This window comes from Lepus europaeus, chromosome 20 (assembly GCF_033115175.1).
Source record: "Lepus europaeus isolate LE1 chromosome 20, mLepTim1.pri, whole genome shotgun sequence".
NCBI classification, from domain to species: domain Eukaryota; kingdom Metazoa; phylum Chordata; class Mammalia; order Lagomorpha; family Leporidae; genus Lepus; species Lepus europaeus.
In genome coordinates, this window is record NC_084846.1 from 25537406 (window position 1) to 25674924 (window position 137519).

The following is a 137519-nucleotide window of genomic DNA, read 5'->3' on the forward strand; positions in this document are numbered from 1 at the left end:
AGAAAACTGTCCATCACAGTGCTGAGCCTCTCACCCCTCCTCCAGCCTGCATATCAATGTCCTTGCAAATGAAGCTCAAGTTGAGGCAGTGGGAGGAAGGAAGAAACACTCAAAAGGCCAAGTGTTAAGTGCTGTTGTGTTTAACTTTCCTTTCTGGGGATCTGCATATTTAAGTTTTAACGTTGCACATTTTCCTTGGCTTACAACCAGAAGAAGGGGCATCCTATATAAATGTTGCTTGAAGTCCTGGCTGCTCCACTTCTGATCCAGCTCCCTGCTAATGTGCCTGGGAAATCAGAGTAAGATGGCCCAAGTACTTGGGCTATCACCCACCTGACTTCAGCTAAGACCAGCCCAGCCATTCGGGTCATTTGGTGATTGAACCAGTGGGTGGAAGATACCCCCTGTCCCAGCCCCATCACTCTTCCTTTCAAATAAATAAAATAAATCTTAAAAATAAATAACTAAACCGGCGCCGCGGCTCAATAGGCTAATCCTCTGCCTGTGGCGCCGGCACACCGGGTTCTAGTCCTGGTCGGGGCACCGGATTCTGTCCCGGTTGCCCCTCTTCCAGGCCAGCTCTCTGCTATGGCCCGGGAGTGCAGTGGAGGATGGCCCAAGTCCTTGGGCCCTGCACCCACATGGGAGACCAGGAGAAGCACCTGGCTCCTGGCTTCAGATCAGCTCAATGCGCCGGCCGCGGTGGCCATTGGAGGGTGAACCAACGGCACAGGAAGACCTTTCTCTCTGTCTCTCTCTCTCTCTCTCTCTCACTGTCCACTCTGCCTGTCAAAAAAAATAAAATAAATAAATAAATAAATAAAACCAGAGGTAGATACCTGTTGATGCATAGATCATGGGCCAGTGGTGGTGGTGGCTGGAATCACCCCATGAGTGGAAAGGAGGACCTGAGATGGGTTGTGACATTTAGAATTAAATATCTTACAATTCAAAGAAGACAACTCTGTAGACATATTTGCTTACTATTTTGCCTGTTGTGCAAATGTTGACAGCTGACATTATTTTCTTCCTCCTTAACTGTTCATTTATTTTGTGTCCCTGAGAAACACAAACTCTTAATTTTTTTTTTTTTTTTAATTTGGGACAGAGATCTTCTATCCATTGATTCACTCCCCAGATGTCCACAATAGCCAGGATTGGGCCTGCCTGAAGCCAAGCACTGGGAACTCAATTCAGATCTCTTATGTAGATGGCAAGAGCCAAATACTTGAACCATCTGCTGCTGCTTACCAGGGTCTGCATTAACAAGAAACTAGAATCAGGAGCCAGAAGTGGGTATCAAACCCGGGTACTCTGATACGGGACAAGAGTATCTTCATCGGTAGGCCAAATACCCATTCCAAAACTCATCATTTTAAAGAAAGGCCTGATAACATGGCATGTAACTTGAGTTACATAAGTTCAAAGAATCTTTCCCTAATTGGGTTAATCAGTTCCTCCCCCTCCCAAAGCCAGAGCCAAGCCTATCTTGATGAGCTAGAACAGTGTGGACCATGAAACACCCTGTACTCACCCCCACCCACGCTTGCCCCAGATCAAGGTGACTGATTGGAGCAGGTGAGGAGACTAGGACATGGTAGCATTGGGGCAGCATCCAGCAGAGAGAGTGAGAGGCACTCGGCTGTGTGTGCAGTTGGTGGTAAGGCTGGGTAAGATCAGAGCCAGGAGTCATACAAGGGCCAGCAAGCCAGAAAGGAGGAGTTTACTGATTCAAGGAAGCCAATTAAAGCTTAAAACTTCTATAAAAACAATGGACTGGTGTGTTTCCTATGTGGAAATAAAAGATAAAACTCTGGCAATTTTTGAAAAAGCCAAGATGCAAAGGTAGACAGCATCATCGCTCAGATCATGATCCATCTGTTAGCACTCAGTGGGTTGTGGCAGGTGCTCCAACTACTTTAATTCTGATTTTTTTTTATAGTTTATTTACTTGTTTTTAAAAATTATTTGAGTCCAACATGGTGGTGTAGTGGGTCAAGCCGTCACTTGCAATGTCAGCACCCCTTATTAAAAAACTGGTTTGACTCCCGACTGCTCCTGATCCTGCTAATGTGCCTGGGAAATCAGTGGAAGATGGTCCAAGTACTTGTACCATTGCCACCCACATGGCAGACCTGGAAGGAGCTCCAGGCTTCTGGCTTTGGCCTGGACCAGCGCTGGCAATTGTGGTCATTTGAGGAATGAACCATAAGATGGAATTCAGTCTCTCTCTCTCTTTCCCTGCCTAACATTTACTTACTTGAAAGGCAGGGAGAGAGAGAGAGAGAGAGAGAGAGAGAGAGAGAGAGAGAGAGAGATCTTCCATTCCATGGTTCACTCCCCAGTTCCCCACAACATCCACAATTGGACCAGGCTGAAGCCAGGAGCCCAGAACTCCATCTGGTCTCCATGAGGGTGGCAGGGACCCAAGTACTTGAGCTTTCATCCGCTGCCCTCCTCAGATGCATGTTAGCAAGAAGCTGGATCAGAGATGGAATAGCCACAAACCAGGGATGCTGATATGGGATGTAGGCATCCTGAGCCATGGCCTAACCCCCTGTGCCACGATGCCTACCCCCCCCCCAACCAACTACTGAAGAAAGGGAAAGGCATTGGCATTTGCTAGTGAGTCAGAAATGTTAGCTTTGAGAAGAACCAGAAAGCAAATTAAAATCATCATAAAACTCACTGAAACAGCTATAAATTTGGAAGTATGAAATAGACCTGTTATTACAAAGGAATCATTGGGCAGGAGAAAGGTGCAAGAAGCTAGTTGCATGGTCTACACTCCGGGGAGAATAAGTCAGAGCAAAACTAACTGGACCAGGCACACAGTTAGGCTGCAGGGCCAACTCCATTGACTCAGAAGTTGAAGTCTCCCAGAGCCTCCAGCTTTCCCAGAAATTTGAGAAGGATTACACCTCAGGTTTTCTCAGATATTTCTGTCTTTTTGTAGAAGTCCAAAGGATTTGTGAGACTTTGGAGTTTCACGAAACCTTGAGGGAACTCTAGTGTATTAGATAGAGAGCAGAAGCTGGGTGGTGCTCAGCTTAGCAATGCAGACTAGATAGACCCAATGTCTGTAGGCTGTGCGCTACACCAGTGCTTCTTAGCTACCAGAATCAACCACAGCTGGGCACTTTTGGGGAATGTAAATTCTCAGGCTCCCACCCCAGCACGACTAATGCAAAAACTGGAGAGGGGGCCCAGCATCTGTGTTTAAACAAACACTCCTTGCAATGCACCTGGAATTGAGAACCTGGGACCTAGACGCGGACTGGAAATGAAGCTGCCAGCCACATGCTTGAGGCACCCTTGGTGATGATCCACATTACTGACCCATCAGAAGAAAGCAGAGTAGATATTCAGAGTAATCCCCGAAGGAGCTCTAAATAACTCCCCACCAAGTCTGTGAAGAACTGTCTTATCTTCCACGTGGGTCCTACTGTTAGCTGGTCATTTATGCCATAAACAAATGGACTGTATAATTACATAGAAGCAAAGTATTTTCTTGGCCTTGTTCCTTTTTCATCTATTTTATATAAATAGGCAGTTGCTATTATAGAAATTAATAGCTGTAATACATTCTGATTTATATAATGCAATGTAAAATGGGCATAATTACATTTCACGGAAAACACAGTTTTTATGGTAATGCTAAAATCATCAATATAGTGTAACATCCTGCATTTTATATTCTTGTCTGTGTGTGAATATGTCCAAGAGTTAGAGCTTAAGAAGTATTCATCAGTTTTAGATAATAGAATGTGCATCAAACAATGCAATTGTGAGTACATTTATTTGTAATAAATAATAAAAGTCAATTACCCTTTTGCTATAGAAGGAAAGGTAAAAGCAGAGGCGCTGAAGATGGAGATGAGGAAATGCTGGGATGTCACACTTGGTGAGAACATCGAAGAGCCAACATTTTTTAGTAGCTTCATGTGTTAAGTGTTTTGACAATCATTAGCTCATTGGAGCATTAAAACATCACTAGGAGGTGGTGCTTTTATTAACTTGTTCCACTTCAGAAAAGAGGAAACAGGCTTAGAAAAGTTAACTCCAATTTCTAGAAGATCAGACACCTGGTAAATGAGGAAGCTGGGCTCAAAACCTGTTTGTTGTTAATTCAGAGCAGGTGCTCCTACCTTCGAATGAGTGAGAGCAAAGTAACTATCCAAAGAAAATATAGGTGGACTCTTCAGAACCTTAAAGAGTGATTTGCTAAGAATGCAAAAAGCATAGGCCACAAAGCAACAAAAGAAATGGCAGCTTAGTTGGTCAAAATTTAAAACTTTTGCTTGGGCATTTGGCCTAGCCGTTAAGATGCCCGTGTCCCATATTGGAGTATCTGGATTCCATACCTGGCACCAGCTCCAGACTCCAGCTTCCTGCAATGCAAACCCTGGGGAGCAATGATACAAAGAATTGGGTTCCTGCCACCCACATGAAGCCCTGGAGCGAATTCCTAGTTCCTGGTTCCTGGCTTTGGCCCCGACCCAGCCCCACATGTGGCCAGTATTTGGAGAGTGACCCAGTGGATCAGAGCTCCCTCTGTCTCTCAAATAATTTTTAATTAAACAAAAAAAGTGCTTCAAAGGGAATACTTATGAAAGGGGAAAGACAAAAGTGTTTACAAATCGTTTATCTGTTAAGGAATGGGTATCTATAAATTTTGAAGAATTTTTATAACTGATAAAAAGACAAACAGCCCAATTTAATACTGGGCAAAGGATCAGAATAAATATTTATCGAAAGAAGAAACACAAATAGCCAAGAAGCACATGAAAATATGCTCAGTATCATGAGACATCAGGAAATGCAAATGAAAATTACAATGAGAAGTCACTTCACACCTGCTAGCGACTAAAACCAGAGAGAGAGCACAGGTAGACAAGGATGTGAAGCGATTGGAACCCTCATACACAGCTTGTGGGGAATCGAAGACGGGGCAACGTCTTTGGAAAACAGTCTGGCATGAATAGCTCAAGCAATGAAACCTAGTCACCATTTGATCCAGCAATCTCTTTCCTATGAATACGCCCAAGAGAAATTAAACGTACGTCCATGCAAATTAAACATAAATTTAAACATAAAATTAAAAATACATCCATGTTTAATTTGTACACAAATATACATAGCAGTATTATTCATAAAAGCTAAAAAGCAGAAACAACTCAAATGTCTATCACCTGATAAATGGGCAAACAAAATGTACCCTAGCCATACAATGGGGTGTGCTTCAGGTATGTTTCTTCATTAAAAGGAATGAGATTATGAAAAAAAAAAAAAAACCACCTTTTTTCTCTCACAGACACAACACAAAGTACTTCTGTGATCAGATGTATTGGTATCCCAGAATTCAGTTCAGAGGTGATGTCATCTACCTGGAGATAGCCTCGGATCCCACAGGTGGGGGTTCAGAGTCACAACACTGCTCCGATTCAGATGCCCTTCAAGTACACATCCGACTGACCGCTACCAAGTGGGGCTCCTGCAGCCCCTCCCTTGAGCTTGGTGCATTTGCTAGGTAAGCTCGCGTAACTCGAGGGAACACTTAATTCTACTGGCTTACTATAAAAGAGATTGTGGTGGATACAGTAACAGCCTGATGGAGAGATGGATAGGGCAAGATATGAAACAGGTGGTGCAGGGTGTGAAGTTGCCATACTCTCGTTGGACACAACACCCTCCCCGGACCTCCACGTATTCAGCAACCCAGAAGCTCATCACATCTTTTTCAAGAGTTTTTATCTGGCTTCACTCCCTGTCCCAGTAAACACACACATGCTTCCCAGGGGTCTGTAGATGAGGTTGAAAGTCCTGATACTCTAATCCCTTGGAGTTTCTAGTGCCCAGCCCCATCCTGAGGCTGTCTAGTGGCCCCCTACCAAGTCATCTCATTACCATAATTCACAGGTGATCTAAAAGGGCTCTTTAGAGATAACAAAGGTCACTCCAGGTCCCCCAGGAAATTCCAATGGTGATATGGACCCAGGACAAAGACCAAATATGTTTTACATTGGGGACTAGTGTTGTGGCATAGTGGGTCAAGCCAGTGTTTGGGACACCCATATCATATTAGTGTGCTAGTTCTGGTCCTAGCTACTCCACTTCCAATCCAGCTTCCTGCCAATGCACCTGGGAAGCAGTGGATGAACATGTGGGAGACCCTGATGGACTTCCAGGCTCTTGGCTTTGCTCTCATCCATCCCTGACTGTTGCACACATTTGGGGAGTGAAACAGCAGTTGGAAGATCTCTCTCTCTCTCTCTCTCTCTTTCTCTCTCTCTCATGTGTGTGTCACTCTGCCCTTCAAATTAATATATAAATAAATCTTTTAATATATATGTAAATATATTTCATATTACACCACAGTGTCGCAACATGCATGAAACATGAAAATGTTATGCCAAATCAGAGAAGTCAGTCACAAAAAGATCACGTATTATATGATCCTATTTATAAGAAACAACTAGAATAGGCAAATCTATAGAGACAGAAAGTAGATGGTTGGTTGCCTACGGCACTTCAGCCCTAGTAAGAGCTAAAAAGCACAGTATTGCTCATTTGAAGTGATGAAAATGTTCTGAAATTGATTGAGGTGATGGTTGTACAATAAATCTGTTACCAGAAAGAAAGAAAAAAAAGGTGGGGGGAGGGGAAGAAGGAGAATCATGGGAACGTTTGGGAGAGTGAGATTTAGCCTAACTATTGGAGTTGATGTGGTAGAGGAATTGACCCAAGAGTAACCATTTGTATCCAATGTTAAGATTTGAGGCATGTGCAGAATGCCAAGCCCACAGCAGCAGGGTTCTGTAGCTTTCAGGCCAGCATCTGGAGGGCGGAGAGAGTCTGACAGGCTGGAGGCCTCCACAAGGGGGCTAACATTTAGGATGCAGTCCTTGGTCACCATATGCCTGACCTGGCTCTTTCCCTCTCCTCTCACCATTCTTTTGAGTTCCCCTTTCTCCTGCCAGTCTTCTTCCTCTGCCCATCCCCCACAGGTCTGTGTCCTGAAGGGTTCTGCATGCCAGCGCCCTACCCTTCCCCTCCAGGCTCTTGTTTGGTTATGTGGGGGAAAAGGAATTTCCCCTTCCTCCTCTGAAGGTTCAAGTTTTTAAGTCTGCTGAAATAATATGCCAATTTAAAAAAGTAGGCATTTAACCCGGGGATAAGATGTTTGCATCCTACATCAGAGTGCTTGGGTCTGATTCCTGCTGATGTAGAGCTTGGGGAGCAGGGCTGTTAGCTCATGTCATTGGGTTCCTGCCACCCACATGGGAGACCTGGATTGAATTCCTGGCTCCAGGCTCCATCCTTAGCCCAGCTCCAGCTGTTGTGGACATTTGGATAAAGAAAAAAGCAGATGGGAGCTCTCTCTCTCTCACTCTCACCCCCCACCCCCGCCTCTTAAAAAAAAAAAAACAAAAAACCTGACAATAAACAGATTAATAGAAGAAACATAAAAACTTATTTAACGTACACATTGCACAAGTGTCATAGGAAATAAGAAACTTAAAGAGGGGCCAGATGGTTTAAGCTTACACACCCTCTTCACAGAGGAAAGGGAGGGGCCGGGCATAAATGATTTGCAGGGGAATTTGATGGTCCCACAGAACAGACAGCGGCCTGGGACAGAGTTCCCCCGGACTCTCGGCGAGGTGCTTGCTGTTCCATTCTGTGGGGTCTCATCCTCCCTGGCGAAGGAAATTTTGTAATAATTGTATTTCTTCTGGGAAGGGACCTTTTCTTATAGGCCAGACAAGGGGATGTCAGAGAAAGCCCCTCCCTGTGCCTTGGGAGAGAAACATCATCAGTGCTGACCCCTGATGGAGAGGCCGGGAGCAGGGGAGGCCAGGGAGACAGACCTCCATTCTGGGGCTGTCTCTCCAGCTCAGGATGTCCAGGTGCCACATTTTGGGGTGTGGTTTCCTGAGTCCCAGCAGGAGCACACACACACACACACACATATATATATATACATATATATTTTTTTTTTTTGACAGGCAGAGTGGACAGTGAGAGAGAGAGAGACAGAGAGAAAGGTCTTCCTTTGCCGTTGGTTCACCCTCCAATGGCTGCTGCGGCTGGTGCACCGTGCTGATCCGAAGGCAGGAGCCAGGTGCTTCTCCTGGTCTCCCATGGGGTGCAGGGCCCAAGCACTTGGGCCATCCTCCACTGCACTCACGGGCCACAGCAGAGAGCTGGCCTGGAAGAGGGGCAACCCGGACAGAATCCGGCACCCCAACCGGGACTAGAACCCGGTGTGCCGGTGCCGCAAGGCGGAGGATTAGCCTGTTGAGCCATGGTGCCAGCCAACACACATATATTTTCATCTTTATTTTGATGAGTCCAAAATGCCCCTGGATATTTCCACCTGATTTGTCCCCAACGTGTTCCCAACACAAATGTCCAGTGTTGCTCCTGTCCTCCTCTACTCCCTGACTTGGAAAACAGAGGGGCTTTGAGGTTAAGCACAGTGGGAGTGCAGTAGAACAGGGGTTCATACAACCCAGTGAAACGAGGTGGCTTATGGAGACAAACAGAACCAAGAAATGAAAGAGTATTTCAAAATTGTCCTTTGGATCAAGTCATTCTTTTGGTTGAAAAAATTTCAATTATTCCTTCGGAGTAGGGGTATTTTATTGCTGTGCTTAATATACATGGAGGAGTAGATGAGAAAGCATTCATTGGTTCTGCATCTTTATTTTCATATTTGTTCTTAGATTGCCTAAAACATTTAAATACCAATAAAATAAGTAGTCAGAAAAATAAAACCTTTCAATTGTTCTTTAATATCCAGGGATTAAAACCTCAAAATCCATATGCTGTTACTCATAATTCAGCTTTAGCTGTCCGTTTAACTTAAAGCAACATAAACCAAACATAAATACTCCAAGCTTGTACAAGGAACTACAATATAGACCTTGACCTCAGATAGCCATGAGCCAGCCTATGAGGTCCCCAAGGAAAGAAGAAGTGTCTACACAATGTCAGAAGTGTACCTACGGGGTAAGCATGCTAGGATATGCCAGCACATAGAGCATTTTACTTGGTAATTTGGAGGATAGGGTATGTTAAAAATGGCAACCCTGGGGCAGGTGTTATGGTACAGTGGGTTAAACCACCACTTGGGATGACCACATCCCATACTGGAATGCTTGGGTTTGAGCGTTGCTTCTACTTCAAGTCCAGCTTCCGTGCTAATTAATGCACCTGGGAGGCAGTAGTGATGGCTCAACTGCTTGGGTCCCTGCCACCCACCGAGGATGGCATCCTGGCTCCTGGCATAAATAAATGTGTTTTGAATGAAGGCCATGTGTTGTGAGGACTCTGACCCTAACTACATGCGGTGTGTGAGCTAATTGCAGAGCAATGCTTCTGTGGAGGGCAGATGTAGCAAAGAAATACAGTGAAGGACGTAACCCCTAACCCTAACCCTAAAGAGTGTGAGCATGTTGGGGACCTGTGAGCCACCAGTGCTGTTCAGTGAATGCTTTAGGAGGTGCTGGTCAGCCAGTGCACATACGTCCTTGACAGGAAGTCTACCGCGGTCTAGGCCACAATGGCAGAGAAGTGGATCACCAGAGGAAACTACTTTTCACATAGTCTCCAAGGACAGAGGCAGGGATGGAAACAGCTGGCTAGAGCTGCCAGCTCTCCAAAAGACTGATTCCCTGCGGTGCATCTGGATTGACTGTACTTCCAAAGGAACCCACAGGAGAAACCACGGCAGACGCTGGGGTCTGGAAGGACTATCAGCTGTGTTGGGAAGACGTGTCCGTCCTATGCATGGGTGTGCTCCCTGGCTGAAAAGTGGGAAAGGCAGGCTGGGGATGCCAGGATTAGAAAAGCGGTGGCTGGTTGGTGGAGATGGAGAGATGGTAATCGGCTATGCTAGCTTGGCACCTTGCCAAATGTTCCTCCCATTGGCAGCACTGAGGGGTAAGAGGTGGGCACTAGAAAAACCCCAGGTGCAGCCAGACTTCCTGTGTCCTGGCCTCCCAGCAAGTGTGCGTTGGCAGCCTTCGCTTGCCTCTGTGCCACGGCTGCCTCTGTCTTTCCCCTCCCCTCCTGCCCTCCAGCTGTACACATTCCTGGCATCCTGCAAGATTTCATTCCAACTGCATCTCCCTGACAAGCGTTCCCTTCCGCACCCCAGCCGGTGTGGATGGCTCCTTGCCTTGAACGCCCGGGGTAGTTACTGTCTGCACAATTCATTGACCTATTAATCACCCACTGTCTTGTGACATCCCTTTAGTTATTGATTGGGCTCTTATTTACGCCTTCTGGGTCGGGAAGCTTTTCTTGTGAGATGTCATGTGCCCTTTCCGGCTTCCCTGCCAGCTCCCTGAAGGCCCAGGCAGGTCTTGTTCATGTTCAGAGCCCCCACATCCCCTGATGTGACTCCTTATAGCAATGGTATCCAGATTGTACAACTTTATTAATCATGGATATTCCCAGCCAACACCCAGCAGCCAGTCCTGTTCACGTGCGAGTGATTATTTGACATGAAAACACTGAAATAATCTTTCTGCTTACCATAAACGTATCTTGTGCTCACCCTCTTCCATCATAAAGGTGCCCAGGACCATGCTATGAGATTCTTTGTCAAACTATTTGATCTGAATGGTCCCCCAGAGGTGGGAGAGCTTGGCAGACAAGACAACAGCTCCAGAGCTAGATGTCCTGGTTGGAATCTGAGCTCTGTCCCTACCTCTGCAGAATGGGGATTATAACACTTTTCCCATTGATCTGTTGTGGGGATTTAAATGGATGACACGATGTGCAATGCTTGGGTTGGCATCCAGTGCCTGGGAAAACCATCCGTATTTGCTAACTGTTATTTCTGCATGACTAGAAGTCTCCAAATGAAAGGAGTGAGATCTACCACCATCCTTTTATCTTAATTAATTAATTTATTTTAAAGGCAGAGATACAGAGCAAGAAGGAGAATAAGAGAGAGAGAGAGAAAGAGAGATCTTCCATCCATCTGCTGGTTCACTCCCCAAATGCTCACAATGGCCAGGTCTGGGACAAGCCAAAGCCTGGAGCCAGGAGCTTCTTCTGGACCTCTCACCAGGGTCTGGGGGCCCAAGCACTTGGGCCATCTTCTGCTGTTTTCCCAGGCCAATAGCAGGGAGCTGGACTGGGGAAGTGGAGTGGCCTGGTCTTGAACCGATGCTCATATGGGTTGCCAGCACTGCAGGCAGAGGCTTAACCCACTGCACTGGCCCCTCTCCACCCTCCTTTTATCCCCAAGGAACAGAGAACAGGAGCAAAGCTAGAGTGTTCTGGTCTCCAGCTCGGGAGACAGGCCGCAGTCTAAACACCAACATGGAGTTTGGGTGTTATTTTAGGTAAGATGTTCAGCCTCTTTGGGGTGTTGTAAAGACTGGAGAGTCAACGTCTGTGACAGTACTTTGTAAACAGTGTGCTTCTTTACCCTAAACAAGGAACTGCGGTTGAGAACAGGAAACTAATTTGTTCTGTTTTGGGAACTCTTACCTTTAGAAAAGTCACTCCGGGAAAAGCTTACTTCTGTCTCACTTTGGTTGGATTACCCTAATTATGAAGGCCACGTAGGTATATATTTTTGTTTGCTTGCTTGTTTTTTTTTTTTTTTTTTTTTTTTTAATGAATTAGGCTGCGAGAAGTCTTTTGGAGGCCTGGTACGCTTCCCTTTCTCGCTGGTAAATCTCCTCTCTCTGCTAAACAAACAGCCACATTCACAGAGTCATACCCATCTTTCATAACTTAAAATCTGTTGCTGTTCTTAGACAAAGAAGCTCTGTAGGAAAGGATAATGCGATTAGGATGGGGGCTGGCTGGAGGAGCAGGAACAGCCAGGCAAGACTGCCCTCCTTGCCAGATTCCCGACAGAAATAGCAGGGGCAGGTGAGAAGCCGGTGCCTGGGTTCAAATCCCGGCTGCAACACTTACTTTCTGGGGGACTTTGCAAATGACTAAACCTCTGAGTGCCTCTAATTCTACATCTGTAAAGTGGGAACAATTATAATATCTACCCTGTAGGATTACTGGCAGATAAAATAAATTAGCATATGTAAAGTGCTGCTACCTAGCAGAATAAGTGCTAAGTCAGTATTTGTTATTAATGTGCGTGTGATCAGCATCCGCACAGGGAAGTTCTGCGTGAAATGAGCCTACCCAAATGCTGCTCCATTCCTGGGGAGGTGCATTGGTGCAGCCAGAGGACTTGTGTTCTTTAGACTGGAGGTTTCAGGATGAGTAGGTTTCTTCTCTACCAGCTTCCCCTCAAGGCTCCAGCCGAGGGTAGGAAAAGTGGGTCTAGAACATAGCTGGGAAAAGATGAGAAGCCCAGAGAGAGCCTAGGTCTTCCTAGGCTCTCTCTGGGCTTCTCATCAGGAAGAGTTCCTGATGACTTTGCCCCTGGGTTGCTTTACCCAGATGATAGTCACACAAAGAGAGAGACACAGAAGGGAGGGATCAGGGTATGGAGAGGGGGAGTAAGAGAGACAGGTGGTTGACAGAGATTGGGGCTCTCTCTGGTATAGGAGCCAACCCCCGGCCTGGTGGCTTCCCTTCCGCCACCAGAAGGAAATAGGGTAACCAGAGCCAGACAGCTGGATCATCTGCCTAGCATCACTCGCCACAACAAGTCTGAACCGTCCTGTCTCATGAGGGACATGAAAGGAACAGAACTCAAGCAAAGAAAAGTCCATGAGAATCAGGCAGCCCCAGGCCATCTCCGTAGGAACTGCCAGCAGGTCCCTTCCTCCTTCTTCCCTCTGCAACCTCAGAAAACAAAATGCCTGCCAGGAGCTCACAGGACAGATCCTTGGCCAGCACAGCCCTAGACGGAGAGTCTGTTACGCTGTAGTCTAGAGCAGCGGTTCTCACAGTTGGCTGTCCACTGACTCACCAGAGATCTGATTGAAATATGAGGGTGGCCCTGAGAGTCTGCAGTTCTAACAAGCTCCCAGGAGATGTCCCTGCTGTTGGACCAACAACCTCACTCTGAACAGCAAGAGTCTTCTAGACGAACGGAGTCCTAGAATAGCATACAGGAACTCTTCCTTGGATAGGTGGCACGGCTGTGTGCACTTGAACTTGGGCACCTGCTTCTTGGAACAAAGTGACAAGAAATGCTCCATTCGTTGATTCTGACCCCAACTATGAAGGACTAAGGAGGGGGACAAGGAGGACAACGGTGCTGATCTAGGCCAACCAGCTCTGTGAGTGATTTTTCCAGTCTATTCACAAGCTGGAGTTGGCTTGGATAAGCGTGATGTGAATATTGCAGCCTGGTGACATTCCACAGACTCTCGGCTTATGCCCTAAATTGGAGGATGTGGAACAATGTCATTCATTATCTTCATGGTGATAGATGATGATTCCAAATGGCATTTTCAAAAACCTTATTCCTGACAACTACCCAAATCTTATTAGTCCCTCAGTGAAGCTATCATTAATTACACAATTCTTACATAACAGGGCTTTACCTCCATGATTTTATTTAACTCCCCTCCCCAAAATACTTGAAGATAGAGACCATCACCTCAGTTTTACCATGGAAGGAATTGAGGCTCAGAGAGCTTAGTTGTTGCAAGGTGACCCATGGCTGGCGCCATGGCTTAACAGGCTAATCCTCCGCCTTGAGGCGCTGGCACCCCGGGTTCTAGTCCTGGTCGGGGTGCCGGATTTTATCTCAGTTGCCCCTCTTCCAGGCCAGCTCTCTGCTATGGCCCGGGAAGGCAGTGGAGGATGGTCTAAGTGCTTGGGCCCTGCACCCACATGGGAGACCAGGAGAAGCACCTGGCTCCTGGCTTCGGATCAGCACGATGCGCCGGCCACAGTGGCCATTGGAGGGTGAACCAACAGCAAAAAGGAAGACCTTTCTCTCTGTCTCTCCTCTCTCTCTCACTATCCACTCTGCCTGTCAGAAAGAAAGAAAGAAAGAAAGAAAGAAAGAAAGAAAGAAAGAAAGAAAGAAAGAAAGAAAGAAAGGTGACCCAGCTGTGTAAAGATTGAGGCAGGATAGAAACCCAGGTGGGTCTAACTTCATTTCTTCTCTCTTACCTCCAATTCTATGCCATCTCATAGATAATAGAATAATTATTTTACTATATTTTATTTACTTATGTTTATTTGAAAGGGAGAGAGAGAGAGAGAGAGAGGGAATGAGAGAGAGATAGCAAGAGTGAGAGCGAGAGCGAGAGAGATCTTGTCCCCTGATTCACTCCCCAAATGTCTGCAACAGCCAGGGCTGGACCAAGCTGGCACTGGGAGCTGGGAACTTAATCTGGGTTTCTGTGGGGGTGGCAGGGTCCCAACTACTTAAGACATCCTCTGCAGTGTCCTAGGGTACATGTTAGCAGAAGCTGAAATTGGGTGTGAAGCCAGGACTTGAACCCAGGCACTTCCTTATGGGATGCAGGAGTCCAAACTGACATCGTAACCGCAATGGGAAATGCCCGCTGCCAGAATAATTACGTTAAACTCAGAGACCTTTCATTCCTTAAAAAGAAGTTCATGTCTCATAGTTATTCAATATCAACTGACTCCATTGTTGTGAATTGTCACAGATTCAATCAAGCTGAAATTTTGAGAACTTGTACAAGTGCCTTCTAAGTTTCCACCTTTCTTCTTATAATCTTGCATTCTTTGTTCTTAGAAAATGCTCCCCAATTAAAAACTTTGGTCTTCGCAGACTCTGGATCCAATCCTGCCACGTAAATCTTTAAAGCATTTCCAATAAGCTTGGGCTCACTCACTTCCTGTTCAGAGGTGCTCACCACCCCAAAGGGAGTTCATTTCATTTCATATAGCTCCAATTCTTCACAAGTTTCTTTTTTTATTTATTTATCCTTTGACCCACATCTCCCCAGTCCAGAAGTTCTTTTAATACTGTGCCAAATCTACCTCCGGACAGCATTCATTGATTGATCTTAGTTCAGTGCTCTGAAACAACACAGAGAGAGCTGAACTTCTCCCCACCTAATGGCCCTGAAAACACTGCAGAACATTCCAGAGCCCTCCCCCCTGTCATCCCCAGTGCTCACCACCATCCCTGCTTTGGCCATCCTGGCCCATCTCTTTGTTCAGTTGTTCATATCCCTTTTTTTTTAAAGGATAATTTTTATTTAATAAATCTAAATTTCATAGGTACAGCTTTTAGAAATATAGTGGTTCTTCCCCCCATTCCAGCCCTCCCACCCTGACTCCCATCCTGCCTCCTACTCCCTCTCCCATTCCATTCTTCATTAAGATTTGTTTTTAATTCACTCTATATACAAAAGACCAACACTATACTAAGTAGAGATTTCCACTATTTGCACCCACACAGACACACAAAATATAAAGTACTGTTTGAAGACTAGTTTTACCGTTAATTCTCATAGTACACCTCATTAAGGACAGAAGTCAAACATGGGGAGTAAGTGCACAGTGACTCCTGTTGTTGACTTACCAATTAACACTCTTATTTTTTATGTCAGTGACCACCCGAGGCTCTTGACTTAAGCTGCCAAGGTTATAGAAGCCTTTAGAGTCCATAAACTCCATCAGTATTTAGACAGGGCCATAATCAAAGTAGTTTTCTCTCCCTTCAGAGAAAAGCACATCCTTCTTTAGTTGCCCCTTCTTTCCACAGGGACCTCACTCACAGAGATATTTCATGCAGAACATGTCTTTGCCACTATGTCTTGGTTTTCCATGCATGATATGCTCTCATGGGATATTCAGCCAGATCCGAGTGCCTTAGGGGCTGATTCTGAGGTCAGAGTGCTGTTTAGGGTTTTTGTCATTCTATGAGTCTGCTGTATGGACTGCTTCCCATGTTGGAACTTTATCTCCTTAGTAATTCTATCTATTGTTACTACCAGGCACTTGGCCTTATTTATTTGATCCCTTTGACTTTTAATCCTATCTATATGATTGATTCCACACTTAATATGATCACTTTATCACATAAGATGGGATTAATACCACCCAGCTTAATGGGATTTGGAGTCCCATGGGAAGTTTTTAGTTTCACCCTTAGGTGTAAGTCTGTGGGAATATGTGCCGATCTATACACCTCCTCCCTCTCTCATTCCCACTCTTATTTTTAACGGGGATCTATTTTCAATTGAATTAATACATCTATGATTAATTCTATGCTAAGTAAGGAGTTCAACCAACAGTATTAACTAGAAAAAAAAAAAGAAATAATAAACTGTTCCTTGACAGTCAAGACAAGGGCTGTTCAAGTTATTGCTTTTCATAGTGTCAGTTTCACTTCTACAGGTTACTTTTTTGGTGCTCTGTTAGTTATCACAGATCAGGGAGAACATATGGTATTTGTCCCTTTGGGACTGGCTTATTTCACTAAGTATGATGTTTTCCAGATTCATCCGTTTAGTTGCAAATGACTGGCTTTCATTTTTTTTAAGCCATTATGTAGTATTCCATAGAGTATATATCCCATAGTTTCTGTATCCAGTTTTCCATTGATGGACATTTAGGTTGACTCCATATATTTATTGTGAACTGAGCTGCAATAAACATGGAGGTCCAGATAGTTCTTATATTGCTGATTTCATTTCCTTTGGGTAAATTCTGAAGAGTGGAATGGCTGGGTCATATGGTAGGACTAGATTCAGATTTCCATAGTGGTTTTACCAGTTTGCATTTCCACCGACAGTGGACTAGGGTACCTTTTTCCCCCACATCCTCGCCAGCATTTGTTGTTTGTTGTTTTTTGTATGAAAGCCATTCTAACTAGAGTGAGGTGAAACCTCACTGTGGTTTTGATTTGCATCTCCCTGATGGCTAGTGATCCTGAGCATTTTTTCATGTGTATGTAGGGCATTTGGATTTCCTTTTTGAGAAATGCATTTAAGTCCTTTGCCCACTTCTTGACTGGGTTGTTTGCTTTGCTATTCTTGAGGTTTTTTTTTTTTTATCCCTTTATATATCCTGTTATTAATCCTTTATCAGTTGCATGGTTTGCAAATAATTTCTCTCATTCTGTTGATTGCCTCTTTACTTTCCTGACCATTTCTTTTGCTGTACAGAAGCTTCTCAATTTGATGTAATCCCACTCATTAATCTTGGTTTTTATTGCCTGTGCCTCTGGGGTCTTTTCCAGGAACGCTTTGCCTATGCTGATGTGTTGCAGGGTTTCCCCAATGCTCTCTCGTAATTTGATGGTATCAGGTCCTAGATTTAGGTCTTTAGTCCATTTTGAATGGGTTTTTGTGTAAGGTAAGGTGTAAGGGTCCTACTTCATACTTCTGCATGTGGAAACCCAGTTTTCACAGCACCATTTGTTGAAGAGATTGTCCTTGCTCTAGGGAATGGTTTTAATTCCTTGGTTGAATATAAGTTGATTGTAGACGCTTGGATTGATTTTTGGTGTTCCTATTCTGTTCCATTGGTCTATCTGTTTTTGTACCAGTACCAGGCTGTTTTGATTATAACTTCCTTGTAGTATGTCTTGAAATCTTGTATTTTTATTTCTCCAGCTTTATTTTTGTTGTATAAGATTGCTTTAGCTACCCAAGGTCTCTTATGTTTCCAAATGAATTTCAACATCATTTTTCTAGATCTGAGAAGAATGTCTTTGGTATTTTGATTGGTATTGCATTGAATCTGTAAGTTATTTTTGGAAGAATGGACATTTTGATGATATTGATTCTTCTAATCCAGGATCATGGAAGTTTTTTTCCATTTTTTGGTGTCTTCTTCTATTTCTTTTTTTTTTTTTTAAGTTTTGTAATTCTCATCACAGAGGTCTTTGACCTCCTTGCTTAAATTTATTCCAAGGTATTTAATTTTTTTGTAGCTATTGTGAATGGGTTTGATCTTAGAAGTTCTTTCTCAGCGGTGGCACTGTATGTGTATACAAAGGCTGTTGTTTTTTGTGTGTTGATTTTATATCCTGCTATTTTACCAAACTCTTCTATGAGTTCCACTAGTCTCCTAGTGGAGTCTTTAAGGATAGTTTGACTTCATCCTTACTAATCTAAATCCCTTTGATTTCTTTTTCTTGCCTGATGGCTCTGGCTAAAACTTCCAGAACTATATTGGATAGCATGGAGAGAGTGGGAATCCTTGTCTGGTTCCAGATCTCAGTGGGAATGATTCCAGCTTTTCCCTATTCATAAGGATGCTGGCTGTGGGTTTGTCATAAATAGCCTTAATTATGTTGAGTAATGTTCCTTCTAGATCCAATTTGCTTAGAGTTTTCATCATGAAAGGGTGTTGTATTTTATCAAATGCTTTCTCTGCATCTATTGAGAGAATCATGGTTTTGTTCTTCAATTTGTTAATGTGATGTATCATTTGGGAGGATTCTCTCCCTTTCAATTTTTTTTGAATAGCTTGAGAAGAACAGGAGTTGGTTCTTCTTTAAATATTTGATAGAATTCAGCAGTGAAGCCTTCCAGTCATGGGCTTTTCTTTACTGGGAAAGGCTTTTATTACTGATTCAATTTCTGTCTTGGTTATGGGTCAGTTTAGGTTTTTTATGTCTTCATGGCTCAATATAGGTAGGTTGTATGTCGCCCCAGAAATCTGTCCATTTCTTCTAGGTTTCCCAGTTTGTTAGCATACAGCTTTTTGTAGTAATTTCTGAAGATTCTTTTTATTTCTGTGGTGTCTGTTGTTACATTTCCTTTTTCATCTCTAATTTTATTGATTTGTGTCTTCTCTCTCCTTTTTTTGGTTAGTTGGGCCAATGGTTTGTCCATTTTATTTTTTCAAAAAACCAGCTCTTCGTTTTGCTGATCTTTTGGACTTTTTTTGTTTCAATTTTGTTGATTTCTTCTCTAATTTTAATTATTCTTTCCTTCTACTGCTTTTGGACTTGGTTTGCTGTTTTTTTATTTTTCTAGATCCTTGACGTGCATAGATATCTCATTTATTTGATGCCTTCCCAGTTTCTTTATGTAGACACCAATTGCTATAAACTTTTTTTTTAAGCTTTAGTTATTTATTTGAAAGGCAGAGTTACCAGATAAAGAAGGAGAGGCAGAGAGAAAGAGGTCTTCCATCTGCTGGTTCACTCCCCAGTTGGCTGAAACAGCCGGAGCTGCGCCCATCCAAGGCCAGGAGCCAGGAGCTTCTTCCGAGTCTCTCACATGGGTGCAAGGGCCCAAGGACTTGGGCATCTTCTACTGCTTTCCCAGACCATAGCAGAGAGCTGCATAGGAAGTGGAGCAGCCAGGACTCAAACTGGCACCCATATGGGATGCCAGCACTACAAGTGGCAGATTTATATGCTATACCATAGCACCAGCCCCTAAACTTTCCTTTTAACACTGCTTTTGCTGTATGCCACAAATTTTGGTATATTGTATTGTCATCTTCATTTGTTTCCAGAAATTTTTTGATTTCTCTTTTGATTTCTTCCATGAACCACTGTTCATTCAGTAACATGTTGTTCATTCTCCAAGTATTGTTCATATCCTTTAAAAACATCCCCTATCAGAGTTCCTGGATTTAAGTCTCAGCTGTGCTTCCGGTGCAGCTTCCTGCTAATGCACACCCTGGGAGGCAGCAGTGATGACTCCAGTCCCTCGGGTCCCTGCCTCACGCTTGGCAGATCCAGATGGAATTCTGAACTCTCAGTTTCAGCCTGGTCCAATCTTGGCTAGTGCATGCATGTGAGGAGTGAGCCAGTAGATGGATGATCTCTGTCTATCTCTCCCTTGCTGCCTCCCACATAAAATAAATAAACTAATAAAGTTTTAAAAGTATGGAATAGAGGCACTATTCTGTTACTCTTTTACCTCTGTCTCCTTTCTTTACATTTTTTTTTCTTAAAAAAATAATTTTATGGTTGGAAGGCAGAGAGATAAAGACAGAGACAGGAAGATCTCCTAGGTGATGATTTGTTTCCTCAAATGCCTAAAACAGCCAAGGCTGGGCAGGGCCAAAGCTAGGTCTCCCATGTGAGTGGCAGGGACTCAAGTACTTGAACCACAATCTGCTGCCTCCAGAGATGCACATGAGCAGGAACCAGGAATCAGAAGCAGAGACAGAGACGGGATGCAAACCAGGCGCTCCTTTTTGGGATGCGGGCGTCCCAGGTGATATCTTAATTGTTGTGCCAAATGGCCACCCCAGTGCGAATTTTTTAGATCATCAAGGGAGACTTCTGGATGACTTGAGATAACAACTGTACAGATTCTCAGGTTTTTAATATAACATACAATGGGTTAAAGGCACATTTTCTTCTCAAATCTTATAGTCCCATTTTCAACTCTTTCTTGTCCATTTTTAAGTCTACTAGTATTTCAATAAAACAATAAAATTGCTTTCCTCCACTTTGATTAATGCTCTATGAATCTCGAAATAAACACAAAAGTTTCTAAAATAACTCAATATGAGAAATAAATTAATTAGAGTGCACTAAATATTTCAAGCCACATTGCTAAATTTAATATAATTAATTGTTGCAAGCATTTCAAATGCCTGAAAAGGTAAATTCATGGCCCTAATAAATAAGGGGCATGTATGAAATAGCTGTCAGTCTTTGGAGTGAGGGGAAGCTTTGCCTCCTGTGTGATACCAGCATTTTTACCCCTTATTATGACAGACTACAGCCAACCGTGTTCCTCTGCTTGCTCTTGCCACTAGGAAGCTCAAGGTCAAAACCAAAAGTGCAGTCAAAACACCTGCGTTATCACTGGAGGTAGTCAGATTTATTTTCTCTTCTTCGTTGGGTTGGTTTTCTTTCTTTTTTTTTTTTTTTTTTTAACTTTTATTTAATGAATATAAATTTCCAGTATATAGCTTATGGATTACAATGGCTTCCCCTTCCCATAATTTCCCTCCCACCCGCAACCCTCCCCTCTCCCGCTCCCTCTCCCCTTCCATTCACATTAAAATTAATTTTCAATTCTCTTTATATAAAGAAGATCAATTTAGTATATATTAAGTTAAGATTTCAACAGTTTGCACCACATAGAAACACAAAGTGAAACATACTGTTTGAGTACTAGTTATAGCATTAAATCAAAATGTACAGTACATTAAGGACAGAGATCCCACATCAGGAGCAAGCGCACAGTGGCTCCTGTTGTTGACCCAACAAATTGACACTCTAGTTTATGGCACCAGTAACCACCCTAGGCTGTCGTCATGAGTTGCCAAGGCTATGGAAGCCTTCCAAGTTCCCCGACTCTGATCATATTTAGACAAGGTCATAAAAGACAGGGTGAGGATAGTAACCAATGATCCTAAGAGTGGCATTTACCAGGTCTGAACAATTATACAGCATTAAGTGGGGAAGAGGACCATCAGTACACATAGGTTGGGAGTAGAGCCATTGGTGGTAGAGTAGAGGTTATGATTACAAAGGAATGAGGCCCAAGTGTACTAGACAGGGTCTAGAACAAAGGACAGAGTCATTATTAGAGGAGCTAAGAAAGGTGCTGTCTAAGCTACAATTAAGTTTTCTGATTGAGAGGCAAATAGAACCTGATAGAAGGGGCTTGATAATAATCTGGTGGGCTTTAGGCCTTGTAAGTTAAGAGGCCCAGACCTATCTATCTCTTCACATGGCGTATATCCTAAGGGAGGTGTGAACCTCCTAGGGGAAGGCACTCTGTTGACTTTCATTACTTGGCTGGCCTGGGAGGAGAGCTGGCCAGGTAAAGGCAGGGGGCATCTCTAACAAGAAATTTACAGTTCTGCCTGCAATGTTGCTGACCCTACTTGACCATCCCCTCAGCTGCAGTGGTCACTTTGGAAGTTGGGCTGAGTGAAGGGCTTTTCAGCTTGGAGCCAATAAGATCTGTGGCTCTGACCTGGGCATCCTTCGAGTCCAGGGCAGGTCCATTTCCAGTGACCCAACTCTTGGCAGAGCTGCCAGGGCTCTTCACAAGCTGACTTCTGCTGAAGCCCAGACTTACCACATTGAAAGCCACTGCAGTGGACTGGCCTGTTGGGTCTCCTTGAGGGCAGATCACCGTACAGATCAGCCATTAATAGGCCTGCCACCCATTGCTTCTGATGCCTAGCTTTCTTTTCCTCCTGGTTTGTGTTAAAGCAGACCAGAGGATGCAAGTCAAGGGAGTGCCCATGTCCCATCTCTAATCTTCGGTGGCCTGAACTACAAGTCTATAGTCACAGGCATGTTCTGTAGTAGTTTTTCTAAGGTAGACAATGCCCATGAGGAAAATTATATTCTCACTTTAAAACTTTCTTTCCCTTTGGTCTGAAAGGGAGGTTTTTTTTTTTTTTCTACTTACTGTATACTTCGCTGATGGCGATGTGAATCTAGCTATGAGATTATTATTTAAGCTCTTATTTTGGCTATGCTATTACAGAAAAATGTTAGCCATCTCTTATAAGGTCTAAAGATTAAATTGTGCGTCCTACAGATTCCTTCATAATAGAATTAATTCCCTACCTTGAAGAGAATAGAGAAATGAAAGAACAAGTTGGGCTTAGAATAGAGAAATGAGGGAGCAAGTCCTAGATCACTTGCTGAAAATAGCAATATTACATGAATACTTAGCAAACCGTTTCAACCCTTAGATAAGCACTTAATAAAACATTTACCAGAAGGTCCAATGCCTTCTATAAATTTTAAGAATCATGTATTTGAAAACACCTCTTAAATATCTAAGATGGTGTAGTTTGTTTAACCAGTAAATTTAAGCACAACCATTAAAATGTTTTTAGTTTCTTTCTACCAACAAGTTTAAAACATATGATACACAGATTCAGGTCCCACAAATTAAAATGTATCTTTGATTGATTTTAGCAGCTTAAATTTATGGACAATCTTATCTAAAAGCCATTTAAAATAAAACTTAATAAAATTTCCCCATGTGGACATACAATATGTACGCACATATAACATAGCATAATAGACCAATATCAAAATCCAAAATATCTGGTTGAACTAAGATTCCTTAAAATCATGACATAACATAGTCCAAATTTGATCATTGTTACAAGGTGATTATTCAAGTCTTTGAAAATAAGCACATAGTTAAATAACCCATAGCTCTTAATAAAAATTCAGCTGTTTTTGAACAATTAGAATTTAACAGACATCAAGAGAACATAATAGATTACTTTAACACATTGCTCTAACAGTGCATCAGAGTTTAATTCTATGTCAAAGAGAAATTGAGCTTCCTGTGATCTTTTGCTGTGAGGTTTCCTTCCTTTACCTTCTTTCATATTGGTGACCATGTTTCTGTGTTTCTGTGTGTAACACATCTTTAAGCATCTTTTGCAGGGCAGGATGAGTGGCAACATATTCTTTCAGTTTCTGTTTGCTATGAAAAGTCTTAATTTCACCTTCATTCACAAATGAGAGCTTTGCAGGATATAATATTCTGGGCTGGCAGTTTTTCTCTCTTAGTACCTGGGCTATGTCTCGCCATTCCCTTCTAGCTTGTAGGGTTTCTGATGAGAAGTCTGCTGTGAGTCTAATTGGAGATCCTCTGAGAGTAATCTGACGTTTCTCTCTTGCACCTTTTAGAATCTTTTCTTTATGTTTCACTGTGGTGAGTTTGATTATGACGTGTCGTGGTGAGGATCTCTTTTGGTCATGTTTATTAGGGGTTCTATAAGCTTCCTGTACTAAGATGCCTCTGTCCTTCTCCAAACCTGGGAAATTTTCTGCTAGTATCTCACTGAAAATGCCTTCTAATCCTTTCTCCCTCTCCATGCCTTCAGGAACTCCTAGAACCCGAATGTTAGATTTTTTAATAGTATCCTGTAGATTCCAGACAATATTTTTTAGATTTCTAATTTCTTCTTCTTTTCTTTGGTTTGCCTGTTTCCTTTCCTGTTCTCTGTCTTCTAAGTCTGATATTCTCTCTTCTGCTTCGCCCATTCTGTTTTTAAGGCTCTCTAATGTGTTTGTCATTTGATCTATTGAATTCTTCATTTCATTATGATTTCTCGTCACAATCACCATTTCTTGTTCCACTAGTTGTTTCATTTCATTTTGATTCCTCCTTAATATTTCACTTTCACGAGAGAGATTTTCTATCTTGTCCTTTAAGGATTTCTGTAGTTCAAGAATTTGTTTTTGAGAACTTCTTAATGTTCTTATCAATATTTTGAGATCCGCTTCTTGCATTTCTTCGATCACCTCATCTTCATAATCTTGAGTTGGGGTGTCTTTTTCATTTGGGGGCGTCATAGTGTCTTCCTTGTTTTTGTTACCTCGGTTTTTGCGTTTGTTGTATGGCATGTTGGAGATATTTGGTTTCTTCACTGTGGTGTTTTTTTTTTTTTCTTGTTATACTATGACTCTAGATTAAGTGGACTGTCTGCTTTTAGTGGAGCCTTAGAGGCTTGAGATGGGTGTGGACTGAGAGCTGTGTTTGGTTCCTCAGGGTTGAGGGTGTGTCAAGATGACACTCCCAGGTTAGGTGTGGTAAATGTCTCTTTCTTTTGTTGATTCAAAAGGGAAGTAATTCCACACAGCTGAATGTAATTGGAGGTAGTTAGCAGGCAAATGATATACCCACAGGAGCCAGAGATTGGAAGCTCTTTCCCAAGGACCACACAGGGAATCTCTGCTGCCCTCGGTGTGGGCTCCAATTCTGCAGTCTCCCACTGGGTTGCCAAGTTAGATGCTAATCTCCAGTTATTTCACCCCTCCCCCCAGAGTCAGGTTTTTCTGCTAGGCTCAGGGCCGGTGCAGACCTGAGGTCGCCCTGCTTATGACGTATGTCCAAAATGGCGCCTGCTCTTTGTCTTGCTCGCCCTTGAGGGGTGAGCGGAGAGAGAGAAACTCGTGTCCGTTTCGGTCACTTTTTTTTTTTTTTCCTCTCTCTCTCTTCTAGTTAGCCTGGTGAACTTTTCCCCACGGAGTTTCAAGCCTCGTTCCCTCTAGCCTCCTCTTTCCGCTTGCCCGCTGGTGTCTCGGGCTATGGAGGTTCGGCTCACCTCGCGTTCCAGCGCTGGTGCGTTGAGTCTGCTGCTGGTGTCCCGAACTTGGGCTCCCACGCTCTCCACGCAGGTCCGCTGTGAATCATTAGTTCCGGTAGAGTTTCCTCTGTTGTTTCTTCCCCTACTCTTCCTTGACCCTGCAGTATCTCCACTTTTATTAACCTGTGTCTTGCTGAAGAATATCAATGTGCTCCCTTCCTATTCCGCCATCTTGGATTCCCCTCAGCTCACAAATCTAATTGATCGGGTTGGTTTTCTATTTTACTTCATAGGCTACTATTTTATTACATATGACTCAAGCCCTGTGTGAAGAATTGTGTTATCAATGAAAATGAATAAAGAAACAGAACCTGAATGTGATTCTGATAGTTCTGAGAATTCATACCCATCACTCAAGTTCAGTGTCTGCCAGCTGCTTGCTAGGGAGAACAACTGATTATAATATTGGGGTGCTGCCTTTGGGATACATGCCTCCAACTCCCCTTCCAGTGAGTTTCATGGAATTCTAGTCATTTGTTCATGATGGGGTACCAGTATTTTATTTGCGTAGGTCACAACCTAAAGCTTTAAAATTCATCAATTCAATAAGCTTTGGATGCTTACCACGGGCCGCACATTCTTCCATACATTTAGGAGTGAGTTGTCTATGCCAGGGGAGGGACGGTGGTGGAGGAATAACAGGAATCCACTCCTACTGTCCTGGGGAAGACAACTCTGCCTAAATCCTACAATAAATAAATATATATGTTAATATATATCCCTACATAAATATGGGATAACATATAGCCCTACATAAAATAGAGACAATATATAGCCCTACTTAAGTATAGATATATATGTTAATATATATCCCTACATAAATATAGATATATGATAATGAACTGTGAAGAGCATTCATTCAGACTGGTATTATCCTTTCTAAGCTGGATTCTGAGAATAGAATAAAATAGGGCTCACTTGTTGGTTAAGGAATTTTTTTTTTATGCCACATCACACACCATCAGGGTTATGTTGGGTAGCACCGTGTGTGGTCTCCTGGAGGTGCTCCTAAAGCCACTTGTTCTAAATGAACTAAGTCCACGGAACTGGGGCTAATTTCCTGGTTGGCTATGCTCTTAGTGACTTTAGGGCAATGACAGAGGCTGTGGCCTCTCCTTTGCTATCTGTTTCCCAGACGAAAGTGAAGCAGCTTAATGGTTACTTCAACAATGAGCTTCCCAAAGGAAAGTAAGCACTTCAAGTGGTATGTGGGCCCAGGTTACTCTCTCAAAATATTAAATAAAGTAACTCTTGGAGGTATCACATCTGCCCAGGTACCCACAGCTCTGGGGATGGTAGGTTTGTAGTCTCAGCTGGGCAGGAGCCGAGGGCTTGCACTGGCCGAGGAGCCATGGGTTCAGCGTGAGTGTAAACGGCCTAGAAGACTCCTATGTTGAACAAATGATTGACTGACATGCTAGGCCCTAGAAAGTGGGGACCAGTGGACATTGTATTTTTTTTTTAAGTTCTAAATTTTTATTTATTTGAGAGGCAGAGAGACAGAGAGCTGAATTCTGCTGGTTCACTTCCCCAAACGCCCACAACGGTGAAGGATGGGCCAGTACCAATGTTGGGAGCCAGGAACACAATCCAGGTGGGTGGCAGGAACCCAAGTTCTCCAGCTTCCACCACTGCCTCCCAGGGTGTGCATCAGGAGGAAGCTGCAGGCAGAAGCTGGAGCCACGTATCCAACCCAGGCACTCCAATGTAGGACGTGGGTGGCGTAAACCACTAGGCAAAATCCTGCACCCTCTGGTTTAAAATTTTTTTTAAAAATTGAGTTATTTATTAATTTGAGAGGTAAGGAGACAGACTTAGGGAGGGGGAGGAAGAAGAACGATTTTATATCAGAAATATCTGAAAAATTCCAACAACACTTTTCCAAATGCCGTCTGAGCACTGATGTAGGTGTGTAGAACAAGGCATAGGAGATGCACTTGGATTTTCCATGTGTTTTGCAGCATAATTGGGAATATGCACCCGCTGCTCCTACAAAGCAGGATGGGGGCAGGGAGAGCCCATGGCACTGCTTGGTTGGCTTGTTTTCCTCAAACTCCTAGGTTGCTACTAGAATTTTTCTAAGGCAGGGTGGGGATTCGGGGAGGAAGTAGAGACCAGCATCCATATGTTGTCTACGATTTCCTGAGGTTTCGTTCCCGTGAACATAACTGGTTGACACTCAATGTTGCTATGACCCCCAAAGCTGCTATCCCTGGACAAATAACTGGTGTCCTAGTCCTTCCTTGCCCCAACATTCTTTCTGCATCTGCTGGAGTCCTCTACCCAGCAGCCAAGGGGAACCTGTGGGCAGTCTGAGCGTTGTGCCAATGTTCAATCTGAATGATCAGCGTTGTGAAATATTTAGAGAAAGAACACTGACCCCCTGTGTGTGTCTATGAATGTACACACTGGGTCCTGATATAAAATACACTTATTCCTTTGAGTCATAATAAAAGAAAGTTTGGAAGCCACTGCTATGGGGGTTATATGAGCACAGGAAAGAAACTTAGTAGAGTAATTGCATCCTTGGGAGAAAGACCACCTGATGGGCGTGAAGTTGAGAAGTTTGTAGAATTTATATTTATACTGCTAAACAAGAAAATTATTCATGGTATTTGTTAAAGATGGTAAAGAAGACTTCATACTTGCCATGAGACTGAGATAGATATAGGGACCACTGTAGTGGGGTCTTCATTTTTTTAAAAAGATTTATTTATTTATTTGAAAAGCAGAGTTACAGAGAGACAGAGGCAGAGAGAGAGAGAGAGAGAGCGCAAAAGAGAGGGCTTCCATTCGCTGGTTCACTTCCTAAATGGCTGCAACGGCCAGAGCTGAGCTGATCTGAAATCAGGAGCCAGGAGCTTCTTCCGGGTCTCCCACGTGGGTGCAGGAGCCCAAGGACTTGGGCCATCTTCTAGTGCTTTCCCAGGCCATAGCAGAGAGCTACATCAGAAGTGGAGTAGCCAGGACTCAAACCGGCGCCCATATGGGATGCCAGCACTGCAGGCGGCGGCTTTACCCACTATGCCAAAGCAACAGCCCCTGCAGTGGGGTCTTGCGGTGGGAGAGATTGGATTCAACTGTGAGTAGAACAAGGAGAAGCAGCGATCAGAGAATAGATATTGACAAAGAGGAAATAGCCAAGGCAAGGGGGCAGTGGCTAAAATGATTGGAGAAGACTGTTGCTGATCGGGTGGGCATCTGGGACAGCACTCAAGATGCTGCCTGTCATACCCGATCCCATATTTCTGCTCGGGTTCAAGTCCAGGCTCTGCTCTGGATTCCAAGTCCTTGCTAATGTTCACCCTGCAGGGCAGCAGGTGATGATTCAAGAACTGGGGTCCTTGCCACCCACTTGGGAGATGTGGCTGGAGCTCCAGCCTGCAGCTTTTGGGTGGGCACTTGAGAAATGAACCAGCAGAGAGATGCACTCTCCGTCTCTCAGCCTTTAAAATAAAACCAAATAAAATAAAGATTATCGCTGAAGATTGACCCGGTTGATCAGACTTCAAGGGTGGGGCATAAGGATTTTGATCCAATCTCAAAGGTGGTCAGACATCAAAGGTGTCGGATTTTCACCAAAATGACCCAGCAAAAATTTGTGCTGAAACAAGACTGAGACACGGAAGTGCCTGAATCAAGTTTGGCTAAGGAACAAGGTCTTCATCAGTACCCATCTCTATAGCAAAACTGGCTTTCCACTTAAAGTCGTGATATAAACTTCCTAAATTGTGTTTAAAAATCATATTGGCTTAAAGGAAAAATTAAGCAAGTCGCAGCATAGGTAGGACATACATGAGGAAGGTGGTGTGGGAATGACAGCACATTTGGAAACAGTTCGTCTGTTATACAAATGACAAAGTGGTGGCACCTAAGAAGTCATTGATTTGTCACTTGCTCCAGGTCTCACGGCTCAACTGGACCTCCATCAGCTCAGGCTGCTAAAACAATATCCTTGGCTGGGTGGGCTACAAGCAACAGACTTTTATTTCTCATGCCTATGGGGTCTGGATGGGATGCTGGCTGGGTCATGTTCTGGTGAGGGCCCTCTGGGGGTTGCAGCCACCTGACCTTGGATGGTGCCTTCCCATGATGGACAGCAAGGAGCCGGGAGCAACCATTCTCCTGCCTCTTCCAAGGGCACTAATCCCATTCATGGGAGCTGCAAATCGTGACCTCATCTAAGCCTAATTAGCTCCCAAAGACCTACCTCCTAATATCGGCATTCTGGGGATGGTGGGGGGCAGAACTCCAGCACAGGAGTTGGAGTTGGGGGGGAGGGACACACACATTCAGTCTGTAACAAGCACAGGGCTGAAAGCTTTTGATCCCTCCAATAAAAAGCAGGGCTTGCAGGAACTACTTAAGTATGGAGCCCAGAATGTTTAGGATACTTTGTAGATCCAGGCTGAATGGCCAAGTATTATTTTTATCCTGTGGTTCACAGCCAGTGACGTTGCCTGTCTGCAGCAGGTTTTCTAAAGTAAGCAAACTACAAGGAAAGCCCCAATTCACGAGACTGCAAAATGTCGTCCTCCACTCATTATGGTGAACGGGGTTGGAGGGGGGGCCGGGGACCCCAGGATGGAGAGGATCAACTAAAGGCAAGGAGCACTTTTGAGCTTTCTTATATTACGCCCGAGGAGGGGGTAGGGCGGGGGAGCAGGTTATTTAAGGATCCTAGGCTCATTTTATGGGATGGGGTAGACAATACCACGTAATTCTCGACTGGAACCGCTTTGCCTTGCTGCACAACGTTGCAAAGGCAATGCCAGTCAAGTGCAGCACTTGGGACCCCCTCACCCTTATGCACCCAAGGCTGTGTGGGTGGGTGGAGGGGGTGGTTTGCGTAGGCAGGTGCCTGGTCCCCAAGGCCACTTCCACGTTTGGTCACTTACTTCCACGTGACCAGGCGCCGATCCTAGGTCAGGGGCCTCGCCCCGACCTCACGACTTTGGAGGGAAGCTGCGGCCAGGGCAGTGCGCAGGAGAGCAGTGACAGCCAGACAGGGGGTGTACCTGCCCAGAGAGGGCAGCTTAGGATGAACTCCGAGCCAGGGCTGACCCACCCGGGGCCGGGCTTTCTTTCCCTGGTCTGGAGGATCTTGTGAGACCCAGAAGGGGAACGCGCCCGCCGGCCAGCCCCCAGGACAACAGCCGGCCAGAGGCCACCCGCACGCAGACCCGGGAGGTCCCGCTCCGCGGGAAAACAAACAGGCCTCAGCCTGGAAGCGAGAGGCCCCGGAAGGCAAGGTGAGCAAAGAAAGGCGAGGAGAAGGCGCAGCCGCCAAGGAGCCGGGTTCATTCAAACCCCGAGGCCGGCAAACCCCGCCTCCCCACGCCGCCGCCCGCTCAATCGCCGCGCGCCGCGGGTGTGCGCTCGCCCCGCGGGGAGCGGCTTGCAGCCGAGGGGGCGGCGGCAGAGGTGGCTGGGGCAGCCCCGCGCGGCGGATAGGCCCAGGCTAGCGACACCCATTCCCCCTCCCCCTCGCTCAGCTCTACTCCCACTCGGCCCCGGCCACGCCCTGCCGCCACCGCCCCCTCGGGCTGCTTTCCGCCCAGCAGCAAGGCCGCGGCCGGGGGCGGGAGGGGAGGCGGTGCCTTCCGCCCGCGGCCGCCGGAAACTACAAGGGCCGACAGGCTTTGCGGCAGCGTCGCCCCGCCCCCTTTCTCCCACCACTCAGCGCGCGTCACCGGGGCCTCAGCCAATGGAGGCCGAGCCGGGGAAAAAGGGCGCCCGGGTCCGGATGCGCCTCAGGAAAGTCATGCTCCCTGCGCGGGGGCAGCGGGCTCGGCGGCCGCCGCGCCGAGTGGGCCGAGGGTCCGCGCGGGCGCCGCTCTCGCCTTGCCGGAGCGCTAGCCCCGCTCCTCCTCTCAGGGGCCGGCGGCGGCGGCGGCGGGTGGGATGCCGGCGCGGGCTTCTTGAGTGGCGGGCGCCGGGGAGTGAGTAGGGGGCGGGATATCCTGAGACAACAAGTTCGGCTGCATGGAGGGCCTAGCGGCAGCGCGCCTCAACTAAGAAGGCCAGGCGAGGCGAGGCGAGCGCGAGAGCGGCCCGGGGAGGCGAAGAAGCGCCGCCGAGCGCACAGCCCCGAGGAAAGGGGGTGGAGAGGGGGCGGCCCCCGCGCCCCGGCCCCCGGCAGGTCGGCGGCCAATCCGCTGGGGGAAGGGGTGGAGAGTCGGCGGCTCCGGCGGAGAGAGGCCGAGGGGGGTGGGGAGTCGGCCGCGCTCGCGCCGCCCTGGCCCCGCCCCCCGCCCGCGCCGCGCGCCGCCGCTGTCAATCAAGGGCGAGTCAGCCGGGCTCGGGCGGAGAGAGGAGCTGCTACGCCACAGCCCAGCGGCGGCCATTCGCGGAAAAAGAGGCAGAGCCTGTGCCAGCTACAGCCTCCTCCGAGCCTCGGCGGGCGGGCGGGACCGGCCTCTCCTCCCGCCTCGCCCCCACCCCCACCCACCTCGAGCCCAGTGTCTCCGGCGGAGGGTTCGTCCCCGTTCATGCGGGATGAGCGGTACGTATTCTCCACCCCCCTCGGGCTGCTTCGCCGCCTCCCGCCCGCCCCAGACCCCGCGCGCTGCGCCCCCTCCCCCGGGGGCCGCGAGATGCTGGCCGGGGAGGCGGCTCGCGTTTTGTCCCTGCGGTCGGGGCAGCCTCCTCCTGGCGTGTCGCTCCGGAGCCGCGGGGTCGGGTTTCCACAGCCACGTTTCGTGGCGCCCCCTCCTCCGCCGCCACCCCCCTGCCGGCGAGCGTGGATCGCGGCTTGGATGGAGATTAATGTCCGCGGGGAGGAGGGGACGGCGAATAATAATAATCCTAATAACCTGTTGTCGTGCGTTGGGGGGGGGGGTTGCAGATCAGAAGAAGGAGGAGGAGGAGGAGGCGGCGGCGGCAGCGGCGGCGATGGCTACGGAAGGAGGGAAAACCTCTGAGCCAGAGAATAACAATAAAAAACCTAAAACCTCAGGCTCCCAGGTAAAGGCAGACGTGCGTAGATACGTGTGTGTGTGTGTGTATACATATTAAAAAAAAATAAAATATGCATCGCAGAACGACAGGGGAGGCAGCGAGTTCTGGCCCTTTAAATGCCCAGAAGTAAAGCACAGAATAAAAACATTGATCCGCTCCAAGCATCCTCTCTGAGAGTGAGCAACTTAAATGGTAGTTCACGACGATCTCGCGCGTTTCAGGGCACAGCGTTGCCTGACAATTACATCAGGAGCTCGGGCTGTACCACCTCTCCCCCTCCCCGGTGTGTGTTCCCAAGGGGTAGGGGAGAGTTCAGGAAACTGACACCTTGAGAAAGTTTCTTAGAGGTCTGCCTTGATTTAAAGGGTAGATTCTGCCTCCTTGTCCGTGGAGCTCTTTTCTACTCTTGTTCCCATTTGCTTTTGGATTGCTGCTGCTTTCCAAGTTCTGATAGGGTAGAGCTGTCAAAGTACATACATACGTACATACATACATACATACATACATACATAAAATACCCCCTCCCAACTGCTGGTGTCCACTAAACCCGCCCCCTTTTTTTCCCCCCCTTCTCCTCTGCCATCCTATTTTGGGTAGGACTCTCAGCCCTCTCCTCTGGCTTTACTGGCAGCTACTTGCAGCAAAATAGGGACTCCTGGTGAAAACCAAGCGACTGGACAGCAGCAGATTATTATAGACCCAAGCCAAGGACTGGTGCAGCTTCAGAATCAGCCCCAACAGCTAGAGCTGGTCACCACGCAACTCGCTGGGAACGCCTGGCAACTTGTTGCTTCCACTCCACCCGCTTCAAAAGAGAATAACGTTTCTCAGCCCGCCTCCAGTTCGTCTAGTTCTTCCAGCAGTAATAACGGGAGTGCATCTCCTACAAAAGCCAAGTCAGGGAACTCTTCCGCCCCCGGTCAGTTTCAAGTCCTGCAAGTGCAAAACCCAAGTGGTAGCGTCCAGTACCAAGTGATCCCACAGCTGCAGGCGGTGGAAGGGCAGCAAATTCAAATCAATCCAAGCAGTAGTTCATCTCTCCAGGATTTGCAGGGTCAAATTCAGCTCATTTCTGCAGGTAATAATCAAGCTATACTCACGGCTGCTAACAGGACAGCTTCCGGGAACATCCTTGCTCAAAACCTGGCCAATCAGACAGTTCCTGTCCAAATCAGACCTGGGGTTTCAATACCACTGCAATTACAGACCCTTCCCGGTACTCAGGCGCAAGTTGTAACAACCCTGCCAATTAACATTGGAGGAGTGACGTTGGCTTTGCCAGTGATCAATAACGTGACTGCTGGAGGAGGGACCGGGCAGGTGGGCCAGCCTGCCACCACTACCGACAGCGGGACTTCCAATGGGAATCAGTTAGCCTCCACCCCCACCACCACCACGGCTTCCGCCAGTACCATGCCAGAGTCTCCCTCCTCCTCGACCACCTGCACAACCACCGCTTCGACGTCCCTGACGAGCAGTGACACCCTGGTGAGCTCGGCGGACACGGGCCAGTACGCAAGCACATCCGCCAGTAGTTCTGAACGCACCGTGGAAGACTCTCAGCCAGCGCCCACGGAGTCGGAAGCTCAGAGCTCCAGTCAGCTCCAGCCTAATGGAATACAGAATGCCCAGGATCAGCCCAACTCTCTCCAGCAGGTGCAGATCGTAGGCCAGCCCATCTTGCAGCAGATCCAGATCCAGCAGCCGCAGCAGCAGATCATTCAGGCGATTCCGCCACAGTCCTTTCAGCTGCAGTCAGGGCAGACGATTCAGACCATCCAGCAGCAGCCTCTGCAGAATGTTCAGCTGCAAGCAGTCAACCCGACTCAGGTGCTTATCAGGGCTCCAACGTTAACACCTTCAGGGCAAATCAGTTGGCAAACTGTCCAGGTTCAGAATATTCAGAGTCTCTCCAATTTGCAAGTGCAGAATGCTGGGTTATCCCAACAATTAACCATCACCCCAGTGTCTTCAAGTGGTGGCACAACTCTTGCCCAGATCGCTCCTGTGGCTGTTGCTGGTGCCCCAATAACTTTGAATACTGCCCAGCTTGCATCAGTGCCTAACCTTCAGACAGTGAGCGTTGCCAACCTGGGTGCTGCAGGCGTTCAAGTGCAGGGAGTTCCAGTTACAATCACTAGTGTCGCAGGTAAGTCGTCTTTCCTGGCTTTTTCAGTGGTTTTGGTAATGATTGGTTAATTGCCTGTTCTCTGCCAACTCTTAGATTGGACATAGGCCTCTGAAGCAAGACAAGCTTATGGAATCAACAATGTAGATGGGAACATTGGACCCACAACCGTAACTCTGTAGTGACGTCAGCATTCGTTTTTATATTTTCAATGTGTTAGATCGTCTTTAACAGCTATCCTTTCGTGGGACAGAACTTTCTAATTAAGAGCCATAATTGTCTTTTGTAATTTCGAGATCATGTTTGAGTACATTTAAACTCCTGAGAGTTTGGGAATGATGGTTCTCTCATTGAGGGAAAGCTTACATTCAGTTGGCCTGTAGTTGTGAGTCTGTTGAAGTTTTACTCCTGCTGTGTAGCAAGGCCAACTTTACGTGGGAAGTTAATTCTCAGGTTTTAGTGTCTGGTCACCGGTGCTTCTGTGCTTTGTTACATTGGGTTGCTTTAGACCAGGTAATGATGCAGTCAAGCAAGAGAATTTTAAGTTGTAAATTGTTTAGTTTTGTCTACTTTTCTGCTAATATAAGGACTTGCTCATGATTTTTGAACAAATAATCCTGTTGTAAGATCATAGTCAAATAAACCTTGTGGTCATTATGTTATCTGTAGGAGTTTAGTGTGAGGTTGGTGGAAGGCAATCAAAGATGGAGGCAGTAAAATGCCACTGATTTGAATTAATTGTGGAGAGATCATTTTCAGACCAGATAGGAAAGCCGCTATCCGTGATGCATGTAAACAGGTATTTCTCAGGTACCTGCAGAACCAGTCCCATTGAGTCGTTGCCATCTTCTGGACCAGTCTTAACTGTACCTCCTATCTTTTGTTTTCTGGTAATTAAATGTTTTTCATCAATGCTGGTTTGGTGAAATCCTAGTTGTGGTTTTAGTGCCTTTCACACTTTCAGACCTTGTTAAATATTTCTGTTTTGATCATCTAAGATAAATAAGCTTATTGCTTTTGAAAACTTTTATTGAAACACTTGTAGAAAACATTATGCTGGTGGTCCTCTTTTACAGTTAATACCTAAAGTAGATGTGTGTGTGTAAAATTGGAAATTGCAGAGCCTGCTCGTTGAGAGAACCAAGATTTTATATATATACATGTATATATTAAATCTGGATACTACCTCCGCATCAGCCTTCTCCAGTAGAGCGTCCGGTGACACTGAAAGTGTTCCCTCCGTGTCCTGTCCACAGCATCGGCCACTAGCTACGTGTGGCTAGTGCGCAGTTGAAATGTGGCTAGTGTAACTGACAAACCGAATTTTAAGTTTTAATTGAAGTGGCCACGTGCGGCTTGTGGCTGTCAGTACTGACAGCATAGTACTCTAGTCAGTGTTGTGAGTGTGGGTCCTTTTTCCACCTGTAGCTGTCACAGCACAGTTACACGCATGTTTCTCTGGATTATAGTCCTTACCTTGCTTTGTTCCTGCTCTTTCTAAACAATAAGAGTAACTGGGGTGTTGTCAGGAAAGTGTGTTGTTGGTGGGTTGGTTGACAGTTTGCGTTGTTAAAATAGAGCTTGTTTCACACACGTCTCATGCCGCCTGTTGTTTAAGTTGGTGGACTGTGGTTAACTAAGAGAACTGAGTAATGTATAACTTAGGTTAGAGATAGTCGATTCTTCTGCCCTCTAACTGGTACCTGTTCAGATCCCCGGGAGAGGAGAAGCCAGTGTTCTGACCACCCAGCTCAGAGTGCTGCTGTGTGAATGCGGGCTCTGGCTTCTGGAACCAGAGTTTTTGGTGTGTGGGGTTGAGGAATTTGCCTTTCAAACAGACTTTCCAGGTGATTCTAAAACTCACTGAAGTTTGAAAACCAAGTCTGGTCATCAGCAGTGACCCAGCAGGTGGGTGTTGAGCTCACCTGTGCCTCAGAGAATGGATGCAGCTTTTTAGCTTTTGTGTCACAAATATTTCATGAGGGAGCTGCCCGGTGCTGGGTACTCCTGGTCGATGTGGTTATTTTTTCATTTTCAGGGATTTGCTTGCTTGCTTGCTTTTTCTTTTTTAAGAGTTTATATAAAGTTTAAGCTTTATGGGGCTTCACTCAATGCGTGAGGAAATTTGAACTATACATAATTGGATTGTTTTCCCCTGAACCTAAAGACTTTAAATTTTGTTGTTATTGAAGAGTTAATGTTCTAATAGATACATGCAATAAATTTAACTTTAAGGATATTAAAGGTTTTTTTGAAAATGTATTTATTTGAAAGGCAGAGTTATACAGAGAGAGGGAGAGAGATCTATCTGCTGGTTCACTCCCCAAATGACCGCAAGGGCCAACGCTGGGCCAGAGAAAGTCGGGAGCCAGGAACTGCATCAGGGTCTCCCTTGTGGGTGTCAAGAGCCCAAGCACTGGGGCCATCTTCACTGCTTTCCCAGGTGCATTAGCAGGGAGCTGAATGGGAAGTGGAGTGCTGGGACTTGAAACTGGTGCTCATGTGGGATGCCAGTGTTGCAGGTGGCTGCTTAACCTACTTTGTCACAGTGCAGGCCCCCATTGAATCATTTTTAAAAGACAGCTGTATTACAGAGACCGGAAGGGTAACTGTTTCTGCAAGTCAGTGCAGTTAACGTAGGCCTGGCTTGCAGATTCTGCCCCCTTGCCTAGCACAGTGGGTGCCTAAGGAGTACTTTGTGCATTAAGGTGTGGAAGGGAGGTGATGGAGAACATCCCAGATTGGAGTTGGGAAGGGGATGATGAACATCCCGGAGCTGGGAAGGAGCTCTGCTTCCATACCTTTCTTTCAGCTTTGTTCTTAGACACTGAGCATGGGACACCAGGTCCTTCGCTGTCTTGAGAAGGGGCAGAATGAACAGTACTAAAACGAGTATAAAACGAGCCCTGGAAGTCTGGGTCAACTTTACTCTGTGTCCCTGTTCACTTTTGAGTACTTATTTCCTTGATTATTTCATGTCTCCTCCTCTTCACTGTTCTGTGACACCCCCCCCCCCGAATTGTTTAATTTATGGGAAAAATTTTGCCCCATATTCACAAGTGTTACCAGGGTTTGACAGAGCCATTAGCTTTGACAGAATGTAATGGATAGCTCAAGGATTGGAGACTGAACTTCTCAACAGCCATCCCCGTGTGCCCGTCAGGAGGCAGAGGAGGAGTGGATGGTGTGGACAGAAAAAGCAAAGCAGCCCTCCACGCCCGGATCCAGCGAAACCATCTGCTCAGCTGGGGAGCCTTGTACTTGCTCTGTGAAATGCGAATGCCAGGGACCACCTAGGGAAAACCTCTCTCCTTGGCAATGCAGTTTGCGTCATGTGTTTCTGTGCTTTGCTCTCAGCTGCAAATCCCAAGTTCTAGGTGGAGCATCTAGCATTTAACTAGTCAGAACTCTAGAGGGATCCAAAGACATGTGCCCTCTGCATACTTTTTGTTTTCTTGTTGGGCTTCTGAATTTGAAGGAAAAGTGGAAGCTTGTTTTTAAGTACAATGGTAACCAGTTGTGCTCTGGCGTAACTGAGTGAGGTGACTGGAAAAAGATCTGTGTTCGGATGTGCACTCCGGTAGCCTGAAAGCTGTGCTACGGTGATTTCAGGATCTGCTTCTCCTCGGTGAAAGGGTTTAGAGCTCGCAGGGACCATTGAGATCGAAATCTGTAATTAACTTGCAGTGGTCATCACTTTCACTTACTGGCGACTGCAGTCATCGCATACAGTAACTGATCCTGCCATAGGCCTTTTGCTGGATGGATTAATATTTCCTTGTCAATTTCAGCGGAAAGGAACGTTTTTATACTAGTTCTTCCACATAGGAAGTTCAGATTTGACATGGCATGTTGCTGAGCCTTCAAGATCTCAGGTCTCTGGAAACATGGGAATGTACACAAATGGGAGGGCCAAAACTTGACTATTGGTTAAAAATAATAATAAAAAAAGGAGGGCCCAAGAAAATGCTTTAATTTATGCTTAACTAAAAACAGAAGTCCGGTGAATCAACTTCTAACACCTACCATTTTTCTAGACCTACTAAAAGAAAATTGTCTTGAGGCTTAATACAAATAAGTTTTTCTTTTGTCATATATGTTCTATTAATTTGGATTTCCCATCTAACTTTCTTAAAACAATGTGTCTATGTATACACGTATACTCTTATGTTTGGTTATTTCTTTTTCTTTTTTTTTCCAGAGAAGTCAGGTTTACTCCTGTGATTTTATTTTCCTAAAATTGAATACTATTCATTATAGATTAGAATTCACAATGAGAACTTTGTATCTTGCAGCCTATAAAATGACTTAGGCTCTGAAATGGCAAGGTGGTCTTACCCATTAGCTGGTTTTTTTCATAGGTGATGAAAAGTATTCAATGCAGAGCCACATTAATTTTCATCTTTTTCTTTTTTCTTTTTTGAGTCACATTAATTTTTCAAAAGGGCATCTTTTAGAAGGGATTTCAGGATAGAAGAGCAAGGGAAAGTAGAGTTTTAATCATCTGCTTTTCAATTTCTGAATCAGGGAACAAGTACTAAAGAATACTGAGGTAGGCATAGAAACAGGTTGAAGAGAACATAATTTGATCAAGAAGGGAGATAGGGAAAGATACTGTTGGTTAAATTTTGTAGAAATACCAGATCTACAAAATGGTAGAGGTTCTGTTGGAGGGGATCTTGGAGATTGTGGCTTACATGTGCACTTTCATACTCTTCTGATCCGAGATAGGATTGGATGTCATTTTGCAATCATTGAGCAAATTGTGATAAGGAAAATCAGGTGAGCCATACATTGCATAGATAGAGAAAGGCTTAATGAAATTGTTACTAAGATAACTTAAGAAATACTCAAGGGGCCTGTGCTGTGTCGTAGCCGATAAAAGTCTCCACCTGCAGTGCCAGCATCCCATATGGGTGCTGATTCAAGTCCGGGCTGCTGCACTTCCAATCTAGCTCTCTGCCATAGCCTGAGAAAGCAGAAGATGGCCCAAGCCCCTGGGCCTCTGCATCCATGTGGGAGACCTGGAAGAAGCTCCTGGATTCGGATCGGCCCAGCTCCAGCCATTGTGGCCATTTGAGGAGTGAACCAGCGGATGGAAGACCTCTGGCTAACTCTGACTTTCAAATAAAATAAATAAATCTTCAAAAAAAATTTTTTCAAGCCTTTCCCCCCGCCCTCATTTCTGAGCCCTATTTTAGAAATAATTAGAGGCCAGAAGAGTTGAATGACTTTCTCATATTTTGTGGAAAGCAGAGGCTGGAATCTTAGCTTCTGTTCCAGTTTCTACTTTATTGTGTCTGGATTGGCTATCCAGATCTTTTGCTAGCAAATAAGTGACCGTAGCTAAAGTTTAGGGATGGGAGAGAGAGAGAGTCCCTACTTGAGTTTGTCCTTCCCAGATCGACTGACTTCCCAGAAGTCCCTGTCTTCACTGCATATTCAGTGCTTGTCTACTAAGTGTGATGTGGCTGAAGAACAGCTTTTTGTCTGGCTCGTTGAATTCAGTGGTGCAGTTTGACGGTATGCTTTTTTTAAATTGTCTTGAAAAAGCAATTTCATAATCAATATTAGTAAATTCTATATGTAGGTAAGAACGTCCTCAGCTCAAGATATTGTATCTTTTCTCAAACTAGTTAGAAAAGTTTTTTTTCTTTTTTTTTTAATGAAACCTGTGGAAGAAGAAAGCAAATACTTCTTGTTTACTATATATCAGGTACTGAGCTAGGTATGTTTATATTGTCTTATTAAACTCCTCAGTATCCATGTAAGGTATGTATTGTGTCCATTTTACAGACTGTCTCACTGAGCTGTAATTTCTTTAGGAAAGTCTGCCCCCCAGTAAATGGGAGAAGCAAGATTTAAAGTCATGTGTGGTTCCAGTGTTATTACTCACACTACACCTGAGGCTGTAGGATAACAACACAGATAAAGGCCGTTTTCTTCTGATAGGCATACTCAAGTCCTTTAAATGGTAGGTGTTTTTGAAAGTTGAAACACTGATTGTGCAGTTAAGGTCTCTTCCAGCTCTAACATCTGTGGCACTGACAGTTATGACCCAAAGTACTGAAAGAGGTGATAAATAGGAAGTCGTGTGGTTTCTTGGGGGCCCCACACATTGCTCAGATTTTAAAATATTGTATGTGGATGGTAGAGGGGTATAGGACTATGGAACAACAAAAAAAAAATCCAGCCTGACATTTTAAGAATCATGTTAGGAAAGCAGAAACTCACAGTAAAGTATAAAGTCATTTTGAGCAATTGGTAGAGCTTTAAATCAAGGCAAGAGACACTCTCATTGCTTGAGCGGAACTGTCTGATGTTGAGAGAGGACAGAGAGAAGGTGGAGCTTCCCGCTCTGCTTCTGTCCACCACCAAGCAAAGTGCAATTTCAGCTGAGATGACCAGTGCTGGAACTCGCCCTGAAATATTTGTTCAGTGCAACTGAGGAGATAGAGGACATTGAGTTGCTTTTTGGAACTCAGCTTGATACACATGAGTGCTATCCTAGGGTCAGAAGGAACTTCAGATTTAGTTTCAGACTATTATCCATAACTTAAAAATCATACAGCTTGGGAAAGTACTAGAAAATTGAGTATGAATAAATGCAGTAATTTTTCAAAACATACTAAACTTCAGACCACTGAGCTTGATAACTTTTTTTTTTAAAGATTTATTTATTTGTTTGAAGGGCAGAGTTACAGAGAGGCAGAGGCAGAGAGAAAGAGAGGTCTTCCATCCGCTGGCTCACTCTCCAAATGGTTTCAGTGGTCAGAGCTGCCCTGATCTGAAGCCAGGAGCCAGGAGCTTCTTCCGGCCTAAGGACTTGGACCATCCTCTGCTGCTTTCCCAGGCTATAGCAGAGAACTGAATCAGAAGTGGAGCAGTTGGGACTCAAACTAACGCCCATATGCGATGCCGGCGCTGTAGGTGGTGGCTTTCCCACTATACCACAAGGCCGGCCCCAATAACTATTCTTAAAGTCCTTGAATGAATTATGGAATGATTGGCCCCTATTCATTTAAAAAATGATTCAGGGGTGATTGGAAGCCAGATGGGTTCACTTGGAAGCTAGTTCATATCTTCTTTCTTTAGGGCTTCCAAATGGGTATACAAAGGAAATAATGTTAATACAATGAGTATTTTTTAATACAGTGTACCTTGATTTTGGTTTTTGTAGGCATGATTTCTTTAAAGGTTTTGTGGCTGGTTGCACAGTTTTATAAAATGTTAATTAATCTTTCACCTCAGTGGTGAACTCTGGTAATATTATATATCTATCCTTGCTGTAGTGGTAGCATTTTTATTTTCAAATACTAGGTTGAAGGATGGCTTTATTTAAGAATTTAAAGATGAGACAAATCTAGAAGACTATGCTAATATGATAGGAGATAGGATTGAGATTCAGAGTGAATTTTTTTTAAGATTTATTTATTTAAAAGTTAGGGAAGAGGGAGAGAAGAAGGGGGAGGGGTGAGAGGGAGAGAGAAAGATCAGTCTTCTGTCTGCGAGTTCACTCCCCAAATTGGGCTGCGCCAGGCTGAAGCCAGGAGCTTGGGTGCAGGGGCCCATCCTCTGCTTTCTCAGGCACATTAGCAGGGAGCTAGATTGGAAGTGGAGTAGTTAGGACTCCAACCAGCACCCATATGGGATGCTGGCGGCTTAATCTGCTGGACTATGGCACCAGACCCCAAAGTGATTCTTAATAGGCTGGACTGGTGGGCCCAAAAGCACAACAGCTAAGCCCACAACTTAGAGTGGGAGGAATTCTATACCTGCAGTATGAGAGACCTGAGTCGGCTGCAGATCTTATGAAGGTGATTTGGGATTTGGTGGCTTCCCAGGAATTTAGAGTTGAGTAAAACTCCTTCTGTACTTGGTGTGTGTCGGGCCACTTCTGCAAAGCTGTGCAGTCTGGGTGGTATGTTGCAGCTGGGCCATTGACAAATGGCGAGCGAACATACCACGGGTGCCCAGGATGAAGGGGGGGAATGTTACCCATTAGCGATAATTGAAGAGTGGGGATTTGCATTGTTTAAAAAAAGAGAAATTGTGCTGGCGCCATGGCTCAGCAGGCTAATCCTCCACCTTGCAGCACTGGCACACTGGGCTCTAGTCCCGGTCGGGGCGCCGGATTCTGTCCCGGTTGCCCCTCTTCCAGGCCAGCTCTCTGCTATGGCCCGGGAGTGCAGTGGAGGATGGCCCAAGTCCTTGGGCCCTGCACCCGCATGGGAGACCAGGAGAAGCGCCTGGCTCCTGGCTTTAGATCAGCACGATGCGCCATCCGCAGCAGCCATTGGAGGGTGAACCAACGGCAAAGGAAGACCTTTTTTTTTTTTTTTTTAAATTTTTTATTTAGTAAAAATAAATTTCCAACGTACAGTTTATGGATTACAATGGCTTTCCCCCCCATAATTTCCCTCCCACTCACACCCCTCCCATCTCCCGCTCCCTCTCCCATTAAAGGAAGACCTTTCTCTCTGTTTCTCTCTCTCTCACTGTGCACTCTGCCTGTCCAAAAAAAAAAAAAAAAAGAGAGAGAAATTGTGGCAGATATCTTTAGATATATGAAGTTTTGTGTTTTTTTTTTTTTTTCTCTGTCTTGTTTTTTAACTTAAAGTGTTTTGTTTGGCCTTGGGAAAAGTGCACCTACACACACATGCACCCCAGCTTGAGCTGTGCAATAAGGGAGTGATTTGTTTCATTAGGAAGCGACCACCCTGTCATTAAAGATTTCACTTCCATTTGGCAGAGCCTGGGGACTGCAGAAGGGCTTCTTGTTGACTAGACACACTGTGAGTCTTCTAATTTTGAAACTTGCGATTCTCTGAATATTTGCGTATGTGGTCCTGCCAACATAAGGTCAGAATCCTCTATACATCTTAATGTGATTAAGTGTTCAGAGATGGGGGAAGGACTTGAGAGTGATGTGTCTCGTTTTCCTTATAGCGGCAGTGTAACTAGAATGGAGTCTACCTAACAGTGTAACCCTTCATAATATAGTCCTGGTTTTCGTTGTTTGTACTGACTGCTCTTGGGCGCTGTTTTTCCATCGCTTGCTCTTTGACATAGTGAATACCGCAGCATTAGTGCCTCACACAGACTTCAGTGCCCAATATTGAATTGTTGATTCACATACTTTGTCTCAGTAGCTCTTGGTGGTGATTGGGTTTCGGCTACTGTCACTGTAGTATGAAGGAGTTAGAAAACGCTGGGGAAATTGAGGCTGCTAGCACATACAGAAAGCACACACAGCTTTGAATCTGCTGATTTCCCCTGTGGAGTGGGCAGGTCCAGTGTGTCTTTGTTTTTGTTTCAAAATGTCTAGCACAAGGGAGTTTTTAAAAAATGTGTGAGACTCAACTTTTGAATAGAAAGAATGGAAATTCAGATATGTGGAGGTTCTTTTTCACTCAGAGATGGTGTTAAAAGTTTGGGAGGTGAGAGGCAGTCAGGCTCCATCAGAGCTGTGGGTCAATTAATAGGTTTATTAATAGGTTACTATAGACACACAGCTGAGGCTCCTGGAGCACAGGACCAGGAATTAAAGCTCTCACACGTGTGCCTCTTGCTGCCCTCCTTCCCTCTTCCACTCTGGGCAAACTTTATAATTGCAGCTTCATGCCTTTATTCATTTGTAAAATCGTGATATTAATTCCTTTCCTCTTCCTAGCATGGTGAAGATCAAATAAAATAATATGTGTATAAAAAGTCTTTGAATATTATAACGAAAACTATATAGCTGAAAGTCACACGACTACATAGTGACACCCACTAAAACAATGAAAAGTAATATATTAGGAGAACAAGCTGTTTTACCTATGGGCAGTAGCATGAGCTGTAGGTTAGAAGTAAGGTGGAAGTTTGTGTAAGTGAAATATCAGAAAGTGCTGGTGCAGTGCAGCTAAGGCTGTGGGGGGAGAGCCATGTCTACAGGCGGAGAAGCAGCAGTGTGTTTCGACTTAGGAAGAGTTAGATGTCAGCCATGTGCTTAGCCTCCGCCTCTGTTCGATTCTGGAAGTACTGACCTATCTTAAAAGGGTGCTTACATTGGGGAGAGAGGGCTACCTGCGTGGGACAGTTGTGTGGCCACTGCTCTGCGTGGGACAGTACTGTGTGAGTCCTGGGTTCTGATACAGAAAAGGAGGATGCGTGCTCAGAGACAGGTGAGGTCAGCATATTGCAGCAAACAAGGAAGGCTTTCCGTGACGGAGGCCGGCTCGAAGTGGGCCTCAGAGATTGGTTGGGAAAGTGGACATTTGAGAGTTTAGGGGTGCAGAAGTCCAATGCAGAGATGTCTGAGCCTGGCTGCTGGACAGGGACATTTTAACATCTTTAAAATTGAAACGCTTTATAGACAAGCACCAAGCCCACTCCTGCAGGCTTGCAGCTGACAGAAGGAGTGGGGAGCTCTCTTGTGTGTACTCCATGGAGGCTCAGGGTCTCACAGAACAGTGCAGCACGTGCTGAGTGAACCCGTGACGCGTGCTGCGACTCCTGCTGTCGCCAGAGGTGTGTGTTTATTGCACTGTTTCCTAACATTTTGTTTATAGAAGAGATTCTACAAAAATAATGATAAAAATATGTGAGAAATCGGAGTGCAGTGCACATCAGGACTTGAATGGAGATATTTATGATACCCAGGATATTAGGGTGCTTTTCTGTAGATGTAAAAATGTGGGAAAGTTAGAAATGGGGAGTCTGGTTACAAGATGTGTTGGAGTAATTAGTCATGAATTCACAGTGGCCTTTAGAGTAGGCTGTAACAGTGAAGTTAAGTGGTGCTAAATAGAAAAAAAAAAAAGGTTGTTGAGCTACTCTTTTTGTTTTTAAAGGTTTATTTGAACAGCAGAGTGAGAGAAGGAGAGAGGGGGAAAAAGAGAGAGAGAGAGGAGAGAGAGAGAGGGAGAGAGACTTCCATTTTCCAGTTCACTCCCCAAATGGGTGTAGCTGAAGCCAGGAGCTCCATCTTAGTCTCTCCTGTGAATGGCAGGGGCCCATGTCCTTAGGCAGGCTTCTTTGACTGCTTTCCCAGGCACTTCAGCAGGAAGCTGGAACCAGCACCCATATGGAATGCTGGCCTTGCAAGTGGCAGCTGTACCCGCTATGACACAATGCTGGCCCCCTGAGCTGCTTTTTAGTATCCAGAATGTTGACATGAAAGCAATGGGCAAGGCTTAGGTCAAAACTTCAGCTTGGTTAGTTCCCCCACCTGACTGTCATGCACAGGGCAGGCCTGAAGAAGTCAGGAATGAAGCAAGTGAGGTCTGTTTTGTACCCCCACAGGATACATGGCCAGTTGGCAGTGGATGTATTATATATTTTTTTGTTTTTAAGACATACTTGTTACTTTTTAACATCTTTAAAATTGAAATGTGTTTTATAGTCATAGGCATGTCATAGTTTAATGAGAGGTGTGGTTTTTTGTTTTTTTGTTTTTTGTTTTTGGTATGGTCACTTGCATCCAAGACTCAATGAGATACGATGTACATGTGGCTAAATTACCCTGTGGCGTTTGGTTTATAAAAGCTGTGAGTGAAGTGTTACAGGAACTTAGAGGAAAGAGGAACCAGTTCTGCTTGTAGGGTCCTGGGAATGTTTTGAGGAGAGAGTAACCAACTTGCTGAGGCTGAAAGGATGACTGAAAGTTTGCCAGGTTAGAAGGAGGAGAAGGCCATTGAAAATTATGTTGGGTTTCACATACGATTTCAAATTTCAGTTAGTGTTGCCTAATACAGAATTCAGACACAGATCAAGGAATATTAGTTTATATTAAAAACTGGGATGTAAACTCATGTAAGTACAGCCTGTATCATCCTCCCTTCCTGTCATCTTTCTCACATGTTGGTGCCCATGGCTCAGTTTGTATAGTCCTGATATTGAATTAAGAGAAAGTACACAGATGGAGAACTTGGTTTCAGAGAAGAAAGGGGTGGATAGATGCTTGGAATAGATTCAGGGTATATATATATTTAAAGGACTGAGAGCTTATGATCCCAAACAGTGGTTAGTAAAGAGGAGTAAAGTGCATTTCCCTCTGATTGCCTCTTATGTTTTGGTAGACAGTTGCAGCCAAGGATGAATGTTTGCAGTGAGGGGAGTTTTTTGGCAAAATTGAAGGTATGGCAAGTTCACGGTTGTTTCAGCTGCTCTGAAGTTACTGTGTAGATGCCTCCTAACGGGGCCAGGCAGAAGGAGTTTAGTACAGTTCTGTAAATATTGAGTCAAGTCACCATAGCTTTTTGTTCACAGAAGCGGAGCTGCTTTTGCACAGGAGTGTAGGAGCCAGATAGTGATCTGTGCTGTGGTAAGTGGGTGCCTGTGCCTGGCGTGGGTCTGGGGGTGGGGGTGGAGAATCCTTGTTGGGGTAGAGTTGCGAATGTCTGTCAAGGAGTTGAGCGGGAAGAGGGAAGTGGGAAAGACTACATGAACATGACAACCTGCATGAACTGGAGTTATAAAGGAAAAATAAGTACTTAAGTGGTTTATAAATCCTGTAGGTTTTTTCAGATATATCAGTCTACATACAAACCAATTGGAGATGTAAATATTTGGCAGGGAGATGTCATAAATACAGTAAACTCATCACATCTTGTTGAAGTTTGATGAAATATTAGTGATTTTATTTACATAGCTTTATCAAGTTAACACATTTTTACTTTCAGAATTTCTCTCACCTGTGTCTTCTTTGGGAGGATGTCAGTACCTATATTGATTTTAATGATAGGGCAGGCAAATGGTTTTCATAACTTTTTAAAATTTTATTTTATTTGAAAGATTTGAAAGGCAGAGTTACAGAGAGAGAGAGAGAGGCAGTCAGGCAGAGAGGGAGGAGGACAGGGAGAGAGAGACAGGCAGGCAGGCAGAGAGGGAGGACAGGGAGAGAGATCTATCCATTGGTTCACTCCTCAAATGGCCATAAAGATCAGGGTTGGCCCAGGCCAAAGCCAGGAGCCAAGAGCCAGGAGCTTCATCTCTATCTCCCATGTGGGTGGCAGGGATCCAAGGTCTTGGGCCATCTTCTGCTGCTTTCCCAGGTGCATTAGCAGGGAGCTGAATCAAGTGAAGCAGCTGGGACACGAACTGGCACCCACATGAGATGCTGGCACTGCAGATGGCAGCTTTATCTACTATACCACAGCACTGGTCCCTTTCATAACTCTTTGATAGACTTCCATCGATTCATGGACTCTCCACTGGCAGACTGCATCCATGGATTCAGTCAGCAGATAGACAGCAAGCATCTGTATTATGTCATTTGATGTGTCTCATAAAAGGTTGATGTCTTGGGACTGAACTCCCACTTCCATAATGTTCAAATGGAAAAGAAATCATGTGGTTTTTGTTTTGTTTTCATGAATGGAACAAAAAGTAGGAGGGTACTAACTTCTTAACCCCTATGATGGTTTTCTATTTTGGCTGACATTTATTGCACGTTTATAGTATGTCAGGTAATGTGTGTTTCACTCTATACATGAGTGCATTTACTCTTCAGAACTCACTCTAAGGTAAGTGTTGGCCGTGATCTCTGCTTGCTGTGTGAAAACTGAGGCCTTGAGTGGGAAACAGTGGAGCCCAGGTCTAAACCCATTCTTCCTCTGGGTCTCTAGCCTTTAGCTGTTACCACATAGAGTTTATCACTGTTTACTCCCCATATACTGTAGAGTTTGTTTCCCATGATCATTACAGAAGTAACTCATTGTCTGTATCTCATACGGCAGACACTATGCATGAGCTCTCACTGAGCTTTTTGCAATCCGACAAGGAAAGTGATGGTGGTGCCCTAAGATGTATGGAAGAGGAAGCCAAGGCTGTCGGGTTAATTTGCTTGGCCAAGGGTAGGGACCCAGTAAATAAAAGTTGTAAGGCGAGTTTTGGGGACAGAACTGTGACTGCCTTGACTGTGAGGCAACCCTGCTTTAAGTGTTTGTGCTGACGGAACTGTGATGCAGTCGGCAGGACATGAGGGTCCTGTGTCTTCAGCTGAGCTTGCTGGTTCTTGTCTTCCGTTGGGGCTACAGGATGCATATTCTACAATGGGAACACGGTAACAAAGATTTTCTCACCTTGAAACCCTGTTGATTGGAGATTTGAGGGCAATAAGGACATTGCCTTGATTAAATATGTGTGTACTGCAGACCAATTATGACTAAATTTTTCAAAACATATTCTAAAAATATAAGCCACAGAGGAGGAGCCTTATATTTCATTTTCATTAATAGTTGTAACACCCGGCCGGCGCCGCGGCTCACTAGGCTAATCCTCCGCCTTGTGGCGCCGGCACACCGGGTTCTAGTCCCGGTCGGGGCACCGATCCTGTCCCGGTTGCCCCTCTTCCAGGCCAGCTCTCTGCTGTGGCTAGGGAGTGCAGTGGAGGATGGCCCAAGTCCTTGGGTCCTGCACCCCATGGGAGACCAGGAGAAGCACCTGGCTCCTGCCATCGGAACAGCGCGGTGCGCCGGCCGCAGCGCGCTACCGCGGCGGCCATTGGAGGGTGAACCAACGGCAAAAGGAAGACCTTTCTCTCTGTCTCTCTCTCTCACTGTCCACTCTGCCTGTCAAAAAAAAAGAAAAAAAAAATAGTTGTAACACCCAAGAAAGTATATACTTTCTCATTCTATTTCATGACTTGCCTCTTGATCAAGATGTGACATGTAATTTATGCTCAAATAGTAATTTTTATTCAGTTTCTGAACAAAAGAAATGACTTTAAGAATGACTTTAAGAAATGACCCAATGAGGGCTGGTGCTGTGGTGCAATAGGTTAATCCTCTGCCTGCAGTGCTGACATACCATATGGGCACCGGTTCAAGTCCCGGCTGCTCCAGTTCCGATCCAGCTCTCTGCTATGGCCTGGGAAAGCAGTAGAAGATGGCTCAAGTACTTGGGTCCTTGCACCCACGTAGGAGACTGGGGGTAAGCTCCTGGCTCCTGGCTTCGGATTGGGCCATTGTGGCCCTTTGAGGAGTGAACCAGTGGATGGAAGACCTCTCTCTCTCTCTCTCTCTCTCTCTCTCTCTCTCTCCCCGTAACTCTACCTCTCAAATAAACAAATAAAAATCTTTTTTTTTTTTTAAGATAAAAAACCCAAAGACCCTAAGAATTATGTGATGGAACTGGTGTTCTCCAGAAAATCCTGCATGTCATATTTTCATTAGCTCATCTGACAGTCTTGGTACTGTGAGTTTATTATTATTTTTTTTTTAGTGGATAAATACTAAACAAGCACTATTCAGCATGTGGCACTGTAAGTAAGATACTGTTCTAGGTGCTGGGGAAACACAACAGATATGTTCTCTGTTCATGGGGACTATACTCATACTTTGTTCTGTGTGGGTTATGTTTTATCTTGACCTTAGGTTACTGCCTGAATATGAGAAAACCTAGAAAGCTTGAATAATTTGCCCACGGCTACAGAATTAATACACAGGGATGTTAGGGAAAGAACCCAGGTCTGGCTTCAAAAGTCTTCTTGCTATTTCATAGTAAATTGAGCGAAGGAAATCACAGTTTCCTTGATCAGTTTTAACAGGATTTTTTTTCTGGGTGAACATTTGGCACAGCAGTTAGGACACAGCTTGGGATGTCTACATCCCTAACCAGGTTCAAGTCCCAGCTCTTTTTTCCCATTCCAGCTTCCTGCTGCTACGCACCCTGGGAAGCAGCAGTGGTGACCCTAGTGCTTGGGTTCCTGCCTTCCATGTGCAAGACAAGATTGAGTTCCAGGCTTCTGGCTTTGGCTTGGCCCAAGCCTTGCTGTTTTGTACATTTGGGGAGTGAAGCAGCAGATGGAAGATTCTCTTTCTTTAAATAAAAATTAATAAAAAATTTTTTAAAAGATTTTCTCATTTTTTTCTTAGTCTACTGAAGAAAATTGAAAACCAATTAACACTGTACAGAAGATTCATTCATAGTTTACAGGAATGGGATAAATTTAATTTAGCCCTTCTTTCCAAATGTGTGATTGAGTTCATGTATCTTTCAAGTTTGTATATACAGCTGTGTGCAGGCATGTGTGTGTGTATGTATTTACATATATGCATGTATGTACTCATTAGAAACATAGAGGAAAGACAGGGATTATACTGAATGCTTTTTTTAAAAAAAATTTATTTATTTGAAAGAGTTACACAGAGAGAGAAGGAGAGGCAGAGAGAGAGAGAGAGAGAGAGATAGAGGTCTTCCATCCGCTGGTTCACTCCCCAAATGGCCCTCAACAGCTGGAGCTGCGCTGATCTGAAGCCAGGAGCCAGGATCTTCCTCTGGGTCTCCCATGCAGGTGTAGGGGCTCAAGGACTTGGACCATCTTCTACTGCTTTCCCAGGCCATAGCAGAGAGCTGGATCGGAAGTAGAGCAGTTGGGTCTGGAACTGGTGCCCTGTGGGATGCTGGCACTGCAGGTGGAGGCTTTACCTGTGTGCCACAGCACCGGCCCCTCAGTGCTTATTGATCACTGTCCTTGTTCTCCCAGGGCTACTCTGTTAATTAGGAATACTAACCTATTTGGGGGTATTTTTTAAAACCTAGCACACATCTCCACATTCCCACACTTAGCCTTTGCTGCAGGAAAAATGGATGGTTGAAACCAAGGCATTGTTACAGCTATCAGTGCTGCTTTCTTTATTTTCTATTTATTTATTTGACAGGTAGAGTTATAGACAGTGAGAGAGAGAGAGAAAGGTCTTCTTTCTGTTTGTTTACTCCCCTAATGGCCGCTCCAGCCGGCGCTGCGCCAATCCGAAGCCAGGAGCCAGGTGCTTCCTCCTGGTGTCCCATGCAGGTGCAGGTGCCCAAGCACTTGGGCCATCCTCCACTGCCCTCCCGGGCCACAGCAGAGAGCTGGACTGGAAGAGGAGCAACCGGGACTAGAACCTGGCACCCATATGGGATGCCAGCGCCACAGGCGGAGGATTAATCTAGTGCGCCACTGCATCGGACCCTACAGCTGCCACTGCTTCTAAAAGAATACTTTGGCAACTATCAGAACTAGTAGAGATAACAGTGTATCATTTTCAAACGGCTACCATGTTTCATTTGATAAGCAGTTTGTGATGAGCAGAAGTAAGCAACATATTTAAGAAAATTGCTGTGTGCTGGGTATCAGGTTGTCTCTACTACTGAACTGTTGTGTGACCTTTGGGAGTGGGGTCTTTTTTTTTTTTTTTTCCACTTTTAACAGCAAAATCCTGTTGTGTGGGTTTATGTGTCTGAGTGTTGTTCAGTGGAATAGTTGAGGCATTTTCATTTAGTGTTACAAGTCTATAATTTTAAGCACAAATGTCTAGAAACCAACTTGAGCTTAATTCTATTTCAGTGAACCCAGGGGAAAACTCAGAAAAAACATTATTTACTAATATTGCTAGTTTTAAAATCAAATTGATTACTTTTTGGAGTTAAACTGTAAATGAGACGTTTGCAAAAATACAAGATTTGGGGGATTTTTTTTTTTTTTTTTGGTGCAAATTCTTGAAGATAATTAATGCCATTAAAGCAGTTCCATTTCCAGGTTGGATCATTATTAAGGATTCACAGAATTCTTGAGTAAATGATTCATTCAATGGTATCTTTCTAACTAGGCACATGCTCAGCTTTCAGCAATAGCAAAGACGAGCGTCAGGGCGCTAAACCCCTGGGCATTTAGATTGCCATCTGTGGCCTCATCTGAGTGCTAGAATGCCCTTGCCAGTGGATACAGACCTTGCACAAGGCTGCCCAGAGACCAGCTGCCCTGAGGAGCCAGGGAGTGTGCTTGCATGGGCCTGCCCTGTAGTTTCTGGGCAGCACAGCCCTGTGGTAGGAAATACTGCCACCGTCACTTTGCAGAGAGCCCTCCTGTCCAGTGTCACCTGCTAACCTTGCCAGGAGGCAGCCCTTGAACTTCAGCTCGAAGACTTTGCCGTAGTCCTTGCTGTCTTACTGCTCTGTGATTTTTTTGGTAACCATCATATTAACCCAAGAAGCCATTTTATTGCCCTAGCACCTTATGATTTGAGCCTCTAGTCAGCCTGGCTCAGGGACAAGAGTTTGTGAGATCTGGAAATGTACATGTGGAACGTTAGGTCTGTCTTGTGTCTGAGTTTCAAAGGAGAAAACCTTTTGCCGCTTACTTTAGAAGGTGAGGAGTAGGGCCACCGATGTGTGGTTTGAGAGGTCTTGGAAAGTGGTGGTGTCTCCTGCCGGACCTGTGGGCTGCTCCGCGCGGAGAGCTTCGTGTTGGTGTCTAGCTGCTCCGATGGCCAGAAAGCACTTCCTCAAGGGCTAGGTTGCATTAAAGTCAAGGGATACATTTACAGACTGGCCCCGGTGAAGTTCTTTAATTAAAAAATGATAAAATATCAATTTTAAGAGGAATTTAACTTTAAAATGTATTTTCAGTTGACAAACAGTGTTGTGAATTTATCAGGTACAATATGACATTTTGAAGTATTTAACACTAGTCTGGTTAAATCTAGCTAATTACCAAATGTGTTACCCTACATAGTTTTCACTTTTGTGGTGGAGAACATTGACCATTTACCAGCCATTCTGTAAAAGCAGTTTAAATATAATAAATGCTTAAATTTCATTTTGTTAATTAAATTTATAATATGAAGCACCTTTTAAAACTATTTAATAATACCCACGGTAACTAAGAAATAAAAGCACTGTTTTGGAAGTCATGTCTTAGGAAGGTAATATGAGGTCTTGCATACCACTGTTACACAGAAGTTACAAAATTGTCTTCAAGTGTCACTTATAAGTGCTTTGGGTAAAAACTTGTTTCATTGCCTTTAAGAATCCAACATCCTTTCCAGTATAAGATTACCCCTCACTTGTTGCAGTAAAGGTCACTGAGCAGATAGTCCTCAGCAGTTAGGAAGAGCTAACTGGTTGTCTCTACATCATAATCCTATCAATTATGATGAGTAAGTTGTGGTGTTGGTAAAAAATAGCAGTGGACAAGAGTCAAGACCTGGGTTCCATTCCCTCTTCTGCCGGTTCCTGTCCATGATGTGGGGATGTCCTTGAGCTTTCTCGAGCTTCCAGCACAAACACCTGTTAAGTGAACACAACAAACCGCCCTCCAGCCTGTGTTTTTTTGAGGATTAAATGGAGTATTACATTTGAAAATATTTTGTAAATGCCAAAGCACTAAAGAGATGTAAACTATTATTTATTATAAGCTTACTGTTATTCTTTTCTTCTGAATTATTGTATGTATTTTTAGCATTTTTGTAATCTTATTTTCAATTACATGTTCATTTTTGTATCTGTAACATATGGTGAGGGCAGTGCTGGTATATAAGGAGTGCCATGGAAATATATGTTACTTAGTATGATTGGATGTATTACCCATATATTTTATTTTGTGCATTCCGGTGCATTGCTGCCTGGAACCTTGCTCACGTGGAGGAGCTGTCCCTCCCAGGGTGAGTTCCCAGCCAGTGATAACAGATAGCTGTCCTGTAAGCATGCTGTCCCATTCAGAGCACTCAATCCAGAGCCTGCACCCCAGCCACCTCCATTTGAAGCTCTCCTACTTGAGGCCACCTTCCCTAATCACCCTAGGGCGGGGTACCAGTCAGTCAGGGACCACCAGCATTCCCAAGAGCCCTCCCAGATTCTTAAACCAGCCGATCCTCAGCCTGCCCTCAGTACTCAGCCTGCTTTCTTGCCTTGCTGGTACTTCCTGCAGAGACCACAAAAAAGCCCCCTGCCTTTCTGCCTACTGTTCGAATTGCTTCCCCTTAGGTTCCTCGGTCCTCCACTTCCACAGTGTGCTGAGCTCCTCCTCTTGGGAACTAGGAGTTACAAAGTGTCTTCCATTTCAATCAATTTTTTATTAGTATGCTATGTTTTAAAATATTGGGCAACTGATTTTTGTTTTGTTAACAATCTTTATGCAAAAGAATACTATCATTAAGAAATAATGTTAAATATTATTAGATTTTAAAGTTTTCTCTGAAGCAACTTAGAGATTTAGAATGGTGTTGAGATAGATATGTTTGTGTGCACAGGTAAATATATATGTGTATGTATGTGTATATACAAAAGGTATTTCAACAGGTTCTTGGAAAATGGAATTAAAAGCTTAAGTTTTGTTTGGCGCAACAAAATTTCACAATAGGCATTTTCCATGAACTTTGTGTGTGTGTGTGTGTGTAAGTGTAAACATTGTTGGAAGATGGTAAAGATTATGATATCCAACCACCTTTACAGGATCATCTGTGGTTCAACTTTCTTAGTTTACTCATGGGAAAAAACCAAAGAAATAGATATGTGGTTGACTCAAATCACACCTTCAGTAGTTGGCAAAGCCAGGATAACCCAGGTCTTCCTCATTGAGGCTTAAATAGAAATTTAAGTGTTGTAAGCTTTTTCTTAGGAAGAAAATTACAGGCAAGGTTTTCTTGCTTCTCTTCTTTCTCAAGGGAATAAGGTCGTAGTTAATTTTGTTTTCTCCTGTCCCAAGTGGTGGTAATTTGGTTGCTAAGTAATTGTTTCAATTGATATAGTTTCTCCATCTCATAAAACTACAGTTTAAATTTAATGTAGTTTAAGCTTTATTTCATATACTGCTTTTTAGTAGTAAATATTTTATGTCCAAAATCCACTCCATTTTGGATATCAGGTCTTTTTTATGTTCTGTCGTCTTTGTGTTTTTATGATAAATTTGACTAGACCAGGTATTCCTGTTGTAAACAGGGGTGATATGGGCGAGAAATTGGTTAGAGAGCTGGATGAATTAAAGTGAACAGAAAAACAACTTTAGGAAATTTGGTAGCCTTTTCAAAAGTGTGTAGTTTTGTGTGTGTGTGTGTGTGTGTGTTGTGGTAGGCTTAATATTAAGAGTTACATGAGGATACTTTAAAAATTTGTGGATAATTTAAGAACAAAAAAATTTTGAAATGAATTCTTAGGAAGGATCTTCAAAAAGTTCATGGAAAATGCATATTATGGAAAAGCTATGCGTGGATTTCCAAAAATTTTTACTTCAAAGTAAACACTCTTTAATTCCATTTTGTCAAAACTTTGGATGTACTTTTCACACAAGATTTGGGGTGAAATAGCTTTCTGCAGTGTTGTACATTGTTAGACCTTTATATAGATATTAAACTACCTAATTTTAAGAATGAGAAAGGGAACCTGAGAGTTGGCTTACAGCTTGTTGTCTGTGTGGTGCCTGTGGTAGTTCCCCAGTTCCTCTGAAAACCAAACGAATCACCATGTCATTATGTCGGAAGAAGACATTTCACTTAAATTAAAGACATGTTCTTAGTAATGCACGTGGTTAAACAGGGTGTAATATCAAGGAAGAGGCCTAATTCTGTGCTTGAAAATCTTTCATGTTCTACAGAGTGGCTTGTTCTAGAACTGCAAGTCAGGAAACTGTCATTTCCTAAATAAGAAAAGTTACACACACACACACACACACATATATATATACATACACACACACACAGAGTCACTGAATAAAGCACTTAGCCACTCCATTTTATAATACCTGAAATCATGTGGAAATGATACAATCTTGCTCATTTAAGAATGCATTTTTTTTTTTTTTTTGGAATCTTCCATTCTCTGCCAGATTTCCTTAAGCCATTTTCTTGCCAACTCTTATAACTGGTCTGCATGAAGCCTGTTGCTGTTATTGCTATCACTTCCAGCTTTTGTAATGGAAAACACAGCTGTAAATGGAGGCAAATTAAGTAATAATCCATTATATTGCTTCTGATGCTTCTTTAGTCCCCTGATCAGCTTGATTTTCTCTAGTGTACATAGACTGTCTCTTGGATGTGTATCATTGGTCCTTAATAAAATATTTGAGCTGATATGGCTCTATTGAAAAACTTTTCTTGGTGTTTAATTGATCCATTTTCCATAAGAATATGGGCATTTTCCAAAACTTGTCAGTTATTTCAAGGACTAATATTTATTTTAGCTGCAGTAAGCATGCAGAACTTTGGATTTCATCTTAAGAATGCTTTGCTTTTCCAGTTAATTGAATAAAAGATGATCATTCTCCCAATAGCATGCAAATCTCAATATTCAGTATTACTATAAAATCTCTTGACTTTATTTAAGGATGTATATATTTTATATTGACCTTATGTTTTGTAATTGCTAATAAAAGTTACATTAAACTATTGAGTTCTTGCTTGTGTTTTAGTATCACAGTTCCTTCTCAGAAACTGAGACCTTATTACATAATTACCTCAACAGTCACCATCCAGATACTGTAAATCTGTCCTGAATCTATTCTTTATTGTTTAGGATTTGAAAATTATCCACAGTTCTTTGTTTACTACTTAAAGCTAAAATTTTTATACAACACAAATCTGTAAGCATCCTTTGGGGAGAACTTAGTAACTTTTCTCGTTTTTAAAGAAATACAGAAAATGGAGTTTCGATATATTTTTTATTTTATTATTTTCATTTTATTTGAAAGACAGATAAAGAGAGATCTTCAGTCTGCTGGCTCATTCCCCAAATGTCTTCAACAGCCAGGGGTGGACCAGTCTCACACATAGGTGGCAGGGGCCCAGATCCTTGGGCTACTGTCTGCTGCCTCCCAGGGTGTGCATTAGCAGGAAGCTGGATTGAAGTGGAGTAACTGTGCCTGAACCAAGCACTCTGATACAGGATACAAGCATCCCAAGTGGTGACTTAAGCCATTGTGCCAAATACTCACCCTTTGATTTTCAACCATTCCCTAAATTCACAGTACAGATTGAATATCACTAAATCAAAAATCTGAAATGTTCCAAAATATGAAAAATTTTGAAAACGATGTGATGCCACTGGTGGAAAATTCTACACCTGAACCCATGTGATGTAGTCAGAAGGCAAGTACACTAAAAATACTGTATAAAATTGCCTTCAGGCTACTTGTATATGAACCAAAAACCAGTTTTGTCTTTAGATGGGGCTTATTCCCAAGATATCTCATTATGTATATGCAAATATTGCAAAATCTGAAAAAAAAAATCCCAGATCTTAATACTCCTATTTCTGATCAGGGATGCTCAACCTGTGTTTACTACATCTAGAAATAATAACACTTGCCTGTTTCTTGCCTTTTCACAGCCATCAAAGAAGGGTAAGGAGCCAAGAGTATTCTTTGATAATGAATAGATCTTCGTGTGCCCAAGCTGATACAGTACATTGAATTTTAATAATAATTAAACCCCCCATTATGACAAAAGGGAAATTGTGTAACTCTTATCCTGTTGATTGTTTTTTTAATGCCATGTCATTTTCCTTATATCATGGTTAAGTGCACTTATGTGGAAATAATGAGCTATCTTAGATATGAGCAATTAATGAAGAGAATCACTCACTTTTTAAAAATTTGTAATACCGGTACTGCGAATTTATGGTCCTTTGGAGGTTTATGATGACAAAATTAAAGAAATAAAGTACTCAAGTTTAAGAGTTCTTGTAAATGTTTTTAAAAAAAGATTTATTTGAAAGGCAGAATGACAGGGAGGGAGGGAGAGGGAGAGGGAGAGATGGGGAAGAGGGAGATTTTCCATTCCCTTGTCCCTAAATGCCTGCAACAGCCAGGGCTGGGCCAACGCGAGGAGCCAGGGTTTCCACCAGGTCTCCCACAGGGGTGGCAGGGACCTGAGTACTTCGGCTGTCATCTGCTCTTTCCCAGCTGCATGAGCAGCTAGTTGGGAAGTTGAGGAGCTGGGACTCCAGCCATCACTTGGGTGTGGGCTGTGAGGGTCCTAAGCAGCAGCTTCACCTGCTGTGCTTTAACACCCTCTTATTTTTAGGAGGAAATGGGGATATCCTTTGTTTTAAAGGATTAGGTTTTGGTTACAGTTTTGTAATGAAGTTCATTCTTTGTTTGAATGCCTCTTTAAATTCTTTTTTTTTTGGACAGTGAGAGAGATAGAGAGAAAGGTCTTCCTTTTTGCCATTGGTTCACCCTCCAATGGCCACTGCGGCCGGCGCATCGTGCTGATCCGAAGCCAGGAGCCAGGTGCTTCTCCTGGTCTCCCATGCGGATGCAGGGCCCAAGGACTTGGGCCATCCTCCACTGCACTCCCAGGCCATAGCAGAGAGCTGGCCTGGAAGAGGGGCAACCGGGATAGAATCCGGCGCCCCAACCGGGACTAGAACCCGGTGTGCTGGCGCCGCAAGGCGGAGGATTAGCCTGTTAAGCCACGGCGCCGGCCACTCTTTAAATTCTTTAAGTCTCTTCCCATCAATTGCATAAATGGTTCTCCTGGCTATTTCTATAAATGAGGGTATTTTTTTTTTTTTAAATCACATTGTGATTTCCTCAAATAAGTGCATAAAGCATTTTCTTTGCTTGTATGCTAATCTCTTCTCTTCGCCAAATATGGCAAACATTTTTTATGTTTGAGAAGATCACTATAATAATTTTTAAAAATTCTCTCCACTCCCCATATATGCCCATACTCTTTTTTTCTTTTTAAAGATTTATTTATTTGAAAGAGTTACAGAGAGATCTTCCACCCGCTGGTTCACTCCTCAAATGGCCACAATGGCCAGGGCTGGCCGAAGCCAGGAGCCAGAAGTCTCTTCCGGGTCTCCCACATAGGTACAGGGTCCCAAACACTTGGGCCATCTTCCACTGTTTTCTCAGCCACATTAGCTGGGAGCTGGATTGGAAGTAGAGCAGCTAGGACTGGAATTGGTGCCCACATAGGATGCTGGCACTACTTCATCCACTACTCCACAGCTTGCTATCCCCCCACTTAAGAATTATTTATTTACTCGAGAGAGTTACATCTTAGCTGAAGAAGGACAGGGCCGACTAGAGCTGCCTGCCCTGCAGCTGAAGGTGGGTCTTGGTTGCATGGTAGAATATTCTTCCCTGGTTAGAATCGTCCTCCTGGAGGTCTTGGAGAAAATCTGTGGCCAGTTCATCTACACTGGGAAGTAGAAAGCTAGTATTTCCTGGTTGCTCAATTAACTGTTTAGAAATGTAGCTTAAAATAGCCATCTATGGGGTTAGACTGATCCATGACAGCTTGACAGTGTTGGACCAGCCTCCCTTGGCCCTAACCTGTGCAACTATTTTAAGCTGTGACCCTAAGAACTGACAGGGCATACTCTACCCTCTTAGCACTGAGAGCCAGTTCTGTATTTCCAGGGCTGGGCAGGTCAGTTATAAACTGTGGGATTAAGGTTATCATTCTAATATTTTTGGAATTCTTATACCCACCTGTGCAAGCTGCCCAGCTTGTCTTGATATATTGAATTTCATTAAGAATAAATACCATTGTAGGGGAAGTTGAGAAAGATAAGGGGGAAAACCCCACAGATTTCATGTTTTACTCCCTTGTATTTTGAGCATTATCTGTTTGGTTGAATGTGTAGGAGAGGAATCATTTGATGATCATCATGATAAGATTGTCATTTTCATATGGCTGGTGCGCTAATGCCAGATTCTGTGATCGCCTTTGCCCAGTTCTCCACTGTCATCTCAAGTGGCCTTTTTCTCCTTATTTTCCATTTTACCCATTTAACTGTTACTATCCCAGGCTGCTGGCTTTATCTTATTACTTACTACCTTTGTGCTTTCTGTATTTATTTCTTAAATTCTTACTGAGTGTAGGCATGTGGCTAAGTTCCAAGAGTGTAAAGATAAAAGTCTTTGCCTTCTAAAAGCTTACCTTCTAGCAGAGGAAATGTAGCATTCATTAAAATAACAGGTAACACATCCAAAAACACAGGGTGGCGTAGACTAACTGCAGAATGGGGGTAAAAGGTGGTAGCACTGAAATGAGGAGCAATATGAAGCCACTGAAGGCCAGAGCAGGAATGAAAGGCTTGTTACAAATGTGAAAAAATAAGACACGCAGGCCGGGGGACAGCAGGTACAAAAGCCAAAAAGCTGGAATATGCTCACACACTGAAGTGTGGCTAAACTGTCTCACTTGTAGTGCAGATTTTGAGAAGATGAAGTTGGCAAGGTTGGTAGACACCTGATTAGGACAGAGTTGGACCAAGGACAAATGAGCAGTCACTGAAGGGGTGTGTAATGTGTGTATTTTAGAGAGTAGTGTTTTTATTTAGTAGACACAGGAGACAGAGGAAACCAATGTGGGGACCTTAGGGTTAGTCCAGATACTAGTAATTGGAAATCTGAACTTGAGTGTAAAGTACTGACTTCAAGAAGGGGGAAAAAAAAAAAAGATGACGAGATTTGGTGTATGAGTAGAGAGAGAGCAAATAAGAGTAATTCTTCAAGTATTTGAGCTTGCGTGGCTGTGAGACTGGCTGTATCATAAAGAAATCCGGGAAAAAGAATGGGAATGAACCTCGATCTTGGTGCGTGCTGAGTCGGAGTCAGTAGAACATCCTTCCATATGTGTGCAGTTTGTATTTGGAGAGTGGGTCTGAGGAGAGGGAGCCAAGTTGTTTTCTAGACACACAAGTCTCCTGTGGAGAGATGGTGGTTGCAGACATGGGTGTGTGGGGAATGGATGGGGGACGCAGTTTTGCATTTGAAGGACAGCAGGGTTAGGGTTGAACTTACAGGGGCAAAAAAGAAGGTCAAGTCCAGAACTGTGAGACCTGTCAGAATAGGGTGATATGCTCACAGCTAAGCAGAATCCCAGTTTTGAATCCTCTGACAATGACTTGAAGAATGTTGAGAAAAGTTCAGTTGGCTTTACAATTGAGAACTGTTCTATTCAGCATGAAACATGTGGCATTTTAAGGTAAAATTTAAAATGTATGTCTTTAGTTTCATTAACTCTGTTTCAAGTGCTGATAACCACATGTTGAACAGCACTGACAGAGAACATTTTTATTACTATAGGAAGTTCTGGTGCTTTTTTTTTTTTTTACATAAATATTATTTGTTTGAGAGATAGAGACAGATAAAGGGAGTTCCCATATGCTAGTTCACTTCTTCTTTTTTTTTTTTTTTAACAGGCAGAGTTAGAGAGAGACAGAGAGGTCTTCCTTCTGTTGGTTCACCCCCGAAATGGTTGCTATGGCCGGCATGTTGCGCTGATCCGAAGCCAGGAGCCAGGTGCTTCCTCCTGGTCTCCAATGCGGGTGCAGGGCCCAAGAACTTGGGCCATCCTCCACTGTCCTCCCAGGCCACAGCAGAGAGCTAGACTGGAAGAGGAGCAACCAGGACAGAACCGGCGCCCCAACTGGGACTAGAACCCGGTGTGCTGGCGCCACAGGAGGAGGATTAGCCTAGTGAGCCGTGGCGCCAGCCTGGTTTACTTCTTAAATGCCTCAGTGGCGGAGATTTAGCTAAGGCCAAAGCTAGGAGCATAGTCCAGGCTTCCCAGAGGCAGTGATGCAGGGTAGCTCAGGTGGATGACTGGAAATTAGCTAGGTTGGCAGAGAACAGGCGTTTCAGGCAGGGGTCAGCCTTGTGTGATAGCAGGTTGACATCAGTGAATTACAGACGACCTCATGTGCTTTGACCAAGACTGCCTGGGCCAGAGTCTTGGTGACAAGGGCCAGGTCAGGAAGAGTCTTCCCTTGCTGTGTCCTGAGGGTTATAGGGAGCCTTTAGGTAACTTTGAGGGGGACATTCTGGTCAGATTGCCATTCTGGCTTGCACAGTGCGACAGTAGACGAGAGGAGGCTGATCTTTTTTCAGGGAAATTGCTTCTGCAGGAAGATGGAACAGTGTTGTGGGAAGGATGGGAAAGGAGCAGAATAGCGGCCGGTGCTGTGGTATAGGAGGCTAAGCCTCTGCCTGCAGGATCTGGCATCCCATATGGGCACTGGATCAAGTCCCGGCTGTTCCACTTCCCATCCGGCCCCCTGCTAATGGCCTAGGAAAGCAGTAGAAGATGGCCCAAGTCCTTTGGCCCCTGCACCCACATGGGAGACCCAGAAGAAGCTCCTGGCTTTGGATCAGCGCAGCTTCAGCTGTTGCAGCCAATTGGGAAGTGAACCACCGGGGAGTGAACCAGCAGATGGAAGACCTCTCCCTCTCCCTCTCCCTCTCCCTCTGCACCTCAAATCTTGCCTCAGGTGGCAGCTTTACCCACTATGCCACAGTGCCTTGCCCCAAAATAAAAATATATTTTTTAAAAGTAAAAAAAAAAAAAAAAAAAGACAGCATTACAGTATTTGGAGAAGTACACAGGTAGCAGCAATGATGGAAAGGGAAATGAAGAGACTTCCCAGTGACTTTCGTCTTTTCAGCAAAGTCTCCTACTGATTGTAAGGTGCAAAGAACCAGCACATGGCTCACTTGGTTAATCCTCCACCTGCAGTGCCAGCATCCCACATGGGCACCGGGTTCTAGTCCCGGTTGCTCCTCTTCCAGTCCAGCTCTCTGCTGTGGCCCGGGAGGGCAGTGGAGGATGGCCCAAGTGCTTGGGCACCTGCACCCGCATGGGACACCAGGAAGAAGCACCTGGCTCCTGGCTTCTGATCGGCATAGCTTTGGCCGTAGTGGCCATTAGAGGAGTGAACCAATGGAAGGAAAACCTTTCTCTCTGTCTCTCTCTCTCACTGTCTGTAACTCTACCTGTCAAATAAATAAATAAATAAGGTGCAAGGAAAGGGGAATGAAGATTTGAGGACTGAGGCAAAAACTTGGAACTGCCAGAGAAGGGATGGATATACCATGTGTACGTGGCCAACACAGGACAAACGAAAGAGTCCTGAGAAGTGGCGATGGCCTACGCAGTATTCGGGTAGAATATCATTTTAGGGCATTTTTAGCCCTCTTGTTACCTCTTTGATATTTGGCAGCCTGAGACCTCAGGAAGTGGAGGTTGAGAATTACCGCCAGGTACAGCAGAAGTGGAGGGAGGCCAAGAGCAGCAGGAAGAGGGCTGCTGGAGTGGGAGTGTGTGTCTGGTGGATGACTGGAGAGTGAGGTAAGCATGACGATGGCATTCGAACGTGCTGGAGGAAGAGGGGCAGAAAGTTAAAAGGCAGCGGACGGAGGAGGCTGCGCTGAGCCTGACTTCCTGGAGAGGGAGCGGTTCTTGTTGATTCCAGGGTTCCTGTGGGGCTCTCTTTGTTAGAGACACCTTAAGTGCAGAACTGATATGCCTTTCCTAACCTACCCCCCTTCCTGGGTTCCTTTGTTTCCATTAATGGGATCATCCTCCTCGTCACCTTGACCTCAATGCTTATAGACTGATTTGATCTTCGTAAATAACAAAATGATTTTAACCAGTTTGTAGGTTTATGCTGAACCTTGGAATCGGCCTTTGTGTCAAGTGTTCTCTAGATGAGCATTTATACAATGGCAATATCATGTGGCTTTGGTGTGATAATTTAACTGCAAGTTAAAATGGTGTCTTTACTAACTGGTGTCTCTGCCTGTGGCTTTTTCTGTCTGTGATCTGTGCTTCACATTCCATAGCTTTCCTAAAGCCTGATCTGCTCTTGTTCCCTTAAAATCTCCATAGATGTGACTGCAGATTGTTCATGTAACTAGCACTTTGGAGAGGTGACGGAGCCCACCTGTTTCCCAGTACTGCTTGCCGTGACTCATTTTACTTACAAAGGATTGAAAGGAGACTTCAAAATGTAAAGACTGTTGTTTTTTTTTTTTAATTTTTTAATTTTGACAGAGTTAGACAATGAGAGAGAGACAGAGAGAAAGGTCTTCCTTTTGTTGGTTTACCCCTCAAATGGCCACTATGGCCAGCGCTGTGCCAATCCGAAGCCAGGAGCCAGGTGCTTCCTCCTGGTCTCCCACATGGGTGCAGGTGCCCAAGCACCTGGGCCATCCTCCACTGCCCTCCTGGGCCACAGCAGAGAGCTAGACTGGAAGAGAAGCAACCGGGACTAGAATTCGGCACCCGTATGGGATGCTGGCACCGCAGGCAGAGGATTAGCCAAGTGAGCGACAGCACCGGCCCCTAAAGACTGTTTTAAACATTCCATATAGGTGCAGTCACTTGACATCACAGTTAAGATGCTACTTGGGATGTTCACATCCCACATCACAGTGCTGGGGTGCAAGCCACAGCTGTGCTTCCGGTTCCAGTTTCCTGCTCGTGTGCGCCCTGGGAGGCAGCAGGTGACAGCTCAGGCAGCTGGGCGCCTGCTCCCCATGTGTGAGATCTGATTGAATTCTGCTCTCTGGCTTTGACCAGGCCCAGCCCCAGCTTTTGTAGGCGTTTGGTGAGTGAACTGGAAGATCTCTGTTCTCTCTCTCTGTCTTTCAGGTAAATAAAAATAAAGAAATACAATTAAAATTTCCATATAGAAGTAGTCAGATTTTTCTTCTTTGGTTTTTTTTTTCCACCACTGACTTCAGTGAGTATGGTCCAGTATAGAATGAATGGAAGAGGGAAAATTACACTGGAAAAAACTGTACTTGATGTTTAAGAGAAATATTCAGATTTTTCTGAGGTGTGGTTTGTGTAGTTGGAAGCACTTCTTCAAGATAAGTTATTCCCTATACAAACAGAGAAAGAGTTGAGATAGTTGGCAGTGATCTGCATAAAGGTGAGAACAAACAGAAATGGCTGAGAGTCAAATTGTGTTTCAGCTGGGTTTTCTCCCCAAGCCTTGCCCTGTCCACCTCGCTTCCCATCATCTGTAATGCCCAGCCCGTGTGAGACAGGCAGTACGTGCTTGCTGTAGCACATTGAGCTGGATGCAGGAACTGGAGCTGCCTTATACACTGCATTATTTGGAGGTGGAAAAATATATACAAATTCAGTCCTTTTATTTGTGGGCCTGTTACTGATTTTTAACCCTGAGAACTGCTCAGTAATATTCTGCAAGCTAATAATTTTAGAGAAAAATGTCAAATTTTATCACAAACTAGCATCATTATTCCAGTAGCATGATAAGAACAGTACTGCTGAAAGTTAAATGTAAGAGAATAAGGTTTTCCGTGGGATGTGGGTTTAGAAAATGACGGGGGACACTTAAATAAACTTCAGGCCGGTGTCATGTTTTTTAAAGGCAGCATTTATGGAGGTCTTTTACCTCCCAGGGTGTTGTCAGTCTCCAGGGCATTGATTTGGGGATCTCCACCACTGTTTTCCCAAAGCACTCTGTCAGACACGTTTATTTGTTGTTTAGTGTGTATTTTGGATCTTTTCACATAATTTGCGATCTGTTCATGCTTGCCATGTAATCTCTAAAGGTTGTTAGTATGTTTTTTATATTTTTATTATTATATTATTGAAGTTTATGTGGATGTGTATGATTATTTGTATTTATAATTGTTTTTATGTGCCCAAGTAAAACTTTTTAAAGTGCTGCTTTAATAATGGAAGCAAAGCTATGATTTAGTTTCTTGCTTTTGCAACTTAAAGAATTGATTTTCAGTGATCAGATTCTAAAGCAATTGGCTTACAAATTAGGATGAACAAGAGACTGATTTATAAACTGGGATAGTTTTTCTGTCTTTTTTTTTTTTTTTTTTTAGAAAAAAGATTTCTGTATTTACTTGAAAAGAAGGGTTACACAGAGAGAGGTGGGAGAGAGGGCTCAATCTACTGGTTTGATCCCCAAATGTCTACACTAGCTGGGATTGGGCCAGACTGGAGCCAGGAGTCAGGAATCCAGTCTGAGTCTCCCAGGTAGGTAGCAGGGACTCAACCTTTTAAGCCACCAGCTGCCGCTTCACAGGGTGTGCCTTTGCAGAACACTGCATCAGAAGCAGAGCCAGCATTTGAACCCAGCCATTCTGATATGGGATGCAGGCATCCCTAGTAGCATCTTACCCATGGCCCCAAATGCCTGCCCCTATTATGTACTTGTTCATATGCATTTGTTCTATGGATATATGTTATAAATAAATATACCAAATTATGTCAAGATTAGTTTCATTTTCATTTTATTCTTTCATTTTATTGAAAGATTCTGACAGAGACAGAGACAGAAAGACATATTCCATCTTCAGGATCATGTCCCAAATGCCTACAATGGCCAGGATTGGTCCAGGCCAAAGCTAGAACTCAGAACCCAGTCCTGGTCTCCCACATGGATGTTAGAGACCTATATACTTGAACCATCATCTACTGCCTCCAAGGATGCTCATTAGGGAAATGGATCAGAAGCAGAAGAACCAAGATCCAAACTAGGCTCTCCAATATGGGATGCTGGCATCCTAAGCAGTGGCTTGACTGCTCCAGTATCCAGGTTTCTAAGGGGAGAATCGTAAAGAGGGTTCAAAGACCACTAATAGCTGTGTTTTTGTTTTTTTTTTTTAATTTTTTTTTTTATTTATTCTTTTTGCCAGGCAGAGTGGACAGTGAGAGAGAGAGAGAAAGGTCTTCCTTTGCTGTTGGTTCACCCTCCAATGGCCTCCGCGGCCGGCGCGCTGCGGCCGGCGCATTGCGCTGATCTGAAGCCAGGAGCCAGGTGCTTCTCCTGGTCTCCCATGCGGGTGCAGGGCCTAAGGACTTGGGCCATCCTCCACTGCACTCCCGGGCCACAGCAGAGAGCTGGCCTGGAAGAGGGGCAACCGGGACAGAATCCTGTGCCCCGACCGGGACTAGAACCCTGTGTGCCGGCGCCCCAGGCGGAGGATTAGCCTATTGAGCCGCGGCGCTGGCCAATAGCTGCTTTCTGATCCTCAGCGTTCTCTTTGCCTGGTGTTTAGTTCTGCTAAGGTGCACGCCACACCCCAGCCCTGTGCACTTCTGTAGGCTATGTGAGCTCGCCCTCACACTTTCTTCAGTTTGACAGGTCTCGGGTCATGCATTTAGGGCATATTTTGAAAGTGTCCGCATCTGTGCTTCGTGCTAAGGCATGAATGAGTAATGGCAACCCCCGAGACTTCAGATGGGAGCGGGAGCCTACCCACTACCTGCCACGCCTCCTCCACAGCAGATTTTAGATGACTGCAGGTTGCCTTTCCTTCTAGACCAGGTTCTGGGTGTGGTGGGAGAGGTGTTTCAGAGAGCAGCACCTTCAGGCATCTGAACTGATAGACAGGTGGACTGTGTCAAGCCCAAGTAATATCCCTAGTTGCCAAGAAGAGAGCATGGCCAGCCGGGGAGGCACAGGCCCCTGGATTCAAGCTGACCTAGGTGTGCGTTGTGGCTTTCCGCTTAACAGCTGCCTGAGCTTGGGAGACTCTTGTACCCTCTCAGCAGTAAGTGACAAAGGGCAGATATCAAGTAGTTGAGCTGTCATGGCCATTTAATAGGACTTCCCTTCTGTGCCTCAAAAAGTCACTTTAAGAAATTGACTAGGGGCCGTTGCTGTGGCATAGTGGATAAAGCTGCCAAAAAAAGTGCCAGCATCTCATATGGGCACCAGTTCAGGTCCTGGCTGCTCCACTTCCAATCTAGCTCTCTGTTATGGCTTGGGAAAGCAGTGGAAGATGGCTCAAGTCCTTGGGCCCCTGTACCCACATGGGAAAGCTCTAGGCTCCTGGCTTTGGATCAGCACAGCACTGGCCGTAGGGGCCAATTGGGAAGTGAACCAGTGGATGGAATACCTCTCTCCTCTCTCTGTGTAACTCTGACTTTCAAATAAATAAATAAATCCTAAAAAAAAAAAAAGAAGTTGACTAAGGGAGCCAGTGTCATGGCATAGCAGGTTAAGCTGCTGCGTGCGATGCCTGCATCCCATATATGCTCTGGTTTGAGTACTGGCTGCTCCATTTCTGATCCAGCTCCCTGCTAATGCACCTGGGAAAGCAGCAGAAGGCGGCCCAAGTGTTTGGGTCCCTATACCCAGATAAGAGACCCGGAAGAGCTCTTGGTTCCTGGCTTTGCAGCCATTTGGGGAGTAAACCAGCAAATGGAAGATCTCTGTCTCTCTCCCTCTCTCTGACTCTTCCTTCCCTCCCTCTCTCTGTAACTCTGCCTTTCAAATAAGTAATAGATAAATCTTTTTCTTTTTAAAAGAGAAGTTGGTTAAGGCCCTTCCTCCAACCCCATGTCCCTCCTTTGCTGAGCCTTTGTCTCCAGGATGCTATGTGTCAGGGTCATGGCTGTATATACACCCTTCCTGTTGTCCTGTGTTCTTTCCACCTCTCGGATTTCTCCCCTGCGTGAAGCCTGGGTTTTTCTCTCCTTGATAGTAAATCACTTTCCTCTGAGCTACAGAGGCAGACATGTCATGTACATTTTTGTTACTGCACATGCTGAAATCATTTATTTGCGTTTGTTACCCCACCAGTAAGAGTTTAAAACTAGATCTTACTCATCTTTATTTCCCCAGGAGCGTTCTGCTCACAGCAGGTACTTGGGAAATGTTTGTTGAATGAACAGTCTCACTTGTATACCAGGTCCTTATCCGAGATCCAGAGCTTACAGAAATCTAAGCAGCTGTTACTATTCGTACCTGGTACAGCTTGCGGTTGCAGGTTGATCGGAGTTAAAATTCCTTTTGGGTGTTTATCACATTGCTGACACTGCTGAGTGTGCTCTACGTGAGAGGACTTCAGACATTTGATGGGAAAATTAAAAGATAAAAATGTAAACTTTGTTGTTCCACATTAGCTCCATCAAATTCAAGACACTTGTAGTGATGAGAGGAGCCATTTGGGCTGTCCTGGAAGCACGGAGGGTCCTGGGAGTGTCACCGTGTTGGTGTGTCTTTGTTTTCCCCACTAACGGAAGGTAAATCAGTGCCTGTTGCAGATTTTTGTTTTTTAAGGTTAGGAGACAGAGAAATCCGAAGGAGCCAAATCAAGACTGTAAGAAGGTTGCCTAATGGTTTCCCATAGAACTCTCACCAAACTGCCCTCCTTGGATGAGGGGAATGTGCAGGCGCATTGGCACTGGGAGAAGCGCTCTGATAAAGCTGCCCCGGGTCTTTTTCTGCTAAAACTCTGGCCAACTTTTTCAAAAACTGCTACTAAGACTACGATATTCTGCAGTCCTTCAGAAAGGCTGTGAGCAGAATGCCTTGAGCTTCCCAGGAAACTGTTACCGTGACTGGGCCACTTCCACCTCTTGCTAGCCATTACGTCGATTATATTTTGTCTTCAGATCCTACTGATGAAGTCATGTTTTACCTCCTGTGAAGAGTTCCTCAAAGGGCTGACATTGTGGCATAGCAAGTTAAGTCATTGCCTGCAATGCTGGCATCCCATATGGGCTCCAGTTTGGGTCCCGGCTACTGTACTTCCAATCCAGCTCCCTGCTAATGTGTCTGGGAAGGTAGTGGAAGATGCACCCATTAGGAGACCCAGATAAAGCTCCTGGCTTCAGCTTGGCCCAGCTGCAGGCCATTGTGGCCTTTAGGGAAGTGAACCTGCAGATAGAAAATCTGTCTAGGGCCGGTGCTGTGGTGCAGCAGGTTAAAGCCCTGACCTGAAGCACTGGCATCCCATATGGGCACCAGTTCTAGTCCCGGCTGCTCCTCTTCCCATCCAGCTCTCTGCTGTGGACTGGGAAAGCAGCACAAGATGGCCCAAGTCCTTGGGCCCCTACACCTGCATGGGAGACCTGGTGGAAGCTCCTGGCGGCGCAGCTCTAGCTGTTGCGGCCAACTGAGGAGTGAACCAGTGGATGGAAGACCTCTCTCTATATATTATTGACCTCTCTCTGTAACTCTTTCAAAATAAAAAATAAAATAAATCAAAAAAATAAGAAAATCTGTCTCTCCCTCTCTGTAACTCTGCCTTTCAAATAAATAAAATAAACCTTTTTTTGTTTGTTTGTTTATAAAGTTCCTCAAAGAAATTCTTCAAGATCTTGATCTGAATTGTCTAACTCTCCATGATGAAGTGTTGGTTAGTCTAGTGTTAAGAAGCCCATGTCCTACTTTGGAGTACCTGGGTTCGATTACCAGCCCCTGCCCATGACTCCAGTTGCCTGCTACTGCAGCCCCAGTGATGCAGCGTTGGTGGCTCAAGTGGTTAGGTTCTTGCTACCCACATGGGAGGTCTGGACTGAATTCCCTACTCACAGCTTTGACCTGGCCCCTGCCTGTTTTGCAGGCATTTGGGAAATGGACCAGCAGAAGAGGGCTCTCTTTTAGTTATCTGTCTGCCTGCCTTCTCTTTCTCCCTCTTAAATAAATAAGATTTAAAAATTGCCCTTGAGAGCGCTGCTCTTGTATGCAGCTGATCTGGATGTAACAGTTTTGGTGCAGAAAGTTTGCTCTATTTTATTTTTTAAAATCAGAATTGTGTAAGCTGAACCAATGGACATGGCATTGGCTGTTGTTTCTGTAGTTAAAATTGTGGGTCCACATTAGGTGTGACAATGAGAACTTTTTTCTCACAAATTTATTTGGATGGTTTGCTGATGCAGGCTTCCTCTTAACATCTTGTCCCTTCTTAAAACAAGTTATCCATTTGTAAATTGATTTCTTTGGGGCATTGTCCATATGCACCTTTTGTGAAAAGATCAGTGACTTCACTGTTCTTCCATCAAAGCTTCACCATAACTTCTTTCAGCAGAATTATGTTGCTCTGATAGGGACTCTTCAAACGGATATCTCACCCTTCTTAATGCCTGGTCTAGCTGCTTTTCACATATGTTATAACAAATTAGTAAGAGTTTATTTTGGTGCAAAAAAAAAAAAAAAAGCCACCAACCCCAGACGGGGTTGGCATTGTGGTGTCATGGGTAAAGTCACTGCGTGAGGTGCCAGCATCTCCTATGGGCACTGGTTGGAGTCTAGCTGCTCCACTTCTGATTCAGCTCCCTGCTGATGTGCCTGGGAAGGCAGCAGAGGATGGCCCAAGTACTTGAGCCGCTGCGTACACGTGGGAGACCTGGAAGAAACTCCTGGCTTCAGACCAGCCCAGCTCTGAGATCTCTCTCTCTTTTTGCTTCTGCCTTTCAAATAAATAAATTATAATAAAACTCCTAGAAATCCATGCATAATGTTTTCATAATTTGCATTTTCTGTAATTTACATAAATTTTTTTAAAAAATATTTATTTTATTTATTTGAAAGAGAGCTACAGAGAGAGAGAGAGAGAGAGAGGGAGAGGTCTTCCATCTGCTGGTTCACTCCCCAAATGACTGCAACAGCCAGAGCTGAGCCGATATGAAGCCCGGAGCATCTTCTGCGTCTCCCACGCAGGTACAGAGGCCCAAGCACTTGGGCCATCTTCGCTGCTTTCCCAGGCCATAGCAGAGAGCTGGATCGGAAGTGCAGCAGCCGGGACTCAAACTGGCGGCCATATAGGATGCCAACACTGCAGGCTGGGGCTTTAACCCACTGCACCATAGTGCCGGCTCCCCATGTAACTTTTGAAAACTCATACATAATCTCATCCAGGTCCCATCACACTCAGGTCCTCAAAGAGAGGAGCAGCCAAGAGAATCTCAGGCAGGTTCCTTTGACTCCAAAGCTGAGTTTAACCTCTGGGCTCTGCTAGGGTGTCTGTTGTGCCTGCTCAGTTAAGTCATGCCCACAGCAAGTAGTCGTGGAAGGCACTGGCTAATGTGGTTCACTTTCATGTAGAGAATAACAAGAGAACTCTCAGCTGTTTCTTAATGTTCTCAGGTTATAGTTCTTTTGTGGGAAAACAGGTGGTCGCAGTTACTGCATGAGAAGTATTTTTAATTAACAAGCATAACTTCCAAACAGAGATCTTCTTGTTTTCATGATCCCTACATTGTGGAAACTCCAATCCTGTGTCTTTTAAAGCTGTCAGAGCTTGCTTCTGCATGTATATTGCTCTTTTTCCAAGAGTTTAATTCAGTCATATAGTTTCAGTTTTAATGGAGATTCATGTAACTTATCATACTTAAAAGTAAAAAAAAAAAAAAAAACATTTTAGCTGATAGGAAAATCGTGCATGTTTATGGGGTACCATGCAACGTTTCAGTAAATGTAGACATTGTGTGATGTCCGATCAGGATAAACATAGCTGTCTCTTCAAACATTTAACACTTCTTCATGGTGAAAGCATTCATTCAAAATTCTTTCCTTTCCTTTCCTTTTCCTTTTCCTTTTCCTTCCTATCCTATCCTATCCTATGAGGAAACACACAGCATATTATTATAGTCACTCCTTCCAATTTGGCCATAGCCGATTACTAATTAATACCCTTTCCCTATCTCTTCCTCTCCCCTGTAGTTTTTATAGACATCACATAAATATACCCTGTTTTAATTTTTCATATATTTTATTTTGGATCTAGTTGTTTATAATGATAAGAATATATGGGGCCCATAAACATCAGTTGAGTTGTTCTGAAGCTTGATTTTAGCAGATTTCTTAACCTCAGCACTGTTGACATTGGGCCAGGTCCTTGTTTGCTTTGGGGTCTGACTTGTGCATAGTAAGATGTTCAGTATCCCTTGCCTCCTCACTAGATACCGGTAGTATTTCCCAGATTGAGGCAACCAAAAATGTCTCTAGTTGTTGCCAAATATCTCCTGGAAGGCAAAATTACTTCTGGGAATCATTGGTTTAAGGACCTTAGATCCAACAAAAGTAGAATTTTTAAAAATTATTTTAGCTACCTTAAAAAATTAATTGAAGCAGTTTAGAGTAATACCTTCAGTAGCTTTTGGTATATTCAGAGTAGTGAGACCTTTACTGCAATCTAATTGTAGATATTTCATCATCTCATAAAGAAACCCCAGACCTATTAGTAGTTAATTTGCCATTTCTTCTCTCTGTCCACCAAGCCATAGGCACATTTGGCTATCTTTTATGTTTAAGAATTTAGAGCCGCCTTGTGTAAATCAGATCATAATACAAACCTAGTCCTATTTCAGAGTATGTTTGTTGAAAACTATTTGTGTTATAAGAAGAGTTCTTCAGAGGCCCTTATGTGAACACATAGACTGGCAGACCCCCAAGCTTGATATCTGAAGGAAATCGACCTAAATAGAGTGAGTTAGGAAGCACTTTGGCTTTATTCACAACAGTAAAATTGCATCCTGTTCCCATGGCAAGTTTTGTATTACAGAAATGAGCAGTTTTTGTTTTCCTAATAGAAAAATTTCCTAGGCTATTTTTATGAAATGTAATCATAAAACACATATACTTAACAGAGAATTTTGAACCTGATATATACCTGTTCTTAATAAATAGGTCATTTTCAGTGAATTGGTAGCTGGATTATTTTATTTAGATAATTGTTTTGGTTTGGTTTCATTTTTCCAATTTGTGGGTCTATTTTACTAACAACAATGTAACTTGATATTCATTATAAAAAACTTGAACATTTCTTTTTCTATAAGAAATAGGTTTGTTTGAATTTTCTTGTGTCCATTTTCTTATCTATAAAATGCAAGTGTTAATAACTGTACTAGTTACCTCAAAGGATTGGTATAAAAAGAATCAGATTAGTAGTAGTTGAGGGAAATTGATAAAAAGTTATACCATCATCTTTAATTTCTCCTTCCCCTTACCCCCAGAAGGCTGTCAAACTAAGTCATGTTTCCTCTGGTTCTTTTTTGTCTGGTTAAAATTTATGCTCCATACGAAATATTTTCAGTAGATTAGACTTAAAGGTCCTTAATGAATAGAACTGCACAAAGTGAAGACGTGAGTGAGTACTAGTAGATAAATGGCAAAGGACATCAACACAGAATTAGAATTCAGGAAGAACATTCAGATGTCTAGTAAACATTTGTAAGATATGTTCAGCCTAACTAGGAATAGTAAGTATTGATAAAAGCAAGTGTGAAATGCTAGCTATATTGGGTCTATTAATTGGCCACGTTTTTTTCCTTTCAGAAAAAACTTCACTTAGCCACTGATGAATGTAAATGTTCTCCTTGCTAGAAACACTACAACTATTGTAAATAAGGCTAAATCTCCCCTTGAGTGCACACCCATCTCAGAGCCCCTGTGAGAAGAAGCAGTCCTTGTCAGTTTGTTAGATATCTGTTCAGATATTTGCACACTTGTTTGTTGCACGTGAATGTCATTGTAGGTAATACTACAGTGCCTATGAACTACACAGTATCATAGTGTAGGCACTTGTCAGCAACTTGATTGTTTTCACACAGTGGTATGTTTGTTTTGAAGAGGTTTATCTTAACGTTGGTAGCATAAATGTTTATCCTCTACTTCTCGATTGTACAGACATTCTGGGATATGACCATTCCACTGTGCTCAGCTATTCGCTCATTCATAATTACTGGGGTTGTTTCTGACTTTGTACTGTTAGCGCAGAGTATTGTTTTGTGGTCTAAGGAAAAATAAAGGTAAAGCAGAATAAAGGGACTGGTGTAGCTGTGAAGTGGAGGGGTTGCAAATAGAGCACTTGGGGATTGGAAGGCTGCATTGGAAAGGTGACCTTAGACCAAAGACTGGGAGAAAGTAAGGGAACGGAGTTTCAGTCCACTGGGGAACGTCCGTCTGTAAGCAGAGCGCACAGTGCGCAGGTCCTAATGTGGGGCTGTGCCTGGTATGTTGAAGGAACAGGAAGGTCTGGTGGAAGTACAGTGAGCCAGGGCATGGGACTGGTTTATACACAGGGGCATCAAAAAGTTCCTGGAAACTTGGAATTAAAAGATCCTGGGAGCTTTCCGTAAGCTTTTTGAGGCCTCTTGCTCCCTCTCCCCAACCTCTGTTTAGGACATTCTAGTCGATTTAAGGCTTTTGGAGTGTCATTGTGGGATTTTGGCAAAGGAGTGGCATGATCAGACTTTACGTTTTAGAGTGATCCTCTGGCAGCCATCGAAGTTACAGAAGAGAGGTCATTGGTGGCAGAGTGGCTAGTTAGGAAGCTATGGTGGTAAGCAGGAGAAAATGATGTTTTGGATAAATTTGCAAGTCATAGGGGATGATGGAGAAGTGCGTGGATTCTGGATACAGTTTGAAGTGGGAGTCAGCAGAGTTAGTGGAGTATGTACAAAGGACCAGCATCAAGAATGGAGTGATTCCATAGACTTCTATCTAAGCGGTGATAGGATGGAATTGTATATGGCTTAGGAAATCTAAATTCAGATATAATCAAATTTATCAATATTTTCCTTTACCATTTTTAGGGAAGTCTTGTTTAAGAAGACTGGTTCTTCTGTGTTTTCTTCCAGTACTACTGTTTTATTACTCCTTTTCGTTTCTACAATCAAAGTTTTCAAAAAGCCTGCTAGCGCATTCCTTTGTGAATAGTGTGATTCAGATGTCAACCTTCTGCTCTCTGTACATAACCAGGTAGCCAGTAGCCTCAAACCAGACATGTGACTATTTCCTCCTTTCCTGCTGATTCATGGTGTGATTTGTATTAGCACTAAATTTACACACACACAGAGGTTCAGAAAGTTCGTGGGAAATGCCCATTATTGGGATTCCATTTTTTCCATGAACTTTTTGAACCTCCTTTGTGTATGTATCTGTTGTAGGTCATGTGTTGCTGTTTTAAACCACAACTAAGGCATCTGTTACCACATTGTTTTAATTTCTGGAGCTTATAAAATTTTTATTGTACTTTTTCAAAGTCTATGTGGCTGATTTTTCACAAGTTTAATCAGTAGAGCATTATGGAAATTTTTTAAATGTAAGTTGTGGTTGTATCAGTTTATATAGTAATTTTAGAAAAATTAGTACATTTACATTCATGATTATTCCCATCAAAGAATGTGTGTTTCTCTCTGTTTGAGTCTTATTTTAATGCCCTTTCCTAATGTTCTTCAACATCTTGTGCATTCTGATTAGATGACTTCTCAGGTATTCTCAAGCTGTCAGGACCATCACTGCTGCTGTAGACAGTGTGTTTCTTTCTTTTTCACTGGTTTGTTGCTGATGTGAGGGAAACTTCATTTATTGTGTGGATCTTTTTGTTTTTTGTTTTTTCTTTACAGGCAGAGTTAGAGAGAGAGAGAGAGAGAGAGAGAGAGAAAGGTCTTCCTTTTCCATTGGTTCATCCCCCAAATGGCTGCTATGGCCGGCATGCTGCGCCAATCCAAAGCCAGGAGTCAGGTGCTTCTCCTGGTCTCCCATGGGGTGCAGGGCCCAAGCACTTGGGCCATCCTCCACTGCCCTCCTGGGCCATAGCAGAGAGCTGGCCTGGAAGAGGGGCAACCGGGATAGAATCCGGGGCCCCAACCGTGACTAGAACCCGGTGTGCCGGCGCCGCAAGATGGAGGATTAGCCTGTTAAGTCACGGCGCTGGCCTGAAGATCTCTCTTTATCTGTCTTTCAAATAAAATGAAAATAATAAAATAAAAATATATCGAAACTCCATTTTCTGTATTTCTTTAAAAACGAGAAAAGTTACTAAGTTCTCCCCAAAGGATGCTTGCAGATTTGTGTTGTATAAAAATTTTAGCTTTAAGTAGTAAACAAAGAACTGTGGATAATTTTCAAATCCTAAACAATAAAGAATATATTCAGGACAGATTTACAGTATCTGGATGGTGACTGTTGAGGTAAATATGTAATAAGGTCTCAGTTTCTGAGAAGGAACTGTGATACTAAAACACAAGCAAGAACTCAATAGTTTAATGTAACTTTTATTAGCAATCACAAAACATAAGGTCAATATAAAATATATACATCCTTAAATAAAGTCAAGAGATTTTATAGTAATACTGAATATTGAGATTTGCATGCTATTGGGAGAATGATCATCTTTTATTCAATTAACTGGAAAAGCAAAGCATTCTTAAGATGAAATCCAAAGTTCCTCCTGGTCTCCCATGCGGGTGCAGGGCCCAAGCACTTGGGCCATCCTCCATTGCCTTCCCAGGCCACAGCAGAGCGCTGGACTGGAAGAGGAGCAACCAGGACAGAATCCAGCACCCCGACCAGGACTAGAACCAGAGTACTAGCACCGCAGGCAGAGGATTAGCCTAGTGAGCCGCGGTGCCAGCCTGTGTTGATCTTGTATTTGACCATCTTGCTGAAATACCATATTAAGTTCTGATGATTTATAGACTTTTTTAGAGTTTTGTAAATAACAATCTTATGTGAACCTGACATTTTCGTTACTCCTTGTAAATATCTCTTGTATAGAACTTTTTTTTTAATCTTAACTTTTTTGGGTTAGATCTTCAGAAAATATAGAATATTACAGGTATAAATAGGACTAACTTCTGTTACAAACCACAGTGAGACTGTAATTTTTTGTGCACTAAATGTTATTAAAATTCTTGCCGACTCTTATCTTGTGCATGAGATACAACAATATTCTCAAATACTTCTAGTGGAAATGTAATGAGTATAACTGTATACCTCTGTAATTTTGTGATATGTGCAATCTTTTTATTTAAAAATTATTTATTTGAAAGGCAGAGTGATGGGGATGGGACACACACACACACACACACAGATTCTATCTTCCATGCAACAACCACGAGCCAGGAACTCCATCCTTTTCTCCCATTTGGGTGACAGGAACTCAAGTACTTGGCCATCTTCTGCTGCCTTCCCTGGCACGTTAGCAGGAAGCTGGATTGGAAACAGAGAAGCCAGGATTTGAACCGGAGCTCCCATTTGGAATGCTGGTGCCACACATGGCTGTTTAATCTGCTATTCCACAATGCCAGCCCTGTATAGAATCTTTTTTTTTTCTTTAAGATTTATTATTTATTTGAAAGACAGAGCTACAGAAAAAGAACCATGCACTGGTTCACTCCCCAGATGGCTGCAATGGCTGGAGCTAAACTGATCCAAAGTCAGGAGCCAGGAGCTTCTTCCAGATCTCCCATGCAGATGCAGAGGCCCAAGGATTTGTGCCATCTTTTACTGCTTTCCCAGGCCTACTAGAAAGCTGGATTGGAAGAGGAACAGCCAGGACTAGAACTGGCGCCCATTTGGGATGCTGGCGCGTCGGGCTGGAGCTTTAACCTGCTGTGCCACAGCACCAGCCCTATATGGAGTCTTACAAATGTTTCATATCCTGTGATCTAGTGATTTTACTTCCAAGACTGTCCCATAGAAATAATTAGAAAAAATGTTTTTGTTCAGATTGCTCATTATTTATGTTACTTATGTGTAACTTATAATACATGTTTGGAAATAAAATGGTTTTTACATGGTATTTGTATTTGATGAAATATTACACGATTATTATATTATAACAGAATTTATACTAATTTTTCCCATGGTACATAGGTATTTAGTTTTAGTAAGTGATACATCAATAAGGAAAAACACATAGCTTCTAGCTTATTTTTTAAAACCAGAATCAGCAAGTGAAAAGTCAGTACAGAAGCTTATTTTTAGCTTAAAAAAAAAATCAAAGCTATATCCTGGGAATTGAACTACTGTGTGTTTCCTTCTTTCAGAATGACATGTGTGTTTTCTGGCCAGTAACACTCTACCAAACATTGTACTAAACCAAAGCAGACAGATGACGGGTAATGCTGTTTACTGCCTCCTGCTTCTGCTGACTAGACCAGTGGAATACCATCTTGGCAAAAGAGATTTTGACAGGAAAAGAGATAGCAGAGTCCCTGCGCTCCCAGAAAGAAAACCTAAGGAACTGGTTCACTTTATACAGAAAACATTTTAAATAAATGTGCGCACATACTTAATGTGCTAAAATATCAGGATAGATTTCAGTCTATTTGTAGCACACAACATACAATAAAATAGGAATGCCAGTATAGAAAGCCTTCACAGCCCTAACAGCTGAAAAGCATGTGGCATATAGTATTTTTGTTTAACGTGGTAATTGGATGTTCCAAGATCACATCCACTAGGTTAACCTGTATATCCAATTATAAAATTTTTTTTTTTTTTTCAAAAATAATGCTTACAGGAGACTTGTAGAAGCAGCATGACTCCATGAGGAACAGCAGAAGACATAGTGATACAGGGACTGCAAATGTACGGACTAGAAGTCGATTTTCATGTGTGGCTTTTAGGTAAAGAACATTTCTGTCATTTGATCCCTATAGCCAAGACATGCTGTGATGGGAGAGATTCAAACACCTTAAGACAAACAACTGGCTCCCATGACACCATAGAGAAATCAAAACCCCCATTGAAGCCTAAGAGCTAAAACTCTGACCATGGAAGAAAGAGCTACTGAGTACACAAGAAGAGTCATGCAGCCACGCCTGCTGGGACAAAGGTTCCTGAGCATGAGCTCTTCACTCTGTTGACACACTGACGTGTGTGCTGGGGGAAGGGTATCTCAGGTGGTGTTGGCATGGGCTCGCTCCAGAGAAACCCGACTCAGAAACCTCTGGGGGAGGCGTCTAGTTGGTGATGCTAGGAGCACTAGCATTACATGATACAAGAAAACGTTTGAGGAGAAAGAGCCAGGAGTCAGCCCCTCACCCCCCACCCCATCTCTGCCAATTAATACTTACCATGAATGAAGAGCTGTGGTACAGAAGCAGTCCTTCCAGAATGTGTGCTTCTGCCATCTCCTTGCCTGAAGGCTCTTGAGCCTGTTGAGCTGGTGACATCCAAAACGATTCCATTCATTGCCTAGAGTCACAGACTGTTCTGGGAAACTGGCATAGAAGACAGTTTGCACAGTGATGTCACCACGAAACCACTGCTTGAGACCAGTGCCCAAACTTCTGCTCTGTAGTCCTGAAAGATATTTATTTATTTATTTATTTATTTATTTATTTATTTATTTATTTTGACAAGCAGAGTGGATAGTGAGAGAGAGAGACAGAGAGAAAGGTCTTCCTTTTCCGTTGGTTCACCCACCAATGGCCGCTGCGGCCGGCGCATCGCGCTGATCCGAAGGCAGGAGCCAGGTGCTCCTCCTGGTCTCCCATGTGGGTGCAGGGCCCAAGGACTTGGGCCATCCTCCTTTGCCTTCCCAGGCCACAGCAGAGAGCTGGCCTGGAAGAGGGGCAACCGGGACAGAATCTGGCACCCCGACCGGGACTAGAACCCCAGGGTGCTGGCGCCGCAAGTGGAGGATTAGCCTAGTGAGCCGCGGCGCCGGTGAAGGATTTCTTTAAAAGCCAGAAAATCTGTGCGTGTGAGAAGCAAGTCCAGTGTGTCACCCGCCGCCTCATCGCCATGATGCTATCATGTTGGGAAAATCCAGAGGTCTGGTCCCACTGCTGTTCTTCAATATACTTTTCTACCAAAGAAATATGTTCATTAAAAACAGGCATGGAGGTGAATTTATTCACTTCTTTATCTTCAAATTCTGGGTAGTCCTTGTCCAAGAACTTTTTTTTTTTTAAGATTTATTTATTTATTTGAAAGAGTTACACAGAGAGAGGAGAGGCAGATAGAGAGGTCTTCCATCCGCTGGTTCACTCCCCAATTGGCCGCAAGAGCTGGAGCTGTGCTGATCTGAAGCCAGGAGCCAGGAGCTTCTTCTGGGTCTCCCACATGGGTGCAGGGGCCCAAGGACTTGGGCCATCTTCTGCTGCTTTCCCAGGTCATAGCAGAGAGCTGGAAAGGAAGTAGAGCAGCCAGGTCTCGAACTGGTGCCCATTGGGATGTCGGCGCTTCAGGCCAGGGCGTTAACCCGCTGTGCCACAGCACCATCCCCCAAGAACTTTCTTTGTAATAACTGATGCTCATCATCCATGAAATCTCCTGTAAATACCCAAGCACCTTGTCAAATTCTGCATCAGAAGCCAAGGAGAAGGACCACGTGAAGCTTCCTTCCTCTATGGTGTCCGTTGCAGTTGCCATGTTCATCTCTGCAGGTGAAAGGGCCTGGCCTGTGTTCTGTCCACAGAGCCCCAGCCACGTCGGAAGCATGGTGGACTGCCATCCTGGAGTCGGCGTCCATGCTGCAGTCTGTTAACAGCAGCTTGTGCGTGAGGTCTGCCTGGCTCTGGGCACACACTGGCTGGGCTTATGAGCCCTGCTGGCCTGCTCTGTGCATACCACATCCACAGGTCACAGTGTCAGTTACTGACCCCTGGTGTCACACCCCACCCCGCAAGTGCTTATATTATTAAATAAATAAGATTAGAATATGGAGTTGTGAGGTAGAAATATTTGGGTATCAAAAGGCATTGAGGGACTGGTGCTGTGGCTTAACAGGTAAAGCCACAGCCTGCAGTGCCAGCATCCCATATGGGTGCCAGTTCAAGTCCTAGATGCTCCACTTCCAATCCAGCTCCCTGCACTGTGCCTGGGAAAGCAGCAGATGATGGCCCAAGTCCTTGGGCCCCCACACCCACGTGGGAGACCTGGAAAAAGCTCCAGGTTCCTGGCTTCGGATCAGCCCAGCTCCAGCTGTTGCAGCTATGTGGAGATGGAAGACTTCTCTCTCTCTGCCTCTGCCTCTCTGTAACTCTGCCTTTCAAATAAATAAATTTAAAAAAAATTTTAACAGAAAGGCACTGATCAAGGATAAGAAACACGTATATCAAAATGATAATAGTGATAATCTGAGAGGAATTACTGGGAGGCTGCTTTTATTCCCTCCATGGGCACCTGTGGTCAGCGTGCACAGCTCTTAAAATCAGAGGAAAAAGAAATTTGACATCTTTTATCTGACACCAGGCTGTACACCTTCCTTCATCTGGGTACAGAGGGAGAAGTCCTAGCCCATCCTCTTATTGGCATGTTTACTTGTGCTTTTTAAGAGTATTCTTCTCAAAAAAGGTGTTGCTGAGTGTGGGGTAGCGAGTGTTAGAGGACAAATCTGATACGTGAGCAAGAAGCAGCACCGTGGTTTCAGTAGCAGGTTGCAGTTTACACTCTGGGATCTGCTCTAGGTCACCTCAGTTCCCCGTCAGGGAAGCAGGAGGAAACTGGTCAGTGTCCACTCTCGGTTTCTTACCTTGCTACCCATCTTGTAGCCATATGTGTATTGCTAACCAGCTGTCACCTAGTAGTCCTGTGATACACTGTTCCCCTTGTTTCTTTAAAAACTGTTTAGGTTTTAGATCATCATTCACTTTATTTAAGAAACAATTATTCATGGAGTAAGTTCCAGGTGCCAGGAACTTTAATATCTGACGGACAAATGGCACAACGCCACACAGATGTCCTCTGCCTTGAACAGCTTTAGTTGGAGATAATTCATGACAGAATAGGCCGGCGCCGCGGCTCACTAGGCTAATCCTCCGCCTTGCGGCGCTGGCATCCCGGGTTCTAGTCCCGGTCAGGGCACTGATCCTGTCCCGGTTGCCCCTCTTCCAGGCCAGCTCTCTGCTGTGGCCAGGGAGTGCAGTGGAGGATGGCCCAAGTGCTTGGGTCCTGCACCCCATGGGAGACCAGGATAAGCCCCTGGCTCCTGCCATCGGATCAGCGCGGTGCACCGGCCGCAGCGCGCCAACCGCGGCGGCCATTGGAGGGTGAACCAACGGCAAAAGGAAGACCTTTCTGTCTGTCTCTCTCTCTCACTGTCCACTCTGCCTATCAAAAAAAAAAAAAAATTCATGACAGAATGAGATGGTATCAGCCGACGCCACGGCTCAATAGGCTAATCCTCTGCCTTGTGGCGCCGGCACACTGGGTTCTAGTCCCGGTTGGGACACTGGATTCTGTCCCGGTTGCCCCTCTTCCAGGCCAGCTCTCTGCTATGGCCTGGGAGTGCAGTGGAGGATGGCCCAAGCACCCGCATGGGAGACCAGGAGAAGCACCTGGCTCCTGGCTTCTGATCAGCGCGATGCGCCGGCCGCAGCGTGCCGGCCGTGGTGGCCACTGGGGGGTGAACCAAGGGCAAAGGAAGACCTTTCTCTCTGTCTCTCTCTCTCACTGTCCACTCTGCCTGTCAAAAAGAAAAAAAAAAAGAGATGGTACCTGTTCAGTGTAAACAGGAATATTTAAAGTCTGACTTCACCAGTCCTTGAGATCTTGCATGGAGTTAAGTACTCTAAAATTCAAGTCGTAGTCGTGCTTTGTTGACTTAACCATGTACCCCTTCTCTCAGAATCCACTAGACTCATCTATGGAATACACTATTTTCCTTTCTAAATAAACTTACTTTTCCTTCTTCCTCTAAGCTTAAAAAATGTCTCAGCTCTCACTATACTAGGACAAAAGACCACTCAACTGATACTAGTGGAAAGTTTGTGAGACACAAGGAATTTTCCCACAAGTACCCATTCTAATGTTGAATGTCTAGCAGTCTGATACCTTACCACTTAACCAAGCACCTGCCCCATTACCCTGGGCTCGGTTTCTGTAGTCAAACAAAGTGGGGCAGAACCAGAAACAAATGAGGACTAAGAAAGGTAACTTGGCTGCTCCAGGCAGCCTTAGAATGCTCCAAGCAAAGAGAGAAGGGCCATCCTCAGTGTGCTCCACCAGAGGTTACCATGCCAAGCAACTTTGGGTTATCTAGAAATTATTTTAAAAAACAATTTCAGTAACAGGAGAGGGGCTAGAAATCAGTTTCATCAAAGAGATAATAAATCACTTTTGTTTTCACACATTCCAGTGATGACAGTGCTTTATAGCTGTGAATACGTAGTTTGTTTCTGTAATGACTTACCCTTTCACATCACCACCAGCACTGTCATTGGCACAGTTTCTCACACTTGTATATTTGGGCATCTTTTTTTTTTTTTTACAGGCAGAGTGGATAGTGAGAGAGAGAGACAGAGAGAAAGGTCTTCCTTTTTGCCGTTGGTTCACCCACCAATGGCCGCTGCGGCCGGCGCATCGTGCTGATCCGAAGCCAGGAGCCAGGTGCTTCTCCTGGTCTCCCATGCGGATGCAGGGCCCAAGGACTTGGGCCACCCTCCACTGCCTTCCCGGGCCATAGCAGAGAGCTGGCCTGGAAGAGGGGCAACTGGGATAGAATCCGGCGCCCCAACTGGGACTAGAACCCGGTGTGTCGGCACCACAAGGCGGAGGATTAGCCTGTTAAGCCACGGCGCCAGCCTATTTGGGCATCTTTATTGCCGTTTTTGACTGGACAACTTGAATACACAGCCAAACCAGCAAACCAGCTATTTTTCCTATATAATGTCTTTTCCCATGCTTGTTTTTGTTTTGTTTTGTTTTGTTTTGTTTTGTTTTAAACAGTCCTGATTTTTCTGATTCACTTGTGACTGGTAGTGGTATTATCAATGCGAATTTTATTCTCTGGTTAATCAATCATGCAATATTAATTCAACACAGTGATAGCATTCACTAGCACCTGGGCTAGTCATTGGTTCAGAAGTCTAACATTCCCAGATAGTATATTTTCAGGAACAGAAAATACAGGAAAGCACACTTAACTTATTAAGACCAAAAATGTACAGTCTAGTTGGAAAGACAAAGTAAACTGATGATATTTAGGTAATATATATTTACCATATGGCTTGTTCATTGTTACAGTAAAATTATGCACGTGCTACTATGGGGACATTGGAAACAACTATACAACCGAGACTTAGAGAGGAACTTACTAGAAAGACATCACAAAGGACAGGCACATGAACTGATGGGCTCTTGCCAGACTAAGCAGGATGGAGATTTAGAGTGAGGGATGTGTTGGATTTCTGCTGTGTTATTCAAAGGCCCAGAGACAAGCATAGCACCTTAGAGGGAATGGGATTGCATTGTAGGCGGTGGCAGCAGGAGAGCAGAAGTGCCACACGGAGCTGAGGAGGTAGATCTCAAGGAGCTTCCCATCCAGTGCTCAGGAATGTTGACCTCATTATGCACATACAGAGTCCCCATTGACTTTCTTAGGGAACTGCGTCTGCAGTGTGGATATCAGAAGGGAAAAAGCTGACGTAACGTACAAGCAGTAGGGATGATGAAAACGGACAGTCCTGAGATGTTTGTAAGAGTTAGACTCAATGGGAACCACTAATTAACTTATAGTGGAAAGAGAATAGCCATTGGAATTAAATACATTGGCATTCAAATCTCAGCTCCAGCTCTGTCACTTGTCTTTTTTTTTATGGCCTCGCGTGATTGATATACCCTTTGGATCTCAGTTTCCTCCTCTTGAAATTGGGGCACTGGTATTCATCCCATAGGAATGTGGAAAGTAAATGAAACAATATATTTAAAAAATCCAGTAAAGTGCCCGAGCATGTAGTAGGTATAAGATGGTAGCTACCGTGGTGGCAGATGAAGGAGGTGGAGGTGAATGACTTCCAAGTCTCCCATTTGGACAGTGAGGGAAAACTAGGTTAAGAAAGGTCATCAATTTGGCCGGCGCCGTGGCTTAACAGGCTAATCCTCCACCTAGCGGCGCCAGCACACTGGGTTCTAGTCCCAGTTGGGGCGCTGGATTCTATCCCGGTTGCCCCTCTTGCAGGCCAGCTCTCTGCTATGGCCCGGGAAGGCAGTGGAGGGTGGCCCAAGTCCTTGGGCCCTGCACCCGCATGGGAGACCAGGAGAAGCACCTGGCTCCTGGCTTCAGATCAGTGATCAACGAGATGCACCGGCCGCAGCGGCCGTTGGAGGGTGAACCAACGGCAAAAAGGAAGACCTTTCTCTCTGTCTCTCTCTTTCTCACTATTTACTCTGCCTGTCAAAAAAAAAAAAAAAAAGAAAGAAAGGTCATCAACCTGCTGATTCTTAGATTGCGTGTGCGAAATCCGGATGAAAATCTTTCCTGGGAGGTGAGCAGGGGGTACACATGTGGGAGGTGTGAGGGGAGAGGGAGAGAAGAGTGGCAAGAGTTTAGTAAGTGGGAGGGCCTGAGAAGCAGGGGCAGCATGAAGAGCATTGTCAGTGGAGCACAGGAGGAGCCCATTTCCAGAAGAGAGTGGGCGTGGCAGCTCAGGGTTCCAGAGTTGGAGTAAGATCGAGGAAGGTGTCTGTGTTTATCAGCCAAGAGTCATTACTTACCTTCTGTCATGACATCTAGCAGCACGATAGGATGGCTGCCTAATTGCAGTAGTTTGAGGCGAGGAAGGGGATGAGAGTAAAGGAACACAGTGTGGATGAGTTTTCCTAGTGAAGGGGTTTCACGGAATGTGGGAAATGAGAGTTGTTTTGAGGAGGAGGGAGTGATCAGTGGTGTCTAGTGCAGCAGAACAGTCATACAATGTTCATGGAGAAAACACACATTGGGTTTGGCTGCTAAGAGGAGGTCAGCGGGGGCAGGTGTTTGGCCTGGCGGGTGAGGTGCCCAGATCCTGTCAGAGTGACGGGGTTTGAGTGCTGGCTCTGTTCCTAATTCCAGCTTCCTGCGAACACATACCCTGGGAGGCAGCAGTGAGGGTTCAAGTGATTGGGTTCCTGACATGCGCATGGAGACCTGGATTGAGTTCCCTGCCTGTGGCTTCAGCCTAGCCTAGCTCTAGCCACTGAGGGAATTTAGGAAGTGAACCAGTGGATAGGAGCTAGGTCAAGGTGTGTCTGTTTGTCTCTCCCTCTGTGTTTCTCTTCCTCACAACCAAATACATATTATTTAAAAACAGAAAGTCTGTGAACCAGGAGCTACGTTCTTGTGGTAGAGTTTTTGAATACTAGATTCTTGGTCATTGGGGAATGGTTGAGAGTTACTGAGTGTGGGAGTGGTATGGTCATAACACTGCTTTCTGGTGTTTCTGGCCACAGTTTGAAGATGGGAAGAAGGGTCAATTTAGGCTGGTCAAGGTGTGAAGTAGGAGCCTGGGTCAGGGTGATGGTGTTGGCAACAGAAAAGATAAATGCAAGAGCTAGTACATACATGCCCCTTTATAACTTGACAACTGTGGAATGTAATGGGTACAGAAGTAGCCTAAGAGATGACATTTTAAGATTTTGAGTGTGGGTAATAAGGGAGTAGGAATAGCATTTGTCAAAGCAGGAACATAGTAGAAGTAAGATTGAAGGATGGATTAATTTCCTATTTTTAAACTTCCTTTATTAACACAGTATAATTGAGTGGGTACTGTATGTTGGGTACAGTTCCAGATACTAGAGAGACATCAGTGAACATAGCAAACATTCCAGCTTTCATAACATTTAACATTAAGAAATGAGGTAAAGACAGAATAAGTAGATAAAGAACCAGGTAATTTGAGACAAGTAAGATGACCCTAGGTGGTGATGCAGAGGTGGTGTGAGAGGAGCCACTTCTGGATGGAGTGGTCAAGAATGGCATTTCTAAAGAGGAAAGATTGGAACTGAGACCAGAGTACTGCTAAGGAGTCAGCTGTGCAAAGATCTGGGCCTTGACAGCACGTGCAAGCTCCCAAAGGAGGAAATGGACTTAGTGGACCAGAGGAAAGGCCAGCGTATCAGGAGCCGAGTATACAAAGGAGAGACTAAGAGAAGATGAGGTGTGAGAAGTTGATGGAGTTAAACATAGCAGGGCCTTGGAGGTTTTGGTACAAAGTTTGGTGACTTACTAGTAGTAGTGGGAATGAAAGAGAACTAGCAGTATGTTGAACTTGAACTGTCTGTGAGACATCTTGGTGAAGACGTCAGCGTTACCAGGCTTAAATATATACTTATATACACGTGTGTGTGTGTGTGTGTATATATATATATATATATATATACACACACACAAAGATTTATTTATTTGAAAGACAAACACACACACAGAAAAATCTTTTATCCTCTGGTTCACTCCCCAAATGGCCGCAACAGCCAGGGCTTGACCAGGCCGAAGTCAGGAACTTTATCTGGATCTCCCACTTGGGTGGCAGCACTTGGACCATCCTCCACTGCTTTCCCAGGCACATTAGCAGGGAGCTGGATGGGAAGTAGAGCAGTCAGGATGTGAACAGGTGCTCCTGTGGAATGCTGGTGTTGCAGGCAGTGGCTTAACCCACTGTGCCACAAAGCCAGTCCCAGGCTTAAATGTATTAATTCAAATATGATTTGCCTAGTATTCACTGAAATTACTTGCTAGGTTGTTTAGGCATTGGATAAATAAATGCTCATAATTGGGGGCTTGAGGACCCTTTCAAGGAAATGGTCAAGGGATTTAAGGCATCAGAGATCTCCAGTTCATTAGCATAAGGAAGGTCATCTTAAATATGATTACAGCCTGAGATGAATGACAGGCTGTTACATGAACAATAGCTGGAAAAACTGTGGCCAGAAATAGCTCATGGCATTAGGGGGTGGAAAAATACCAACTTGGCATACCTGCACCTCCATCGTACCATGCTGTAGAGATTTTGTGTAGGGTTCTTCAGACAGACTCCCCTTTCCAGGAATGCTTTTTTGTTGTTGCTGTTAATTTATTTTTTCAGTACACTGGGAATATGTTTATCACAGTGCTTTCAGAGACACGGTAGTTGGAATGGTTTGCCTCAGCTAAGTCATCCTTACAGGATCTGGTTTTAATGCTTGTGCTAAACTTGTGTGTACTTACATGATACACTGTGGCATAATTATACTTTACATTTATATACTGCTTCACAATTTATAAAGCCTTCACCCAGGGAAAGTCAACTGGATCTTCATAAACAACTCTTTAAAGCAGACAGGGGACAAGAACTTGAGGGCAGTCAGTATGTAGAGGTCACAACTTCTGGCTTCACTTGCTCTGATTGAATTATTACACCATGTTCCTATAGGTGAATAAAAATGTAAACTTCAGCAGAGAAAGTGAGACACACTCTAGAGTGAAACAGTGGCAAAATATTTTTACAGTTGGCCCTTTGTATCTGCAGGCTGCACATCCAAGGATTCAAACAGCCACAGATTGAAATTATTTGGGGAAAAAAGTGATGTCTGTACTGAGCATGTGCAGACTCCCCCCCCCCCCCCCCAGTGTCATTCCTCCTTAAGCAATACCTTATAACAGGTGCTTACATAGCATTTGGAAGAATGTGAGATGGTGTGTCTAGGTTACATGCATATACTACACCACTTTGTAGAAAGGATTTTGGTGTCTGTGGGCATTCTAGAACCAGTCTCCCACAGATGCCAAGGGACAGCCCCAATGTGTTCTAGTTGTGGCTACTACCAAAGGGTTCAGAGTACTGTGGATACACGGAGGAAAGTGAGTTTGGCTTTGGGTAGGTCAGAGGTTGAAAAGTGTGGGCTCTTTGTTTAGAAAATGTGTGCTTTTTTCCTGCAGTTGATAATTTTGACCTTCTTCTCTAGGTTGCACCATGCGTTTTAAGTACTAACAAGTACAGTTTTCAAGTAAACCCTTTTACAGTTTGCACCCAGGACCCACATGTTTGTCTCTGCTGGCATATTTTAATCTTATATTGCCACTCAATTCATTAGAGACTAAAAGTCGTTAACATGCGGAACCCAACTCTGGGTCTGGTTCTGTGAAAAGGGATTTGTGAGAATTATTGAATCCTTACATCAGTCTCTGAGGTAGGAGCGTTCCTTCAAAGATTGGTGCTTTCTTTTCAGTTCATTCACATACTTGTTATTCTCACACCTAGTGGGTAGACTGGAGAATTGTGTGAAAGAAAGGGTGGGAGGCCACAGTTGTGGCTCCATCTGTGAAGCTGCCCCTGCAACACCAGCATCCCTTATCAGAGCGCCAGTTCAAGTCCAAGCTGTTCTGCTTCTGATCCAGCTCTCTGCTAATGCACCTGGGAAAGCAGCAGCAGATGGTCCCAGTACTTGGGCCCCTACCACTCATGTGGGAGACTCAGATGAAGCTCCTGGCTCCTGGCTTTGGCCTGGCACAATCCTGGCTGTTGTAGTCATTTGAGGAGTGAACCGGCAGATGGAAGATATTCTCTCTCTCTCTCCCTCTCTCTCGCTTTCTCTCTTTGATGTTCTGCCTTTCAAATACAACTTTAATAAAAAAAAATTTTTTTAAGAAGAAGAAAGGGTAAATTATAAAGTCTACTCAGCTGTAAATCAGGATGAAATTAAGCTGTGCAAATAGACTTTTTTGGTCATAATTTATCCATAATTAAAGAAGCCAAATTTTTCATAAGTAGAGATGAAATCTAAGTATATAACCTGAGTGGATAAAGGAATAATATCCTTTATATTATATATTATTATATATAAATGTCTTATATAAATTATATAATAATGTCTTGTTAGTGTATTGAAAATAAGCCATAATTGTCTTTGACATATGAAAGATCACTTAACTCTGTGTATACTGAAAAAAATGACTAATCAGCAGAAGTGTTTGTTTAAACTACTTAGAAATGAGAATTGTCTATAAAACTTAATACTTTGTTCAGTTAGTTTTCATTCCTGTGTTTTCTTGGTGTGAGACATTTGCTTCCTGTGGAAATGGTAATGATGCTTTGTGTTTATATAGCATTTTAACCTGAAGATCTCAAACTGCCTTTTCAGATGTGGGGTTAACGCTCACAGTATTTCAGGAAGGTGGGTGGGTGGCATTTTACAGAGAGAGAAATTTGCCGCAAAGAAAGTTAAATGATTGATGTATAATCTCAACTGCAGAAGGAGGGGATCTGAGCCACTGATTAAAAATGTTATTTAGGAGGACTGGCATAATGTAAGTCCTTAACCCCTTTGCTTTTGTACTTTATACAAATTATTAGAAAACAATATGCTAGCTTTACAGTGTCCACGGGGAATGCTTCTTATATATCATTTCCTTAGGAATAGAAAATATGAGAGTACTCTCTTTTATTTTTTTCCATTTTAGGTCAGCAGCAAGGACAAGATGGAGTAAAAGTCCAGCAGGCTACTATAGCTCCTGTAACCGTAGCTGTTGGAGGAATTGCTAATGCCACGATAGGTGCTGTTAGTCCTGACCAACTCACACAAGTGCATTTGCAGCAAGGCCAGCAAACTTCCGACCAGGAGGTGCAACCTGGCAAGAGGCTTCGAAGAGTTGCGTGTTCCTGTCCTAACTGCAGGGAAGGAGAAGGCAGGTAAATGCTCTGTTTTCAACTCTCTCTGTCTCTGGGAGGCATAGTGGGTACTTAGATCACTGGAACCTCACTCACTACCTTTGTAGCCTGGAAATTGAGATGTACTGTTACGAGGGAATTAAGTTGGGCTCTTCCAGGAATGGCATTGGAATGGTCCTCTACTTTGTACCTTATGCTGTTTTTTAAAATGGGTTTTTTTTCATTTATTATATAAATTTCCAAAACACTTTTTTAAAAAGACTTATTTATGGACCAGTGCCAGGGCTCACTTGGCTAATCCTCCGCCTGCAGCGCTGGCATCCCGGGTTCTAGTCACGGTTGGTGCACCGGGTTCTGTTGCTGGTTGCTCCTCTTCCAGTCCAGCTCTCTACTGTGGCCCAGGAGGGCAGTGGAGGATGGCCCAAGTGCTTGGGCCCTCCACCCGCATGGGAGACCAGGAGGTAGCACCTGGCTCCTGGCTTCGGATCGGCACAGCATGCCGGCTGCAGTGCACCGGCTGTGACGGCCATTTGGGGGGTGAACCAATGGAAAAAGGAAGACCTTTCTTTCTGTCTCTCTCTCTCTCACTATCTCTACCTGTCCAAAAAAAAAAAAAACAAAAGACTTATTTATGAAAATCAGAGTTACACAGAAGGGAAGGCAGAGAGGTCTTCCATCTGCTGGTTCACACCCAGTTGGCCGCAACGGCCAGAGCTGCGCTGATCCGAAGCTAGGAGCCAGGAGCTTGTTCTGAGTCTCCCACGCAGGTGCAGGGGCCCAAAGACTTGGGCCATCTTGTACTGCTTTCCCAGGCCATAGCAGAGAGCTGGATCGGAAGTGGAGCAGCTGGGACCTGAACCAGCACCCATATGGGATGCCAGCACTGCAGGCAGTGGCTTTATCTGCTATACCACAGTTCCAGCTCCAATCCAAAACACTTTTATTGATAAAAAATTCACACATCAGAGGTGGGCATGTGGCCTAACAGTTAACATGCTGGTGAGGGTGCCTGCAGCCCCTTACTAGAGTACCTGTATTCAATACTTGACTTCACTCCTGACTACAGTTGTTGTTATTGTTGTTGTTTTTAAGATTTATTTATTTATTTGAGAGGCAGAGATACAGATAGGTAGGGAGAGACAGAAAGACCTTCCATCAACTGATTCACTGCTCAGATGGCCACAACAGCTGGGGTTGGGCCAGACCAGAGCCAGGAGGCACATGGGAGGCAGGGGCACAAATATTTGGGCCATCTGCTGCTTCCCCCAGCTCTTTTGCAGGGAGCTGGATCAGAAGTGGAACATCCTGGACTCAAACTGGCATCCTGCACCACATCACCAGACCCCTGACCACGGCTGCTGGTCTTGTGGGACTATAATAATGCCTCAAGTACTTGGGTCTCTGCCACCCCGGTGATAGATCTGCATTGAGTTCTCAGCTCCTGGTCCAGCCAGAGTCTGTTGTGGGCATGGGAGGCATGAACAGTAGATAGGAGTCTCTCATTTCTCAGCTTACTCACTCATTCCACAAATATACAAAAAGAAACATTTATTTAAAAAAAAAATCAACATACTATTTACCCATTTACAGTTTACAATTCAGTTTTTAAAATATATACATTCACCAAGTTATGTAGCTGCCACTACTGTCAATTATATTATCCTCAAAAGAAACCATGTATTCTTTAACTGTCAACTCGCTACCTCTCCCAGTCTTCAGCCACCACTAAATTAATTTCAACTTTGAGGTATTTATTCTGCACATTTTCTATAAATGGACTGTATCATACATGGTCTTTTGTGACTGGTTTCTTTCATTTAGCATAATATATTTGAGGATCAGCCACATGATAGCATGGTCATTACTTCATTCCTTTTTTTGGGTGAGAAGTATGCCCTTGCATGGACACATAGTACTTTGTGTTTCCCATCATCTGATGAGCTTTTACATTATTTCCACCCATTGGCGATTATGAGTGTTACTGCTATAAATGTGTCTAGAGGTGTCTATGTAGACACACATTTTCATTTCTCTTGGGTGTATACCTAGGAACAGAATCCCTGAATTGTGTGGTAACTCGATGTTTAACCATTTAAGGAGCTGCCAGACTGTTTTCCCACGTGGCCGTACCATGTTACATTCCTACGAGCATATATGAGGGTTCCAGTTTGTCCATATCATTGCCAACACTTGCCATTATCTGTTTTTCATTATAGCTGTCACAGTAGGTCTAACTGGTATCTGCATGTGGTTTTGATTTGCATTTTCCTGATGCTTATTGGTGTTAAACATATTTTCACATGCTTGTTGGCCATTTATGCATCTTTGGAGAAATATTTAGATCCTGTGCCCATTTTTAGTTGTATTGTTTGTCTTTTTATTACTGAATTGTAATAGTACTTTACATATTCTAGATATAAGTCCCTTAGTTAGATACATGATTTAACAAATATGGTCTCCCATTGGGTGGGTTGTGTTTATAAACTGTTTTGATAGTGTCTTTTGAAATTATTGAAGTCCTGTTTTTTCTAATTTTTTCCCCTTTGCTTGCTACTGCTTTTGGTGTCATATCTAAGAATCCACTGCCAAAACTCAGATCATGAAGATTCCTAGTTTTCTTTTGAGAGTTTTGTAGTTTTTGTTCTTATATTTAGATCTTTTGTCAATTTGGGATTAATTTTTGTTTATGGTGTATGAGTTCATTTTCTGGTGCTATAACAAAGTACCTGAAGCTGGGTAATTTTATAGAAGAGAGGTTATTTAGTTCCTCGTTTTGGAGGCTCAGAGTCCAAGATTGGCTTGTTCTGTCTGGCCTGCCTCTGAACAGTCAAGTGCATGGGGAGACCTTGCTTTATAATAACCCACTCTTGCAAGAATTAACTCACTCTACAAAACCAACATTAATCCCTTCTGAGGACAGCGCCAGTGACCTGATTAACTCGCACTAGGCTCCACCTCTTAAAGGTTCCAACACTCTCAACATCGCCATGCTGGGGACCAAGCTTTCAGCACATGAACCTTTGGGACACAAACAACATCCAAACCATAGCATATGGTGTGAGGTAAGGGTCTGTCCAGCACCGTTTGTTGAAAAGACTGTCCTTCCCCCATTAAATGGTCTTGGCATCTTTGTAAAAAATAGTTAACCATGACACATGGGTTTATTTCTGAACTCTCAGTCTTGTTCTATCTACCTGCATTTGAGTACCACACTGTCTGATTACTTAATTTGCCTTTGTAATAATTTTCAAAAGCAGAACTTGTTATTTGTCAAAAATTGTTTTGGTTACATTTCCATGTGAATTTTGGAATCAGATCATCAGTTCCTATGAGAAGCCAGATGGGACTCTGATAGAAATTACATTTACTCTGTAGGATCAGTATGCAGAGTATTGCATACTTAAGAATATTAAGTTTTGATTCTGTTTATTTAGATCTTCTCAAATTTTATTTATTTATTTTGTTCATCAATGTCTTATAATTTTCAGAATGTAAGATGCTGTCCTTAAATTTATCCCTCTGTTCTTTGATGCTTCTGTAAATGGAACATGATTGTTCATATTCAGTTTATAGAAATATGTTGATTTTTATATGTTGATTTTGTGTACTGTATGTTTTGTAAGATCATAGCATCTATGAATAGTTTTATTTTTTTCCATTCTGGAGTAGGTCTGTTTTTCTTGCTTAATTACTCTCTCTAGAACAACGTTGAGTAGAAGTGTCGGAAGTACACATCCTTATTCTAATTTTTTTGGGGAAAGCATCTGATGTTTTAAGTGTAATGTTAGTTCTGGGGCCCTTAATTTCAGAAAGCACCCTTCTATTCTTATATTGTTGAACACTTTTATCATAAAATGATGTTGGGTTCTCTCGTGCTTTTCTGCATTTGTTGTGATGATTACATGGCCTTTTTTGTTAATATTTATTTATTTATTTATTTATTTATTTTGCAAGAGTTTCAGAGAGAGAAGGAGAAATAGGCAGTGATCATGCACAGGTTGATTCCCCAGATGGCCACAATGGCCAGCACTGGATCGTGCCAAAGCCAGGAGCCAGGAGTCTCATGCGGGTCTCCCATGTGGGTGGTAGGGGCCCAAACACTTGGGCCAACTTCTGCGGCTTTTCTCTGGCTGTTTGCAAGGAGCTGGATCAGAAGTGGATCAGCTGGGACACGAACTGGTGCCCATGTGAGATACCAGCATTGGAGGCGGATGCTTTATTCACTGCACCACAATGCTGGTTTTTGCTTTTTGTTCTGCTAGTATAGTTTGCTACGTTAATTGATTATCAGCTATTAAAGCACGTATGTGTTCCTGGCATAAAGCCAACTTGGTTATGATATATAAGGAGCCTCCAAAAAGTTTTTGGAAAATGTTCATGGAAAAGCCATGCATGGATTTCAGAATTCTTCTTCAACAAAATAGACTTATGTTTTGATTCTGTTTTTCCACACAGTTCTTGAAGTACCTCATATAATTTTTTTGCATGTGTTGCTACGTATAGTTTACTAGTATTTTGTTGAGGATTTTTATATCCATACTCACAAGAGACACTAGTCTTTAGTTTGCTTTTCTTGTAGTTTTGCTTGTCTTTATCTGGTTTTGGTAACAGTTATACTGGCTCCATAGAGTGATTGGGAAGTATTCCCTTCAGTTGGAATTTGTGAAGAACTGGTGTTATTAAGATGTTTCATGTTACTAAATGTTTAAGTGAAGCCATCTGGTTCTGGGCTTTTCCTGTGGGCAGTCTTGATTATTAATTCAGTCTGTTATTTATTATGCTTGACTGTTTTTGAGTCCATTTTGATATTTTGTGTCTTTCTAGAAATTTGTCCATTTCATCTAGATGTTACCTAAGTGATTATTATAGAATTATTCATAGTATTCCTTTAAAACTTTGTTTTTTTATATTCCCTTTTCCATTTCAGATTCTATTAATTTGAGTGCTCCCAGTCTCTCTAGCTAAAGGCTTGTTCTTCCTACTGGCATTTTCTAAGAATCATTGTGTTTGGGATTTATCCTGACCATAGCAGGGCTCCTCTTTTCTCACCTGGGCAAAGCAGCTGGCCTCCAGTTTGGCCTCTGTCTCCAGTGGATCCATTAGTCTCCTCCCAGTGGAAATTACAGCAATTTCCACCTTTTTTTTGAGAGCACCTTTAGGCTTGAACTTCTCTATACTTTGTTGCAAATTAAGTCTGTTCTTTGGGAAGAGACTTAGAACCCTGTTTTATGGTGCACTTCTTTCTCTGGCCAGGATTCTGAGTCTTGGGTCAGGCGTGGTGTTGAGACAATGATACCTTTCTTTGCTTTGGAAGCTGAGTGCTTGGTGTTGGGGGCAGCACCAGATTTTCTTGGCTTGTTGCTCCTGGCATAGAAATTCCAGTTTATGAACTGGGGATGAGCCAGGTCAGAGGTCATGTAGACCACAGCATTTTCATCACGTTACATCCCAGGTACAACCTGATGTGCTGGGTTGGGGGTTAGGTGAAAGAAGGAAAGGTACCATTCAACAGTACTCACCTAGAACATCATCTCAGCAGAGGGTAGCTGGGTAGCATGAGAAATGCTGGCTTCCTGCCCCTTCTGGAAAATTGTCCTTTGACCGTAGGAAGAAGATGGGAACCTTTTCTTGGCTGTAGCAGTCTATAGTGTTCCTGTGTCATGGAGGTGGGAAGGGAAAGGATGAGTTTCGGTTCAAATATCAAAGACTCTCACATTGCTTGCATGTTCTGTTACGTTTTCTTGAACTTTTTTTTTTTTTTTTTTTTTTTTTTTTTAATTTGCTACTATTTGCTCTTAGGACCATTTCTAGAGACTCTAAGTGGTGATTTTTGTTTCTGTCATTGTTAGCAGTTTCACTGGAAAGCAGGGCCCTGGCACTCCTCTCGCTGACCTGTTGAGATGGAAGCCCACACCTACACTGTTCACTGGAGTTAGCCATCCTTTGGGCTTTGAGGAAAGTCTTCAAATGTCTTGAAAAGCTGAAAGAGATTATTTCTTCCCTAAGAAAGAACCTACCAGGAAAGGAACACGGAATCCATAATAGAGCATAAACTCTCTGAGAGTGACACAGTTTTGTAGACGTTCTGTGTTTGGTACTTGGACCTGCTTTATTTTTTCTTTAATCGAACATTTTTTGATTCTAACTTGGGCTGTGGCACCATGATCAAAAAACCCATTCAGAAAGGCATCAGTTAATTAACCTGATTCCCTTTATTTCTCCGTATTGTGAGCGCTGTGCCAGGAAGTGTAATTAATATTTGGCTTTGTTGTTGTTGTTAGAGGCAGTAATGAACCAGGAAAAAAGAAACAGCACATCTGTCATATTGAAGGATGTGGTAAAGTTTATGGCAAAACATCTCACCTACGAGCACATCTTCGCTGGCATACTGGAGAAAGACCTTTTGTCTGCAACTGGATGTTTTGTGGCAAAAGATTCACCAGGAGTGATGAGCTTCAGAGACACAGAAGAACCCATACAGGTTAGTTGGCTTTCTTAGGACTTGTGCCTTTTACTTATTTTTTCAGTGCTTAGATGAGTTTTGATGATAGGTCAGCTGTCACTCACAAATTGGAAATATGCTGATTCAGGAGAAATAAATTCACTGGTGTTATATGGAAGGTGTTTAAGATCAAAAGTCTATACTTTATTTCAGAGAAACATTTTATTCTATTTTTTGTAAGCTTTATCAGCATATTTACATGACTTGGGATCTGTTCCCTTTTTTACAGTTTTGTATTTGTTGCATGATGAACTCACATTTTCATGTTTAAGTAGGTAAAAATAAAGTTGAATTATGATATTGGTGACCTTCATTCTTTTTCAAACAAATCCAAAAAATTCCCCAATCCTCACTCAAAGTTATACTTTGTTATTTTTAAATAAAACAAATCATTTCTAACTAAACTCAACATCATCTTTGCCCTTCCATCTCTCAGAGAAAACAGCTACCATGAATTAATGTGTCTTACGTTTTCGGTACATTTTTTAATAATGCTAATACTCACAGATCTAATAATAATCTAATAACACTAACATACTCACACATTGTTTTGTGTGTGTTTCAAGCATAATTTGTTAGAGGATCATAACATCAGTTATGTTTTGAGCTCTGCCCAAGTTCATATATACGAAAGGACTTCAAAAAGTTTGTGGGAAGTGGAATTAAAAGATGTTTATTTTGGTGCAAAAATTTTTGAAATCCATGCAAAGTTTCTTAATAATATGCATTTTTGGTGAACATTTTGAATGTGTGCATGGATTTCAGAAATTATTGCACCCATTTTTAAAAAATTTTTTTTATTTGACAGGTAGAGTATAGACAGTGAGAGAAACAGAGAGAAAGGTCTTCTTTCCGTTGGTTCACTCCCCAAATGGCCGTTACGGCCGGTGCTGCACCAATCCGAACCCAGGAGCCGGGCACTTCCTCTTGGTCTCCCATGTGGGCCCATATGGGATGCCGGCACCACAGGCAGAGGATTAGCCAAGTGAGCCATGGCACCGGCCCTGCACCCATTTTAATTACTGTAGGTTTATAGCAAGTACTGACATCTTTTTTTTTTTTTAAATTTTTGACAGGCAGAGTGGACAGTAGAGGGAGACAGAGAGAAAGGTCTTCCTTTTTGCTGTTGGTTCACCCTCCAATGGCCACCGCGATAGGCGCGCTGCGGCCGGCGCACCGCGCTGTTCTGATGGCAGGAGCCAGGTGCTTCTCCTGGTCTCCCATGGGGTGCAGGGCCCAAGCACTTGGGCCATCCTCCACTGCACTCCCTGGCCACAGCAGAGAGCTGGCCTGGAAGAGGGGCAACCGGGATAGGATCGGTGCCCCGACCGGGACTAGAACCCGGTGTGCCGGCACCGCAAGGCGGAGGATTAGCCTGTTAAGCCACGGAGCCGGCCTGACATCTTTTTTTTTTTTTTTTAAACATTACACAATTTTTATTATTAAATGAGAAAAATCTCATTTGTTACATCGTCACATGGCTGGTCAGAGAAATGCTGCAGTGATGAAGAAAGTCAATGTTGGATCAACCAAAGTCCTCATTTCTACAACATTCATTTACAAAGAAATAATGTTCAACACAGCCCAACACAACTTTCTTGGTTTTCTTCATATTGAAGTCCCCCAAAAAAATCATCTTCTAATGGGGTATTTTACTACATAAATTGTAGTTCTTCATTTTTACAGTTCACCCCAAACTGTATGAGAGATGTTTCACGCTAAAATTTCTAAAGCTGTTAGGAAATCCTTCACACGTCGTCATCATCTGATGTGTCACTGCTACTTGTCTCTGTGTCATCATTAAGTGCTGACATCTTATAGGCAATTTCCTTTCTTTCGTTTCTTTCTGCTTCTTTTCTTCCTTTCCTCTCTCCCTTCATGCTTCCATTCATTGCTTCCTTTCTTCCTGCTCTCTTCTGTGCACGATGTGCCTGGGATATATTTGGGACTCAATATTTAATTATTGAGTAAATGATTGAATTAGCTTTTACAGAAGTTTTCTTCTGCCAAGATGCACATGGATAAAAGGTGAAACAGAACTAGCATTTTTTGATCATCTCCTGTATATGAGATTTTTTAAAATTTGACTTTTACAGCAAAATTATGTGTTAGAATTAGCTCCATTTGACAGATTAGAAAATAAAACAATCTCAAAAAAATAGATGTGAAATCTATTAAAAATAATGTTAAAATACCTGTTTTTTACACACCACACATAAATTAGTAATACAAATGAGTACTACTATATTGTCTGAAGCCCTAAGAGAGTTAGCATTACACTAGAGCTATGAAATTTAATTTTCAAAACTTCTAAAACATTTCTCTGTAATACAGTGTTGGGACTTCTAATAGCACCTCACTCTTGACATTGGCAAATGTGATGTGATTAAAGTTAATCCCATAACAATGCTGATGTCTGTTTTAGAAAAATACTCTGCTATTTTTGTCTGTAAGAGAGGATTCAGTATTTCCACCCTGGATTATCAGTGGACAGGTTAGGCAAAGGTTAGGGAAGGCAAGACAAATTGCCACTTTGTTTGACTTGAATCTCACATTGGGATTGCATCATTTTGTCTGAGAAATGTGAGTTTGTAAAGTTCTCCATCATACATCTGTACTCTATTCAGAAAATATTTGTTCAAGGCTTTATATACATTTATATATATTCATGTTAACAGTAAAAATATTAAATACAGCAACAATATACTTAGAGTTTTTACTTTTAAAGTTATAACTGAGTAACTTCTATGTGAAAAAGAGTATCTTTTGAAGTAACTAAGTATTGATTAAGCATTTAATATGGTAAGTTGAAAGCTTTCACCATTCGTGGCAAAAGCCATATTTCATTCAGTTTCTAATCACTGTTATAAGGAGAAGTATATTGACTTGCTGTAAGTTAATAAATGCTTACATTCTCTTCCATAAGCTCTGCTCTCTTTTTATAGCTTAGTTATTAAAGCTGAAAAATCAGTAAATGATTACATTATGACTGCATGTGAGCTCTTCCAAAAGTTCATGAAAAATGACACTATCTTTTTTTTTTTTTTTTAAAGATTTTATTTACTTATTTGAGAGGTAGAGTTCGAGAAAAAGGGAGAGACAGAGAGAAAGGTCTTCGATCCATTGGCTAACTCCCCAAATGGCCAAAATGGCTGGAGCTGAGCCAGTCCAAAGCCAGGAGCTTCTTCCAGGTCTCCTTCACGGGTGCAGTGGCGCAAGCACTTGGGCCATCGTCCACTGCCTCTCCATGCCACAAGCAGAGAGCTGGATCAGAAGAGGAGCAGCCAGGACACAAACTGCCCACATGGATGCTGGCACTGCAGGCAGAGTCCTAGCCTACTATGCCACAGCGCCCGCCCCAACCGTTATCTTTTTAATTCCTTTTTTCCATGAACTTTTCCAAAGACTCTGAAAATGAACTAAAATTGCATTTTTCTTGCTTGTCTAACTTTTCACCTCCGTATTTCAAATTTTAAAGAATATTTTTTCCTTATTCTGGGAGAACTTTCTGTCTAATTGAACAAGAAGTGATTCTTCTGTAGGGTTGCTACACAGAAGTAATCTAAGACTTTTCTTCTCTGTTCTCTGGTTCAGATCTCGCATTGGCTCTCAAGATTTCTTTTTCCTATTTTTCAAAGTCTACTTTCCTAATTGCTACAAAACATTGTGAAATGTGTGTAGCAAAGACGAGGAAATAAATTGTCTGCAAAGTTCCTTATTTTGCTTTTCCTTCTTCTGATTTCATGTGTTGGCCAATACAGTATGCTAGATTGAAAATTTTATTTTCTGAAAACACCAGTGGCATGGATTTTTTTTTTTTTTCCTTTTTGGTCCTCCTCCATCTGTTTCACTAATGAGAAGTCAATTTTATTTTTTTTAGACTTATTCATTTATTTGAAAGGCAGAGTTCCAGAAAGAGAGAGAGGGAAGTTCAGAGAGAGAGGTCCTCCATCTGCTGGTTCACTCCCCAAATGGCTGTAACTACTGGAGCTGGGCTGATCCAAAGCTAGGAACCAGGAGCTTCCTCTGGGTCTCCTATGTGGATGCAGGGGTCCAAGGACTTGGGCCATCTTCTTCTGCTTTTCCAGGCCATAGCAGAGAGCTAGATCAGAAGTGGAACAGCTGGGACATGAACCAGTGCCCATATGGGATGCCGGCACTGCAGGTGGCGACTTTAGCTGCTGTGCCACGGTGCTGGCCCCAAGAAGTCCATTTTTAATATTTCTTTTTTTTTTTTTTTTTTTTTTTTGTAGGTGACCTGATTTTTTTTCCCCTACAACTTATTTATGTATTTTGGTAAATGCTGGGCTGCATCTATGACAGTGGGCCCATGAGAGTAGAACCCACACCATCTAAGTGTGTGTAAGTACACCCTGTGATGGCCACACGGCCATGAGATCTGTGCGGACACGTTTCTCAGAACTTGTCCGCATCATCACAGCACGTGGCTGTATTTACCACTTCTTATTTTGATATTGCTTTGTACTGTGCAAGAGCTGCGGAGAACCTACAGAGTTCTCATTTACCCTTCCTTAACCTTCCCTCAGTGCTAAATTCTTACGTAACCACAATAACTTACAAAAACTGAGAAATTCACGTTGTTCTACTGTTAATTACACTACGGACTTTGTTACCATATGCCTTTTCTGTCAGGATTCAGTATACAGTAACACCTTGCATTTATCTATCATGGCCTTTTGGCCTCCTATGATCTGTGGTGTTTCCCAAAACTAAGTTTGTTTTTTTTTCACCTGAACGCTCTCAGATTATTTTGTACAGTGTCACTCAAAACATTGTGTGATGTTTTCTCCCAAGTAGACTGAGGTTATGAATTGTTGGGAGGAACGTCCCAAGTGTTAACGCCTTTCTCTCTATGGCATGTGGGGGGAGCACATAATGTGAACGTGTCTTGTTGTTGCTGTTGTTAACCTTGATAAATTGATCAGGGCACTGTATAAAGTCCCTGTGTTAGTCCGCTGATTGTGAACTTTAAAATACCTGAGAAGTGCTATTAAAATACCTGAGAGGCGCTATTTAGGCAGGAAGAAAGTTTGTTTTTGTTCCCATTTTGGAGGTTCACAGCCCAAGATCAGGTGGCCCTATTGGTTCAGGCATCTGGGGAGGCTGTGGCTACAGAGGGGTGATGACATGGTGAGCCAGGAGCAGAGACGGGTGACACGCGTGGCCTATAACCTGCCCTGGGACTCCTCTTCTGAGGGCAGGCCTCCAGTGACCTCAAGACTTCAGTCCCACTTCCTAGAAGCAATCATTACACCAGGTCTGCACCTGTAATCCATGAACTGTTAACCCTCAGCATCGGACTTTAGGGTTTAAACATTTGCAAAAGTTTGGGGAGCTAAATCCTGTTCAGATCATAACTTTCTATCCAAAACTCATGTCCTGCTGTGGATAATCACATTTTCATCATATTATCAGTCCTTCCCAAAGGCCCCCAAATCTTAACTCGGTCCAGTATCGGTTCCAAAGTTCATAGTCTCATCTGTACGGTCAAAAGTAAGTTATATACTTCAAGATACAATGGCAGAACAGGTATCTACATTTCCATTCCAAAAGGGGGAGACGGAAATACAAAGAATCCGTTGTGCCAGAGACGGAAACAGCAGGGCGAACAGTAAGCCCTGGAGCTCCACATCAGCGTTGCGGGCACACCGCACTGGGAGCCGTGCTCCTGACGGCTCGCACGGCCCTAACCCCTTCTGCTTTGCTGCTTGCCCCTGTTCTGCTGGTCATAGCTCATGCTGCAGTTGTCACATGTTAAAGTCTGGTCTCTGTGGTTCCACTAGGCATTGCTGCAGTCGGGACTCTCCTGTGGCAACTCTAATCCCATGTCCTTTGCTTGGCAGTGACTCTGCCCCTGTGAGCACTCTCTGTCCTGCCCCCCATTTATCAGACACATCCTTTGCAGTCTAGGTGGAAGTCTCCAGGCCTCTCTGGCTCTGTTCGACTCTGCTGTGTGAGTGCTCTCTGAGGCTACACACTTACGGACGGGACTTGCCTCGCACACTACCTCCAGTCGTCCGCAGCAGGTGTCTCACATTGCTGGTACCTCTGCTTTACTGGGTCTCCTCTGCTGTTGTAGTTCAGTTTCCCTGCACGTTGTTCCGTGCTGGGGCTCATTGTAACACAATTCTGCCTGGCTTCCCACTCTTTCCTTTGAATCTCAGTGGAAAGCTTCCACCTTCCGCTAACTCTTGCATTCTGCGTGCTTGCAAAACCAGCCTCCCAGGGACACCACCACCATCTGCCACCAACAGGAGCTGCTCTGGGACCCAGCAAACCCAAATTCAGAGCTGCAGAGCAGGGTGCCCCGGGGCTCTTTCCTGAAAGGATTCTGCCCTTACAGGCTTTTTAAGTGTATTTGCACTTGCAGGTCTCCCCGGGGACTGTGGTGGGCAGGGCTGCCTCAGAGATTTCTGCCTGGGGGGCTCTTTCTGCCTCTGCTCTGTCCACTAGCCTGTGGCTTCCTTTTGCCCGAGTTAATTTCTTTTCCCAAGCGATTTCTCCACCTCACTTTCCTATCTCAAGCAAGTTTTTCTTCATTCCTTCCTGGCCAGGCTGAGAATTTTCCCATTCTTTCTGCTCTGTTCTCTTTTGATCCTTTCCATGTAAAGCTTCCTAGCAGCAGCCAGTAACACCCATGCTGTACTGTGCTGCCAGACAAAACAAACCAATCCTGCCATCATTAAGTTCAGCCTACCACCAAGTATCAGTACATGGATGCAAAAAAAGCCAGATTCTTCTCCAGCCTGTAGCAACGATAGTCTCTAGTCCAGCTCCCAATAACTAAATTTTTGTTCATGTCTGGGACTTCATCAAGACGGCCTTTACTGGCTACATTTTTTTTTTTTAAAGATTTATTTATTTATTTGAAAGGCAAAGTTTAGATGGAGGGAGAGAGACAGAAAATTTCCATCCACTGGTTCCTTCTTCAAATGGCCACAACAAAGCCAGGAGCCAGGAGCCTCCTCCAGGTCTCCCACATGGATGGCAGGGGCCCAAGCACCTTGGCCATCTTCCACTGCCTTCCCAGGCACCTCAGCAGGGAGCTGGATCAGAAGTGGAATCACCAGGACTAGAACCCGTGCCCATATGGGATGCCAGTGTCACAGGTGGCAGCTTTACCCCCATGCCACAATGCAAGCCCCAACTGGCTGGGTTTCTACCATTCAGGTTTTCTGAGCCTTTATCAGAATTGCCCTAAAATTCTGCTTGCAAGATTCTGTGGCCTGCTCCTCCAAACTGTTCACCGTTTTCCAGGAAACCAATTCCATAGACTCTTCCACATCTTCAGATGTAACAACCTGAAGTTTCTTATATCAGTATTCTGTATTAGCTTTTCATTGTTTTAACTAAAATGCTTGAACTACTTATGAAGTAAGAAGGCTTACTTCTGGTGTACAGTTTTGGAGGTTCACAGTCGAAGATCCAGTGGCTCCACTAGGCTGGCATTCATTGGAGGCTGACATTTACAGAGTGTGTTCAAAGGGAGGATCACGGGTGACACTGGAAGCAGAGGAAACCTAGGCCAGACTCTGCTTGAGTAATCAACCATCTGAAGAGAGCTCCCTCTGGAAAGCAAGGGAAGGGGTGTGCAACTCAAGACCCTGCTGGGCCCACCTCCTAGGCACCATAATTAGAACAAGTCTCCACCCCTCATTACTCCCTTAATCATTAGCATTAATCCGTCAACCATTAATATAAGACTTTGTGGTTTGAACATCTACATGATTTTGGGGAGCCAGATTCGGATCCCATTTCTGTTTTCATATTCTGTTAGAAGCAAGCCTCTTGATTTTATTCACTCTAGGGAGGAGTATCAGAGAATTCATAGACAGACATATGTTAAAACAGCCACAGTAATTAATAAATTTTTGTTTGGGGGCTGGGAAATTACTTGTGAATCTATGCAAATGGTTTATTTCTCCTAAAAGGAAAATCCTAATGCTTCACCTTCGGAATCACTGGAGCTTGCCTGCAGCAGTTATCACTGTGGAGTTCCATTGGGCATTTTCTATTTCCTCATTCTGTGTATAATTTTTCACTGGCATTCTCATGGAAGGAAGATGTACACCTTCACCCCCAGTGATTTGTTTATGCAATCTTTTATTTGTATTTGTATCAATTTAGAAGTATTTATTCTTTGTTTATAATATAATACTGTCATTATTTATCTTCATGCTCTAGTTATTCCACCTTAAGCCATTGACAGGCCTTTCAGACTGGCTTCTGTATCCTGTTGGCATGTTCTCCCCCCCCCCCTTTTTTTTTTTTAAACTCTAAGGGCTGCTTTAAATCTATGGTGTTCTATAATTTTATAGTGATGTATCTGAGAATAGGTTTTTTTTTTTTTTTTGACAGGCAGAGTGGACAGTGAGAGAGAGAGAGACAGAGAGAAAGGTCTTCCAGGTGCTTATCCTGGTCTCCCATGGGGTGCAGGGCCCAGGCAGGCACTTGGGCCATCCTCCACTGTACTCCCTGGCCACAGCAGACAGCTGGTCTGGAAGAGGGGCAACCAGGACAGAATCCGGTGCCCCGACCTGGACTAGAACCTGGTGTGCTGGCACTGCAAGGCGGAGGATTAGCCTATTGAGCTGCAGTGCCGGCCAGAGGATAGGTTTTCATTCACTGTGCCTACCAGTTGGACCCTTAACTCTGGGTTATCTTTGTCCTTCACATCTTTTCTCTTTCTTCTCTTTTTATTCCCTGTTCTTTTTGGATTCTTAGCAAAACTGTGTTAGAGTCTCTCTCTCTCTCTCTCTCTCTTTTTTTTTTTTTTGTCTTAATAGCTTTTCTTTTACCTCCTTTTTCATCTCATTACCTTTTTATTTTATTTTCTGCAACATTCCTTAACTCCAAATATTTCTGTTGAATTTTTTTTCCAAGACTGCTTTTTATTGTTTCTGCTTCACTCTATCTCATTCTCCTCATATGGATGCTGGCACACGTGGAAGATACGTGACTTTTTCGTCTCTTTTTCTTTTAGATTGATTTATTTATTTGAAAGGCAGAGTTACAGAGACAGAGAAAGAGACAGACAGAGAGAGATCTTCCATCCGCTGGCTCATTGCCCAAATGACCACAATGGCTGGGACTAGGTCAGACCAAAGCCAGGAACCTTGAACTTCATGCAGGTCTCCCACATGGATGTTGAGGCCCAAACACCTGGGCCATCTTCTGCTGCTTTGCCAGGTGCATTAATAGGGAACTGGATCAGAAGTGGAGCAGCCAAGACACAATCCAGTACCCATATGGGAGGCCAGCATTGCAGACAATGGCTTAGCCTGCTGCATTGAACTACTGGCCCCTCATCTTACACTTTTTAAAATATCACTGTTTCCTACAGGATAGTTTTTTGACTGTATCTTGCATTTTATAGTGTTTTAGGTATTCCTGAATTGTCCAGGGATCTTTCTTTTCTGATGTCAAATTTAATTCTCTAATTTAAATTAGAATATTAACAGTATTCAAATAATCCAAAAGAAAGGAGGAAAAGGAAAGAAAAATGAAAAATACAGAAAAACTGAAAACAGATAAGATGATTTAGACTTGTACTATGAATGATTGCATTAAATGCAAATAGGCTTAACATATAATTAAATTGAGAGGTTTTCATATAATTCTTTTTTAAAGAAAGGACCAACTAAATACTATATACTGTATAAAAACTCACAAGAATATTCCTGAGGGCACATATTTTACTCATGAGCCCTTGGGCAAGGTGGGCCACATTCTGGGCTATTAAATACACCTTATCAAAATGAAGATAATAAAAATCTTGAAAGTATTTTTTTTGTTGTTTTTTTGTTTTTTGTTTTGACAGGCAGAGTGGACAGTGAGAGAGAGAGACAGAGAGAAAGGTCTTCCTTTTTGCCTTTGGTTCACCCTCCAGTGGCTGCCGCGGTTGGCGTGCTGCGGCCAGCGCACCGCGCTGATCCGATGGCAGGAGCCAAGGGCTTATCCTGGTCTCCCATGGGGTGCAGGACCCAAGAACTTGGGCCATCCTCCACTGCACTCCCTGGCCACAGCAGAGAGCTGGCCTGGAAGAGGGGCAACCGGGACAGAATCCGGTGCCCTGACCGGAACTAGAACCCGGTGTGCTGGCGCCGCAAGGCGGAGGATTAGCCTAGTGAGCCGTGGCACCGGCCGGAAAGTATGTTTTGAGATCATAATGGAATTAGACTAGTAACCAAATAACAAAAGTATCTAGGAAATCTCCAACTGCTATGATATTAAATAAGATATTTCCCAATAATACCCAGGTCAAGAGAAAATATTAAAGTAAGTTAGAAAATATTTCAACTCAGTGACAGTCCAACATCGTAAGTGTGAGGGATGCAGGTAAAGCAGTACCTGCAAAGGATTTATGGCATTACGCGCTGCTGTCAGTGAAAGAAGAAAGGCCTTCAGTCAGTGATCTAAGCTTTCACCATGGGAACCTAGGAAATGAAGAGCAAGTTAACTCTAAAACAAGGTTAGGAAATAATAAAAATTAAGCAGGGTTAAATTAAAAATAGAAAAACAAAATCGATGAAACTAAAACCTGATTCTCTGAAATGATAAAACTGTGAAGTCTCTAGCAGTACTTGCCCAGAAAATTTACCAACATCAGGAGTGGAAGGGGACGTCACCCCAGACCCTGCAGTCATTGTGCAGTGAAAGAATGCTCCACTTTATACTGTAAATTTCAGAACTGACATAAAATCGGCCAACTCCTTGAAACACGCCAAGTATGATACAGATAGCATGAGCAGTCCTAATGAATAGTCCTATAAAGAGGTTGTATTTGTAGTTAAAGGTTTTGTTTTGTTTTGTTTTGTTTTTTGCTAATCCCTGGAACCATATGGTTTCATTGTCAGATTCTTACCACTCAAACAAGACATTGTGCTAATTTTATATGGTCTCCTTCTGGGAAAAAGTGAGAAAGGAAAGCTTCCCAATTTATTTTATGAGACCCACATTATCCTGATATTAAAACCAGACAAAGAAACTACTAGGGAAATAGGAAAAATCTACAGAACAATGTCAGAAGTATAGCTGTTAGAATGCTCGATAAAATTTTGGCAAACTAAATCCAGCAATATATAAGAATGGTAATGTATCATGACTAAGTCAAGTTTATTTTAGGAATGAAATGCTGTTAGAACATAGGAAGACCAGTCAGTATAATTCAGTATGCTTATGGTGAAAGTGTTGGACCTCTCAGTTGCAGAGATGCCCACTTGCTTGGGAGGACACCCAAAGATCCAGACTCCAGACGAGTTGATGCAAAAAGCACGAGGTTTTTATTGAACGTTTGCGCAAACGGGCCCCCACCTCAGGTGGTGAGGAGCCCTGAGCGGCAGTTTCACACAGGTTATATAGGCGACGAATTAGCATATTCCTAATGCGCATGCATAGGATTGGTCAGTTCAGAGGGACCATTAGCATATGGGAGAACACTGGCGAAGAATGCTGGTGGAGAGTGCTGGTGGAGAATGCAGAGGTGGCACGGGATTGGCTGGTTCGGAGGGACAATTAGCATACCGGAGAATGCTGAGGGAGAGTGCTGAGGTGTTACAGGATTGGCCGGTTGCAGTGACATCATAAGTGCGCGCCTAGAGACTCTCCAAAGGGGAGGGGCAGCTCTGCTCTGGGTGCGCCCAGAGGTTTCCCAGAGGGGAGGGGCAGTTCTGCTCTGGGCGTGTCTAGAGATTCTCTGAAGGGGATTGACTTTTCCTTCCCAGAGAACGTCCTGCCCGCTAGACTCTGGGGAACATCTAACCTCTTAAGAAGCACCTGATATTTGCCCAGGCCTAGTTTCTTGTCCTTCCCCCCATAAGGGTCCTTCAAAAGAAGAACAAAAATCACATGATTACTTAAACTTATAATAAATATTTGGTAGAGTTCTGCATTCATTTTATTTTTTAAAAAGATTTATTTATCTATTTGAAAGTCAGAGTTACACAGAGAAGTAGAAGCAGAGAGAGAGAGAGAGAGAGAGAGGTCTTCCATCCACTGGTTCACTCCTCAGTTGGTCGCAGTGGTCAGATCTGTGCCGATCTGAAATCAGGAACTTCTTCCAGGTCTCCCATGCAGGTGCAGGGGCCCAACGACTTGGGCCAGCTACCATTGCTTTTCCAGGCCATAGCAGAGAGCTGGATCGGAAGTGGAGCAGGCAGGACTTGAACCGGCACCCATATGGGATGCTGGCACTGCAGACAGCAGCTTTACCCACCAAACCCAGTGCTGGCCCCCTTTTGTATACTTTAAATTATCCCTAGATTGCTTATTACTATAATAATGTAAATGCTGCATCATAGAAAAAAAAAAAACACACATAATCAATATGGACACAGTTTATTTTTCTGAATGTTTTCTCTCTGCAGTTAGTTGATTCCATGAGTATAGAACCCGTGGCTGTGGAGGATGACTGTACTGGAATCCTGCAGTTTGAAAAACAGGAAAAGCTCATAAAAGATACACAGATGCTAACAGAAGAAATAAAATTGCCTGTAGACACATTTGGTTGTCTATACAGAAAATCTCATGGTGTCTACAAAAACGTGTTTGATAACATTACAAGATAAAACGCGAATATGTAACAGTGAATTGTAATTTTACGTACTAGATATATAAAAAGTTTAAAAAATAGTGCCATTGATATAAAAAATGAAACACTTTGCTGTGAATCTGACAAAATATGTGCAAGATATGTATGTTGAAAACTAAAGCAATGGTGAGAGAAATCAAAGAAGACCCACGTTAATAGAGAGTTGCATGCTGTATTTAGAGATTAGATGGCCCAATCCCGTGGAGTTTGAATGTCATCTCTCTCCAAATATACATTGTAATATTTCTCAAGAAACCAGTAGCCATTTTTGTAGACAGTAAAAAGCTGATTGTAAAGTTTATTTGAAAACTAAGAACAACCAAAACAATTTGAAAAAGAAGAATAAAGTTGGAGTAGGCATATGATGCAATGGTTAGGTTAGCATTTGAGACACCTGCTTCCCTTACTGGAGTACCTGGTGTGAGTCCAGGCTACTTGCTGCTGATCCAATTTCTATAAATGCACATCCTGGGATGCAGCAGGTGATGGCTCAAATGCTTGTGTCCCTGCCCCATCCCGACATGGGAGACAAAAATTGAATTTCTGGCTCCTGGCTTCAGCCCTGCCCAACACTGCGGGTTATAATCATTTGGAGATGAAACAGTAGATGGAAGATCCAATCTCTATCTCTCTCTGCACCCCCCTTCCAATAAAATGAAAATATATATATATTTTTAAGTTGGCTGGTTTCGTTTCATGATTTCAAGCATTCCTATAAAGCGCAGTGATCATCCCTGTATGGTTTTTTGTGAAAAGACTGCATGAGGATAAGACAGACAGAATAGAGTCCAGAAATTACTATATACACATGGGGCAAAAGTTCAGTGAAGGAATGGTAGTTCTCAATTAATGATGTAAAGAATTGAACAAAATGGAAGAATTTGACCAGTTGCCTCTTACATTTTACAAAAATGAAAAATGATTGAGAGATGTACATCTTAACCTTAAAACTATAAAGCTTTTTGAATATAGGACAAAATCTTTTGACCTTGAGATAGCCTGAGAATTTTAATACAACACCAAAAGCATATTCCATAAAAGATATGTAGATTCAGCTTCATGAAAACTAAAACTTTTGCTCTGTGAAAGATCCTGTTAAGTATTGGAAACAAAAAAATGGGAGAAAATACTTCAAAATCACATATCTGACAAAGAACCTTTATTCTGAATACATAAAGAATTCCTGTGCTCAACCATAAGTAAACGTGACTGCTTTTTCTTTTTTTCTTTCTTTTGAAAGGCTGACAAAGAAAGAACTTTACTCAGATGCCCACAACAGCTGGGACTGGGCGGGACCAGAGCCAAGGGCCCAGGATTCAGTCTGGGCCTCCCTCCTGGGTGTCAGGGACCCATGGACTTGCGCCATCACCTGATGCTTCCCAGGGTGTGCATTAGCAGGAGGCTGGACTGGGAGTGGAGGAGCCAGGACTCCAGCAGTGCACTCCACTATTGGGTGTGGGCGTCCCAATCCAGGGACTTAAACACTGCACCAAATGTCTGCCCCATGAGCATAGTTTTTATTTCATTTGGGTGAAAAGCCAGAAGTAGACTTCTAGATCACACAGCAAGCAGAGGTTGTACTTTAGAGAAATGTGATAATACTGTGCCGCTCTGCATTCCTGCCAGCCGTGTATGACAGTGCCAGTTGCTTTGCATCCTCACCAGTTCTTGTAACTGCCAGGGTTGTGGAGTTCCTGCTTGTAACTTCTGCCGTGCTGATAGTGACCTGGAGACTCAGACTGTGTCCTTGGCTTCCAGCTTCTGCCTGGCCCAGCCCCAGCTGTTGTGGGCATTTGGGGGAAAAGAATCAGTGCACGGAAGATCTCTGTCTCTCTCCTTTCCCCTGTCTCACAGAAATGAAAATAAAGAAAGCCTTTTTTCACAAGTCCACATCATGTGTGATTCCACAAGTCCACATCATGTGTGAGCATTTGTATAATGCTCTGGAAAAATCAAAACTGTGGGGACAGAAAATAAATCTGTGTTTTCCAGGGCACAAACAAGGAGGAGAGGATTTCACTGCAAACACGACAGAGGAGTTTTTGGAAGTGTTAGCAACTGTTCTGTATTTGTATTTTGGTGACAGTTATGTAATTAAATGCATCTGTGAAAACTCATACTTTTTACTCAGAATAAAGTTGAATTTTACTATACGTAAATTGAAACATTTTATTTCATTTTATTTACTGTTTATGTATTTGAGAAACAGAGCGAAATCTCCATCCACTAGTTTACTTCCCAAATGCTCGCAATGGCCAGGGCTGGGCCAGGCCTAAGCTGGAAGCCTTGAACTCAATCTGTGTCTCTCATGTTGGTGTCAGGGATCCAAATGAGCCATCTCTGTTGCCTCCTGGCGTCTGCATTAGCAAGACGCTGGAATTGGGAGTAGAACGAGGACTTAAACCCAGGCATTCTGATGGGAAGCAGGTGTCCCAAGCAGCATCTAAACCACTATAAGAAGGGTTCATCCCAAAGCACAAATTTTAGAAAGCGTGAAAGTCATCTTCAGAGTCTGCCATGTAAAAAGGGACAGAAATATACTAATATTTTATATTTTTTAAAGGATTTATTTATTTGGAAGAGTTGCAGAGAGAGGTAGAGACAGAGAGATCTTTCATCTGCTGGTTCATTTCCCAAATGACCACAACAGCTGAAACTGAGACAATCCAAAGCCAGGAGCCAGGAGCTGCATCTCAGGTCTCCCACACAGGTGCAGGGGCCCAAGGACCTGGGCCATCTTCTACTGCTTTCCCAGGCCACAGCAGAGAGCTGGATTGGAAGCAGAGCAGCCGGGACTTGAACCGGCACCAACATGGGATGCTGGTGCCACTCCCTGGGGCTTTAACCCGTTCCGCCACAGTGCTGGCCCCTAGTATTTTATATTTTAGGAATTCCGGAACTGGAGCTGGTATTGTGGCATAGCACGTAAAGCTGTTGCCTGCAACACCAGCATCCAATATGGATTTGAGTCCTGGCTGCTCTACTTCCAATCCAGCTCCTTGCTAGTGCACCTGGGAAAGCAGTGCAAAATGGATGCCCAAGTGTCTGGATTCCTGACACCCATGTAGGACACCTGAATGAAGCTCCTGTTTGGCCTGGACCAGCCATTTGAGCAGTGAACCAGCGGATGGAAGATCTGTCTCTCTGTGTCTCTCTAACTCTTGCAAGTAAATTTTTTTTATTAGATACACTTTATTATTGATTTCAACACACTTAAAACATATGAGAAAAGCTGGTTTAAACATTCAACATTTCTTGGAGAGTTTTTCTTCCCACCTCTGTCCTTGTGTCATTGCTAACATTTTTGAGTGCACTTTTGTCTTTCTTGCTTGCTCTTGCATCATTTCTGCATTATTTTATAAATTTTTTAGAAAATTCCAAAGCAGTCTGTTCAGCCTCATCCACTGTGTCAGTATCATGCAATGTTTCTTTTAACTCCAGCTAAGAGTAGGCTTTGGAGCAACCCCGTGGTCTCATAGATGAGGCTGATTGACTTCTTTTCCAAGGCTGCAAACTTCGTTCTTCTTGCTGCCTTCTGTATTCTCTGTTTCTTGTGACCAGTTGGGTTAGAAATGTGTCTCTGAGTGAGTCTGTTCCCATTGAACCTACTTGGAATTTGTAAACCTTCTTAGATATGTAGGCTAATGTTCGTCTTTAGATTGGGGAAGTTTTTACATATTGCTTCTTTCCATACTCTCTTTTTTTTTTTTTTTTTTTTTTTAAATAAATACCTGCAACCAATACATCTCTCAGTCTGCACTGGAGGGCTCTGTGTGATGATGGTGACACTGCATGCCTTCAACACTGCCAGTCAGCAACTCTGCCTTAGCCTTCAGTTCCTCCTTAGGCGGGACTCAAAGTTAGGCACAGGCCGCAGTTAGGACTTCCTACTCTTTTCCTGACGTGTTCATGGCCTTCTTTATTCCCAAGAGTGTGTCAGAGCTTTTAAAAACCCCTATGAACACCTTATGTCCAATCTTGCTTTTCTGTTTAAGTGTTGTGGTTAGTCTCTTTGTTCCAACTATTATCTGTTGCCTCAGGCATTCATGATGTCAAAATGCTTACTTGTAATTATTTTAGACAAACACATAAATACTGTCCAGTTGCTGCAAGGCGTGATTAATGGACAGAATCTCAAATGATTGCTTTTGAAAATCCTCCACAACCCCCACTCCGCAAGGTTTTTGTTGTTGCTGTTGTTGCTGTTGCTTTTATGGAGAAGCAGATTTTTGAACATTCTTCACCAACACCCCTCCATTTTATGTTTGTTTTTGCCTCCTGCCTTCTTTCTGAGACCTAAAGATTACAAAAGTGTTGAGTTGTGGGTGGCATGCTGGGTTCTGCTGTTCATGGCACTCCTGGAAGTTGTCTGACCCAAAGCTGGGTCTGGGAGTCTGGATCTTAGTGTAGTTGCCTGTCACAGACTAGACAGTCATAACTAGCAGAGCAATAAGATTGCTTAGCTGAAGCTCTGGTAATGAAGTACCTGCAGGGTTTCTGTATTTGAGTTAGTAATTGCTACTGAAGAAAATGATTCTGCAGATTGGTGTCCTACGAATTCACGGCCTCAAGTCTCAGCCAGTCTCTCAAAACTGCCTGTCAATCCAATTTCCTTTTGTCCATTTCCTCTTTACAGCAGAAGTTATCTGGCCCTCTAAAGTGTCTTCTGTCCCCTCACCTTCTTCTTACTCCCCTAATGTATTTCAGGAGAATTAATGCTACAGTACTTTTCTCAAATTAGCGTCCTTTCCCCCTTTGTATTTATTTTATCCACAATAATGTTGCCAGAAAATTGAATAGAGTCACGAAAAGACTTGTGTGGGTGTGCTAGACTGGATAGGAGAAATTAAGAGTTAGAGAGGGACAGATAGATTGGGGGCGGGGAAGGAGTGTAAGTGGGATCCAGGAAAGTCACATTTCTCAGTTTGAGTAACTTGGGTTCTTAGAATAAATGCAACAATGATTAATGTGAGTTATAAATAAAAACCTGCTTCTTTTCACTAAGAAATTGTTCATGTGGCTGTGGACATTCGGTGTAATGTCCAGAGGCTGTTGTATTGCTTCATTGTAACAAATGCCAGACATTTAAAAATTTCCCTGTAATGGGCTGAATTGTCTCCTAAAAAGATGTTCAAGCCCTAATCCCCAGTGCTTGTGAGTGTGATCTTACTGAGAAATAGGGCGAAATGAAGTTATGATGGGGTCACATTGTGTTAGGGTGGGCCCGTGTCCCTCTGCTGATGTCCTCGTTAGAAGAGAAGGAGTCGGAGAGGAGGCAGGAAGTGAAGGAATGCATGGACTGCCCAGAGTCACTGGAGGCTAGGATGAGGCACAGGGGATTCTCGCACTCTGCCGGGAGCATGGCCCCCCTGAAACCTCGATTCTCCTTTCTGTCCTGCAGAACCATCAGAGTATAAGTCTGTTGTTTTAGTACCCAAGTTGTGGCATTTTCCTAAAGATGTACTAGGAAACTAATACATTTCCTTAGTTTGCTGTTGAAATGAATTTTAATTTATAAATAACCAAGTATGGTATCAAATGATAAATAGAAATAACATCGGTCGCTTGCAAAGCAAGTTGATGCATTATATTAGTTTAGGTTTGAGGGTGACATTTTGAAACCCAGATTACAGGCACACAGCTGTGATACCTTAGTGAACGGACTGGCTCTTCATGAGTACTTCAAATACATGCAGTGTAGAAGATCTTTATTCCACTCATCCACTTGAATCCAAGATTCCATTTGGAAAAGCTCAGCAGTTTTTTCCCAAGGGAAGTTACTGTTAAAAATACCATGGAGTTGGTGTTGTGGCATAGTGGGTTAAGCTACCACATGCAACATCAGCATCCCATATGGGCATCAGTTTGCATCCTAGCTGCTACCCTTCCAAGCAAGCTTCCTGCAAATGTACCTGAAAAAGCAGTGGAGGATGGCCCAAGTACTTGAGCCCCTGCCACCCATGTGGCAACCTGAATGAAGCTTCTGGCTTCAGCTTGGCCCAGCCCTGGTCATTGCCATTTGGAGAGTGAGCCAGCAGATGGAAGATCTCTTTCTCAGTGTCTTTCCCTCTCTCTCTAACTCTGCCTTTCAAATAAAATAAATAAATCTTAAAAAAAAAATCTTGAATGCCTTGTTAGTAGGTAGTCTAATATAGCCCCTAAATATGAATCTTATACTTATGTCCCTTTAAAAGAATGCCTTCTTTGAATAATCATGTGGGATACCACGGCACTCTCTTAGGTAACATAGAAACAGAAGCAGTTTTTTCCAGTATTCTGTTTGCTAAGCAAAAATTGATTGCATTCTGGAGATTTTTGTAGAGAAATTGAGGTTTGCCCTTGACATATTTTAGATAACTTGTAATGCAGACATTTCTCACGTGCTGATCCTTTAGTAGATCAGTTATAATTCATTTTGTTAGGCTTTTAGTTTTTGAGGGCTTTCTTTTGTGTAACTGTATTACTTTTCCATTGCTGCTGTAACAAATGACCACACCTTTAGGAGGCTGAAGTACCACGTATTATCTGATATGGGCCCTGCTTAGCTGAAATCAAGGCACCTGCAGGCCTGCGTTCTTCACTCACACTTCAGGCACAAATCTGCTTCCAGCTGGCCTCACATTTTCAGCTGCAGTCAGTTCCTTGCTGTAGTGGCACTCGGGTCCCCTGCTGGCGGTGAGCTGGGTCTGGGGTCCGCTTAGGGGCCCACGTGCATGCTCTGACAGACCTTTCCTGGGCCCCTGCAGCAACCGCAGGTGGAATCACTCTCGTAACATCTCTGATCTGACTCCGGCTAAAGGACGCTCTCTACGAGTTCGTGCGATGAGATTGGATGACTCGGATAATTCAGAATATCTTCTGTGTTAAGTTCCATGAGTGTAGCTGCATTTGTAAAGTCCCTTTTACCATGTAACACATGCATGAGGATTCGGGGTGAGGGGAGGCGACATCTTTGGAGGACCGTCCTGCCTCCCACATTGATTGGTATTAGTGGATTTGGTAATTAGGTGCATTCATTATCAAATGTATTAATGTGATTACTAAGATTTATAAAATAGATTTCATGTATAGCTAGTATAAACACTTTTTCTCTCCTTGAGATACAGTACAGAAATAATGTTTGGTAAGGGTGAGAAATTTCAAAATTACCTGACAGAAAACACCCTTTTGTGTAGAAAAGGAGAATAAATTGGCATGAGTCAGTCCCCTAATGAAAGTCTCATTGTACAGCATCATTCACCGACTTTCAGATTCCAGGCAGCTTTTATTGCTTGAAATTAATCAGATATCCCACATCGCTTGTAAGTAGACTAGAAAGTCACTACACAAACCGTGTCACTATCGTTTCCCATTTATCTTGGCATTGGCCGCTGTCTGGCAAGGAACTGGAATTTCCTTATTTCTTATTGGTTCTGATAGCTCCAGGTGGAGAATGGACACCAGAGACTCTCACTTTTCATTTTCATGTTAGGATGGGCGAGCTTGAGCCTGTGCGTCTTCTATAGGGAGGCCAGAAGCAGAGCCAAGACAATATCTGCCAAACTGAATTTTCTTCCTATCCAAGTTCTGCAGTCAGGCTGGGAAACTTTTCATGCCCTTCAGTAACAGTTTTAGAAAGAAGGACTAAAGCTGATGGTTTGTGAAGTCGGCGTATACCAGTTCATATTCTCATATGCCCCACCCACTGCACACAAAAGTAAAATGGCTCCGCACCCCTCTTGTTGTTAGTTTTTATCCCAAAGCATAGAAGTGGTTACATTAGAACTATCTCATGCTTTGAAGAAACTAAGTTTAACTCCGGCCTTTACTCTCAGTCATGTGGTCTTTCTCCTGTGCCACACTACTTATTGGGCAGTATTTTAAAATGAAACAAAGAAAATGTTTCACAACTAGTGAAACTATACCAAAAAAAACCACAAAAACATGAAAATATTGTTGTGACTGGCAGAGAAATTATTATAGATCACTGATGAAGAATGTGTATCATTTCACTTACTGTTTCTCTGTTAGGTGAAAAGAGATTTGAATGCCCAGAATGTTCCAAAAGGTTTATGCGGAGTGATCATCTCTCCAAACATGTGAAAACACACCAGAATAAGAAAGGCGGCGGGACAGCGCTTGCCATTGTTACCTCGGGAGAACTGGACTCATCCGTCACAGAGGTGCTGGGCTCCCCAAGGATTGTCGCCGTGGCAGCCATTTCTCAAGATTCGAATCCAGCAACTCCCAATGTTTCCACCAACATGGAAGAATTCTGAAGCGACATTTGTAACAGAGACCTCTAGTGCTGCACTTACGTTTACACACCTTTGAATATCTGGAACTGGGCTGGTCACATGGATTACAGAGTAGGAAATCATGTTTTCATTCTTGGCTTCTTTTAAGTATTCCTAGGTTTGGGGCAACACATGAAGTGTTGAATTTTTTAAAATACACAAAGCAAACCGCTGTACCGGAAACAGAAAAGTATTTCCTCCGTGCTCTAAGTTGCAGTTGTGTGGGAGTATGTCATGTAACCTTGCAGTAGGGTCTTCCCCGCTGTGAGCATCATGTGTGCACAGATTGAAAAAGACAGACCTCGGTCATTTGTAGGCTGCACCTTAATTGGACGTATTTTCTTTGAAAGTACTTTCTTAAAAATTCAGTCAATAATTTACATACATTTCTTTTTCTCTATAGCACAGAAAACAGTCAACTAATGATAAGGATAATACTGTATTTCCTTAGCTTGATTTTTGGAAACTCAACCGAAAATAGTTTTGGCCGTCTTTTCTAAATGGTAGAAATTCTTCAACAGTTGAATTAGGTAAGTTCCAAAACAGTCTTCTGAGGTGCGCCTCAGATCGTTGTCACCACTACATTGTAGTAGTGTGTACGCAGACAATCAGTGAAGTCCAATTGCTTTCTCCTTTTGGAGACAGAAGAGGAGCCTAGAGCTAAATCTTAGGTTAAATTTTAGATGGAAAACTTAGGAAAATGCTGGGGGAAAAAATGGTTAAAACAAAATTCCCGATAGCTTCAGAAAAGTAAGATGAAGCAACTTGACATGCATTGTTTTATAGTTAGGATTGATTCTATTCCTAACGCTCAGTCGAACCACGAGATTCATTTTAAATGTTTATATTGGGAATATTTGCGTAGAATGTAAATCATTCTGTAGTTTCATATTGTGTAAATAGGAGTTACGTTGACAATGTGCAGAATTCTTTATGCTTTGACACAGTAGCCAAAGAACCATCAACACTTTTTTTCAAGGCCAGCAGAAAATCATCTTTTAACTACATTATAATTTTCATTTTTCCTTACTAGAAATTGGCCGATCCCATTTTATTTCTAGTACTGTTAGAAAGTTAATTAGGAATTCATAGCACAGTAATGTCTTTATGTCAATAACTGAATTTTCCCTAAAATTTAGACAGCCTAGCAAATATATAATAGATATGATATTATGGAGCAAAAATTATTTTTGAGAAATCAGAATAATTTTCAGTCAAATAGTGACTAAATAAAAAAATATATTTCATTCTATGTGAAAGGGTCTTATAGTCAAGAGTCTTATTAGGAAAGATGGCCAAAAATTCCTTATGGAAAAGAAAAATGGATAATGCCAGTAGCTTAAACATTAGTAAGATTTATCATGTTTTTAAAAAGCATTTCCACAGAATCATAATTAGTGAAATTGACCATTTGAAAACTAAAGTTTTTACCTGCTTGGTTTATTAACAGCATGGTTTGGGAACTGTTTGAATACAGGTACATACATGTTTTCTTGTGCATTCTCTATGATTTCAGGAAAAGTACTACTCATGGGAATTCTCTTCCAAAATTGTGATGTTTCTTGTATTTTTGATGAAGGAGAAATACTGTAATGATCACTGTTTACACCATGTACACTTCAGGCCAGCCCTTTGTAGCGTTATATAAAACTGAAGGCCTTTTGTGCTTTCAGTTTGTATAAAAAAGCTTTGAGATTAAAGGAAAAAAAAATTTTTACACTGTGGTTATAAATTTCAAGTTTTCTTAAAGCTTTTGTAGACTTGTAACAAAGTCTTTAAATTTTAAGTTGGATTTTGTAAATTGTTTTGTATATTTTATTTAATGTACTCTTAACAACTGATGTATCTGGCTTTACGACATCAGAATCAGTTTGTTGTTGTGTTTGGTACAGAGGAGCGTTTGGTAGTGTTCATTTCAATTTTATTATATAGGAGCTGAAACATCAAATATATATTTTATCTATCATTATGCTACACAATCAGTGCTATAAATTTTTTTATGCAAAGAAACTTTCTTAATGTTCCAATCATGTTTCCTTCGAGTGACACTTTCTGTTGTTTTCGTTGATACCAAGAATCAGCACTCTGCATGGCAATCCCATGCACCAGTTTCACTGCAAACCTCTGTGTGTTCATCAGAAATGGAAGTTCATTTTCTCATCAACAATGAGGCCTATTATAAATTTATCAAACTGAATCTGGATAGCTTTATAGCATATAAAATATATTAATTTGTGTTAGCAGGTGCACATTTCACCACCAGAATTAGAAATTTTTTGACAGTCTGCTCTGCATACCATTCTGAGTCCACTTTTCTGTCTTAGAAGAATCGTAAATCTCAATGTCCTTTATTTGACTCAGTGGGAATAGCTGTTATAAGTAATAGGACACAGATGTGCAGTAGAGTCTTGTTTAATGGCATTTCACTGTTCATTCCCTTTGCCACCGTTATAAAGCTTTTCTTTATTGTAATTATCAGTGCAAAGCTATGTATTTATCATGGTAGAACTCCAGTGTTAGAATAGTTTTTTCTTACAGTATACTTTCTTTGGTTAGGTTTGTGTATGTGTTGCTGATTACATTAGAACTTGATGTTAAGTCATTATTTATCACACTCTCATGAGAGCAGTAATAAAAGTGTGTAATCTAGGGGAAAAAGTTAATTTGTCAAACTTAGATAAGCATGATGTTTAGGTCCTATTTTTCAATTTTATAACTGTTTTATTGCAACAATATTTGTATTTAAGTCTCCATTTTAATGCCTTGTGGTGTTTTTTTATGCATGTCACTAAGTTGTCATCCCACATAAATTGATGTGCAGCATAGGGTATTAAATCTACATAATGATTTTAAAACAGAAATAGTTGATGGTAAAATGTAAATGTTTTGCAAAAATTCCTTATAAAAAGTTTTGTAGTAACATTTCACTTGTAAATTTTTTTGTAAAAAAAAAAAGAAAATGAAAAAAAAAGATGAATCCAGAAAAAAACTGTTTCCCATATCCTAGAATTTAGACAATTATTCTGCCAGCAAAGCCTCCGGGGCTGTAACTGACATTTTTACAGTGCTGATTTGTATAAAATTTGTTTTTTGTGGATTTGGAAATAAAATCATGTACAAGTTGTTGCCTGCAATAACAATTGCAAGTAACCTATTAAAAATTCCCTTGAGTTTAACATGTTTCATTTAATTATGTATACTATAAAGCAGCAATAAATTGTTTGAACTATCAACCTTACCACGATGAACACTGCAAAGTTAAATGCTTCTCACTAGAACACACATTGGCAGCCCTTCACGGTGCCTGGTATTAAGATCCAGGCACCATTTCTCTGAACACACCGCCAGAGAATCCCAACTCAGATTGCACCGTTAATTTGTAGCCATTGCTCTAGACATTTATGGAAATTAAAATTTGATTTAGAGACGCTTTTTAACTTAATGTCTTTAAGCAATAAATGTTAGGAAATTGTAGGAAGAACTAAAAACGCAAAACGTAATTAAAATGTTATTTAAGCTCACAGAAACACTAAGAAGCAGTGTAGACCAAGTAGAAGCCACATAGTCTTTTAATGAAAATGGTCTTTTCCTCCTGGGAGAGCCCTGCAAAGCTCATGAGAACCTTACCAAAGTAATGAACACCTGATTGTCACAACTTCAGACATGGCAGAGGGAGGCAAGGGGGTGAGATGTTAGATGGCCGAGGGAGTGCACTGGCCCACTGGACCAAGACTTGGAAGAGTCTTTAAATCTGTAGTAGGCAGAGGCTGTAGTTGGGTGGGTAGGTAGCCTTGTACATTAAGCCCCAAATGCACGGTTATGTTACAACTTAGTATAATAATCGTAATCAGTAGTCAGGGGCAGGGCTTGTGGCCCAGCCAATTGAGCCCCTGCTTGGGACACCATTTCCCGTGTAGGAGTGCCTTGTTCGAGTTCTGGCTACTCTGCGCTTCTGATGCAGCTTCTTGCTCCTAATGCCCCTAGGAGGCAGCAGATGACGGCCCAAGTGCTTGGGTTCCTGCCATCCGCATGGGACACGTTGATGGAGTTCCTGGCTCCTGGTTTTGGCCTAGCCTAGCACCAGCTGTTGCTGGCATTTGGGGAGTGAACCAATGGATGGAAGATTTCTCTCTCTCTCTCTTTCTCTGCTTTTCACATAAATATTTTTTTAAAAATAGTATGAATTCAGAACAGTGACTCAAGAATCAAGAGATAATTTACATGTATGGTACTCTGCAAAATAAGATAGTAAGAAATTTCCGTTCACATTTGGAAGCATCAAGATGATGCTGTCTGAGGGAATAATGTAATTATAAAATCAACAAAATTTTAGTTGCTTACTTTTCATGTAGTAACCATGTGATTTCTGAACTCCTAGGGATTTGAACCATGTGAACAAGGCTGAATCACAAAGGGGGAAAAGGGTCAGATTGCTTCCTCGTAGATTGTTGCCATAAAACCACTGGTGTAGGTAGTGCTGAGAGCAACCCTACTACCTAGGGTGGATTTACAAAGTCATTAGTCAAGCTGACTCCACGACAATGGGAAAACTAACATTTGGTGTAACTAAACTTTATTTAAAAATTCAGATGCTTGATTATAGAGGTGCAGAGACTTGACTTGCCTGCAAGAAATACTTTATTCCTCACTGAATCTGCATAATGTATTACTGTATTTACTGCCTAAGCAATAATGTCTGCTTAATATACACAATCCATTTATAATCCTGTAGCTGGGTTTTTTAGACATGTGTTTCCATTCTTTTAAGATTTGCTGATTAGCATAAGCCTTGGGCTCTGTTTCTCTGGGTAGCAGGTGGCAGTGAAATAACTTATTTTTGGATACCTGAGAGTAATGTCAAGTGGAAATAGTGGAAGTAGAAGAGAGGGAGCAAGGGAGGGAAGGAAAGGCTGATTTATCATGCGGAGAGCCAGTCTCCTTGGTAATAGCAGAGTACTGTGACCAAAGAGATCGCAGACTGAGAGGCCGAGGGGTTCCGGCTGGATTCCTGGTTCCGCCACTTGTAAGCCACAACCTTGGGCAAGTTAACTGTTCTGTATCTCTGCTCACTTGCAAAATGGGGATGCTGCTGCCTCATAGGGCTATTAGGAAGGCGAAGCAAGGTCACTAGGCAAGCACCTGAGAGTACTGTCCAATAGATGAGCTGATTGATGTTAATTCCAGAGAAGGGGGTGTCTTATCCATCCAGCCTGCTATGGCAAAGAATCGTAAACCAGGTAGCTTAAGCAGCAGAATGTACTGCTCACTCTCTGGAGGCTGGAAGTTCAAGGTTGAGATGCTGGTGTACTCCCTCTCTAGTGAGGACCGTTCCCTGGACACGCTTCTCCGCCTTCACGTGATAGGAGGGACAAGGCAGCTGAGGTACCAGCCCCACTCATGAGGGCTGCACTTACCTGATCTAAGCCCTGCTTAAAAGCCCTTCCTCCTAGTCCCACCTTGGCCATTAGACCTCAGCATAGAGATTTTGAGGGTGCACAAATGTTCAGACCCTACCAGGGACCATGACACAGTTCCCAACTAGACCATGGTGAGAATATTTGGAACAATATGCTGAGAAGTTAATTCTCAAAATCCCAAAAAGAAAAAAATAAAAGAAGCAGCAGTGGCAGTGTCCCCAATCAGCCACATACTTTTGTGAAGCTGTCTGTGAGCTCATGAGAGTACTGTAGCTCCCTGTCGGTGTGTCTCACTGGAGCACCTCCGGGGGGACAGGCTCCATAGACACTGCAGTGCAGTAAGAACACATGTGTAGGGAGGAGCCGTGGCTCACGTAAGCTTGGCTAACTTAAGATGAACAGGTTTCAGATCAGGGTCAGAGACCCAAGAACTCCTATCTGGAGCTAAGAGCAGACTAAAGCAAATTCTGCAGAGGAGGGAATCAGTTGTCTCAAACAGCAATTCACTTTTGAATCACTCCTTTCCACAGGGTAGGCGTGGTTCAACTTGGGTTGCTGATTTTCCTGTTAGGAGATGTGCTTTACTGAAGCTTTTCTTTATAGTAGCATTACTTTTGAGCTGTGAAAGGCGTGATAAAGTTATATTTTCTGTTAGTAAAATTGTTCCTAGCTTGTATAATTTTATGGTGGAATTTAATGCATCGGTAATTCACGGAGCTGCATGTATAGGGCACCATGGGCCCCAGGTATCTGGTGACCTTAACAAGTTTGAAAACCATTGTTGAGGGAAATACTTTAAAGACAAAAGATAAGCTGACTGAAAAGAAAACAAGATCCAACTCAATTCAGTAATATCAATGGGTACAACTTGCTTTTGTAGCTTTCTTTATGTTAGTTTATTCTGTCAAGTTCAGACTCCTACATAGGATTCCAAAGTTTTTTTTTGCATCAAAATAAACACCTTTGCATTCCATTTTCCATGACCTTTTTAAAGTACCCTTGTGTATGCATATGTGAAATATGTATGTGTACATATTTGATGGGACATCAGTTATACTTCTAATTATAATTTATAAGTCAGAACTAAATTTGCATTGTATTTTTGTTGCTTCCTTTCCCTTTCTTTAATTATGTGGAAGAAAAGATAACATTGTTTTAAAAAATTAAGCCCTACTCTGATGATAATATGTGTGCTTATTTCAATTTTTGATTTTCTGGAGTAAATCATGACTAGTGCAGGGTTTTAGATTCTATGCAAAGAACTCAGGTTTTTTTTGTTTGTTTGTTTGCTTTTTGTTCAACATATCACTGATGGCAATTTGTATTAATAGTCCATGTAAGGAGTTGGTGTGGCATAAAGGTAAAGCCACCACCTGCAATGCTGGCATCAAGTACAGACATGGGTTCATGTTCCAGCTGCTCCACTTCTGATCCAGCCACCTGTTGGTGCACCTGGAAAAAAGCATAATTGGGTGGCCCAGGTCCTTGGGCCCCTGCACCCATGTGTGAGACCCAGAATAAGCTCCTGGCTCCTGGCTTTGACTTGGCCCTGTCCTGGCCGTTGTGGCTATTTGGGGAGTGAACCAAAAGATGGAAGATCTCTCTGTCTCTCCCTCTCACTCTGTAACTCTGCCGTTCAATTAAATAATAATAATTTTTTTTAAAAAAAAGTCTATGTATAAAGTATGGCCTCTAGTTCCCTAAAAAGCTGGAATCCTTTTATTTTCTTTTTTTAAACATTTATTTATTTGAAAGGCAGAAAGCAACAGAAATGAGGAGAGGCAGAAAGAGATCTTCCAAATGCTGGCTCACTCCCCAACAAATATGGCAGTTGGGCTGTTCCAGGCCGAAGCCAAGAACCTGGAACTCCATGTGGGTATACCACGTGGCAGGAAGGGGCCCCGGTTGCTTTTCCAGGTGCATTCCAGGGAGATGGATTGGAAGCACAGTAGCCAGGACTGGAACTGGCCATCCAATATGGGATGCTGCCATTGCAGGCAACAGCTTAATCAGCTGTGCCACAATGCCAACCAGCCCCTGGAAATCCTGTTACTTTTGACTTAAAAGAAATGGGGTGGGAAAAAGAGCAAACTTAGAGGACTTTTTAAAATTGACCATTTTATAGATGAAAATATCATTCTGTATTTTTAGGAGAAGTGTTACCTTGTTTCTAAATGTTTCTCACATACTGAGTTTTATTATGCTTATTTGAATGTGTGATCTTGCCAATTCTCTAAAGAATTAGCCTTATGAGAGAAGACATAATCATCAGAGAACATATTGAAATAAAATATTTTATCTTCAGCTTTTGTATTTTGTCCTAATAGAAATATTGATCAGATTCATGACTTAAGAATTTATGTCTCTTATTAAGAAAAATATATCATTTAACTGTGGCATTGTTTGTAATCCTCCCTAAGTAATTATGATCTTTAAAAAAGTCAAGTAACTCTCTTGCTTTAATTGTTTGGTGACTGAGCCATGATTAGGCCCAGAATGCATTCAGTTTGTGAGTCCAGAGGTCATAGCTTTGTCCCCAAGAATCTACAAAACCCAGTCAAAGTTTAGGCATATTCAGGTATCAGAGTGGGAATTGCCAACTCCGAGTCCAGTTTGCTCCTCTTAAGAATATAAGAGCAGTTGGTTCTCATTATCATAGATACCAGGGTGCTGTGGTCTGGATGTTTGTGTGCCCCCCAAAATGCAAGGATTGACAGCCACCCCGCAATGTGGTGCTGTTACAAGTTAGGGTCTTTGGAGGTGGAGAGGTTATGAGGACAGAGCCCTTGTACAAGCAGCCTCAAGAAAGGAGCAAAGGAGCCCTTCCCACCACGAGAAGATGTGGAGAGAAGGCATCGCCTGTGAACCAGAGAGCAGCCCTCACTGGACTCCTGCTGCCACCTTCCTCCTGGACCTCCCAGCCCCCAGGATGGTAAGAAATAAACTTCTGTTGTATATTAGCCACCCAGTTTACGGTCTTTTTGTTACAGCAGCCTGTGTGACCTAAGACCAGAGGTGGTCATCGAAATACTGAAAGAAGGCCACAGCCCAGCATCCGTCAGTCCTAAGGGATGCTGGGCACAGTCACGGGGAGGGGCCCCACAGCTGCTCCTTTACTGTCTCCTCCACCTCCCCGAAGCCGCTGGACCTGGGGAGATTATGAGATGGTAGGAGAGGGATCCAGAACTAGAAGTGGCTGTTTATCTCCTATTATGAGATTAACTGTGTTTTCTTCACCCATTGACTGGGACCCTGGGTAGGTGAGTATATCCTCTGCCTATGCTCTGAATTTTCAACCTACAGAGAAACCAGGCCCTCAGACATCCTTTTTATCTGTTTCTTTTTTTTAAAAAAAGACTTTAATTCATTAATTGATCTGCCATAGACTGGTTTACTACCCAAATGCTCACAATAGCCAGGGCTGGGGCAGGCCAAAGCTAGGAGCCAGGAACTCCTTGTGGGTCTCCTATGTGGGTTTCAGGGACCCAAATCCTGGAGCCCTCCCCTGCTGTCTCCCAAAGCGTGCATTTGCAGGAAGCTGGAATCGGGAGCAGCGCTGGGACTCAGACGGAGGCACTCGCATGGGGAATGCAGGCGGTCCCGAGCACCATCTTAACCACTGTGCCCGATGCCCAGCCCCGAAATACCTCCTAAACCATGTTTAGTGTTTCCCTTCTGCTTCCATGAGCCTGCTTTCTCCTCTAAGGTCTTGACTTCAGGAGAAGCTCAGTGTCTTCAGGAGGTGAACAAGCCCGGAAGAGCTGAGATGGCGAAGGGGAAAAAAACTATTGATGTGATGCAAAAGAAAGCTTTGTTGGCTCCACCATCACCCAGCCCAAGCTACCCTCACTGCCAGCCACAGAGGGAAGCACTGACCTTATAAGGCCTGGAATTGCTGGTGGTGGTTGGGGCAGGGGCTCATTGATGCTGGTGGAGCTTGGGGTTTTAAGGAGGGCATCACAGTGCTAGCAGGGTCGGGAGTATATTCCAGTTACGTGTGATGGTCTGTATCCTGGTGTGACTCATTGCAAGCTCAGCAGAAATGTACATATGTGTTTAGGGAGAAAGCCAAGGATGCAAACAGTGCTTCCTGGTTTATGAAGAAACCTTAGCAGTGTCCTGATGGATGCATGGCTGTAGAAGATATAAAAGGAAAAGAGATAACCAGATGCAAACACAGTGACCTCCTTGTGAAACCCTTCTCCACTAATAAGGCATCAAACAGAACAGGGCTTTGTCAACTGCTGGGTGCTAGATTTGTGTTGGGCTTAATTATATCTGCGTGCTGCTTCCATGCTGGGACAGATCTCCACTCCTCCAAGGCCCGCCTCTGCCTTGGTTGGAGCACTCCCTCCTGCCCTTCACCTCACTTCCGATTTCCAGGAAATCAGTATGCCAAACAGAAACAATGATATTTAATACGATTTAGGTGATAGAAGTAATTGGGTTTATCCCCTCTGTTAACTTGGTGAATTTAATCTCAAACCTTCTTCCTTCTCTGAAGCTAGTTCTACTAACAAAGCTTCTTTCCTGTTCTGATCCCCTGCCATTTAACCAGTCTCTCTTTTTCAGATTCATTTTCCCCTTCTCTCAACAGAGGTTCTAACTCTTTCCCTGATGAGAATTCCTTGGGGCACACAAGTCCTTCCCTTCCTTGCATCTTCACAGTGCCTCCTTCCAGGTTAACATAGACTTGAACAGGTGTTGCTAGAAGCTCTGTGTGAGGTGCTACAGGGGATTAAAATAAACAGATAGGGCCTGGCATGTGGCTCAGTGGTAGACGCTGCTTGGGACATATTGGAGTGCTTGGTTATATTGGAGTACCCAGGCTACTCTGCTACCCTTCCCAGTTCCTGAAAATAAGCACCCTGGAAAGCAGCAGGTGGTGGTTCAAGTACTTGGGTCCCTGCCAGCCCCATGAAGATCTGGATTAAGTTTCCAGCTCCTGGCTTTGGCCTGACCCAGCCCTTGGCTGTCTCAAGCATTTGCAAAGTGAACCCAAAACAGTAGATGGAAATTCTGTCTCTTTCTCTCTCTCTCTGTCTCTCTCTCTCTCTCCTTTTCTAATAAATGAAAATTTAAAAAATAAAAAAAGAGTCTCCAAAGAGTGCCTGCCTTCAAAGGACTGAGTTACTGATGAGAAAAAATAAGAGAGAGCCACACGAGTAAGTATAGTGTGGGTGGAGGGTGTGACACTGGCACCAGAGGAGGTTACCCCGAGTTCTCAGTAAGAGTTTCCTCTCCTGGGTCTCTTGTGGTTGGTGTTCGTTGTTTTCTTGTCTTGCTGGCTTGTTTCTGTCAGGTAGTTACAGTAATCACACTTTTTTCTCTGTAAATATGGCATTATTCTTGCCTACAAATCCATCAGTTTTCAATTACATTTCCTCTCTTCACTGTTGCATTCATAATTCATGATTCTGCTCTACAAAAATGCCTGAGACTTTTTTTTTTTTTTGAGATTTATTTATTTGAAAGAGGGAAAGAGCTTTCATCCACTGGTTCACTCCCCCAGATGGCCACAGCAGCCATGGCTGGGCCAGGCCAAAGCCAGGAGCTTCATCTGGGTCTGCCACCTGGGTGGCAGGTGCCCAAACACTTGGAAGCCATCTTCCACTGCTTTTCCCAGGCCATACTCAGGGCACTGGATCTGAGAGGAGCAGCTGGGACTCGAACCGGCACCATGTGAGATGCTAGTGTCCTAGCCGGGGGCTTTATTTGCTATGCCTCAATGCTGGCCCGAGAGGTTTTGTTTTGTTTTAATTATGCTGTCAAAACCAGCAGTGGTGAGAAAGTACAATTTTTGTTTCGTTTTTGTTTTGAATGGTTTTTCCCTTACCTATTATCCCCCACCCCCACTCTCCTCCTCCTATCTTTGAACCAGATATTAAAATTCTCCCAGCTACCTGGTTTTCTGTTCCACTGTTTGCCTTTTCTCTTTCCAGACTCTTAAGTTAACCTCCGTCAATGGTGTCCCCATTAATAAAGTGCCTTTGATCTTAAGCCACCTGATAAAAGAGAGTGGGTGTGGGCATTTGGGCTAGTAGTTGGGATGGCTTCATTCCACATCAGAGTGGCTGGGTTCAGTGCCTGCATCAGCAAGTGATGACCCAAGTACCTGGGTCCCTGTCACTCACATGGGAGACCTCCACTGAGCTCCCAGCTCCCCAGTTCAGCCCAGTCCAGGCTGTTGTGGACATCTAGAGAGGGAACCAGTGGCTCTCTCTGTCGTGCTTTCTATCATCTATCTCTTATCTATCATTTATCAGTCATCTACATCTGCCTATCAGAGAAATAAATTTAAGTTTTTTAGGAAAGTAATAAAGTCTTTGTCATTTCTAGGAAGTCGTGTTAGTGCCAAGCGTCATTCCCAATGATGCTCTGCGTGTTAGGGGCATCTGAGACAAGGACACCCTCATCCCTCTCTTGGTTGACTACTAGGACTCCTTGAGGACCCAGATTTTGGCCAGGCTCCTCCTAGTGGCCATCCTGAAGGGGAGGCTGAGATGCACCTTGCTTAGTGAGGCTAACCAAGGAGGTCTCATTTCTCTGGACAAATGCAGGGCTGACCTATGGTCATGAGGTGTAACTCTGGACAATTCCACGTAAGGGGATGTCTTCAGGCAGGCTTTGGGAAGCTTGTTTACCCCTGAAAATGAAGATACTCCCTCTGCACCTTGCCATCTGCACAAAACAGTAGAACGCAGGGTGGCCACTAGCAACTATGATGGGAGAATTGCTGCCCCTCTGGGGACCGCAGAAGCAGAAGATGACCATCAACCTCATCCCTGAGTCATTGGATTACCCAACCACTGCTTCACTAAACCCAGACTTCTTATGTGAGGCTGGAAATGTTCTTATTTATCAATATTATTTCAACTGGAACATTAATTAAAGTTGAAAGCAGAGCTTCCTGTCTGACATAGCTTCCTGTGGTAGAAACAGACTTGGTGTTATTTCCGGTTTTTGCCAACGTTGCCCTGCCCCCCCTCTCCTCAGGGCCTTCATTTCCCCTTCTTGTCTGGAACCCTTCTACTCTGTTTTTAAACCCTCTGTCCGTGAACGTGAAAAGAGTTGTGATATGGGATCGTCTACCCTCACAAGAGTAACCGTGTGATGGGAGCTTCGGGTTGAGGAATTTTAGGCATTAGCCAAGAGTACAGGAAAGTCTTTGTGGGCAAGGGAAAGGAACTGGGTATTGGTGCTGGTGAGGCTGGGCCTGGTCGCTAAGTCTGAATTCATCCTTGAGGTGTTCAGCAGCACCCTACTTTCCCCAGGAAGAAATGGTTCTATGTGCTACATTACCTTATGCCAGTTATTTAATCTGTCAGTTTCTGACTTCTTACACGTTAAATGGCAATGAGTTGTAGTGTCTCTCTGTATGTGAGATAACCATAGACACGTGAACTTGAGTCATCTTCACATCCTGGGCCCTCCACCGCGTTGCTCTCGGCTCACTGGCACTCGGTCCCACACTGCCTACGTCATGGTCTTCAGTGCTTTCCATATCCATGGAGGAGATCCTTTTGCAGCCTTAGTTCTGTGCCCACTTCTCTTACAGTGGTCCAGTGGCCACCCTGCCTCGCTGCTCACCACATCTGACCTGTAGGTCACTGCTCCACTGTCCCTTTCAGCCATCACACTCTAACATCATTGCCTCCTGTCTTCTGCTTCACTCACTCAGCCGCTCAGACTTCAAGAATCGTTGGCCCCATGTGGTGGAGCAATCTACTGATTTTCTTTCTTTCTTTTTTTTTTTTTTTTTTTTTTTTTTTGACAGGCAGAGTGGACAGTGAGAGAGAGAGAGAGAGAGACAGAGAGAAAGGTCTAACTTTTTGCCGTTGGTTCACCCTCCAATGGCCACTGCGGCCGGCGCATCGCACTGATCCGAAGCCAGGAGCCAGGTGCTTCCTCCTGGTCTCCCATGTGGGTGCAGGGCCCAAGCACTTGGGCCATCCTCCACTGCACTCCCGGGCCATAGCAGAGAGCTGGCCTGGAAGAGGGGCCACCGGGATAGAATCCGGCGCCCCAACCAGGACTAGAACCCTGTGTGCCGGCGCTACAAGGCGGAGGATTAGCCTGTTGAGCCACGGTGCCGGCCGCAATCTGCTGATTTTAAACTCTGTGTACTGCCTCTCAATCCCTTGGTATTTTCACTTCACCCAATTCAGATACCACAGTAAAATGGTAATGACTCAATTTGTGCTCCTAGTCCGATATCCCTTCTGCCAGCTCCCCTGGCAAAAGCCAGCCCATAATGCTTAAGTGCATCCATCTCAGCTCCCAACAATGATGCCACTGCCTGTGTCTGGAGAAAACCCCCAGATCCACAACCATTAAACATGCTGCTTGGCGTGTGTGGTCTCCCCGAGTCTCCCAAACCACCGTTTCACACCTTTGACATCAGTTTCAGCTGCCACTCCCATTTTGCTTTCTCAGTTGATGACCTTGTTCCTGCTTCACCAGAGCTTAGATACAGTCAGCCCCACCTTTATCATCCGACCTCTGCCTTCCCTCCTGCTTCCAGGGGTAGTCTGTGTTTCTAAAGGCTACCCCGTGTTGAAGCCTAGATTGCCTGCTCTGCTGACCTGCTAGAAGACAGAAATTCCTTCCCTTTCCGTAGCTAGTCTCAGCAACTCTCTGGAATCATACGTATCAGAAGAAGGAAATGCAGGAATATATTTTAAACAACCATCTTTGTCCCCCCACATTCTACTCCATTTCTCTGTGCCTCCTAGAGTTTGCCATAGCCTCTGTCTGCAAATTTCCTTCCGTTCTCTCTTGCACTCTTTCCGACCAGAGTTTGGAGCTCATCCCTCCACTGGCAACTCCATTCCCAGGTCAGGAGTGACCTCTCCGTGTGACTGAGTCCCAGCAGCGGATTCTCAGTCTTCGTTGTGTTTGCTCTTTCAGAAGAATTTGGCCCCATTGGCCACTGCCTTCTTCTGGGAGATCCCTTTTTCTCTTATGCTCTCCAACGCTGCTCTTCTGTGGGTTTCTTCCCACAGCACCGGCTGCCTTTTCTCCTGCACTGGTTTCTCCCTAGCCCCAGGGTTTGGTCCTCAGAACTCCTAAGGCAATCTCCACCGGTCCCATAACTTCAAATATCTTCTCTAAGCTAATGACTCCCAAATTGATTTCCCTAGCCTGGACCCCTTCTTGAACTTTCTGGCGTTCTAATATCTCCAGTTGATTGTGTAACAGACATTTTAGATGCATAAAGCAACCAATGTCTTGGTGTCCTTCCTCACATCTGTTTCTTCTTCTGCAGGCTCCTTTATGTGAGCACATCTCGGATCTATTCCTCATTTTGTCAGAAAAAGAATTCTCTTTATTGCTAATGTCTATGTCTTATATATCCTACATCCAAGACTTCAGCAGCCCCATTGGCTTCACTTTGAATCTAACCACTTCTCATGACTTCTTATCAATCCCACTGCTCGACTTGGTCTAAGCTACCATCACCTCTCACCGGGATTATTGCCATAAGCCTATGTTGACTTGTCATAGCAAACAGCCAGAATGATCTTGTTCAAATGTAAGTGAGGCATGTCACTCTCTGGCTTAAGAAAACTCCAGTTGTTTCTCATCTCTCTTAGTTGGAATGCACGCTCTCGTGGCTTCTGAGATTTTTCTCTTTCTGTCTTGTTTTAAGCAGTTTAAATAGGCTACACCTAGGTTGTAGGTGGTGTTTTTTTTTTTGTTTTCATTTTGCTTCTTTTTGTATCAGCTCTGCTTGGTGCCCTCTAAGGTCTGTATTGTTCATTAATTTTGGAAAAACACTCCAGCTACTATTTGTAAAATATTTCTTCTGCTCTGTTCCCTCGCCCTTCTCTGTTTGGGTTCCCAGTCTGACTCTGGGATGATGTTGTCTTTAGCTTTTGGACATTCTCTTCCTTTAGTATTCCCTTTTTTCCTTGCATGTGGGTGGTCTCTATGGACCTATTTTCAAGTTTTACTCAGACGTGTTAAGTGTACAGATGAACCTCTGATAGGTTTTCTTCATCTCTGTTACTCTGTGTGTTGTTTTGTTTTGTTTTAGCATTTCCATTGGGTTTTTCCTACGATTTCCATCACTTTAATGAAATTACCCATCTGTCCATCTTTTCCCCTAGAGACTGAACAGTTACTCACAGTCCTCTCAATTCTCCATCTGAGGCTTCCAGCAGCCATACCATCTCCAACTCTGGTTCTGTTGGTGGTTGTGCCTCTTGGCCGTGTTCGTTTTGGTTCTGGTTTTGTTTTGTGTGCCTTATAATGTGTTCTGAAAGCCACTGCAGTTGTGTCAGACAACGGAGGCTGAGGTCAGTGTTTACCTGAGGAAGTAGGGATACCTTTCTTCCTCCTACGTCTTCAGTGATGAGTCAAGGCACTGAATCCCTCTGGTCATGCGTTGATCTGGGTCCATCATTTCCTTTTGATTTGATTGCCTTTGGGTCGCCACAAACTTCCAGTCCCCCCAGCATTAGCTTGTGTTTGGGTAGGGGGTGGTTTGCTTTTCCAGAGAATGTTTTTTCCATGTCTGCTCTTTGCTTGGCTTTAGATGGTCCACTGTGCTGGGCTTCAGAGTGAGTATGCCTCCATGCTCCTGCCCATGTTGCAGGTGTAGAATGTTACGCTGGGAACTTGGTGCCTATGAGTGGTGTCTGGTGGTGGGAGAGGGAAGGGGGGCAGTGTCCAAGCATGGTGGTCCTGGATTTGGGAGTGGGAGCATTGCAGTAATTCTGCTTCCCCCTCCCCGGTGCCCACCCTCTACTATAACTCTGGGCCCAGCATAAAATCCTTTTTTTTTTTTTTAAAGATTTATTTATTTATTTGAAAGAGCTACACAAAGAGAGGAGAGGCAGAAAGAGAAAGAGGTCTTCATCCGATGTTTTACTCCCTAATTGGCAGCAACAACCGGAGCTGTGCCGATCTGAAGTCAGGAGCCAGGAGCTTCTTCCAGGTCTCCCACGTGGGTGCAGGGGCCCAAGGACTTGAGCCATCTTCTACTGCTTTCCTAGGCCATAGCAGAGAACTGGATAGGAAGATAGCAGCTGGGTCTCAAACCATCGCCCACATGGGATGTCAGCGCTTCAGACCAGGGTGTTAACCCGCTGTGCCACAGCTTCGGCACCATAAAATCCTTCCCTCCATGGGGGACAGAGGATGTGTCCTTGTCTCCTTCCGCCAGCTGCAGTGCCTTTTCACTAGAGACACAGGGGCAATGGCTTGTGTTACCTTCCCACTAAGGGTGTAAGGCTTTGTTCCCTGGTTGAGTTCTGTATATTACTAAGATTTGGCCATTAAACAAAAGTCCCATCTAAAACACTCACTGAAGTAAACACTTCTCTACCTCCAGCTTATGGAGAGAGACCTTTCAGAACGACTTCCGGGAGGGATGTAGTTTGAGGGAGAGGATCTACAAGCAAGACCCTTACCATTTTTAGAGGGCCACCTTTGATTTTTTTTCCAGGTCAGAACAAAGGGTTTTACAGGCATAGCCTCAGATCCACCTTCAGATCACGTGTTTCTGGGAGCACCTTGGATTTGAACTTCACTGGAGAGCTGTTTCTTAATTTCAGCCTTGTTTTGGCCTTCTAGAGAGGCTGGGGATATTCAAAACCAGCAAGTGCTGACTCATCTTTATTTTACAGCCCTTCCAGGAGCCCATCACTCTCCTTTTCACATTGACAGGAAGACGAAACCAAGCAACACCGTCAGGATTCTCCCTGGAATTCTGCTTAGCGAAATCACCCATTCACTAGGTATACCCTCGATGTGTTACATCACGACTGTTGACCGGGCTGCTAAATAATTTCTTTCTACACAACAGCTGCCTTCCTTAAGTTTCCAACAAGATTGGCCTCACTTTCATCCGAGTCCAAAGCCGCAGCCTCCCAGAAGGCATCAACAGCGTCTCATGCACTTCTTGCCAAGATGTTGTCAACACACCCTGGGCTGTAACACCCAAGGTTACAACCCCCGACGCCTACATTTTAGGTATTGTTGTGGCAGCACCCTGCTTGCAGGTTATGGGTGCGGTACGCATTGATACATAAGACACTAACTCTGGAGCCCAGTGGTTTAAAACAGCGAACATTCACAAAGCTCACTATTTCTCGCGGTAACTCTGGAGCAGATTGGGTGTGTGTTTCCGGCTCTGCCTCTTGTCTGGTTGCAGTTGGGCCGCTGGCAGGAGCTGAGGTCATTTGCAGGATTGGCTTGCGAGGTGGCAGGGGAAAAGGGGCCTCTCTGTAGGCTGCATGGGGGTCCTCACGCCAGGGCAGTGTTGCTGCCCCAGAGGGAGGATGAGGGAGGCTGTACTGCCCTTTATCACCTGCTCACCGGTGCTCACTTGTGCAGTTCACAAAGCTCTACCTTAAGCTTGGGGGAGGGGAAGTAGGCGCCCTCCTTAAGAGGAAACCAGTGAGGATGAATTTGCGCACATTTTTAAAACTGCCACAAGAGGCTAGGGAACAGGGTGAGGAGGCTCCCCCAGGCCCTAATCAGAAAGAAAGGTCTCACCACTTGCAACAGGATTTTTGGTGAGAACCCTGGGGAGCCTGTCAAGAAGTGGCTGTGAGTAGTGCCAATGTCCTTGGGGTCTGTGGCCCCAACACATCCATATTCTCCAGACAGCCGATGCTAATGGAACTGCATGTGAATATACATATACACACACACATGTATATATTTGTGTGTGTGTGTATCTTACCAGTGTTGATTGGTGTCTGGCCTAGTAAGTCAAGCAGTCTCAGCGTTCTGATAGATTCAGGTATGATTTTGATTTTGCAGATTGCTCAGCATATTAAAAAATTACTTTTTATTCATTTGAAAGGCAGGGAGATTCTCCATCTACGGGCTCACTCCTCAAATGCCCACAACTGGCGGTTCTGAGGCAGGCCCCAGTCAGGAGCCCAGAACTGAATCCACATGGGTGACAGGGACCCAAGTGTTTGAGCCATCAAGTGGTGCCTGCCATGGTGCACAGTAGCAGGAAGCTGGGACTCAGACCCAGGCACTGTGATGTGGGATGTGGTTAGCTTAACTAACAGCTGTGCCAAACACCAGTCCTTGCTCACTGTTTGTTGTTGTTGTTTTAAGACCGGGAATGAAGCTGCCATCGAATTTCTACATCATGAGCAGAAGCTAGAAGCCTAAGATTCCATGACCTCTTCAGAAACTAACACACATGTGAAGTACTTTAATCTGTCACAGCTCTTATCCTCACAGGAGCTCAACCGCTTCAAGATGGCTTTTTCGCTGTTTTTGTTGTTGTTTTAAAGATTGTTATTTATTTGAACAGCAGTTAGATCTTCCATCTGCTGGTTCACTTCCCAAATGGCTGCAATGGCCAGGGCTGTATCAAGCAAAAAGAGGAGGCAAGAATTCCATCCAGGTCTCCCACATGGGTGGTAGGAGTCCAAGCACCTGGGCCATCTGCTGCTGCCTTCCCAAGCCCCTTAGCAAGCAGGGAGCTGGATCAGAAGCAGAGCAGCCAGGTCCCAGGACTGGCGCTCATATGGGTCAGCAGTGTTGTAGGCAGTGACAACCTGCTGCACCTCAACGCCAGCTCCTCTCGGATTCTCTTGACACAACTCACTGGTATTCAATAGCTTCTCTGTTTCCTGATCTTACCAAATGTTCCAGGAGAAATCTGAACTTTTTTTGTCCTCGGGCTGGAATGAGCCATTTTTCAAAATTGCTCATTTATTTAGGTGGGAAATGGTATTTGGAGACTCACATCTAAGCACTAGACGCTCACGGCTTCAGAATTGTTTCTTATTTCCAAACTTTTGAGCGAGGCTCGCTGCAGAAGGCATGTAGCTGGCCAGCTGATTCGACTTCAAGTAAGCAGTTAAACAGTGGCCAGTTGACTGATTGACCAGGCTGAAGGTGATTAAGTTGTTTTCTATTTCTCACCTCCGTTTTGCTGTGAATGCTGTCTAATCACATTGTTGGCTGGCATTCTCCGATCTTGGTCCGGTTAGGGGAGCAGCTGATCCCAATTGCTTTTGTTTTGATTTGCTCAAATAGATTACTAGATTTAATGGTCCCAAAGAATTTCCCTTTCAACAGATCTAAAAGGTCTTTACTCAGTCTTCTCTATCTTATTTCTATGTATCCTTGCCACCAGCCCAAACTCCTGATTTCCAGTGGCTCCACCACAATCATTCTTTTTGCTTTGTAGTAGAAGTTGTCCAGGTCTCCGCCTTCAGAGGTAAATAGATTCCATCTGCTGGGAATGTTGCCTGCGGATGGCGCACAGCTGAGGCCCCCGTGTGACATTCACATCCAGAGACTGCATCGCACAGGGTTACAAAGGTGTGAGTCTGGTTTTTTTATTTAATTTAATTTATTTGAAAGGT

General features: G+C 43.7%; 1 protein-coding gene and 1 pseudogene across 3 annotated transcripts; one reads left to right on the plus strand and one right to left on the minus strand.

The window, feature by feature from the left end:
- Window positions 1–31255: 31255 nt before the first annotated feature.
- SP4 (Sp4 transcription factor) lies at window positions 31256–121499 on the plus strand. Of its 3 annotated transcripts, XM_062178677.1 has the most exons (7): window positions 31257–31441; window positions 31784–31902; window positions 32494–34045; window positions 90159–90387; window positions 93315–93428; window positions 96648–96847; window positions 117489–121499. In XM_062178677.1, the coding sequence occupies exons 1-7, from the start codon at window positions 31435–31437 to the stop codon at window positions 117734–117736; spliced, it is 2469 nt and encodes an 822-aa protein (XP_062034661.1). In that variant the 5' UTR covers window positions 31257–31434; the 3' UTR covers window positions 117737–121499. The 3 variants fall into 3 exon arrangements, with proteins under 3 accessions (XP_062034663.1, XP_062034661.1, XP_062034662.1); XM_062178678.1 differs by lacking the exon at window positions 93315–93428 and having other exon boundaries at window positions 31258–31441; XM_062178679.1 differs by lacking the exons at window positions 93315–93428; window positions 96648–96847; window positions 117489–121499 and adding an exon at window positions 92943–93306 and having other exon boundaries at window positions 31256–31441.
- On the minus strand, window positions 79220–80464 carry LOC133749941 (ADP-ribosylation factor-like protein 2-binding protein; annotated as a pseudogene).
- Window positions 121500–137519: the final 16020 nt, after the last annotated feature.

Excerpts from the sequence above, each read along its gene's own strand:
- SP4 (XM_062178677.1), top strand. Across the intron at positions 31,903-32,493 it reads CTAAAACCTCAGGCTCCCAG|GACTCTCAGCCCTCTCCTCT; the intron begins GTAAAGGCAGAC and ends TATTTTGGGTAG. Across the intron at positions 34,046-90,158 it reads TACAATCACTAGTGTCGCAG|GTCAGCAGCAAGGACAAGAT; the intron begins GTAAGTCGTCTT and ends TTTCCATTTTAG.